The sequence below is a fragment of the Ochotona curzoniae genome, unplaced genomic scaffold (assembly GCF_017591425.1).
Source record: "Ochotona curzoniae isolate NIBS_2020 unplaced genomic scaffold, NIBS_Ocur_1.0 contig_64, whole genome shotgun sequence".
NCBI lineage: Eukaryota > Metazoa > Chordata > Mammalia > Lagomorpha > Ochotonidae > Ochotona > Ochotona curzoniae.
Genome location: NW_024466502.1, coordinates 8,910,017 through 9,031,912, shown reverse-complemented (window position 1 = coordinate 9,031,912; position 121,896 = coordinate 8,910,017). Strand labels below are relative to the sequence as shown.

General features: G+C 46.7%; 1 protein-coding gene and 1 non-coding gene across 2 annotated transcripts; both read left to right on the top strand.

Annotated features, from left to right (window-relative positions):
- The first annotated feature begins 7,559 nt into the window (after nucleotides 1–7,559).
- Nucleotides 7,560–64,572, top strand: TM9SF2 (transmembrane 9 superfamily member 2). Its single transcript, XM_040991177.1, has 17 exons — nucleotides 7,560–7,853; nucleotides 21,416–21,483; nucleotides 23,764–23,857; nucleotides 28,798–28,925; nucleotides 33,427–33,556; nucleotides 34,472–34,596; nucleotides 35,418–35,529; nucleotides 36,809–36,888; nucleotides 37,522–37,630; nucleotides 46,326–46,458; nucleotides 48,049–48,168; nucleotides 49,362–49,419; nucleotides 54,006–54,165; nucleotides 55,329–55,480; nucleotides 56,455–56,566; nucleotides 58,443–58,614; nucleotides 63,893–64,572. The coding sequence occupies exons 1-17, from the start codon at nucleotides 7,704–7,706 to the stop codon at nucleotides 63,958–63,960; spliced, it is 1,971 nt and encodes a 656-aa protein (XP_040847111.1). The 5' UTR covers nucleotides 7,560–7,703; the 3' UTR covers nucleotides 63,961–64,572.
- On the top strand, nucleotides 11,997–12,103 carry LOC121163826. The gene has a single exon (XR_005884976.1). It is a non-coding gene; the product is annotated as a U6 spliceosomal RNA (small nuclear RNA).
- Nucleotides 64,573–121,896: the final 57,324 nt, after the last annotated feature.

The window sequence follows — 121,896 nt, the reverse complement described above, 5'->3', positions numbered from 1 at the left end:
TGAGAGGAAAATGGGCCAAAGTGCTGGGACACTGGAACCATGTGGGAGACCTGGAAGAAGCTTCCAGCTCCTGGGTTCAGACTAGCTCAGCTCTGGGTATTGTGGTCACTGGGGAGGGAACCAGTGGATGGAAGATTGTTTCCTTCTCTCTGTAAATCTGTCTTTCCAATATAAACAAATGCTTTTAAAAGAAGAGTTCATGTATCCTGGATAGGAACTCTTTGTTAGCTATTTATACTATTAATATTACTTTATCTGCATTTAAAAGATTCCTAGGTTCATGAAAGAAAGCAAACAAGACTAATGCTGTTATTCATTGTCTTATAAAATGAGGAGTGGGCCGTTTAAGAATCCATTAGCTTATCCTAGTCTCAGATGAGTGTTGGCATCTGCCCTGTTTTGCAGAAGTGTCCAGTAATTGACAGAATCATAACACAGTATAGAGGAGTGAATAATGGATAGGCTACCCAGGCAAGGGGCACCTTGGGGAGAAAGAGAAAAGCAGTCCTTGGCAAGGGCTGTGATGCCGAAGGATGAAGAAACTCAACCCCTCTCTCACCTTTTTTTTTATATATATAAAGATTTCTTTATTTGAAAGAGTTACTGAGAGGGAGAGAAAAAGAGAGATATCTTCCATCTGTGGCTTACTTTCCAAATGATCAGAATAGAATGGCTGGACTGGACCAAGCCACTGCCAGGAGCCAGAAGCTAGGAGCTTTATCCAGGTCTCCCAGATGGGAGCAGGTCCCCAAGCACCTAAGCCATCTTTTACTGCTTTCCCCAGACCATTAGCAGAGGTCTGGATGGGAAGAAGTGGATCATGGGCATCGCAGAAGGTGGTTTTAACCCACTGTGGCACAGCATCGGCCCCCTACACAATTCTTCTGTAGTTATTTCTATAGAACAGACAAAAACCTGAATGTTATCCAGACCATGAAATGAATCAACGTTCCCCTGTCTTGGCTAACATTAGTGACTGGTGGCTTCTTAACCAATCACAGCTTTATTTTGCCCTCCTCCTAGATAAGCTTCATTGGTGGACAGTGGGAAGGCAGTGGGAGCTGGCCTGAGTACTTGGGCCCTGCCACCCACAGGAGAGACCTGGACGGTGTTCCTAGCTCCTGGCTTCAGCTTGTGCCAGCTCCAGCAACTGCAGTCACTCGGGGATGTGAACTCCTAGAGGCAACATCACTCTTTCCCTGTCAATCCTCCTCTCTCTGTAAGACTGCTTTTCAAATAAACATGCAAATATTTTTAAAAACTAGAAGTAAACCCTAGAAAGACCTACTGGGATACAGCATCTTAAAAATTATCACTACTGCTGGGCCTGGCACAATGGCTCAATGGCTAAATCTTTGCTTTGCCAGGATCCCACATGAGCACTGTTTCATGTCCCTGCCCCAATTCTGATCCAGCTCCCTGCTTGTGTTCTGGGAAAGCAACAGAAGATGGCTCAAGGCCTTGGGACCCTGCACCTGCATGGGAGACCTGGAAGAAGCTCCTGGCTCCTGGCTTCAGATCATCTCAGCTGTGGCCATTGGGGAATGAACCAGCGGACAGATCTTTCTCCCATATCTTATCTCTGTAAATTTGCTTTTCCAATGAATCCTTAAAAAGAAAAAGTTACCACTTGCTGGTAAGCTACCCTCCGTGAAGGTGCCCTATGGTTCCCCCTGAGGACATCCTCCCCCACTGCAGTGGGCAATCATCCCAGTCCAGGGGCTGTTTTTGGTGCTTTGTCACTGAAGGGAATAGACGACGAAGAATCCAGAACAATACAGCCATTGGACACCAGAAATAAGACTGACTTCCCAGGGGTAAATGTATGTTATTAGTCAGGCTCAGAAACTGATGGGTAAATAAAATTATCTCTGGATGAAGAAAGTGTACCACTTTTTGCAAGGATTTATTTATTTTTACTGGAAAGGCTGATTTTACAGAGAGAAGAAACAGAGATCTTTCAATCACTGGTTCCTTCCCCAAATGGCTGCAATGACCAGAGCTGGGCTTGTCTGAAGCTGGGAGCCGGGAGCTTTGTCTGGGTCTCCCAAATGGGTGCAGCGGCCTAAGGACTTGGACCATCCTCTGCTGCCTTCTCAGGCTACAGTCAGAGAGCTGAATGGCTAGTGAGTAGCAGGGACACAAACCAGAGCCCATACAGGATGCTGGCGCTATAGGCAGAGGATTAGCCTGACATGCCATCACAACAGTCCTAAAGAGGGAGAATTCACGAAAAGACAGAAATCTCCAGCAGTGTCAGAAAAAAAAAATGTGTAAAAATGGAAAGTGTGTTAGTGGTGGCTTGGGTGAGGAAAGGGGATTCAGTGTTAACAGCCATTGGGGGGGATTTTACTGGGGCTGTAAAACCACCTAAAGCTGTATTATCATGATGGTTGCACAAGCCAGTAGAGTCACTAAAACCCACTGAATATTTAAAGCTGTGAATACAAGAGTGATCTCAGGGAAGACCTACTTAAATCTAGCAGGCCAATTCTCTCCCCGAAAGGAAAGTGTGGCAAGGAGAAGAGCAGGTGGCTGGGACAAATCAGTGTGAGCCCAGTTGGCAATGCAGTTAGGATACCCGGCTAGAGCTCGAGGAAGCTACGCCCCGTCCTCCCTGAGAGCGGCTTGCTTGCTTCAGTGGCCTTCCTCTTTCATGGTCGCCCTGGCCAAACAGTCCCCTTCCTGGCTGCAAGTTGTGGCTTGAGAAGCATTCTTGATCTCAGAACTTGGCACCGACCTTCCAGGAGCTGCACTGATGGTCTGTTGTTCAGCTCCAGTTTTATTTCAGGTTGCGGTATTTACACTGGACTGGTAAATGAGACGGGGAGGAAAGAACTTTTCCTGTACACCTGTACACCTTTAAATTCTGTACCTTGAGCCTAGAAAAAAGAGATATTGACAAGAGAAAAGGCATACACACTTCAAAAAAAATTATTCTGGAGGTTGGCTCCATGGTATAGTAGGCTAAGCTTTTGTGTGTGGTACCAGCATTCCATACAGGTCCTGGTTTAAGTCCCAGTTGCCCCACTTCTGACCTAGTTCCCTGCTTGGGAAAGTGGTGGGGGATGTTCCTACAGAGGAGACCCAAGAGAAGCGCCTGACTTTGGAGCGATTCAGCTCTGTCTGCAGCCACTTGAGGAATAAACCAGAGGATGGAAGATTCTCTTTCTCTCTCTCTCTCTTTCTCTTTCTGTATGTGTGTGTGCACACCTTTCCTTGTCTCTGTAACTCTGCCTTTCAAATAAAAATAGGAGAAACCTTTGAGGGCCTGGTGCAGTGGCCTAGTGGCTAAAGCCCTCGCCTTGAACGCGTCAGGATCCCATATGGACATCGGTTCTAACCCAGGCAGCCCTGCTTCCCATCCAGCTCTCTGCTTGTGGCCTGGGAAAGCAGTCAAGGAGGGCTCGAAACCTTGGGACCCTGCACCCTAGTGGGAGACCCGGTAAAGGCTCCTGGTTCCTGGATCTGGATTGGTGCAGCTCTGGCTATTGCAGTCACTTGGGGAGTGTATCATCGAGCAGAAGATCTTCCTCTCTTTCTTCTTCCCTGTATATCTGACTTTACAATAAAAGAAAATTTTTTTTAGAAAAGAAGAAACCTTTAAAAAAGTCATTCAAAGAACAGAGCAAAAATAAGAGAAAGATGGAGGAAGAGAGAGATCCATCTGGCGATTTACTTCCCAGATGCTGCGACAGCCAAGGCTGAACCAGGTCAAAGCTGTGAGCCAGTAACACTCCCCAGGCCTCCCCAGGGTGCAGTGCAGATTCAAGTACGTGAGCTGTGCACAGGCAGAAAGCTGAATGAGAAATGAAGTAGCTAAGACTCAAAGCAGCGCTCCAACATGTGATACACACACTCCAAGCACTAACCAACCGTACCACAATCCCCACCCCAGGTATATAGGTTAGATTCCTATTTTTACTTGTACAGAACCTTCGCAGAAAAGAATGAAATCTACTGGAAGTGTGTATGGCAGTTTAATAGAAGGCAATAAATTATGAAGCAGTAACGATACAAGAATGGGGTTTGGGCTGATGGGGCAGTACATGGTAGGAAGACGACTAGCAATGGCATGGTAGATGAAGAGTTGTTTAGCAGATTCATTGTGGTGCTGGCTCAAATTGTCCTGGCCAATAAAAGGGAGCATTTTTACAAAAGGAAATTAGTGTCTTCTCTACACAGGGACATTCTCTAAGGCAGAGAGTTCCCAGTGTTTGCCGTTTCTCTATTGTCTAAAACTCAAATTAATTTTCATGCCAGAATGATGTATTTGGTGTATTCAAGGCACCTTGGAGGAGAGTGACTCCTTTTTGTCCCTTGGGATCACAGTTTTCCATCAGCAAAAGACAGACAATTAAAATCTTGAAAACCTCAATATTTACAGGCATGCAACTGCTACTAATGGAGTGTAATACAGACTGCAAAGGCAGCATTTATGGCGATCATTTCCACTTCACACCTGGCAGAGTGACAGCAGTGGGCACAGTGATGCAGCACGTTGGGGAGTCTGTGTCTCAAGCCGGGGGGCTTAGCTTGAATGCCAGCTGCTCTGTTTACTGTCCATCTTTCTGCTAATGCACCGGGAAGGCAGCAAATGACAGTGCAAGTACTTAAAATTCCTGCCATTCATGTGGGAGATCCATTTAGGGTTCCTGGCTTCGGGTTGGCCCAGCCCCAGCAGTTCCAGGCATTGGGGGAAGTGAACCAGCTCAGTTTTGTATCACTACCTCTGCCTTTCCAATAAATAAATAAATAATTTATTTTTATATGTATATAAAACTATATATTTATATATAGTTTTAAAAGTTAGTGTGACCAGATCAGAGAATTTGGAATGTACTTCATGAAAAAAATTCTTCTTTGGTCACCTGTAGTTAAAATGTTACTGATGGGCCAGCCTTTGTGGGGCAGGTTAAGTAAGCACCACCTTCGGCTACCAGCTGGAGTCCTGGCTGCTTCATTTTGGATGCAGCTTCTTGTTAACGTGCCAAGGAAGACAATGGATACCGATCAAAGCACTTGGGCCCCTGCTACCCATGTGGGCAACCCCACTTCCACCTGACCCAGTGCTGGCAGTTGAGGCCCTTTGGGGAGATAAGCTAGCAGGTGGAGGGGTGTCTTTCCGTTTCTAACAATGCCTTTCAAATCGGTAACTTTTATTATTATTTTTATAATTTCCATCATTGGTGGGATTAGCACATTCACATTATGGTGTGGCCATCACTAGAAGGTTTCCACTAACCGAAAGTCAAAACTGCACTCATAAAAAAAAACAACTGCACTCATTAAACAGTAATTCCAACTCTGGGTAACCACTGCCCACTTTCTTCCCCTATGAACGTGATAATGCCATGTTACTAGCCTTAAACAGGAGTTGGCAAATACAACCCTAGCTCCCAAGTTTTACAACCGAACAAGAAGTTGCAGTTCTGGAGAACTGAAGGGAAACTCCTTCCTACTTTTAAACTAAACTCCGCCATCTTTCTTATGCCTGTCTGTAAGAGACAACCCAAGGGCACAAGCCTCACAAAGCAGGGGATCCATTGTTGAGGAAGAAAGGCCGAGGAAAACGATCGCGGTTACTCCAAGGAACCACCTACACCAAATAACCAAGGATAACGCGGGCGAGCCGGACCCCCGGAACGAACGGACCCGGAAGTCCTGAGTCCGCCCCGCCCGCGTCCCGGCGGAGCTGGATGACGTGTCGGCTGCAGGAGCTGGCAAGGTGCGGGCCGCCCCGTCTGCGCGTGCGCCGTCGGCAGCGTGGCTCCGGCCCCGGGCGGTCTTGTTCGTTGAGGAGGACTCCACTGTTCCGGGTTTTAGAGGATGCCCACTCTCTTCCCTGATGAATGTGCTAATGCCGAGTTCCTGGTCTTAAACATTGCGTGGCAAATGTTTAAACACCGTACGGCAACTACAACCGTATCTCCCAAGTGTCACAACTGAACAAAAAGTCGCGGTTCTCAAGAGGATTGAGTCACTCCTGGGAAGCGCTGGAAGGATTTATTGTCCTGGCTCCGCAGCCCAGCTCATAGCACCTGCTGAGCGGCCCGAGATAAAGTTAGGTTAGCTCCCAGGGGGGCAGCCTGAGGTGGGAGTCGAGATGAAGTTATGTGGGAACGGGGGAAGCAGGAGATGAAGTTAAAGGGGAGCGGGGGAAGCAGGAGACACAAGAACGACCCCTTTCCTCTTCTCGCTTTTTGGAAAACACATCTCCGTTTTGCTTTCTCCTGTTATACGTCTTTGCCTTTCGACTACCAAGCATGTATTAATAAAAAATTTCTCCCAGCCCAAAATTGAACAAATACGTTGACTGAGAGGATGAGCGTGTGAGGGTAGCACCCTGCCTGACTCACACTCAACATTTCGGTTTTTCTCCTGACAAGGGGCTGCCGAGCCTTGGGGTCCCGGGCTTTCCGCACCGCCTTCATTTAATCTTCATTTAACAGCAGTGTGCACAGTCGGAGCTTTTCTCCCTGCCTCCTTGGTCAGCAAGGAATTTTTTAAAGATGAATTTCTTTGAGTTGGCAGAGACGGGTAGAGGCTGAGGGAGGAGCTTCCATCCGCTGCTCACACAGGCCAGGAGCCAGCCCTGGACCCAGCAGCTTCAGCCCCCATCTCCCACAGGTGCACCGCAGAAGCGCAAACACTGGGGCCACCCCGCCCCTGCCCTCCCAGGGCCAGAGCAGGGCGCGGTGGTACATCCGACCCGACCCAAGCCGTGACCACCCGCTTCGGCCGGCAAGGTTTTTTATTTTTTCCTTTTTCTTGTGGTCACAGATCAGTAGTTCTTAATTTTCCCCCCAGGAGGCTAGATCCTTTTGAAAATCTAAAGCAAGCAATCATCGCTTGCTAGTATTTCGGTAGGGGCTTCGGGCCCCAGGCATTCCCGAACCTTCCAGTTTTAGAATGCTGAACTGGAGTTAACTCCCAGAGGAGGTCTTAAAAGCACTTTTTCCAAGCAGTCAGTAGCACTCTAAAGCTTAGCAGGATTTTTTTCTTTCTGTTTGGAAAACACGGAGAAAACACGCAGCAAGACACGGACTCACATATTCACTACAAACAGTGGCAGGGATTTATTTGCTCAAGGGCAATGTCATACACACAGGCCAGCTGGGACAATTGTGGACAGACCATTAGTGGTAGAGTTTTCACTTGGAAAAATATGTCAACGCTCCACTTTTATCCACCTGCCCGCATTTTGGTCCCCACCTCACTTCCACTGACATATCCAATAGTTGGCAACCTTCGATGCCCAGAGAAATTAAAGGCTAGTTTCAGCGAGTTTTCTGTGCTTTAACCCAGTGTGCGCCCTAACTTCTCTCCACCCGCGGCGCAGAACTGTGCTCAGAGCCACGAACGCTGCCGGCCGCTCCAGCCGGGAGCTCAGACTCAGGGCGCGCTCCGCCGGCCCCGCCGCCCCGAAAACCCGGAGAGCGGATTCTCTCGCGTTCGCTCCCGGAAACTCTCCGGGTCGCCCGCGGCCGCTCCCACCGCGCCTGCGCAGAGGGCGGCGCGCATGCTCAGTGGCGGTCCGGTGGAGGTTTCTGTTGCGGGGCCCGCGGGGCCTCCTAGCGCAACCGGAACTAGCCGTCGCGGGGCCGGCCTCCCTCCTCGCCCGCGGCCTTGTCGTCGTCTCCGGGCCTCCTTCGTCCCTCTCTCCGCTTCACCCTCTCCCCCGAGGCTCCGAAATAGCCGTCATGACCGCGACGGCATGGCCGCGGCTGTTGCTGCTGTCGCTCGTGCTGCTGGGGGCGGCCCCGGGCCCGCGTCGGGGCACCGCTTTCTACCTACCCGGCCTGGCCCCGGTCAACTTCTGTGAGAACGATAAAAAGAGCGACGAGTGCAAGGTGGGCGAGGCCTCCGGCGGGTGGGGCGCCGGGGGTCGCGGAGTCGGAGCGAGGGGAAGGGGGCGTAGCAGTGGGTGGGGTCGGGCGGCCTGAGGGGCACCCGGGGTTGGAGGTTTGGGGGGCGGGGTGGGACGGGTTTTGGGGGCTCGCCCGCCTGCAGCCCCGGTCCCTGGGCGGCGCGCGCTGCTGAGCTTGGGTTTCCTGGGCTGGGGTGTGTCGGTGTGCGGGGCTGCCTCGGAGGGCACGTGTGCTCGGCCACTCCCGGATAGTCGCAGCCCCCGAAGTCACTTTTGACTTGTTCGCTTCCTGCTTCGCTGGACTTGGCTGCAAGGGCTGGTTTGCTATGAGGAATTGTTTCTAGGACTTTGTTCTTCACCATTGACACCCACAGCCATAAAAACTGCACGAAGGCAAGATTGCTGTAGTGGCGTTTAATTTTTGTAAACCACACCCACCCCCTCAAAGGCTTGAATAGGCAAGGATGTGAAAGATCGCATTGCCTACTTTGCCTGAGGAGGTGATGAGAGAGGCTAATGTTTTGTTAGGACAGCTCTGGGAAATAGGGACCCCTCAGGACACTGACACCGGATTTTTCTTTAGCTGTTAGTAGAAGAGAGCAACGGGGAAGTAGCAAGCTTTTGGGCTCCTCGGTGAGGGGTGACAGTAGGCAAACTGCAGTTACATCCTGCGTTCCTAAAACTTGCCCCTTGGCAAATCAAGGGCTCTTTGAAGCTGTTAGAGGCTTTAACACTTCAGTAATGGCCTAGCAAGCCTTTACTGTCCATAAATGGGTTCATTTACTAAGTTGGATTTTTTTAAAAGCTGGTGTTTATTTTATTGCCGCCAGCTTTACTGTAAGCTGTGAATTTTCAGATTGCTTTAGAGAAGCTATTAAATTTTCATGGCGTTTTGCAGTTTCTGGTTAGGTTTGTCAGATGTCCGGAATGACATGTTGATGCAAATGTTTAGCAACTTGTTTGGGTAGGCATGGCTGAGCATCTCTGAGGTGTACTCAAGTGGACACTGAACACTTTGGGACTTAACTCACCCCACCGTGCAAGAAGCAGTGCTTTCACTCCTTTTTAAGCTATCCACATGAAAGAGTGTGGGTGCTTCCAGTGGGAGCTGGCCTGGCAGCATGTTGGTTTTTCTGTGAAAAGTTCTAGTAAGGCTAGTGTTTGATCTTGACTTTGTTTTTAAGGTTTATTTTTATTGAAAAGGCAGATTTTACAGAGACAGAAAAATGTATCCACTGGTTCACTCCAAATGACCACACTGGCCAGAGCTGAGCTGGTCTGAAGCCAGGAGCCAGGAAGATCAGGGTCTCCCATGCCAGTTCAGGGTCCAAAGCACTCAGGTTGTCACTGCTTTCCTAGGTCACAAGCAGGGAGTTGTTTTTTTGTTTTGTTTTTGTTGTTGTTTTTTTTTAAGATTTATTTATTTATTGGAAAGTCAGATATACAGAGAGGAGGAGAGACAGAGAGGAAGATCTGCCGTCCGAGGATTCACTCCCCAAGTGAGCACAACAGCCGATACCATGATCCAAAGCCAGGATCCAGGAACCTCCTCCGGGTATCCCACACAGGTGCAGAGTCCCAAGGCTTTGGACTGTCCTCGAATGCTTTCCCAGGCCACAAGCAGGGAGCTGGATGGGAAGTGGAGCACCCAGGATGTGAACTGGTGTCCACATGGGACATGTTGAGTCACCTCGCCAGCTCCTTTACATTTTCTTTTTAGCAGCAGTCATTAGCTCCTTGCAGATGAAAAATACATTCCTGTCCATCAGGAACCTCAGAGTGAGGGGACATAAGCATATGAACAGATTAATGCATTCTGATATATAAAAGATGCGTGCGCCCAGAGTGGTCTGATATCAGAATTGGGTACATCTGTGGGTTCGAGTCTTCAGGGAAAGCTACAGAGGGGAAGTGACATTTGAAATAAAATGCTGAAACTGAAGGGGTGAAATTTATATACGCTTTGCCAGACACTTTCCCCCTGAAAGTCCTTCCCAGTGGCTGCTGCTGCTGCTTTTTGACTGATTGATTTGAAAGAAGTACTTCTGTAACTTGCCTCCCTCCTCAAAAGCATGTGATAGCAGACACTGGGCCAGACGGAGGCATGGAGCCAGACCCTGCGGGCCTTCCCATGTGGGCACCATCGGCCACTGCTGCTGTGTTCATGGGAAGTCTGGTGTGAGCTGAGCGATAGCCTCAAAGGAGATTGGAGCATCCTGGGCAGTGGCTTAGCCTGCTGCACCATAGCCCTCACCCCTAATTGGCTGTTACTTCATTTGGGAGATGCGTTTGGATTTTTAACTTTTGTAGGTTTTACGATAAAGCAGGCCTGGTAGAACATATTTCTGAAGTGTTTTGGATTTTTCTGTTTGTTGCCAGTTACTTTCAGTGGAAACAGCTTTGGGAAGAGGAGGTTGGATGTGTTTTTAACACTGATTTCCTACAGTTAACTAATTGGTATAGAGGGTTTGAGGTAAAGTTTAATATAATTTCTTGGCTTTAAAGGAGATGTTATAAATGATAGTAAACAGTTACAGTTTTTATCGCTAAAGTAGTATTAACAATGATTTGTTCCCATCAAGTCCATATTTCCATTATTATTATTATCATCCTTATTTGAAAGGTAGAGGTACTGAGAGAGGGAGAAATAGAGAAATTGATCTGCTGGTATATTCCTCAGATGGCTGCACGTGTTAGAGCTGGCCAGGCCAAAGCTGGGAACCAGGAACTTCTTCCAGGTCTTGCACAGGGCTGCAGGGGCCTAAGTGTTTGGGCCATCTTCACTGCTTTGCCAGGCCCATCAGCAGGGAGCTGGACTGGACATGGAGCAGGGTTGCTGATAGTCTTGAATGTATGTATTATTCAGAAAAGCAGAAGAGACTTCTTTAAAAGATTAGAAATGAGAGTTGTGAAAGGGGGGTAATATTTCCAAAAGTCCCTGTTGGGGGGGACTCGGGTTCAGTGAATTATGGCATCAGTTAGAAATAACCATGTGACATGATTTCCTTTGGAGAGTAGTTTGCATTTCTTAGAGGAAAAGTACATTACTAATCATTGTGATATTACAGAAATGAGTAGAGATGGAGCAAGTGGCTCTTCCATGTGAGGGTAACCTATGAGCCATAGTTCTCACAGGTCCTATGCAGTCAGTCCGTGTCCAGGGTTTAGCTCAGTATGTACTCCCAGAAACAACCAGAAAAACCCTGAGGATTGGATCATTTTCCTCCCTTCTTTTGAGTGATTTTTATGTTTAATTTGCTGGGAGACAAAATGAAGTTCAGTAAACACAGAATTTTACTTATATTGCTCCAACTCTGGTTTGTGACCTCAGCCTCACACACGCTGTGATTGTGTTTCTGTGGCTTGTTTTTTTACTTACCGTTATGGGCTGTGCATATATTTGAATATCAATATAGTACACATTCTTACAATTTTATAGACTGTCTAGTATTTCACCCTGTGACTGTGCTGTCTGGTTTAGTTCACTTATAAGACATTTTGGTTCCAAAATTTTCTCTGTTATAAGTAGCTTTGTTAGAATGTATTGATGAGAGGTTATTTATATATTCACAAAGTAAAATTACACATCAAAGGCAAAAGCAGTGTTATACTGTAATACTGCAGATTTATTTCAAGAAGGATAGATTTGAGTTACAGTGCCCTGAGCTGATGATGATTTCTGTGTCTCCACAATACATTAATTTAAAAATATCAACTTAAAAGTTATATGTTGGTACCTCAAATATTTTTACATTACCTTCCTTACTATTGAGGTTTCTATGTTCCCCCCTTCCTTCCCCTATTCTTTTAGATTTGAAAGCATAATAATAAAGGATTGAGCTATAAAATGTCTTTCTTTTAGAATTTGTTGTACCTTCTTAAAATCCTGAGACAGTATGGGACTGCAGTTAGTAGAATAATAGCATGAGTAGAAGTGAGTAGGTCTCCATAGGGTAAAATGTGTGGTGCTAATTTAGTCTGTAGAAGTTTCGACTATTCCGGTTATCTACTGCATGCAGCTTAGCTTGAAATCATGCGGGGTTGAATGACATTCAGATGACTAATACATGAAAATTAGTTAGCAGTTCATCTTCCCTGCTTGTAATTGTCAAGTAAGTATTGACTTGTGCTTGCTTCGGCAGCACATATACTAAAATTGGAATGATACAGAGAAGATTAGCATGGCCCCTGTGCAAGAAAGTATTGGCTTGTCAACTTGAATTCAGACCTAAAAACTATAAGCAGTAATAACATTCTGCTGTTTTACTGTGTGATGTATAAATCATGTTTTTAGAAGAAAGATTCAAGATTTTCCTTCCTATGCAAGAAGCAGCTACCAAACGTTAGTTTAATAACTTTTTGGTAAAAATGAAGCGCAGAGTTGTAGCATTAACCTTGTCTAGGTAGTTAATTTTTAGAATTTTGCAAATTCTGTTACTTTGGAATTATTTTGGAATTATTTCTGTTATTTGTACTTTTAAATATGAAATAGGTGAAATTTAAGAAAATAGTCCTGAATCTTGCTCTGAATAGATGTAAAATAAATGCATATAGTATACCTGTTTTAATCTGACCGTAAGAGTAATGTGAAAATTTTGATGGAAAAGATACAGTTTGTATGTGTGTGTACTTAAAGTTTTCTTTGGAGTAGCATCATTGATTCCTGACCTTATGGAAACTCAACAGTATGTAGGTGTTACAGATACTATTTCAAGTATAAACTCAGGTGTTGCAAAAACACTTTTACCTTGATAAATACACATTCTAACAATTGTTCATTCCTGTGAAAAAGTACATGAAACTGAAAAAGCTTTTGAATGGAATTATTTTAAAACTGTGATTGTTCATTGTGACAAACTGAGGTCATCATCTAGAAAGCAGATAAGGTCCATTGGACTAAACTCCTGCCTTTGCTTGTGGTCAGAGGGAGGTCCCTGCTGACGGTCAGGTGGCCCTGCGGTCACACCTCACAGCCCAGGCAGGGATGGGCTTTGCTCCGGCCGCTGTCCTGCTGTTCTCCAGCCCCTTCCTTCCCAGGGCTGCCTTGCAGGCTTCTGTGACGGGGACCATTGCGGGTACTGTATAGGTACTCAGCAAAGGCATTCTCTGTTGTCATTAGCTAATCCTCCTCCTGTAGCACTGGCATCCCATAGGGGTGCTGCTGGTTCTATCCCGGCTGCTCTGTTGCTGAGAGAGCAACAGAAGATGGCCCAAGTCCTTAGGTACCTGTACCCACACAGGATGCCTGGAGGAAGCTCCTGGCTCCCAAGTTTGGAACAGTCCAGCTGTGACCATTGTGGTTGTTTAGGGAGTGAATCAATCTATGGAATATCTGTCTCTCCTCTGTAAAATCTGCTTTCACATAAAAACTAATATTTAAAGAAAATTTAAGCATTGATGAGAGAGGCTTTGGACGGAATTTGTGAAGTTGGTTTCTTTGCTTCACTCATTCTCACTTTTCAAATTATTTATTGCCCTTGCTAAAAATAATCCTGAAGCGAACAGTTAGTGTGTGCAGATATGTAGGACCTTAACGTTCGTACATGCTGTGCTTCCTAGACAGGGATCCAAGGCGCAGTGAGATGTGGTGACTGTGTTCAGCACTCCTAGAGCGCATAGGGAGACTATGATGTGGACACCTGCAGCCTGCCTGCTTCCCCAGCTGTTCCTTATCACCTTGGAAAGCTGGCTATTTAGGAGATCAGCTTCTGGCCATTCCTGGTCAGGTAACTCAGCTCCTGCACATCCTTTTGAGTTCCAGCGTTCCATTCAGGGATTTTTTGTTGTGTCTGAGTTCACGTTCCTTCAGATTTTTCCCACTGTGGACATCTGATAGAAAAAGTGTTTGGAGTTTGTAAAGCTTCCCGTTTTAAAGGCTGTGCTTCGTGTCATTGCTTCGATTCCTGTACACAGCCACAATTCTTCCCTGAGATCTTTCTCCCTTGAAATCCATTGGTGGATGTGGAGGGGGGCGGATGTAATGGAGGTCAGCACGGTGCAGGCAGAGGGTGTGGCCCACGTACCTCTGAGTCATTAGACCATAGATGTGACCACAGCTGGGATCAGATGGGGAAAGGGCAGATTCAGACTAGAAATTACATTGTGCAGGTCAGAGAAGGATTTGGAAGGGAGATCCTAGAACCTGAAATTACATAAAACCACATGAAACCTTTAGTACAGAATGATAGTCTTACTTTGACTACATGATTCAGAATTCTGAAACTTCCTTAAAATGTTTAATGTTCTTGAAATATCCTGTTTTTAATAGCCTAGCTGGGAGCAGTGTAAAAGCAGGAATGTGCAGGAGGCCTGCACCAAGGAGTAATAGGCTAAGCCTGCACAAGAGATGCCAGCGTTCCTTGTAGGCACCAGTTCCAGTCCCAGCCGCTCCGCTGCTGATCCAGCTCCCTGCTTATGGCTTGGGAAAGCAGCAGAGGATGACCCAAGGCCTTGGGCTCTCGCACCTGTGGGAAGACCCAGAGAAAAAGCTCCTGGCTTTGGGTTAGCTTGGCTCTGGCTGTTGTCTATTTCAGATGTGAATCAGTGGATGGGAGAGCCATCTCTTTCTCTCTCTCTGTCTCCTCTGTAACTCTGCTTTTTAAATAAAAATAAAATAAATCTTTAAATAAAACAAGAATGTGAAGTAACCGACTTTTAAGGCACTTCCTAATGCTGTCAGTGATCATTTATAGTTGGCTGTCTCTGCTTAGGGCAAATTTCCAAAGGGATTTGGTTGGAGAATAAAGACCTGTAGAGAGGAAAATGCCCTTGAGATAAATTAGATATCACCATGTTCTAGCACATGTTGTTTTAATGGTAAGAAAACTAAATCGGGTTAGCATTATTGTGCAGTGGGACCCCATATTGGAGTGCCTAGAATTGAATCTGGCCTTGGCTTCATATCCAGCTTCCTGCCATTCATGTGGGAGACTAGGAGGGAGTTTCTGTCTCCTGGCTTCGGCCTTGCCCAGACGTGGCTGTTGTGGGCACTTAGAGAGTGAACCAATAGGTGGAAAATCTGTCACTCCCGCTCTGTTTCAATCATAAAGAGATTAAAACAAAACTAATACACTAAATTCCATAGACACAATAACCTCACTCTCTACCCCCTGAACGTACAAATAACTTGGTCACTTTTTCCCTTTCCTGTCATGAATTGTACGCCTTGTCTCCGTCAGGACAGTTAACTTCTCTGAAGACAAGCATTCATGATTTTGTGTTACAATATCACTCATAATGCTTAGTGTAGGGCATTGTGAGTATTGAGTGTGTGTGTTTTGACTCAAGTTTCTCATCATTCAGAATTTGCTGTAAATTGCATTGAATTTTCACCTGTTGCAATTTCCACTTTCTCCTCTTTAATCAGTTGATTTTGAATTCATTCTTCTAGATCATCTTTTCACTCTAAAATTTAGTCTTTTTCTAGGTTAAATAAGAGAATTTTCAAAATAAAGAAAATGTGGAAAGAATGGTGCCTGATGGTCAGCTGGACTAGTGTGTTGTTTACGTTTTTCCATGTTTTATTTCTCTGAGCCTTTATATTTTTTGAAGATGAATGTTGTGATTCTATATTTTGACTTGATTGAGCTTCAAGCCCTTTATTAATCCACATCGGCTCTGGCAGTCTCATTTCCCTTCTAGTTTTTGGTTTTAACTTGTTTATTATTATTATTATTATTTTAATTTGAAAGAGTTACTGAGTGGGAGGGAGAAATCTTCCATCTGCTAGTTAACTCATCAGATGAGCTCAGTGATCAGCACTGTGCTAAGTGGAAACTGGGAGTGAGGAGCTTCTGGGTTTCCTACGTGGATGTAGGAGTCAAGCAGGTGGGCCATCTTCTGCTGCTTTGCCAAGGCCGTTAACAGGGAGCTGGATTGGCAGTGGAGCAGCCAGGACACAACAGCTACCCACATGGGATGCTGGCATCGCAGGTAGTGGCTTTACCCACTGTGCCACAGTGCCACCTTCCCCCCGGTTTTTAATGTTTGTTTCACTGCCATATTAGGAGGAGCTCACAGAAAATTCACATTATCTTTTAATTCTGCTCTTCCGCAAACTTTTGATATTCCCTCAGACTTTTGAAATTTCTTGTCTTGCTAGAATGGTTAATATTTAAACTCATTGCAAATGTTGCATCCTTATAAATAAATTGTAAATGGGTCTGATTCCTCCTGAGAATGTTTTTACCTTTAAGTTACTTCAGATAACCCTAACATTTTAGATGAGATTGTAATTCTTAAATTTTCAGGTTCTCACAACTTAAGAAAGATTGAGTGAAAGTGACACAAAAACAACCTAGATGAGTGGAATATTTCGTGTGCTTGATTAAGTCACTGAACAACAGAAGTAGGTTCAAATTAATGGTGAATCAAAGATCAGTTCTCTTATAAAAGTAACCTTGGAAGGGTATCAGGAGACACAAAAAGAAATTAAAGTGAGGAATAAAAACAGGAAAAATGAAGCTGCACTGTTTATGTCTGTAATCCAGTTTTTAAAATTCAATTTATATATATTTTTGGATGGTGTTCACATAGTTGTGAGGGACAGACGCCCGTGTAGCCAGTGGTTAGGGTGGGGAAGCGGATGTGTTCCGGTGTCCTTGTCTGAGTAGCCTGAGTGATCTCCAGCTGCTCGGGCGGTTCTGAACTTGCTTGTTGTCTTTCCTTCCCTGGACTAACAGCCAGGATGAGTTCTGAATGAGCAGACTTCCTGCTGCTGTGTTAGCGTGGTTTGCTGCCCCGCTGGGGGAGGGCTTCCCACTAGGGGAGGGCTGAGGGGGAGGGCTTCCCACTGGGGGAGGGCTGAGGAAGCTGCGAAGGTCGTCATGCTACCAGTCCATGCAGACTCAGGACTGGTCCTTTGATTTCAGGTAGTACAGAGCAGCATTCAGATTGCCATGTGCCAGCTTCTGCACATGTGTGGACTTTGTTCAGTCTCACATTCTTTTTTTAAAAAAAAAATTTTTTTAAGATTTCATTTATTTTCATTGGGAAGTTGTATGTACGGAGAGGAGGAGAGAGAGCTTCGTCCATTATCCCCAAGTGGCTGTAACAGCCGGAGCTAAGCCAATCCAAAGCCAGGCGTCTGGAGCTGCTTCTGGGTCTCCCATGTGGGTGCAGGGTCCCAAGACCTTGGCTGTCCTCAGCTGCTTTCCCAGGCCACAAGCAGGGAGCTAATGGGAAGTGAGGCTGCCGGGACTAGAACCGTTGCCCATATGGGATCCTGGCGCATGCAAGGTGAGGAAATGTATTAATGATTACACAGTGAATACCAGCATCAAGTGTTAGGCCTGCGCACCTGGCTCTTCATACAGGTTCCTCATCATTCTGCACTGAACCGAGGTACGTGCCTCATTGCAGCAGGAGGGACTTGGACTGAACTTCGGAATTTCAAAACTCAGAAACACAAAGCAGTGAAACTTAGTATCTGTATTCCTTCCTTCCTAGGAAGAAATCTCGAGATATGAGTGAAGTTAGCTTCTCAGTCTTCATGAAGATTTGTTAAGAAGATAGATGGTTTGAATTCTCGTGTATCTTTCACAGCAGCATTGCCCCTTCTAATTAGTGAACATTACTTTGGCAGAGTAAGCTGTCATCTGGGAATTTAGTCTTCACAGCGGTTACATGTATTTGTTAGCTGTTGAAGCAGGCTCTACTGTTACAGTGTCATGTCTTTGGACCAATGATACAACATGAGTACAATGTGGAATATTGTACACAGGGGGCCACAGTTAAATGTTTTGTATTGGACTCAGTGTTGCCATTGATACTACATTTGAGCAAAATTGTAACATTCTTATGTATTTTTTAGTACTTCAAGTGGAGTCTCCCTTATCTGAAGTGCTGGGAACCCATAGTGCTTCAGATTTTAGAATATTTGCATATAACATAATGACATATCTTGAGGTTGGAACCCAAATCTGATTATAGATTCTTTGTTTCATGTATACCTTATGTACATGATATAAAGATAATTTGTGTAGCATTTTAAGTAATTTTGTATGTTTTGACTCTGACCCATCCATCGTATTAGGTAAAAATGTTTAGATTTTGAAATTTTGGATTAGGGATGCTCAATTTGTGCTCAGTATGTCTCCCATTATGTATCATGAACATGGGATGAAAATTTTACTGGATAAGCACTATGGTTTAGATTTTCTCTGTTTTAAGTATCTATTATTATTATTATTATTGTTATTATTGATGTTAGTTACAAAGGTTGGTTGGGCGATTGGGAAACGTGTGAGGGAAATGTTTTCTCTTTGTCAGACTATGTTAATGCTAGGGGAGAAAGGTAGTCATGTTTTGATGTCACCCCAGGAACTCTGGTGGGGACAGGGAGAATGTCCTGGGGGTATTACTCAAGTGGTTGGCAGGTGAGATTGACGGAGCGTGGAGGAGTTGTGACTTCTAACTGTGCCCCTGAGCTTGCTGCTTAGTTATTCTGATTCTGACCATCACCTAGTGGGTCCTTCCCTCTGGTAAGAGACTTTCCATTCAGTGGCTGTGACTGTGTCCTCCACACCATCTTGATTGCTCTGAGAGGTTGTTGACTTTGTTGTATAAGAGGTGACACTTTAGTCATGGGTCATGGGGTAGTACCTTAAGCCTCCTCCACCTGTGATGCCATATCCCATATGGGCGCTATCTCATGTCCCAGCTGCTCCACTTTCAACCAGCTCCCTGTTTGTAGCCTGGGAAAGCAGTAGAGAATGGACCAAAACCTTGGGACCCTGTACCTCCTGGGAGACCCAGAAGAAGCTCCTGGCTCTGGATCACCTTGGCTGCCGCCATTGCAGGCATTTGGGAAGTGAACCAGAGTGTGGAAGGTTCAACAAACCTCCCCGACTCACTCTCTCTCTCTCTCTGTGTCCCCACCCCCGTAACTCTACTTTTCACCAAATAAGTAAAAATGAGGTGACACAGTCCATCTGTCTTCATATAGGTTCTCCATTGTTCTTAAGTTCTAAGGCCCGTTGGTCATCCATGTCCACTTTGGAGCATCCACAAATATAGGTGGTGGCCATAGAACTTGACCTGAAGTGTTGTTCTGCTTGCTTTCCTTTCCACCCTTTAAAGAGGTACTTGAGGTCTCCTGCCTTTCATGTGCATCTGGCTATGTTCTTCTGCCTTGTGCTAGAGTCAGCCAGCCATGGCCCCGTCTTGCAACATGTGCTCTGTGGTCAGAACACAGGTCTATAACGTGTTCTCTGAGATTGGGTAACAGGGACAACAGCATAGTTGGAGAGACCCTCTAGAAACCCCCACAGGTTCTCTATTCACACCTGCTCTCATGTGCACTGCAGGTGTGGCAGCCTATTCAGGGAGACTGAGTTTGTATTTTAAATCAGATATGTAATACCTTGTGATTGCTAACTCATTTAATCTTTGTATTTCTATAAAGTACTGTTATTTCTGTTTGTAGAAAAACTGAAGTACCCATGAATATACTGATGTATGTTAGTAAATGCGTGCTTACTGGGCTTAGAATGGAGGTGGTCTGGCATGAGCCTGTGCTCTTGCATGTTGAGACTTGCTGCTTTTCCAGTGGCGTTGTAGTCCTAGTTTGTTTTAATTACATGTCAGATGTCTCCTCTTTTAGCAAGTAGTGAGGATGGTGACAGCACTGATAAGATCAGAATGACAGGCTTTCTGCTGTTTCAGGTGGTCTCCGGGCAGTCAGGAGGCAGCCGGAGCAGCCTGGACTCAGCTTCGTTTAGCTCCAAAAATACTTCAGGGCAAAACCGACTTGCTGCTTTGTTCAGCTCTTGAGTTCCACCATGAACAGCAGTGAGCTCGCTCTCTCTTTTTTCAAGATTTATTTATTTTTATTGCATAGTCAGTTATACAGAGAGGAGAGACAGAGAGGAAGGTCTTCTGTCTGATGATTCACTCCCCAAGTGAGCGCAGCAGCCGATGCTGAGCTGATCTGAAGCCAGGAGCCAGGAACCTCTTCAGGTCTCCCACGTGGGTGCAGGGTTCCAAGGCTCTGGGCCATCTTCCACTGCTTTCCCAGGCCACAAGCAGGGAGCTGGATGGGAAGCGGGGCTTCTGGGATTAGATCTGGCACCCGTATGGGATCCCAGTGCACATTCAAGGCAAGGACCTACACTACGCCACTCTGCCAGACCCAGCAGTGAGCTCTAGTGGATGGATGAGTTTTGTCTGTGGAACTTCTACACCTGGGAAGGGAGTAGTTGTTTTAATTGTACTGTATTTCCTGGGAGATCAGTGACAGCTTTTATCCTCTCTGCCTTTGCTGGATTTTCCTTTCTCTTGGTAGATATCTTCCCTCTTGCTGCTATGTGCAGTTCTGCAGTTCGTTCTCAGTGGATCAAAACATTCCTTTGAAGCTAGACCAAGGGCTTGTTGTCCGTCTTCTGTCAGCTTGAGAGTACATGCATGTGGGATAGTATCTGCCATAACATCCTAGAAATTCCTTAAATGTAGCGGCCTTTCTTGGTTTGCTATGGGAGAATTTAAATTTAAAACTACGTATAGACACACACACACACACACACATATATATATATATGTATATATATATATATGTTTTCATACTGCACAATGAAATAATGACTTTGGAAACAAGATTTTTAAAAAACACGTGGAGTTAGGCACCTGCCTAGTGTTTAGCTGCTGGCTGAAGTCCACAGTGCTTGTCTCGGTGCCTGGACTCATGTCCCTGCTCTGCTCCCAGGTCCAGCTGCCTGCTAAACCAACTCCAGGAGGCACCAGGTGCTGACTCACCGAGTCTCGTCCTCGCCCCAGGGGGTGGGAGGGTGGGAGACTGGGTTGAGTTTCCTGTTGCAGGCTGCTTGCTGTGGCCTGGGTGACTGAGTACTGGCCAGCTGTTGTGAGCATCTGGGGAGGGAAACCATTGGAAGGGACCTCATTTGGTGTTTCTGTCTCTGCATCTCAAAAAAGAAGACAATGAAAGCTGATATTAGATGAATGCTTTTAGCTAAAATATTTCAACTTTTTAAAAGAAAATTTGGGGGTTAAACATTTTTAAGGGACTTGTGTGGTGGCTCAACAAACTTAATTCTCTACTGGCAATGCCCGCATTCCCTATGGGTGTCAGTTCTAGTCCTGGCTGCACCGCTTCTCCAGCTCCCTGCTTAAGGACTGTGACAGCAGAGAAGGGTGGCGCAGGCCCTTGGACCCCTGAGCCCCTGTGGGAGACTGAAGAGGCTCCTGGCTCCCAGGTTTACATCAGCTCAGCTCAGCCATTTGGGTCATTTGGGACGTGAACCAGTGGGTGAAAAATCTTCATTTCTCTTGTCTGTCTTATAAATCTGCCTTTCAAATAAAAATAACTAAATCTTTTAAAAAATTTTTTTAAATATTGGGGGCACTTGTAATACTGAAAGTTGTGGTTTATTTTAAATATATCTGAATCATTGAATAAGTTTATAAGACATTTAAAGTAGGTTGGATGTTGGGAAATCTCACGTTTCAAACACAAGTTCTTCAGTTCTGAGCATGACTTACGGCTTTTTCTCCGGTTGTTTTTATTCTGATGACGTGTTTCTTCATTTTCAGGCTGAAATAGAACTGTTTGTGAACAGACTCGACTCAGTGGAATCTGTTCTCCCCTATGAATATACAGCGTAAGTTTTTCAGCTTTTTTCAGTAAGGATTTTGTGTGACTCATCTGAACTTTGAACACGTAGAATTTTGCTTTCTCCATGGCTGTGGATGAATGTGTGTTTTGTAAAAGTATGTGAGTGAGAACATGTTTTGTGGTGTGCTCCACGGCCAGGGGAGCATTCCATGTGACATTCATTTTCTTTTGCTTTAAAGCACCACGTACAATAGTTTATTTCCTATTTATTTCCATAAATAGTTTATGCATTTTATTTTTAAATTTTTTTAAAGATTTATTTATTTATATTGCAAAGTCAGATGTACAGAGAGAAGGAGAGACAGAGAGGAAGATCTTCTGTCTGATGATTCACTCCCCAAGTGAGCGCAGCAGCCGGTACTGCGCCTGTCAAGCTGGGAGCCAGGAGCTCTTCTAGGTCTCCCATGTGGGTGCAGGGTCCCAAAGCTCTGGGCCATCTTCCACTGCTTTCCCAGGCCACAAGCAGGGAGCTGGATGGGAAGCGGGGCTGCCGGGACTAAAACTGGTGTTCATATGGGATGCTGGCATGTGCAAGGCGAGGACTTTAGCTGCTAGGCCTACATGCTGGGCCCAAAATCAATCATTTTGTCCCACATAATCGGTCTCCAGAAATGATTTTAATATATACTTTTAAACATTCTTTCTTTGAATATTCTTGTTTGTGTAGCTGTTTGTACATTTTTGTTTGGAACAAAAGTAAGCTCATGCTATTACATTTGATCTGTATCTTGTTTTTCTCATGGAATATATTATGGTTATCTTTCCATATTGGGTGTTCAGTCACTTTATTCTTTGTAGTAGCTGGTCTTTATTCCATTGTAGAGTTCTCCTATGCTGTGTATTTTGGTAATTCTGAATAATAATCTGTTATTTCCAGTTTTTAGTGTTATGAAATATGCTGCATGTATATCTTGTCATTTGACAAGTAAGTTAATATTGTAAATCAATTTCTGCACTTCTTAAAGATTTTAAAACAATGTGTGTTTTGCTGTAAAGTGTTGCATATAAAAATAATGCTAAGTCCCCAAGAATTCGTAATTCTAAATAGATATGAAAGCACTAAATTGAGTGAATGAATGTGCCATATTTGTATAACTTTTGGAGACAATTTACTTTTTCTAGTTTTTTAAAAGAATTTTTTTTTAGTTGGAAAGGCAGATATACAGAGGAGGAGGAAGATCTGTCTGTTGATTCACTCCCTAAGCGGCTGCAGTTGTTGAAGCTTTTCTAATCTGAAGCCAGGAGCCCAGAGTCTCTTCTGGGTCTCCCACAGAGGTTCATGGTCCCAAGGTTTTGATCTATCCACGACTGCTTTCCCAGGCCACAAGCAGAGAGCTGGATGGGAGGCGGGGTAACCAGGATTAGAACCAGCACCCATATGGGATCCCAGTGCATGCAAGGCGAGGACTTCAGCCAGTAGGCTACCTTGCCAGGCCCTAATTTTTATTCTGTTGGTAAACAAGCTCTACTTAGATCTTGGTGGATAGTCTTAGGAAGGTGAGTCTGGGAGACACAGAGTCTTCTATTGGAGCCTGCCCGGCTTCGGTCTTTGCTCACATGAGACTGCCATTCCTTTTCAGAATCTCACTGTTGTGTTGCCATTTCAGTACTGGTCTCATTTGAGCCTCATATCATTCCTAATTGAACACAGAACTGCTTTTCATTTTCTTTGGCAAGGCTAAATTAATCTGTAATGTTTAAACAAAAGTGCATTAAAGTTGGTTAACAATACAAGGGAATCGGAACGCAGAGAGAATCTTACATGAGCCTGGATAGGTGTTCCACAACTGTGTCCTCAGAGAGTTCATTTAGCCAGTGTACTTCTCACACGGGGTGTGCTGGCTGTCATATTGGGATGAAGCAGAATCCCAGGTAAATACAACCAATCTTCCTGAAATGTCATTTTTAAGTAAAGATGAAGTATGGGAAGTTATAAGAACAGGAGTTAAGCATGAAAATTCCCTCAACAATAAGGATATAGATTAATTTTATGATTGGGATGAATAAAACCAATTATAAAAATGTGTCAGTTTTTAAAGTCTTGTACATAATAAAAAGGTATTGGGAATCCTGGTATTGTAGAGTACAGTTTTCAGGGGGTACTTTGTTTGGGGGAGATGTTGTAATTGGAACATGATGGGGAGTGTCTTAATCTGCCAAAGCTGTCAGGAAAACCTGCATCTTGTGTGCTCTGGGGTTGGTAGGGTGCTTGCTGTCGCCTTGCTCCCTTCTGAGTTTATGTAACAATTGAAATACTCTTACCCAGGTTTGACTTTTGCCAAGCATCTGAAGGAAAACGCCCATCTGAAAATCTCGGTCAAGTGTTGTTCGGGGAGAGAATTGAACCTTCACCATACAAGGTCTGTACTTATTTTTATACAGAAGTTAACTAGTTACGGCACTCTTGTTTTCTGAGTGAAAGCTGATATAAATTTAATCCTTTAGGCAAAAGAGGAACTCATTGTCATTTTGTACTCAGGAAAAAAAATTTTTTTAAAGATTTATTTTATTTTTATTGGAAAGGCAGATATACAGAGAAGAGAGACAGAGAGGAAGATCTTCTCTCCAATGATTCACTCCCCAAGTGAGCGCTATGCCGGTCCGAAGCCAGGAGCCTCTCCGGGTCTCCCACACGGGTGCAGGGTCCCAAAGCTTTGGGCCGTCCTCGACTGCTTTCCTGGGCCACAGGCAGGGAGCTGGAAGGGAAGCAGGGCTGCTGGGATTAGAACCGGCGCCCATATGGGATCCCGGCATGTGCAAGACGAGGACCTTAACCACTGCGCCATCGCACTGGGCCCAGGAAAAATTTTTTAATGACGGTTTAGAAAAATCCTTGTCCTTACAATATGTCATTAATAACACTATTTTAATGAACATTAATACAACTCATTTTACACAATAAAATGATTACCCGAGGGCTGTACCTCTGCCCACCCAAAGGGTCCTAGGACCTTCCTGCTTGGTGTGAGAAGTGATCTTAGGGGCTGCGTGTCCTCCTCCGCAGCAGGATCTGTTGACGTCGCTGTTGGCAGGTGTGACGCTATCTGTGTTCCCCAGTGGGTTTTAGGAAGCCAGCCCTTCTAGTTTGACCAATAGAAGCATTTAGGACATTTCTGCTGTACGTTTAGAGTATCAGAAGTATTCTCTTTAATATTTATACTTCATTGCCTCCTAGAATCACTTCTAAATCTATTACCCTTTATGCCTGTTTCCATTGCACCTAGCATAGACTCTAGTTCATTTTGTATCTGTTCTCCTGCTGCACCAAAATCAATCCTTTTTTAAGAAAAAGTGCTTGGGGGGCCTGGCCTGATAGCCTAGTGGAAAGAAAAGAATGAAAGAATGCTGGGATTTATACAACAGTGGATCATCGTATCTAGATGAAGTGGTGTGGGAGAGTAGAAAATGAGAAGTGAATCTCTTCCCTCCAGTTTCTTTGGACTTGGCTTGTTTATGTTTGAGCGCATTTTTCTGCACTTTATATTTTCCCTTAACTCTGCACCTTGAGCATCTTTTCGAAAATTCAGCTTACTAGCTGTAACTTGACTCCAGGTTTTACTCCCTGGCCTGTTGGTTGTCTTTCCTGACTTCTAGTCCTCTTTTCCTTGTGGCTGAGACTTCGCCTTCAGCACCCTTCCCTACTTTCTCATTCAGGTTCTTCCCTCCCCCCATCTCCTTTGGCATTTACGACAGGAGCTGTGCCCCGAAGAGCCTCACGCCTGGCTTGGTCTCACTGGTCCTGTCTTCCCCACACCTGGACCAGGGGGAAAAGGCTTATTTATCATTGTACAAAATTCATCGACTACAAGCTTAAATTTCTCAGTCATAAATGTTTTGTTCAGATATTCTACTTTGAAATTTTTATTGGAAAGGCGGATATGCAGAGAGGAAGATCCTCCAATTCACTCTCCAGTGACCACAGCAGCTGGTGCTGAGCCAATCCAAAGCCAGGAACCAGGAGCTCCTCCAGGTCTCCCCCCACAGGTGCAGGGTTCCAAGGCTTTGGGCCGCCCTCAACTGCCTTCCCAGGCCACAGGCAGGGAGCTGGATGGGAAGCAGGGCTGCCGGGACTAAAACCAGTGACCACATGGGATCTCAGCGCATGCAAGGCGAGGACCTTAACCACCACGCTGTCATGCCGGGCCCAGCAGTTTTAAACAGTTACCAGAGACCGTAGCTCTGGCAGTCCAATGGGATGAAGTCACTGAGAGGACGGAGCTTGGCATGGCCCAGCTGCACTGAGCAGGCTATGCTCAGGAGTTCTGAGCCATCTCCGTGTTGTTTCTTTGGAAGTCACTGCGTTCTTTTATAGCAGAGGGTATTTTCCAGGCGTATTTGTGTAATGGTAATAAGCAGCCTCACTATTCCAGTGGTGTCTCAGCCCTGTCTTTCTATTTCTGTGTGCATTGGGCTTGAGAAGATGGAGGGAAGGGCATTGTTAGTGCCTTCACTGAACATGAAGAACAGTGGGAGTCCTTTAGCACTGAGCCAAAGGTCCCTAACACACAGCAGTGAACACAGGGAAGGCCAGCACAGGTTCAGATTGACGGTGAGGATTTGGGTTGGAAGGTCAGATCTTGCGTCCCCCAGCAGGACCTTCCTACCAGTGCGGGCTCCTGGCAGTGGTGGTGCAGGTGTCTGGGTCGCTTCCATCACATGGGAAAACAGCATTTCCTTTCTGTCTCCTACCACACTTCACCTCATTTCAAGTCTGACTACTCTGAGGCGTTTGTTTACGCTATTAACACACTTGTTGAATACGTTCCATGTACTGGGTACTGTGACACACATGGGATACAGCAGTGCCCAAGACCAACATCTGCCCTTGTGGGTCTTCTCTTCTGATGGCAGAAAGGAACAATACAGTAATAAAGCAGTTGGTTAGTTCTTATGGGAGAGCTTTTGAAAACAAATGTGGCATGGGGTGGGGGGATTAGCTTGCTTGCTTTATTTATTTCTTTGTTTATTTGTTTTAGATGTTCTCTCTTTTGAGAAAGAAAATGCTTATTACCCAAGTACTGATAACAGTCAGGGATTGGCCAAGCTGAGAACAGGGGCCGCAGAGCTCAGTTCAGGTCCCCACCTGGGTGACAAGAATCCACTGCATCTCAGGGTGCTCACTGATAGGAAGCTTGGTGGGGAATGGAAGAGCCGGGCCTCAGATTGCATTCTGATTTCAGATGCCAAGGTCTCAACTGCTGCCAACATGCCTTGGAATTTGCAATTTTAAATAGACTAAAAAGGTGATGTTTTAAAAATTTAATTTAAAAAGCCTGAGAGGTAAGTAACAGGTCTGAAGCAATTAAGGAGAGCAGCTTGTGCCCCGGATTCCTTAGGCTAATGCATTTGTTTTTCCCTTCTCTACCTTTAAAATATGAACCTGTAATGCTTATGTAAGGCTAAACATGTCAAATAATGATACAAATATTAATGAACAGAAAGAGCAGTGCAGCCCAAATTGGGTGGCAGGTATTGGCATTGGGGGCCACATTTATACATTCGCTTCTGAGCCTGTGCATAGCAGCTGGTTTAGGAGTGTTAATAATTTACTAAAGAGTGGACTGGAGCAAGCATTTGGCCTTTGTGGTTAGGATACTAGTTAAGATGCCTGCTTTCCTTATCCAGGGTACCTGCTAATGCAGACCTTGAGTGGCAGCCCTGATGAGTTGGGTAACTGGGTAACTGTCGCTCAAGTGCAAACTTTATATTACATCCTGGCTCCTTGCTCCAGGCATCTAAAAGACGCTTAGGGAGTGGGGCAATGGATAGAGGAACAGTGTATCTGCCTCTGGAAAAGGGAAACAGAAGAAACATATACTCTAAGTGAATCATACAAAACTTTTTGTTGCTTATAGTAAGGTTTGAATTTGTTAAAAATATACAATTATGGATCTGTATAACTGATAAGTGACAGCCTTTTGAAAACTAGGAAATATATATAGCTTTCAGAATAATTTTAAATTTACAATCAGAATGATACAGTAGTACAAACAAGAAATTTTAAAATATAAATGGTTCCTGATAAAGTAAAACTATCATTACATTGTGAGTTTCACTGTTTTTAAAAAGTTTATTTTTATTGGAAAGGCAGAGTTATAGAGAGGAGAGACAGAAATAAGGATCTTCCATTCTCTGGTTCACTCCACAAATGGTCTCAACAAAAGAGCTGAGTCTCAATACAAAGCCAGGAAGAAGGAGCTTCTTCCAGGTCTCCCACATGGATGCAGGGCCCCAAGGCCTTGGGCCATCCTCTGCTGCTTTCCCAGGCCACAAGCAGGGAGCTGGATGGGAAGTGGAGCAGCAGGGACATGAACTGGTGTCCACATGGAATGTTGGCATCATAAGGGGGGCTGGCCCTGTGAATGCTAGATTCTTGCAGAAGTTGTTATTTATATATGTTGGATGAATTTGTAGCTTTTAGACGTAATTTCAAAATGATACCAATTTTTGTTTCAATTGTGTTTGAAAATCAGATCCCAAAAATTAAGTCTGTTTTTCATGGGGTGCCTGGGTAGGATATTGTAGTGGGGAAAGGGTCCTTTGTACCCTGAGTTGTTGTGGGTTTGTTGTTGTTGTTGTTGATGATGATGATGATCTATTTGGAAAGCAAAGAGAGAGAAGGATTTTCTGTCAGTTTACTCCTCAAATGCAGGCAAGATCTGGTCCTGGGGCCTGGGTGATAGCCGGGGCCTGGGCCTTGCCAAATGAGGAGCTGGGATTCTATCCACCTCTCCTAGGTGGGTGCCTGGGACACAAGCAGTCAAGCACTACCTTCCCAGGCACATTAAGAGGGAGCGGGGTTGGAAGCAGAATAGCCAGGACTTGAACCAGAGCTCTGGTAAGGGGATGCAACCTGCTGTGAAGTTTAGAATTTCTTAGCTCATCCCGTTCATCTTAAGCAGTGCTGAATGTCCCTTCTGAAAGGCACTTCACACCATCTATTGACGCTCGAAATGTAAAGGCCATCTTATTGGGAAGCCAACAGCTCCAGAATTTCTGAGTTGTTGCTGTGCAAAGACTAGTGTTCTGTGTTTTCTTTGTTTTTCTTTCAGGACTCATTTGCTTGAAAGAAGTGGATAGAGTAAAATTACTGAAGAACTATTTGCAAAAGAAAAATTAGCGGCTTAAGTATTTAGAGAAATAAAGTTTAAATCTGATTGAGCTGTGAGGAATTTAAGTGTTTTGTTACTGACAAGGATGTGTTTAAATAATTTATTGAGATTAATGTGTACTTTGACTCTTATTGTTGTGAAGGTCCTGAGTATTTTTTAATTTGCTTTCTACTTTTTTTTAAATGCAGTTTACATTTAATAAGGAGGAGACCTGTAAACTTGTTTGTACGAAAACATACCACACAGAGAAAGCTGAAGATAAACAAAAGTTAGATTTCTTGAAAAAAAGCATGCTACTGAATTACCAGCATCACTGGTAAGACATGGAGCTTTGAATGTTTGACTTTATGCCTTTTCAAGATGAAACTGCTGTCTGAGTGATGATATAAGTAACCTCATGGCCTCTGTAAAATGTAGCAAATCAGTTAATTTTGTTTTTTGTTACTAGTGGTAGTGTCATGAAGTGGTGGTTTTACTATCCTGGGAGATTAAAGTTGACAGGATTGTGTAAAATGCTGTGTTTTAACTATGCTCAGATTGCTGTAACTTTTTTTTTTTAAAGATTTGTTTCTTTTTATTTGAAAGGTACCCACTGCCACTGCCCTGGCTGTGTCCCCTCTGTTCTCTTCTTTGGACGCCTTGCCTCATGTCCCTGTCCACCCAGAGTGCTGTTCTGCCCCTGCGTGTCCCTACCCCCCAACCCCCAGAAGATAAACTAACGTTGTATCTGCAATCTCTTAGAGGTTTTTGAGTGTTTATTACTATGGGTTAATTATTATGATTATGATGTCTGTGACCCCGCCTCCTACATGTCTGTTGTGTTGGGTTTCCCAGGTGACCCTGGGTATGGAGGAATGCATTGGCTCACCCCTCCTCACTCTGCCCCCACCCCATGCTGTCTGGACCACTGATTGGGTCCTGGAACCTGGAGGGTGCTCCCTGAGCCGCCACTCCTTCCCTTTCCTCCCCTTCTTTCTTCCCAGGCATGGGTCTGTGCTGGGTATAGGGAACTCGGTGGGCTCAGCTCTCACTGCTAAGGGCCTCGGGGCTAACTCAGCCGCTGCCTCCTCCCCACGGCCACTTCGGGGTCAGGAGGGCCGCTGCCCAGTCTTCTCTAAGCTCGCCCATGTGCCCCTGCTTGGCTCAGCTGCCAGGCTCGGGGACGGCATGCCCCCTCCTATTACTTGCTGGAATGTCCAGCAGAGGAGCGGTGGCAGGTCCCTCCCTGCAAGGCTCCCAGTCTCTGTGGACTGGGCTGCCAGCCCCCCAATTCCAATGAGCCCCTCCCCCATGAACTCTACCTTCCCATCCCTTTTTGTATTGGGAATACTGTGTTGTAATAAATCCTGCGACCGAGAAAAATAAGGTTTATTGATTTTTATTTGAAAGGTAGATTTTATGGAGATAAGGCACAGAACGATCTTCCAGCTGGTTCACACCCCAAATGGTTGCAATGGCTGGAGCTGTCGATCTAAAGGCAGGAGTCAGGAATTTTTCCCAGATCTCCCACGTGGATGCAGAGGCCTAAACAATTGAGGCATCCTCCCAAATTTTACTTGACCCAATTCTAGCCATTACAAATATTCAAAGTAGATCAGCAGATAGGAGCTGTGTGTATCCTTTCTCTCCACATGTTTATCTCAAAAAAAAGGTCTTTTACCACATCTAGCTTTTTTAGTCCTTTTTTCTCAAAGTTGTTCCTATTATTTCTCATGTATTGTTTTCAATTTTTTGAGGTGTAAAATTTTTTATAAATATTTTTGTATGTGTTATTACGTTTGCTTGTTTCATTTAGGAAAATTATGCGACTGTTGTTCTGGGTCAGATAGGCCTATAGATATGGGTCTGCCTCGTTTTTTTCATAGTCCTCTGATGTTCTATTATATGAACATCTTACAGCTTTTCCCTCACAACACTTTAACTATGCACCAACTCATGATTTTGCTTATAGAGATTGGTTAGAAATGGGAAATTTTCTTTTTTAAGCTGATAAACATGCTTTGTTCTTTATTTGAAACTTGAGGACATAATTTGAGCATCTTTTTGGCTTACTCTTTCAGTAGCTAGGATGGTTTGTGGTTGTTGGGACTGACTGCTGTTGTGTTACCAACGCCAGAAACTTGAAATATTTCTAGCTGTGCTCCATGGATTTGTGATTCTACTTGCTTAGGTTTTGATATATTTACGATATTTTTACCTATAAAATACAATAATTTAGTGAGCTATCAGAAAACTTATATAATCTTTTACTGTCAAAATCCTGAGACTGCAGTTTATTGGTCAGAAAGAACCTTTTTAAAAATATTTATTTTATTCTTTTTACTGGAAAGTCAGATATACAGAGAGGAGGAAAGACAGAGAGGAAGCTCTTCCAATGATTCATTCCCCAAGCGGTCGCAACGGCTGGAGATGAACTTATCTGAAACTAGGAGCCTTCTCCGGATCTCCCATGTGGGTGCAGGGTCCCAAGGCTTTGGGCTGCCCCTGATTGCTTTCCCAGACCACAAGTAGGGATCTGGATGGGAAACGGGGCTGAGGGAATTAGAACTGTGCCCATATTGGATCCTGGCACATGCAAGGCAAGGACTTTAGCTGTTAGGCTACCCTGCAGGGCCCAGAAAGAACCTCAATGATCTTTTAGTGTAATCAAGATCCCAAACCCAGATCCTACCAAGTAAGCAAAGAGAAAAGATCCAGAATCTTAATTGATAGTCTAAATTTATTTCTGTTAAAATGCATGGAGTAACTTACATGCCTGTTTTGACCACAGTATTTCTAAATGCTTTGTTGCTTATGAGTTATTCCATTCTGATCCAAACTTTTAGAATTAACTTATTGGGAAAATGAGTTGGGAAAGCAGAGCATGTTTGATAGAAGTGTTCCAAGTGAAGTGCAGTGTAATAGTGAAGCTGGGTGTGGTCATTCAGCTCCCACCTCTGCAGGTCCTTTTCATCCTGTCAGACTAGAGATTTAAATAAAAACGAATCTGCATCTTAAAGTAGATTATGTTCTTTAAATTTGCTTGAATTTTCTTTATCTTTCACAAAGTGTGTGTGTGTATAGTTTGTTTTATGACACAGTTTAATAGGCACAGAGGTGTCCCCTCTTTCTCTCCAAGTTCCCTCCCCTCCCCCCTGACTTCCCCTCCAGTTACAATGGGTGTCTTTTGTGAACTTTCGTCAAGTCCATGGTGCTGCCACTGAAGTGTCTCCATAAATTTACTTGAATTTATTTGAAAAGGTTTGCTGCTGTTTACATTGTAATATTATTATGTCCTATGCCAGAAAAAGGCTGTAATATCAAAGAATTATATAAGTTCAAGATGTTTATTTTTTAAAAAAAACACCTAAATTGTTCATCAATTCCTCATTTATAATAGAGTTCTTTAACTTTTATGTAGTACTTGCTCTTTGACATAACATAATTATAATATTAGTATGTATTTGTTGATTGGACTGCATTCTCAATCCAAACAATTTGGATCTTTACTGTAGAAAATATGAATTGTTTATTTTGTATGGGATTGCTTTTGTGCTTCTATTATTATAGTCTTCTCATTGGAGCTAATAGCCTACTGGTTATAATAATAAGCAACTTAATAGTATAGTTGATGTTAATGTTTGGTACATTGGGTGCTATTAAATAGCATTTAAGTGTAGCAACATGTGTTTTATTGGGTCATGAATATACACATTTGGTGAATATAGAATCATAATTTTACTTCCTAAGGCATACATTAATTAAGAAATAAAACATGCCCTGGAGTGTTGTCTTAAAACTATAATATAGCTAGTATATTTTACTGATTTTTTTTTTATTGGTATCCTGCAGTGTGCTCTGGGCATAGGGGACCACATGCTCAGACTTAGATTAGTTGTAAATGGTGCAGCACTTTCCTTTTGTCCATTTTCAACAAAGTTCTGTTTCATTTTAGAACTTGAGATTTTGTTCTCTAGCTTTCTAGCAGTGTTTCTTTTATAAATGACTTGAATTTATCATTTCAGTACATACTATAAATTTTCATCTCTTAATTTGGCCTTCTAATTAAATGTTTAATTATATCTTTTTTCTTAAATTTCTTGTATTTTCCTTTTAAAAGTACTTGCTTTTGTATGTAAACAGAGTGAGGGGTTCACCTTCTATACTTGTATTTACTCCCAACATGCCTGCAAAACAGCTGGGTACCCCCAAATCAGGAGTTGGGAACTCAAAGTGTGTATCTAGTGCATGTGGAAGGGGCTCAGGTACTTGAGGCAGCCCCAGACTCAATAGCAGGAAGAGAGTTGAATGGTCAGGTGGGACTTGCACTGACACTGTGATGTGGGATATGGGTGTCCCAGGAAGCAGCTGAATCTGCTTGGCTGTTATACCTGTCCCTCCTCTTTCTATTGAAGTACCTGAGTGAGTAATAAAAGACCTTCACTTCTGTATTGTTCACTGAAATGTTCAAAAGGTGCTAGAAGTATTGCTTTGAATGTTGGGCTAAATGTGAATTTTTATCTAGGTGGCAAAATAGTCTCATTCAATTAGCAATTACAATTAATTTATAAAACTTCCTTGTCCTGAACTATATGTTTATGTTTCAAAGAGGCTATACATTTTCCTCACTGTAATTTATCAGATTTGACATAATGTCCTTACTTTTAACATAACGTCCTTATTTAGGAAATACTACATTCCATTTAAATTCCTTGTGATTTTTGGAATCATAGGCATTCAGACATTCAGCTTTCCCAATGTGATGACAGCGATTTGGGCAGTAATTCTTAGTCATGTTTGGCATGTCCTCTTCTAACTTGACTTATTTCTGTGCACAGGATTGTGGATAATATGCCTGTAACATGGTGTTATGATGTGGAAGATGGTCAGAGATTCTGTAATCCTGGATTTCCTATTGGCTGTTACATTACAGATAAAGGCCATGCAAAAGATGCCTGTGTTATTAATGTAAGTTTGTAATGAACTCTGAGCCACCTTTTCAAATAGTTTTTGGTAGACTTTAGTTCTGTCTAGGCAAAAATGTACTCTGAATGAGTACATTTTAGATGTTTTGGAGTATAATATTTAGATAAACAAGATTAATTGGCAGAGTTAACTCCAGATTTAAAGTATTTCAGATTCAGTTCAGCATTTACTGAGGGTTTCTGTTGTGTTCTAAGAGCTTTGTTGTAACTCTTAAAATTTAGATTTCATACGTCCTACTTGTATATTAGATGTATAAATGTAGTTAGTAGAGGGTCAGAAAAACCTCATTGAAAGTTGCATGAAATTTATGGCACAAGTTTGGTAACATGCTTTGTTTAAATTCCTATATTTGAAAATGCCTTTAATACATTGAAGATATTAATGTAGAAAATACAGTTATGTGGACACTAAAATAAAGAAACATCTTGTGTGATTAAATCAATTAGATTTAATCTCTTGTTGGGTCTGAACTGACAGACCTGATTATATTGGTTAGTGCTTTTGTGAGAGTTGACCAAAGACAATTGAATCATGTAGGCTGTTGGTTTATTCCAAAGTTATGAACTTCCTTGGAAGAAAATATTTAAATGTATCAAGTATAGCATGTTCATAACAATATTTAAAGTTGTCACTTTTGCTAATAGTGAAAATTCAATTTATGTTCTTTTTCAACAAATGTTAATTGTAATTGATGTAAAAATTGAGACTTGAAGAAGCACAATTTGTATCTTTCTCAGTTCATCTTTTACTTTTAAAGAACCTAAGCTTAATATTTAATATTTTAATGGGGAAGTATTAAAATTCTATCCAAGTTTAAATTTTATTATAGCTCATTTTAAATCTTATTTTGACTTTGTAGCCATTTTTCTGCCTTTAACTTTAAGCTCTGTTCCACAGTCAGAATTCCATGAAAGAGATACATTTTACATCTTCAACCATGTTGACATCAAAATATACTATCATGTTGTTGAAACTGGATCCATGGGAGCAAGATTAGTGGCTGCTAAGCTTGAACCAAAAAGGTAACTCAAGTAGATAAAAAGGAAATAAATTTAGTGAAATTTGGGCCAAAACATTAAGCGTTTTGATCCCAATTTATTTGTTCCTTTATCATTATTCTGGCGCTTGGAGGTTACTTTTAGTAAACCTTCTTTTGCATGATTTGTTACTGCGTTAAGAGACGTTCAGAGGAACCACACAGATAATTGTTTTCCTGTCCTGGTAGTCCCTTAAGCCAAGATGGCCTTTGCGTTTCCTTTGACAGGATCCCCTGTTGTCAGTAGGGCTGGTGCAGGTGAGTGCTCGGCGTTGTGTGGCCCTCTTCTAAGGTGAGAGCGTTGCCTCTGGTCAAAGGCGCTGAGCGCTGTGACTTCTTGGCCTCTGTGCAGTGCTACATGCCAGTACATGCCATTGGAAAAGTACTACTTGTAGAGTTCCTGCTTGTGCTAGCATGAAAGTAGGTATTACTTATTGTTGAGATCCTTTTTTAATTGTTTTTCCATGGCGTTTCCTGCCATTGAATTAGCAATGCCATAGTAATGTATTGCTAGTTAATTTAAAGCCCCTCATTGGTTTTTCTTTTTGTAACTTAAAAAAAGAGCATAAGTATATATTCATCAAGTATAGTGCTTTCAGAAGTTTATAATTTTGAGCAGTTATTCTGTGCATGTACTTAAAACTGAGCCTATTATTTACATGAAATTAATAGTTGTACTGTTAAATGACACGATTAATTTCACCTTTGTCGCATTGTGAAATATGTTCAAAATCTCTAACCTTTATTTTGCAAAATTGTTTTACACTGTACTTTATCAGCATCTTTCCAAAATGTTTCTTCCCTCAGCTTCAAACATACACATATAGATAAGCCAGACTGCTCTGGACCCCCCATGGATATAAGTAACAAAGCTTCTGGGGAGATCAAAATTGCCTATACTTACTCTATCAGCTTCCAGGTGAGTTTGTTTTTATCTTTGGTATGACTCAGAAATTAATTTTAAATTTGTACTACTTAGCCTAATGATTAAATTTACCAAATTAGATGCACTTTTAATGTATTAGTTTTTAGAAGTGTTTGTCATCCAGGAAGCCATTGGGTTACTCCTTAAATCTTAGGGACAGATGTTTAGCCTAGCAGTTAAGACTTTGACTTGGTCATTGTATCCCGAATTCAGAGTGTGTCGTTGACACCCAGTTTCAGCTCCTGATTTAAGCTTCCTGCTTAATGTGACCCTGGAAATAAGTGGTGGTGGCTCAAGTAGTTGGGTTCCTGCTACCCATGTTCTAACATCTGCCTGCCACAACCATCACCATCACGGGCACCAGAAGGGCGAGTGTGAGCTCCCTCTGCCTGACTTTCTTACTCTGCCCTTCTCTACCACTCCCAGACCCCTGGCCCACACCATCTTGATCTCAGTCTTGAAAATAAATTTTTCATGAGAAGATATAGGAAATTGGAGAGTTGAATCTGATTTGTATTAAAATTGCGTATAAGACAAAGATGGAACTAGGCTCAGAAGAGAGTGTGAAAATGTTAAAGATACGTGCAGAAGCATTTGGGAAAACAGAACCATTTTTAATCTGAGGTTGGGATTTAGTCACTGCTTCAGTGTAGAGTTTCCAGTAGTTATATTTTCTTTGGAAATTGAAGGGAATGTTTTCATCAGTGGTGAAGTTTCTTAAGAGTATCGTAAAGGCTTTTTGTGAAAATGTTAGGTAATACTCTGCCTGTTTTTCAAAACCTGTTTAGGCAAGCTAACAGAATTATGACATTTACTGCCCCTATATAGTGTTTAGTTTTGCAAACCCAGCAGCATTTATACGTTGGTGTTGAGAACGCCATATAAGAAAGGTTTGCCAGATAGTGTGAGTGGATTTTGACTTTGTGATTTGTTTAGCTGTCTCATAAAGAATACATTATTCCGTTCAGTTATCTTCTTAGGAAATTCAATGCAGCTTTAGATTTTGACATAGAAAATAAACCCTTACTAGTGATTTAAAGCAAGGCTTTTAAAAACATAGGATGTAGTTATTAGTAGGAGTGCTTATGTTTTTTGTCTGTTTACAACATCCTTGAGTAAACCTGTAACTCCGTGTCCCATATCTAACCAAAGTGAGGAGAATTAGAAGTTGTAGTTGATAATTACATGGAAGGACAAACTGAATGGGAATTTTTGATTCTTAGTATGCTTTGTCAGTAGATGCTTGAAGAGTTTTTTCCTTTTTCCCGTCTAGGAAGATAAAAATATCAGATGGGCATCTAGATGGGACTATATTCTGGAGTCCATGCCTCATACCCACATTCAGTGGTTTAGGTAAGAGCATGCAGCTGGTCTGCTTTGGGCTTTTTTTCCCTTTGAATGTTTCATTTACTCTTAATCTTTAGTCCGGATTTGAGTTCCAGTCATGGCGCTAAGTCATGGGTTGTAAGTATCAGGCCATTCAATTTCTGTTTCTTTATGTAGAAATTCCTACCTCATAAGATTCTTAGCCCATGTGAATGTTCCGAGGACTGAAGTGAATGATCAAAGCATTTGCGAACAAGTTTATTTGGTGTGAACAGCGTTCAGTAAACAGCTGCTGCTATTGAAAGTACTTGTCAGTATTCTCTTCTCAAAGCCTAGTCATGATGTTATCATTCCTTCCTAGTGTGCTAGCCACCTCTGTTGATACTAATTCACTGAGTAAACTCCTGGAGGGTGCAGGCCAGTCTTTGTAGAGGCTTTGTGGCATGGTCTAAGGATGGACTGTAGACCAGAAAGTTCTGCACAGACTGCTGTGTTTTAAGTTTATGAAGTTGTGTATTTACTAGAATGAAACATGGAAGACCACACTTTGTGGAACTTACTGGATAAATTCTAAGTAGTTTTGGTTTTGATTGTAATTAATACTGCTTTAATGTTAATAGATAGTTTAATTTTTTTAAACTGACATGCTTTTTCCCACAGCATCATGAACTCCCTGGTCATTGTCCTCTTCTTATCTGGAATGGTAGCTATGATCATGTTACGGACACTTCACAAAGATATTGCCAGATATAATCAAATGGATTCTACGGTGAGTGGAAACATTTTAACTAACTGATGCTTGGTCTGCCAAATACAACTTTTATTGTTTCTTTTGAAAAAAAATTGAAATAGCAACTTTAGAATCTGCTTTTTAAGGTATTCTTTTTAAAAGTTTCCTTGAATTCACATTTGCAAATGAGAAAATGGAATATAGGAATTGCTCTTCCTAGAAATGGTTACCAGTCCGTTCTAGGCTGCCTGTTCTGGGGTCGCCCGTGTTGAAGGACTTGGCGAGTGGACAGCTCCTGCTCTGTCCCTCCCCACCGGCGCCAACCCATCAGAGCTTCCATTTCCAACACCCACTGATTTGTACAATGCCAAGCTGAGTGAAGTGACTCTAGCAAGTTTTATCTATGTGTATGTTTAATTTTTTCATTAAATTTTTTTTAAAAGATTTATTTATTTATTGGAAAGTCAGATATAAAGAGAGGAGGAGAGACAGAGAGGAAGATCTTCCGTCCGATGATTGACTCCCCAAGTGAGCGCAGCAGCCAATGCTATGCCGATCCAAAGCCAGGAGCCAGGAACTTCCTCCAGGTCTCCCACACGGGTGCAGGGTCCCAAAGCTTTGGGCTGTCCTCAACTGCTTTCCCGGGCCACAAGCAGGGAGCTGGATGGGAAGTGGAGCTGCTGGGATTAGAACTGGTGCCCATATGGGACCCCAGTGCGTTCAAGGCGAGGTCTTAGCTGCTAGACCACGCCGCCGGGCCCAATTTTTTCATTAAATTTCACTCTTACTATTTCAACCTTTTTGGTGTATTCAGAGTAATTTAACGTCAGCTGCATTTAGTTTCAAACATTTTAAGTTGTACCATATTACATATTTTATACCTTTTAATTTCATGGCAACGTAAATTTTCCACAAGAATCACAGAGATTTGTAATGAGTGTAAAAGAACTGTGTCTTTTTTCTTTCTTTCTTTAGCTTTCCTCCACTCCTTTTCTGTTCTGTTCTGATTGAAAAGAACATGTTATGGCTTATAAACTTTTGATATTTCCAATCTACATCCTCTTTTCTGTGAATTTTATTGATTGTATTTTTTAAATCTATTTTATTAACACATTCTCAGACTACTTTGTTCAGAACTGGCTGTTCCAGATAACTCCTGTTGGAGTCTTGTGTACAGCTGCTCTACGGAGTACAGGCCCAAGCAACCCAGGTTGCCTTCTGCTCGCATTCCTCTGCTGCCTCGCTCCCCTTCCCAGGCAGTTGAAGTGAAGGTGTTCAGATCTACGTCAAAGCCTTTCCTTCCTGAGGCTCCCATGTTGCTTCGGAGAAACAACAGGTTTCCCAGACACTACATGTTACTTCCCAGGGCTCAGTTGCAGTAACATAACCACCTTCCTGTCCTCAGCTGAGGCAGGTGACCTGCTCTGGTCTTCCCGCAAGTGTGTGCAGAGCTAGCTCCCTTTGCTGCGGCAGCTCAGTTGCAGTGTGACCTTCCCACTGTGATCTTTCTGACCATCCCACCGAACATTATGTCCTCTCTCTCCACACACATACACTAAGTGTTTTACTTTGTTGTCTGTCTTCCCAATGAGAGCATACACCCAGGAAAGCATGGCACTCCCTGCGTTATCTCTGATGTTACACAGTGCTGAGGATATGATTGGCTCTCAGTAAATCGATAATGAATGAATACATAAACCAGTATTATTTGATATGCAAGTTATTGGTGCAGTGCTGGACTCAGGACAGGGAATAAGTGTGCAGGGACTAACTACACGGCTGCAGTCCCTGAAAAAGTGGTCCAAAGCCAGAGCAGGAACCAGAATACAGGTACAGGAGATTGAGATTCTCCCACAGGTCCATGCCTACAGCCCCCCTTTAACAGTTGGAAGACTGCAGTCCTTGAGTCAGAGCCTCCCTCCTTGCTGAGTAAGCCTGGATTTTAGAAAGGAATCACAATGGTTCTGGGGTAGTGAGTGCCTCTGGTTCTGGGCAGAATTGAGTGGACATCCTGTGAAAAGTGTCTCAGAGTCCCTCCTGTTCAAGATGAATAAAATATGAGCTGGTAAACAATTTATACATATTTACAATAAACAACATATTTAGATTCCCTAAAATTTCAAGAAGTGAAACTGTAAATTATACAATGTAAAATATATGAAAAAAGAAATTTTCAGAACCGTTGAAAGACAAGAAATCATAACATAAAGAAAATACAGTGAATCTCAAGCAAGGTAAGTTTTCTAAAAATCCACATTTACATCAGTTGTAGCAAAACCGTAACACACCAGAAAAAAAGAGACGATCTTTTTTTTTTAATTGATTACATTACATTATGTGACACAGTTTTTTATAGGTATTGGGATTCCCCCCACCCCTCACCAAACCCCCCCTCCATGGTGTATTCCTCCACCTTGTTGCATTACCACAATTCAAATTCAGTTGAGATTCTTTCATTGCAAGCATCTACCAAGTATAAAGTCCAGCATCTTATTGTCCAGATAAGTTCAACGGTTTCTTGGGGAGACTGTCTCTGGTCTGAAGGTAGAGCTAACAGAGTATCATCCCGATCAATTAAAAGCCCCGACATTACATCAGTAACAATTTATAACATTATGGAATTAGTTGACATGGTATTGAGTAACCAGTATGTTAAAAGAGAAAAAAAAAAAAGAATACAAGTTCTGAACCACATCCTGTGTCTTCTACATTGACATTTCAATTATTAGTTTATATACAACTGGGTTCTATACACCTTAAAATGGCTATAGATTACTATTCAGCTGTCTCATGTCTATTTTAATTTTAGTATTTAGCAGTTTATAGCGTTGAAGCATGATTTTGCAGAACCTGGCTGTTTTTCAGGTAGTCTAACTCTAACAAGACATATGTCAGCAGTTTAGGTGAACAGTTTTAGGAGGGGTGTGCAGAGAAATCCTCAATATGCTAGTGAGGAGTAACTAATCTTTGTGTCCCACTCAGTGACCGTTTCCTGCCTGTTTCTAAGCTTTCCTTGTTATTCTCTATCTATTCTAGGGGGTTTTTTGTTTGTTTGTTTGTTTATTTGTTTGTTTGTTAGTTTTGAGGGGTTTCCAGAGCGATCCTGATGGTCATTGCCAGTGAGGGTGGGGACCTACAGTCAGAACCAGGCAAGGACCAGAGAAAACTCCTCTCCCTAGTTCTGAAGGGAGTTTTCTGTTCTTCTGTTTCTGCGGACCGCTCAGTGCTCCTGTTTGTTGTTCCGATGACCTTGGATCCTGCAAGGCAGGATTTGGGCTTCTTCCATCCCATGTGGTAGATCCAAATGGGGGTGGGGGCTTCAGAGTTCTCAGCCTCCGAAGGCATTCCTGTTCCTCGTGGTCTCCTTGGCAGTTGGATATAGTCCTCGGTGCTCGTACTGATAGTCTTTGGTGAGGATCTGGAAGTCTTCAGGGTTGGGATACAAGCCTCTTTCTGCCCGCCTGCTCCACTCTGGGGTCCCCCTCTGCTCTGTGCATGTGACCTCCTGTTAAGTGGTTGTTAGGATCACTCCTGATTCCCCCCATATGCCTTTGTGGTTTTTCTATTGTCTAATGCTGATTCGAGTCTGTTGTCTGTGAGTTACAAGAGAAGATCTTAGAATGAGCGTGGGGCAACACTGAGCAAAGGAAGCAGGCAAAGAAAAACAGTTGGTGCCAGCGGAGGCTCAAAGACACAGCATGTGTCAGTTCATGAGAAATGAACTACTGCAGGATGTCTACAGGAGGAGGCTGTTTTTCAGACAGAAGTTAGGGTTACTTCTTTATATGAGCAGAAACAGTTGATCTTCTCTTTAGATCTTCTCTTTAGATTTTAGCAGGAAGTCAATAAGTAGAACTAACACTAAAAGGGAATTTAGAAGGATGGATGAAGTGCCAAGTAAACATTTTCTGTATATAATGGTAAGTCTGGATTTGGAAATTAATAAAGATATGTCAATAGAAAAAAATGGATTGCTAATGAATTATATTGGGATAAAGTTGTGATCATCTAGAAAATAATTCATGTAGATTCCAAATTCATTCCTTAGATATAAGTAATGATTCAGATTAAATAAATCTGTAAAATACTGACAACACATGGGAAATTACATTTAAATCTTAGAGACGGACAAAAGCTGTAAAAGAAATAGTTGGTTTGTACTGTTTAAAGAAATCTAAATAGCAAAAAGTGTTAGAAAGTAAAATATATATATCAAAAGGGGAAAGTAAAAACATTTAAAAATCTGTCATGAAGAGTTAACTTCTTAGTAAATAAACCCTAAAATCATTAAGAAAATAATTAATACCAGTAAAATTACAACAGAAGACTAAATCAATGAACAACCCATTGCTAAAATGAAAACACCAAATTACCACCCATTCATATTAACCCTGAATGTAAATGGCTTAAACTCATCAATCAAAAGTCATAGATTAGTAGACTGGATGAAAAAATAAAACCCATCTACTTGTTGCCTACAGAAGACATATCTTGCCAACAAAAATCAGCAGAAACTGTATGTCACGGTTTTGATTTTTGCTTTTTTTGTTTCATCTCTTCGAAACACTTTCTCATTAAGTTCTTCAGTGACTCATGGATAGTACAGTAGCATCATTTTCTTCCAAGAAGGTTCTTGATTTGGTTTTTTTTTTTCATTTTTTTCAGCAGCACTTTGGTCATTCAGTAGCATGTTATTTAACTTCATGGAATTGTAAATTTCTTTTTTTCTTCCTCTTGCTGATTTTGTTTTGTGGCTTTTCCATTTAAGGGAATGTATAGTAACTGTGTATTGGAGACTATCATATCCAAATGTGAGGATACAATGCAGTATGCATCTCTACTTCCAGATCAAAGATGCACTCCCAATGAAAGTGTTCAATATATCTTAACAATACAATGCTGGACTCTGCCATTGTTCATAGCTGCAAAGATGGACATATGATTGCTTATGAAGAACTATACTATAGTAATAATTTATGGGAACTCACTGAAGAGGAAATTGGGGAGGGAGTAAGGGCAATCCTAGGACCTATGGAACTGTATCATAAAGTAATAATAAGACGTAAAAGGAAAAAAAAATCAATAACCTAGTAAGAAATAGAGCAAGGTACATGAAGAGAGAGTCCCTAGGAAAGAAAAGACAGATAGTTTTGTTTTTAAAGATCTGTTTTTCTTGGAATGACAAATCTGCAGAGAAACAGAGACAAAGATCTTCCATCTGCTTGTTTACTCCCAAGGGGTTGCAACAGCCAGAGCTGAGCTGATCCAAAGCTAGGAGTTAAGAGCCTCTTCTGGGTCTCTCATTTGGGTGCAGGGTCCTAAGGCTTTGGGCCATCCTCTACTGCTTTCCCAGACCACAAGCTAGTTTGGAAGTGGAGCAGCTGGGACATGAACCTGTGCCCATATGGCATCACAGCACTTGAAGAAGGAGGATTAGCCAGTCAAACCATTGCACTTGGCCCCCAAATGGTTCTTAAGGCTATAAAAAGCTGTGATACCATTCTTAATAAGAGAAATGCAGATTAAAATATAATGTGGGAGTGTTAGTTCATTTGACACATTGGTGGAAACGTACATGCTCGGTAAGATCCTATGCTGGGGGTGGAGGACATGACTGTGGAGATTCATAGTGAATGAGGATATAGAACCATTTTGGCAAAAAGTTAGTTTGCATTATGAATGATTTGACCTGACAGTTCTGTCCCTAGCTGGAAATTAACTTGGATACTAAGGATTTTACTATTGTTAGTTTTTACTTTAAAACAGTATTTTTTTGCTTAAAAATAGCAAAAGATTATAGTATTCATCAATAGGGAGCTGTTTTTATAAATTACAGAATATCTGTATCATGTAATACTGTGTTCTGCTAAAAAGGATGTAGAGAGGTGGGATTTTGACCCAGGAGTTGAATCTAGTTGAGGCACCTGCAAACCATCTCAGAATGCCTGGGATCAAGTCCCAACACTGTTCTCAATGTCAGCTTCCTGCTAATATGCACCCTGGAAAGCAGCGGGTCCAAGTGGTGGGTCCCCACCACTCACTTGGGAGATCTAGATTGAGGTTTTGGCTCCTGGCTTCAGCCTGGACCAGCCTCAGGCAGGAAAGGTATTTTAAAAAGAACCAGTGGACGGGAGTCCCGTTGTATCTCTATCTGACTCTCAAATGATTTTTTTAAAGATTTATTTATTTTTATTACAAAGACAGATATACAGAGAGCTGGAGAGATAGAGAGGAAGATCTTCCGCCTGATGATTCACTCCCCAAGTGAGCGCAGCAGCCGGTAGTATGCTGATCCGAAGCCAAGAGCAAGGAACTTCCTCCAGGTCTCCCTCACAGGTACAGGATACTAAGGCTTTGGGCTGTCCTCAACTGCTTTCCCAGGCCACAGGCAGGGAGCTGGATGGGAAGTAGAGCTGCCGGGATTAGAACTGGTGCCCATATGGGATCCTGGCTCATTCAAGGCGAGGACTTTAGCTGTTAGGCCACACCACCGTGCCCAAATAGTTTTTTTTTAATGAAGGAGTTCTATGTGTGCAGAGTAAAAGGACATTTCTGATTTTGTTAGACAAAAAAAACCCCAAGGTATGATAAGATATGTAATATACTACCATTCTTGTTTTTAAAAAATAAGAACAATGTTTATTAAATAAGAATAATCAGAATTATTGCCTCATCTATTGCCCTGCCCTCTCCTCTTTTGAGGTAGGTATTCCACAGAGGCAGGAAGACCAGTGTCCTGATCACCCCCATATGGTCAGCTCCCATTCAGTCTGGTTTGATCTGTGGAATCCCACCATACCCCCGTATTGTTTATGGTAGTACCAGATATAACTTATCAAGTCTGCTTGGAATCCATGTATTGTCATTACAGTTCAGCTTATACATGCCTTATGAATGACTACGTACAGTGTAATTCCCAAGTGATGAAGTTTTTTGTACTAGGGGTAGGAAATATTTTTAATTTTACTACTTAGACATATAAGTATCCATGTTTTGAATTCCAGGAAAACTATATACAAGCAGTATATTAGCAGCAGGATTGTTTGCTACTTGTAAAGTAGGAGTTTGGGAATTGGGAGGAGGGGTACAGATGGACCCAGAGGTATTGTTAGGCCGGGAACTGCAGAAGTGAGTAGGGCCACATCCTGAAGGACTTGTAAGCTGCACAGTTTGGTCATTAAGAAGTTGTAAAATTTGGGGCCCACCGCGATGGCCTAGCGGCTAATGTCTTCACCTTGAACATGCCAGGATCCCATATGGTTGCCGGTTCTAATCCTGGCAGTCCTGCTTCCCATCCAGCTCCCTGCTTGTGGCCTGGGAAAGCAGTTGAGGACAGCCCGAAGCCTTGGAACCTTGCACTCGCATTGGAGATCTGGGATAAGTTCCTGGCTCCTGGCCTCAGATCGGCCGAGAGACCAGTTTTTAAAGCTATTATGCAGTTCTCAAGACAGAATGGTGGCAGCAAGGAGGCAAGGAAGGGGCCAGATACAGAGGATTTATTGGGAGGTGGGTGATGCTGATGGACTGTTGGCTCTGATACGTGTAGAGGATGAAAGTCAATTGACCCCAGGTTCCTGATCCAAACCGTTGGGCAGTTAAAAGGATTCCTGTTACATTGTGTGCTGAACAGTGAATGAGCCAAAGGCAGAAACAGACCAGCTTTTCTGTTGCTGAAGTAACAAGGTAACATGTATGTGATGGCTTGAACCTGTAGGGCCAGTGGGGATCTTGTGGATATATTTTGGTGGTAGGTCTTTAGGGCTTATTAAAGGGTTTTATTTAAGGCGTGAAAAAAAAATAGAAAGCTTTAAGAATTGGAAGACTGAGAACTGTGAAGATGGAGGAGCTGTAGAAAGTGGAATTAGGCAGGGAAAATCATAGCGTTGTAGGTAGTTGTGTGTAAGATGCCTGTGGTTGACTCAGTATTTGTATATATATATCTGGAGATGAAGGCTATGGTTTGAGCTACACAAACTTGCTAATATGCCTACACCAAGTTCGCTGTATTAGCCAGTTAACTGTCAGAGCACATACTATATGTTTTTGGAGATTAATAAGTATGCATTGAGGAGTGGCACTGTTGCATAGCAGGTAAAACTGTCACCAGTGACACTAGCTTCCTTTCTGGGCACCAGTTTGGGTCGCTCCTCTTCATTTCTGATCCAGCTTACTGCTAATGTGCCTGGGAAAATAGTGGAAGATAGACTAGGACCTTGGGTCCCAGCGCTCAGCTGGGAGATCTAGAAGAACTGGCTTCTGGCTTTGGACTGCCCTAGCTCCAGCCGTTGAAGGCAGTCCAGGAGCGAGCCAGCAGATGGATGATATTCTAGTCTGTCTGTCTCTTTCTCTTTTTGTAACTCTACTTTCAAGTAAATAGATCTTTAAAGAAAAAAAAGCAAGTTATAAAGTGAAAGGAAAAGAGCATGATTAAAAATTACCAAATTGCATCACAAAGCTTGATTAAAAGTAGCACTGGGTAGGAGTCAGAATGCCTTTGTTAAATTTCTCAATAACTATTTATAGACATGATTCACAATGTTCTTTAAAAGAATCAAGAAAACCATACAAAATCCATAAGTGTAAAGCTATATTCCTCAAAAATTATGATTGATATTAACACAAATTAGAAGTTTAAAGAATTTTTCTGTGTAATAGCATATTTAGCAGTTGAATAAATGATTTGGTTGTCTTGGTGATACCTTATGACAGCTGAATGAATTTCATTCCCTTGCAGGAGGATGCCCAGGAGGAATTTGGCTGGAAGCTGGTTCATGGTGATATATTCCGTCCCCCAAGAAAAGGCATGCTACTGTCGGTCTTTTTAGGATCAGGGACACAGATTTTAATTATGACTTTTGTGACTCTATGTAAGTAATAGTGAATATTTTAGATAATACTTTTTATAAATAGATACTTGAAACTAGTTCTACTTGGTAAGATAACCAGGCTACTTGGTTTCTCAAAGGCTCTTGGAAGCTGTGTGCTTTGACTCTTTAGTGACTTGGGGACAGGTTTGCAGTGCCCAGAGCTGATGTGGGGTGCCTCCCCTCGATTCTGTAAGGAGCTAACTTGTTGCAGTAGCACTGGGCTGGAGCTGAGCAGCGCTTCAATGGGTGTGGATCCGACAGCCCAGTCACTCACCCAGCCTCCCCAGAAGGGAGGTCTTGTGGAGAGGTAAAGCTGCCACTTTGCTCTACTGGCATCCCATATAAATATATATATAATTGGTTTGAGTTCCAGCTGCTCCACTTCTAACTCAGCTCCTTGTTTATTGCCTGGGAAAAGCAGCAGAGGATGGCACAAGTACTGGGGGTCCTGCCACACACGGGAGACCCAGAGAAAGCTCTTGGCTCCTAGCTTCTACCTGCCCGATCCCCACCCATTGCCATCATCTGGTGAATGGCCAGCAGATGGAAGATCTCTCTCTCTCTCACGTAAACAAACAAATAAATAGAAAAAAATTTTTTCATGAAGTTCTAGAGAGCCTAAGATAGGAAATGTAAAGATGCATTCTACATCAGTCCTCAAGTATGAACTATGCTTAAGGAGAGTTGGTTCCTGAGACCTGGAAGGAATAAGAGGGGGCATCACAGCTTGGATTGTGGTCATCTTCCTAAACTCTGCTGCTGATCATGGCTTTGGGTGCCAGTCAGAAGGTGTGCATGTTTGGTCATGCGTGTAGTCTGCCACACACACATGAGGGGTGTACACACATGAGGAGTAACATTGTTGATTTTCTTGCCAAAATGATTGATACACTTCTCTGTAATACCTTACTAGCGTTAGACATCTGAGCATGTTATAACTACAGAGCCCCAGCTTAAAGCTGGTCACCTCTAAGAATATAAAATGGCATTTTTATTCTTGTTAGTAGGAGAGTAAAGAGTAAACCGAGCTAACCAGCTCAATAAAGGTGGGTACCAAAGTTTACCAAGTTATTTACCATGTGCGTAGGTAATTTGTTTTAACAAACTAATGGACCTGTGATATCTCTTCCTCCCTGTTTAGCTCTTTGGTTAGATTCCTTCTTATTTCTTAGGTTTGAATGTTTTAAGAAATTGTTTTCACCCTCAGAGGATCAAGTATGAAATGAAAGTAGAGTATTTCATAGTGGGAATATTTTGTTCATGTTGATTTACAGACTGTTCAAATCTCAGAAGAGCTGTAAACACTCTGAAATCAGTCTCTCCTTGGCATGGGGTGCCGGGGGCTCAGAGACCCTGACCAGAGTGGAGTTCCTTGGCATGGGGTGCCGGGGGCTCAGAGACCCTGACCAGAGTGGAGTTCCTTGGCATGGGGTGCCGGGGGCTCAGAGACCCTGACCAGAGTGGAGTTTGACTCATGAGTGATTGCTTGCGTTTAGTACACCAAGGATTACTAAGATTTTGTGTAAAGTTCTTTTCAGAACAGAGGAGAGAGTAAGGGCACCCATAACTCCTAATGACTTGCTTTTTCAGTTTTTGCTTGCCTGGGATTTTTGTCTCCTGCCAACCGAGGAGCACTGATGACGTGTGCTGTAGTGCTGTGGGTGCTGCTGGGAACTCCTGCAGGCTACGTTGCCGCCAGATTCTACAAATGTAAGTAGGAGGTGTGCGGTGGGGTCAAGCCTGCGGCAGCAGGACTAGGACTACCCAGACAATGTGCAGTACAGGTGTCTCTAGGTCACAAATTAAGATGTTTTTTAGTCAAAAATATAATTTAAAAAATGAAAAAGAAAAAGATGTTTTTTAAAATCAAAGATATTCTTAGGTTCCCAGTTTCATTTCTGACTTTTGAACTGGGAACAGAGACTTTTATTTTTTAACTCTGTACTTCACTTTTAGGTTTTTCTGATTTGTTTTACTTTGTTTTTTTCTTAAGTAGAGAAAAAGCAAATTATAGAGGGGCAAAAACTATTTTAAGCCAATTAGGGCCCAGCACAGTAGCCTAGTAGCTAAGGTCCTTGCCTTGCATGCTGGGATCCTGTATGGGATTCATGTCCGGGTTGCTCCACTTCCCGTCCAGCTCCCTGCTTGTGGGCTGGGAAAGCAGCTGAGGATAGCCTAAGGCCTTGGGACCCTGCACTTGTGAGGGAGACCAGGGAGAAGCTCCTGGCTCCTGGCTTTTGAATTGGCGCAGCTCAGCTGTTGTGACCATTTGGAGAGTGAACCAGTCTCCTTCTCTCTGTAAATATGACTTTCCAGTAAAAATAAATTTCTTAAGCCAGTTTTTTCTGTCAGATATATAGGCCTTCTGATGTGCCATGTCTCTCGTCCACGCCCCACAGACGCCCTGTGGTGGAGGAGTGTCGGGGGTCAGCCCTGCTACAGAACGACCCAGGGTTCTGGTAGGAGAACCAGTCTGCAGTGAGCCACAGACTGCTGGGAGAGCGCAGTGGGCTCTTCTCACCCAGTCCTGTCGATAACGCTGCTTAGGGCTCATGGAGTTCACCAAGCCCAAATTTAATTTCACCAGTGTCTACTGTCGTTGTAAATGCAGCGTGTGCATATGCACAGTTATATGTGCATACATGATTTTATTAGTGCTTATCTCATCTTTTAGATTAAATACAGTTTAGAAAGAACTATCTAAATGAGTTTGTTCTGCTGTTGACCTTAGATTGTAGTGACACAGAGCTCCCAAGAGTGGGACGTGGCAGAGGTGGCAGTGTGCTGCCGTGTGTCCAGGGCTGGCACAGAGTTGGCAAAGAGTAGACTTCAGAGTACAGATGTTTTTGATTGGCTTTAAAGAAAAGTCTGCATTTACCTCACTTTTTTTGTTTCTTCTGTAGCCTTTGGAGGTGAAAAATGGAAAACAAACGTCTTATTGACATCATTTCTTTGTCCTGGGTAAGCAGCATACATTTTGAATAAATTTTGAATAATTTACTGTAGTCATAGTTAAATCCCCAAATTTTCAATCTCTTGAGGTTTTTTTCCTCTCTGTAAATATGTAAAAAATGAATTTAACTTTTGAAAGGGGATGTAAAGTCAGTGTTTAGTGAGCATTTGCCAAATGACTTTTGCTCGTCCTATTTGGCAAATAACTCATTTATGAATGAGAAATCTTACTCTCTTTGTTCAAAATATTCCTCAGTCTGTAGTGGTCAGACTTGCACATAAGGATGAATTTAAAGCTTTTGACCTAATCACAGGAAAGGTTCTTTACCCGAAGTTAGTAAAACCAGGCATATATTTTTAGAATTTTTATTAAAAATATTGCCACTGGGCCCAGTGCAGTAGCCTTGTGGCTAAAGTCCTTACCTTACATGCACAGGGATCCCATATGGGTGCTGGCTTGCATATTGACTGTCCCACCCACATCCAGCTCCCTGCCTGTGGCCTGGGAAAGCAGTGCAGAATGACCCAACATCTTGGGACTCTGCGCCCTTGTGGGAGATCCAGAAGAGGTACCGGCTCCTGGCTCTGGATCGAGCTCAGCTCCAGCTATTGTGGCCATTTGGGGTTGAGCCAGTGGATGGAAGCTATTTTCTTCTGTCTCTCCTCTCTGTAAAATTTGTCTTTCCAGTAAAAATAAAACATACATGTATATATATGTATGTATGTATGTATGTATTGCCACTTCGGGGCATGTGGGATAAGCTGGCACTCAAGGAGCCTACAGTCCTTATTGGATTTAAGGCTCTGCTCTTAGTCCTTCATTTGTAGGGCACCTGGGCAGTAGCTGATGATGGCCCAAGTGCATGACCTCCTGACATCAGCCTGGACCAGCCCTGACTGTTGTAAACAGCAGCATTAACACTTTCCAGAGATAGTAAAGTGGGGACAATATACTGAAAATAAACAGCTACAAATCAAAACAGAACAAAAAACTGTCTGAAAGATAAACTCAAATGTCTGTTATGAACTTGCCTTCTCCCCGACTCACCACATGACTGGTGGGCATGAACTGACCCATAGCAGGGCAGCAGTAGTAAAGCCAAAGTTAAAATCTAGAAGCTAGGACTGTTGCATTTGCAAGACAGAAGCAAAGCCCTAGCTGCTAGCCTTTTCGCAGGTTTGCAGTATTGTCTGCAAATGCTCGCTCCATTGAAGACCCACACCTGCCTAGCCATTCCTGCTCCAGCAAATTGTTCCGCTTTTCTCAAGTTTTTTCCCTCAAGAAGCGCAAGTGCCCCTCCTGGGCCAGCATTGTGACATCGAGGTTACAGCCACTCTCTGCAGTGCCACTATCATGTATGCAGGCAGGTTTGTGGCCTGGGGAAAGTAGCAACAGGTGGCTCAATTAGTTGGGCTGCTGCCACTCGTGAGGGGACACTTGCAGCTCCTGACCTCTGGCTTCTGCCTGCAGCAGTGCTGGCCATTGTGGACAGCTGGGGAGTAACCCAACAGGCGGAAGATCTCTGTCCTTCCTTCCGTCTCTGTAATCTGACTTCAGAATTGAATAGTCCCCTCCTAGCCAAGACAGGCTCCTGTGAGTTTCTTGGGAATCTTGCCTTTGAGACACACTCGCTTCTTCCCTCAATATCTCTTTTCCATATGTTCTGTTGATGTGGTTCTTCTCTTATTGCTGCAAATATGCTTATGTCTCCCAGATCCTAAAAAGAAATTCCAATGAGCATCTTCCCTTTTACTCTTATTTTTTGTTCCATTCCCAACAAAATGTCTTGGGAAAATAGCTTTTTTACACACCCTTATTCTGTTGTTGTTTTTTTTTTTTCATCATATATTTACTGCCTAAATCCCTATAAATTTGGAGTGTAAGCCCATCTAAATATCTGTTTTGGGGGGTCTAGCGTGATGGCTCAGTTGATTAATCCTCCCACGAGACACTCACCCTTACTCATCACTTAGTTGTTTAGAGTAATGGTAGTTGTGGAGTTGGCAACGGGACACCACAGGTTAAACTGCCACTTGCGATGCTAGTCTCTCGTATTTGGGCAAAGATTACATTCTGGCTGCTCTGTTTTTGATTACTGCTAACATGGCTGGAAAAAGAGAAAAAGGTGGTCCAAATACTATGGCCTCGACAATCCATGTGGGGACTTAGATGGGAGCTCCAAAACTTCAGCTTGGGCTTGGTCCAGCCTTGGCCATTGCAGCCATTTGACAAATAAGCCAGCAGATGGAACTTTTCTCTGTCTCTGTCACTCTCCCTTTCAAATAAGTAGTACAATAAATCTTTAAAAAGAAAGAAATGGGGCCCAGCGCGATGGCGCAGTGGTTAAGGTCCTCGCCTTGCACGCCCGGGATCCCATTTGGGCGCCGGTTCTAAACCCAGCAGCCCCACTTCCCATCCAGCTCCCTGCCTGTGGCCCAGGAAAGCAGTGGTGGACGGCCCAAAGCTTTGGGACCCTGCACCTGTGTGGGAGACCCGGGAGAGGCTCCTGGCTTCAGATCGCCATAGCATCGGCCGTTGCACTCACTTGGGGAGTGGATCATCAGATGGAAGATCTTCCTCTCTTTATATCCGCCTTTCCAATAAAAATTTTTAAAAATCTTTGAAAAAAAAAGAAAGAAAGAAATGGTCTCAGCATTGTGACACAGTGGGTTAAGCCACCCACCAGCTATACCACCATCCCTTGTCAAGGTGCCAGTTTGAGTTCTGGATGTTTTACTTTCTATCCACCTTCCTGCCTGGGGAGACAGAGGAACATGACCCTGTTTCTTGAGACCAGAGTGGGGTTACTGGCTCCTGGCTTCAGCCTGCTCCATACCTGACTGTTGTAGCTGTAAAAGAATGAAACAGGAGGTGGAAGATCTCCTCTTCCTCTCTCCCTTTCCCTCTGTCTCTGTTCTTTTCTCTGTTTTTCTGCCTTTCAAATAAATAAGTCTTAAAAAGTTAACACCAGGAAAACACACAGTCTCATTTTTCCCTTACATGTGGGTTGGCAGTGTTTTAGCAGATTAAGCCACTGTTTGGTACACCTTCGTCTATTCTGTGTCGCAGTTCCAGAATTGGATCCAGTTTCCTGCTATCATGCACCCTAAGAGGCAGTAGATGACAATTCAAACAGTTAGGTGTCTGCCACCCATGTGGGATATCTTGGTGGAATTCCTGTTGTGTGGTTTCGGCCTGGCTTAGCCCCACCCCCTAAAGACAGTTGGGGAGTGAACCAACAATGGAAGAGCTCTTTCTTTGTAACACAACTTTAAAATAAAAACAAATAAACATCTAAGAACAAAAACAACCTAAGTGGCATAATGGTTAAGTTGTGGTTCGTAACACCCAAGTGCCATTTCAAAGTGCCTGGGTTTAAATTGAGGCAGCGTACTATCTGTTAGCAGCTTGCTGCTGATGTTCACTGCGTGAGGAATTGGGGATGGCCTAAGTGACTAGGTCCATGTCTCTCAACGTGGAGACCCTGACTGGCGTTTGGCAGGCATCTGGAAGGTAGACGAGATTTTTTTACTGTCTCTGCCTGTCATATACATCCATGCATGCTAGATGTACGAGGCCTGCCTGTAGGGTGAGAATCTGGGAGAGTACTGGGGCTCAGAGACTTCCTTCCCATGTCAGGTGCTGCTTGCCAGATGTTATCTCTGTCCGAATACTGTCGGAGAGAGGGAAGTGGGGAAGAGGTATGAGCAGGGAGCTGAGGGGCAAGGGAGATGGGGCTGCTTGGGATTGTGCCGACGGAACACATCGAATCTGTTTCCATGTTAATTCTTAAAAAGTAATAGAGACTTTCTTAAAAGATAGAATAGTAAAAAATAAGCATTTTTCAAATGGGAGGCTGGATATAAAAGTTGCTTGTATTATTATAGCCATGTTTTTAAGAGGGCAGAAGACTGAAAGTACACACAATTCTTGTGTTTGGGTTTAAAAAAAAAAAACCACAAACAGGAAGAACAGGATATTTAAAAGGCATCAGTAGTCTGACTCTAAATAACTCACATACTGACTTTGCAAAAGGTGTGTGTCTAAGTGAGAGAGGAGGTCAGACTTGCGCAGTCAGCCAGCACCAGGTGCTCCACGCGCTTGTCACTAGAGACAGGAGCTCTGACAGCAAGTGTGGCCAGTCTGTGAGGAAGTGACCTTCATTGGCTGCTGGTGGGATTGTGGGTGGGATGGATCCCATCAGAGGAGCAATGTTGCAGTTTCTGGTCACGTTTTAAGTTCACATTCCCTTCAATGGTGCCCTTCTATTTTCTTTGTATGTACAGTCAAGTACCCTAATCCAAAATATAGGAACCAGAAGTATTTGAGACTTCAGAGTGCTTTGAATTTTGAAATATTTTTATAGATGTTACCTGTTGAGTCCCTCTAAAATACAAAGTCCGCAAATGCTCTAAAATCTGAAGTAAGCCTCCAGAAAGCCTGGCAGTGCTCACAAACCTTCCAGTCTTGGAGCGTTTGGGGTTTTACATTTTCAGGTTAAGGATACACAGTCTGTATTCTGAAGCACAAAAGTTGCCCTGTTATTTCTTTTTTGCTCCCAGCTCTGTTTTGACATGTCTTTTGTGTCCTTCAGGATTGTATTTGCCGACTTCTTCATCATGAATCTGATTCTCTGGGGAGAAGGGTCATCAGCAGCCATTCCCTTTGGAACGCTGGTCGCGATCTTGGCCCTCTGGTTCTGCATATCTGTGCCACTGACTTTCATTGGGGCATACTTTGGCTTCAAAAAGAATGTAAGTTTATAGGTGGCAACATTCTCCAAAAAACTCAGCTGTGGAAATAAGCATCTGCTCCTTAAAGATGTCATGAAATTGTCTAAAAAATGTGAACTTGCCCTGTAGGATCTTGGATTCATGAAAAATTCTTTAAAATGTGTGTGTGCGTCTGTATTTCTCCCTCAAGATTTATGAGAGAAGGAGAGACAGGATGATCTTCTGTCCACTGGTTCACTCCCCAGATGGCCATGACGGCCAGGGTTGAGCCGATCTGAAGCCAGGAACCAGGAGCTTCATTTGTGTCATGCATGTGGGTGCAGGGGTCTCAGGACCTGAGCCATGCTCCACTGCTTTCCCAGGTCACAAGCAGGGAGCTGGATGTGAAGTGGAACAGCTGGGACACCAACCAGTGCCTGCATGGGTTGCTGCCACCTACAGGAGAAAATGGTGCCATGGTGCTGGCACCCCTTAGGAAATTCTTAATATTGGAACAGATATTTTGTCACAGTGTTAGAAGCTACTGATTGCCATGCCCACATCTCATGTAGGAACTGCTTCTGCTTCTCATGGCTTTCGGCTGAGGACTCCCAAGCTAGGCAGCAGTGGATGATGGCTCATGTGCTTGGGACCCTGCCGTGCATGTGGGAGACCAAGCTGGGGTTCACAGGTCCTGCTTCCCCCGATCCAACCACAGCTGTTGTGGCCTTTGGCAGAATGAATTGGCAGATGAGAGATTCCTCTCTCCATCTCGATCTCTGACTTTAGCTTTCAAATAAATAAATAAATCTTTAGAAAAAAAGAGAAAAAAAAAGCAACACAGCAATGTGTACAGCACTCCTGGAACACCTTTGCCAAAACATCCACTGCAAAACCCTAACTATACTTGTTTTCAAGTATCATTTTCCAAGTACTAATTGTCTCCTGTGTATTTCCTACTTTGTCTAAAGCCATGAGTCAGTGGTTAACTGCTGGGAACAATGTTGACTCATTGCAATGACAACTAATGCTGTTCTTGATAGTGTCCTAGTCATTGCTTCTAAAATCAAATTTCAGTTTGATGCTTAAGTAGACTCATTGCCATTAGAGTCAGTATGAACGCTGATCAAAAGCAGAAAGTAATCTTTACAGAAAATAATTGTCAAGGAGCTAATGATTGTGAATCTCTCTTCTCTTGACTGAAGGCCATCGAGCACCCAGTCCGCACCAATCAGATCCCACGGCAGATTCCTGAGCAGTCATTCTACACAAAGCCCTTGCCTGGCATCGTCATGGGAGGCATCCTGCCCTTTGGCTGCATCTTCATACAGCTCTTCTTCATCCTGAATAGTATTTGGTAAGCTAGTAATAGAGTCCTCTCATTACTATACTGTATAAAATTTGTTGTTAAAGAAAAATTTGCTTTTCATGTACTCCAAATGAATTTTTATTTGTATCTTAAAATAAATTAACAATCAGGTCTTAAGAACTGGGGATTGTTTTAATCTTTTCCATTTGGAAAAAGAAGGATAGTGATAAAAGCTGATGATATTTGAGTATTCAATCCTACTTTCATTTCTTACTAATTCATAGAACTTGGAGGAAGGGATAATTTAGGAAAATGAGGCTTTGGCGATGTAGCCATGTGACAGAATTAACCCATCTTCCCATACCTCTGTCCTGTGAGAAGCTGCCCTCAAGGCTTGTGAGGAGAACAAGAAGGGATTCATCTGGTCTTTCCCAGGCACCAGATGTGTTGATTCTTGAGTTCTTGTTTGCATGGAAGAACTCTTTGAGTCACTTCCTTATACTGTGACTTTTTTTTTTGCCACATTGACATATGTTATAGACAATACCAAGGATTGAGATTATATAAAATTAGAGATAAATTTGAGCCTTTTAGCCATTAGAACTTATTCTTTGTTTGCAATTATTGATTTGGCAAACTCAACTAGATTGAATGTGATACACACATATGCTAAGTGGCCAAAAAAAATCTAAATATAGCAGATGTGGCCTTTTCTTAATTTGGCTCTGCGTTTTTATTAAGTGTTTATCCAGTCTGTGTAGGACTCAGCAGTAAGTGAGTGTGTTCACCATGTTTGGTTGAATGGGAGATGCAGAATCTGTCGAAGCAGGAAGATGCTGTTACTGTATCTTCTCCCTCCTGCCCTTCTCCACGGCCATCACCACTTAAATTCATAAAATATTTTTTGTTTGGTTAATTGGGAGAAAAAAACCGAAACTTTCTAGTTTAAGAAGAATGAAAAATTTGTGTCATCTATTATGTCAAAAGTATTTATGGTTTCATTTTGACATTTTTGGTTACAGGTCACACCAGATGTATTACATGTTTGGCTTCCTCTTTCTGGTGTTTATCATTTTGGTTATTACATGTTCTGAAGCAACTATACTTCTTTGTTATTTCCACCTATGTGCAGAGGTATGTATTAGTAATATTTGTTAGTTCGGATGTTTTCATGACTTTTATGTGTTGCAGCTTGAATACTACTGGTTGGGGCAATTTCTGGAGAAACATGCTCGTTATGCTCGTCATTGACCGCTATTCCTCATTGGGATGTGGGCATCTTTAGGATGGATGATCTCAGCTTAACCACTAGAGATTCGAAGTGTCGGTTTCCTGATCACAGCAGTGTTGTGCTAGATTTTCACTACTGAAGTTGTGTCTAACTTAAAAAGCTTATATATTTATAATACAAATATTACTAGGCTCTTAAAATTTAGTAAAAGTAAATTAAATGGAAATTCTGTAAAACTCATTGATTAACTATATGACATGCTTTCATCATAAAGTAGATAAAATTGCATTCTGAAGATGAAAATTGTTAAATTCATTCTTTTATTTGATTTATTCATTTCTTTATTTGAAAATCAGTGTTACAGAGAGACAGAGGCATAGAGAAATACTCCATTTACTGATTTGCTCCCCCAAATGGCTCTGATGGCCAGAGCTGGGCCACTCTAAAGCCAGGAGAAGTAGCAGGGAGGTGAATTGGAAGTAGGACAGGCAGGACTGGAAGCAGTGTCCATTGGGATACTGTCACTGCAGGCAATAGCTTTACGCTCTGCACCATAGCACAGGCTCCTAGATCCATTCTTCTATAAAGACATCCATTTTCTATAGAAGAGATAATAAAAACTTAAAATTGGTGTGACTTTTTAAAATTTGAGCTTAATTTCATATGACTTTAAAATAACCATTTTAAAAGAGGAGAGCAGGAGAGCATGTGTAAGCCTCTGATTTTCTTTACTGGTTCCCTCCTCAAATGCCTGTGATAGCCAGCAGTGGGCTGGAAGCAGGAGCCAGGAGCTCCATCCAGGTCTCCTGCATGTGGCAGGGCCCCAAGGACTTTGACCGTCTCTCACTGCCTTGCCAGGTGCTTTTGAGGTCAGAGGCAGAATAGCCAGGGCTTGAACCGGTGCCCATATGGTATGCCAACATCACACAGTTTTTGTTTAACCCACTGTGCCATAATTCCAGTCCCTACACACTGCTACTTTAAAATGTTGTCTTCCAATCCATACACATTTAATGTTTTTCCGTTTATCTTCTATTGTTTAATTCAGTATGTTTTATAATTTTCAATACAAAAGTCTTTGATCTCTTTCATTAAATTTATTCTAGGTGTTTGCTTTTTTTTTTTTTTTTTTAATTATTTCATTTTATGACACAGTTCCATAAGCCCTGGGATTCCCCCCTAGTCTTACCTCCCCAAGCCTTCCCCCCTAGGTGTTTGCTTTTGTTTTAAATAATTTTTTTTTCTTTTAGCAATTTCCTTTTTGAGTTGTTCATTTATTTATCAAATACTCCAAAAAAGTAGGACAGACAGTATTCTTTCTTAAAATATCTGCTAAGTTTTAAGCATCTTGTATAAATGCAAGAAGAACTGTTTTAATAGTGTACCTTATTTGGTAACTGGTAACAAAAAATTACTTTCAACCAGGCATTGAAGGAATAATTCCTAATATAGGATTGACTGAACTTGAGTAAAACTAATCTTGAACCATGTGAGTAAGCTGTACGTTGATTTTTCTTGGAAGGCCTGCATGTTGAATTGCGGATCTGATGTACTCTTACTCCAAAGCTGTGTAATATTTTTCCTTATGTCTTAACCACTCTCTAGTTCCATGAGACGCATTTGGGCAAAGTTCAGGATACAGAAACTAGAACTTGTAGCAAAAACAAGATTTTAGGGACTGTTGGCAGAACTTGTGCTTGCGTTGTGACATTATTCTCCAGCTCCATGTTACCTAAGTGTTGGAAAGTAATTCTGTTCTTTAATTTTCTCTGTTCCTAGGATTATCACTGGCAGTGGCGCTCCTTCCTCACCAGTGGGTTTACTGCAGTTTATTTCTTAATATATGCAATACACTACTTTTTTTCAAAACTACAGATCACAGGGACAGCAAGTACGATTCTGTACTTCGGTTATACCATGATAATGGTTTTGATCTTCTTCCTTTTTACAGGTAAGAACTTAAACGATTCTCCTTAGTACACTTTTGGATTATTTGTCAGTGTGCGTGGAGGTTTCTGCTGTGCACTGCTCCTGTTTCCAGCTAAGCATGGTGCTGTGTCCAGCTGTGAGGAGTGCCTCTTGGAGTGGAAGCTGATAAGACAGAAGCCAAGACAGGGCTGGTTCACTGTTAGGTGGAAAGAGCAGGGCCCTGGGCCGGTACAGCTGTAGGCTCTGCTAGCCTGTTAGTGGTACCCACAGTCTCCTTAGCAGCTCGGGGGTGAGTGGAGGTGGGAGAAATGATGTCAAGCTGAGGCTGAGAGCAGGCCAACATAAGGACACTTCTTACGAGATTTTATGTGCACTTTAAAATACAAATATCAAATAGGATACGATATTTGGTATATAATATTGCATTACCTTTTGTTTTATATGCACAAAGTTAATAGAAAATGAAAATATAGGCTTTTCTGGAGCAAAGCTTATTTTTTTTTTCTTTTTAAGGATTTATTTATTTTCATTGGAAAGGCAGATATACAGAGAGAGAGAGAGAGAAAGATCTTCTGTTTGCTGGTTCACTCCCCAAGCTGCAGCAACGGCCGGAGCTGAGCCGAGCCGAAAGCAGGAACCAGGAGCTTCTTTCAGGTCTCCCACATGGGTCCCAAGAATTTGGGTCATCCTCAACTGCTTTTCCAAGCCACAAGCAGGAAGCTGGATGGGAAGTGAAGCAGTTGAAATTAGAACCGGAGCCCAAATGGGATCCTGGCACATGCAAGGCAAAACCTTTAGCTACTACGCTACCGCGCCGGGCCTTGCAGCAAACCTTTTAGTTGCATTTTTCTTGATCATTTGAAGTGCCTTTATATGTGCTTCCTCTCTGTCCAGATAGGTCAGCTCCTCGTGGTGCCTGGTAAGCATCGGGAGACTGAACCAAAACAGAAAACCAAGCTGCCCCCTTGTTTCTTGTGTTTTTGTTGTTGCTTGGATTTTTTTTTTTTTTTTTTTGGAGTGGGGGGATTTTGTTTTGTTTTTTGTTTTTTGGGTTTTTTTTGTTTTTTTGTTTTTGGAAAGTCAGATCTACAGAGAGGAGGAGAGACAGAGAGGGAAGATATTCTGTCCTCGATTCACTCCCCAAGTGACTGCAACAGCTGGTGCTGCGCCAGTCAAGCCAGGATCCTGGAGCCTCTTCCAGGTCTCCCACATGGGTGCAGGGTCCCAAGGCTTTGGGCCATCCTCGACTTCTTTTCCAGGCCTCAGGCAGGGAGCTGAATTGAAGTGGGGCTGCTGGGATACAAACCAGCGCCCATATGGGATCCCAGCGTCTGGATGTGAGGGTGATCTGGCTGCGACATCTGTCACCCCATTGATCTCCAGGGTTGATTCGGGATCCTGGTATATGCAGGACGAGGCTAAGGCTACCACGTCGGGCCCAAAGCCCCTTTCTTTTTACAGAAAAGTACTGTTGCTAGGAGGATTCTTCCAATTTGATTTTGGATTACCTTGTGTGTTATGTGAGATTTTAGAAACCAAAAAATGATTAAAACTGCTTTTTTTCAGTAGTAACTGTATAAATTTTACTTGTTACTCATATGTTGGATCAACAGCACTGAGGAACGCCTGCCGTGTTCCTGCTGCTGCCTCACGGTCTAAGAGACTTCGGGCACTTGTGTCTTCGGGTCTTTAGAGAGGCTGGCTGGGATGGGAAGGAGCTGAGCTGCGGCTCTGCGTGCTGGCAGACGGGTTCAGATCCACAGCTCTCAGTGTTAATGCGTGATCTCTATAAACAAAGCATTACCGGGTTGTGTGTTCTCACAAATGCACACATAGAATAACAAATTCCTTACCTGCACACAAAACCAATAAATGTAATAAACGCTATTTTCCCAAACTTTGTTGCTCTAGATTCTTGAAGCATGATGGCTTCACTTGTTAAGGGTGCAGCAGATCTTGCGTTGCGCATTCTGGAGCCTTATGATTCTGAATCACGCAGCAAGGCTGGTGCCTTCAGTGTGTTTCCTCTGTGAAAGTGAGTTAGCTTGGGATTGTCTAAAGTGAGATATTTCAAAGCTCCAGATGACACCGTTTTATTGAATTCAGTCCATTTTACAGAAAGAAGTATTCTGTAACATGAAAAAAATTGGCAGGTTGAGTATGTACGTGGAATGTCAGGTACTTTTTGTCAAGGTGCATTATCCCCCCAGTAGACACAGGAGAGGCTGAACCATTTGTGCCATCCACCTTTCTCTACCTGAACTATGCCCACTACTCTAATCAGAGCCCACATGGGCATGTGTTCCTCTCAAATATGTAAACAGCATTAAAAATAAAATTAAGAATTGAAAATTTTTTAAAAGATGAATAGATGAATTATCTAATCATCCAGAAATCTTTGCTAACCTAAGATGGTTTTAGTAATTTGTGTTTTCACTGTGAGTTTTCAGATTCACCCCAGCCTCTTTTTGAGGCTTACTAACTACTCTATTTGCTGTCCCAAAGTGCATTTTGTGCCCTGCATATGCAGATCATGCCCTCCAAGCTGAACAGTGTCAGAGACAGGTGGCCATGCTTATCATGTTCCCAACAGTACTGTAATCCCATGGGTTCTTGATGTACAGTCTCCTGTCATACTTTCCCGTGTGTTAGAGTTGACAGCGATGGAGACCATAGGGACTTACAAGATAAACATTTAATTTTCACAAGGTATATCTCCACTGTTCCGTTACCTGGAGGGCCTTAGTTGAATTTTTTTTTTTAAAAAGATTTATTTTTATTATTTTTTATTGGAAAGGCGGATATACAGAGAGGAAGATCTTCCGTCTGATGATTCACTCCCCAAGTGAGCACAATGGTCGATGCTATGCCAGTCCGAAGCCAGGAGCCTCTCCCGGGTCTCCCACATGGGTGCAGGGTCCCAAAGCTTTGGGCCGTCCTCAACTGCTTTCCCAGGCCACAGGCAGGGAGCTGGATGGGAAGTGGGGCCGCTGGGATAGAACCGGCGCCCATATGGGATCCTGGTGCATGCAAGGCAAGGACCTTAACTACTGCGCCACCGCGCGGGGCCCCTTAGTTGAATTTTTAAATATGTTGGCAAGTTTAAAGTCTGGTGAATGTTCTTTTGTAAAATTAAATCTGTTTATTAAACATAGACATGATACAATTTATGTGTGTGTGCCTAAGACTGAAGTATTTGAGAGGTTTGAAAGGCAGACTTCCCAGAGAGAGGAGTGATATCTTGTATTCAATGGTTCACCCCCAAATGGGCACTAAGGCCAGGATTGGGTCAGGTGGAAGCTAGGAGCCTGAAGCTCCCTGTGACTCTCTTACTTGGATTGCAGTGGCACGGGCACTTGGGTTGTCTTTGGCTGCTTTCTTAGCTGAACTTGTTGAAGGTGGAAAAGCTGGGACCCTCTTCTGCCACAGTGCTGCAACTGGCAAATAGTATAGTTTTTAAAGAGTGTTGTACTTGAGTTTGAGTCCTAGCCATGGTTATCAGCCACATGACATTAGGACGGTCACTTGCTCCCTTCTTGAGCCTCGTTTTCAGTACACTGAAAGAATATTGCTGTTTTAGACTCAAGTGATTAAAAAAAAATAGCTGAAAATCAAGACATGTTTCATGAATTATCTCTGTAAAGAGTCTGGGGCAACTGTGGCAGATAAATTTCTCATTTAGTACGGCAGTTAAGAGGCCTGGAGATGCCAGTTAACTTGTCAAGGTTGATACACAGACTTTGTGGTGGCATTGCCTGGTTCTCTGGTACCATGGTGCCTCTGGTCTTCAGGTGGGGAAGTCTTTGTTATTATCCTAATTAGGCAATTGTAAAATTTCATAAAACAATTTAGGCCAGCATTGTGTCACAGTGGGTTAAGCCACAGTTTGTGATGGTAGCATACTATTTCGTTGAGCTGGTTCAAGTCCCGGCTGCTTTGCTTCAGGTGCAACTCCCTTCTAATGTACCTGGCAAGGCACTGTAACGTGAACAAGTTCTTGGGGCCCTGCCACCCACAGGGGAGACAGGATGGAATTTTAGTCTGCTGGCTTTGACCTGGCACAGCCTCAGCCATTGTGGCCACTTGGAGAGTGAACCAGCTGATTGCAAATTTTTCTTTGTCCATCTCCCTCTTCATCTCCACCACTCCGCTTTTCAAATAAATAAATAAATAAATTTTAATTTTTTTTAAAGATTTATTTGTTTATTGGAAAGTCAGATATACAGAGAGGAGGAGAGACAGAGAGGAAGATCTTCCGTCCGATGATTCACTCCCCAAGTGAGCGCAACGGCCGATGCTATGCCGATCTGAAGCCAGGATCCAGGAACCTCTTCCAGGTTTCCCACGTGGGTACAGGGTCCCAAGGCTTTGGGCTGTCCTCGACTGCTTTCCCGGGCCACAAGCATGGAGCTGGATGGGAAGTGGAGCTGCTGGGATTAGAACCGGTGCCCATATGGTATCCCGGCGCGTTCAAGGCAAGGACTTTAGCAGCTAGGCCACGCTGCCGGGCCCAATAAATCATTTTTTCAAAAATATTTTCAGGCCCCACTGTGATGGCTCAGTGGCTAAATCCTCACCTTGCAAGTGTCAGGTCCCATATGGGCACTGGTTCCCATCCCAGCTGCTCCATTTCCCATCCAGTTCCCTGCTTGTGGCTGGGAAAGCAGTCGAGGACGGCGCAAAGCCTTGGAACCCTGCACCCCATGGGAGACCCAGTCCTGGCTTAGGTCCTGGCTTCTGGCTTCAGATCAGTTTAGCTCCAGCCATTGTGGCAATTTGGGTTAGTCAACCAGCAGATAGAAGATCTTTCTGTCTCTCCTTGTATGTAAATCTGATCTGCCTTTCCAATAAAAATAAATAAATCTTTTTTTTAAAAAAAAGAAATATTTTCATTTATTGTGTGAGTCTGGTATCATGTATAGAATATTTATATTGTGCCATGAAAATATATTTTTGTAACTTTTTATGATAAAATATTCTTAAACGGGAAAATTGTCAGCTTCTCAGTTTTGAATTAAATCTTTGGCATATAGTAAGGAAAATTATGTGTACTTCAGAAAACTTACCTCATAGTACAAAAATTCAGTCCATTTCTCTAAATGTGATTTCTTAAGATGATTGTTGGATTTTTTTTTTTTTTTCTTTTCTAAAAAGCATATGAATCTGTGGTGTGTGGCTGGCAGGTAGTTGTTCATGGTTTTGCAACTTTTTAAAGGAACCAGTCATTTTTAAGTTTGTATTTAGGTATAGATTATGGATCTTCTTTTGAAAAGGGATTTACTGTTTGTTTTCTTTTTTAGGAACAATTGGCTTCTTTGCATGCTTTTGGTTTGTTACCAAAATATACAGTGTGGTGAAGGTTGACTGAAGGAACCCAGAGTGTCCAGGTACAAAGAAATAAATTCAGTTCTTCATCAACAAAGACCTGTTTTGTGACTACCTTCAGTTTTATCAGACTTCTTGGCCTAGTAATCCTTCATAAACAACATAATTCCAAATACACCTCTTCTATACACCTGTCTCCACAAAATGTGTTTTCGACACTAAAGCATTTGTATTGTGATTTGATTAAGTATATATTCCATTGTTCTCGGTGAAGAGAAAATTTAAATATTATGTGCATTTGTAAATACAATAGTTATAAAATTTTCGGTACTTCTGGCAGAATAAAGGAGGCCATATTACATAATACTGACGAAATGCAGGACAGTTCATTGTAAATAGGATTTTCTAGGCTCAGTAGGTGGAAAGAATTATTTTTCTTTGAAGGAAATAACTTTTTATCATGGTAATTTTGAAGGATGATTCCTCTGATGTGTTCTGGGGGGTATGGCTTTTCGGAATCTTGTATCGGCTGTAACTGTTCATATCTTCGTACTTTCTGTGTTGACTTCATTATTCCCATGGTATTGGCCTTTTGAACTATGTGCCTCTGAGTTTTCAATTTATAAATTTGTTATCTTAATAAATATTGTAAAAACATCTTCATTGCATCATTATCTGTTCTATACTTACAGAGTTTCTCTAAATACAAATTGTTTTCTCAAGAGTGCTTTTAAATGTGTTATATTCTGTTTCATCAGATTTTACTGAATTCTGTTAATGTAACACTTGCTGAGTTTTGATCTAAATGCAGTTGGCACTTTATGGGCTTTTTAGAGTTGGATTTTATGATCTGTACATCAACAGTAACTACCAAGTTTTCATCTTTAATATTACCGTGTTTTAATGTGGGTTTTACAGCAGCCATATCTCTTAGATTTAAGAAAAGACTTTGTCAGGTTCATCTGATTGAATTCCATTTCAGTGGCATGTAGAACTTTGGGATTACTTTAGAAGCACTCTGGTTACATCTGTGAGATATCCATTGTATTTTAGGGATTTATTTCCTGCTGCTTGTGAGAGTTAATCAGATAGTATTAAACTTGCAACTAAAATTACTAGCTGTCACCTACATGATGTTCCTGGATTCTTGCTGCATAATTTTGTCATTGTTAATTTTAAAAATCTGACTTGTTGGTTCTCACATAGAAGATTTTATGGTAGAAAGTTCCTTTCAAACTTTCTTCATAAATCTCTTGTAGTTTATTTAATTTTTACATATTGTTCTGTTAATAAGATAGGTTCATTGTTGAGGTAGGCTGATTGATTGAACCATCAAAATAATTTTATTTACAGAAAATCCAGGTGTGGCTGGAGCTTGGGTGCTACATTCCCTGTTGGAGTGCCTAAGTTCCACTCCTTGGGAAGCTGCGGGTGATGGATCCCAGCTTTGGCCTGGCCCCCTCCTGCCTGTGCAGATGGCGGTGCTCGCTCTGTCTCTATGCCTCAAAGCTAAATCAATCAAGGATCAGGCTAGTTTGTTGGATGGAGTTTCCTCAGTTTTGTTTGTTTTTTCGTTTTTTTTTTTTTTTTCAATGAAAGGTGGTGACAGAGGATAGCCAAGTTGGGGCCCATGTTGTGGCAGAGCCAGTTAAGGCACTGTCCCACCCCAGCTGCCTGACAGCATATAATGGCTAAAGTGCTTAGGTCCTTGCTGCCCCTGTGAGGGACCTGGATGCAGTGCCTGGCTCCTGGCTTGCTCCAGCCCAGCCCTGGCTGCAGAGGTTGGGTCACAAAGGGTGGAAGTTCTCTCTATATTTGTGTTTCTGTCATCTGACTTTCAAATAAAAAAAAATGTGTAAATGGCCAACTTCCTGTTTTGGTATAAATTCTGCTTTGCTTTTTACTTGGAAGTAGCCATAAGTCACACTCAGACAGTGGAGGGCCAGTTGGGGAAAATACAGTGTCAGTATTCAAGGGAGAGGGTGAGAAGGGGGAGAGCTGAGGAAGGAGAGGTGCACACAGTGACCTCTGGGCTGGGCTGGGCTGGGCTGGGCTGGGCTGGGCTGGGCTGGGCTGGCTGCCACACTTGGTTGAGCTTGGTCTATAGGAGGGGGAGCACTCTGCTGGGAGCACAAGGGTTGATTTGAGCCATCAAAAAGCAAAGGGTTTACAATAAAGCTCTCGGGACAGTAACAGAGGCAGGGAAATGTTCAAGTCCTTTTGTCAACCTGGACTATTTCAGGAATGAGGCATTTTGCGAGTCAGTCCTGACCACTAAAAATGAAGGTGTTTCCTCTGCAGCTTCACAGAAGGTCGCCTGGCCTGACAGCCCGGTGGCTGCCCAGACTTACGAGCTGGCATTCCCTGGCTGTCCCATAGTATGTGTGCTCAAATCTCCCTCCTTGCTATGAGTTGTTGCAGAGCCCACTTCCCACTTCATTGAAGATGAAACACGTGCACTCTTTGACCTGCTTGTGCCTCCTCTCCTGCTCTCTGCCATCTGTCTGCCATCCTGGCTTCTCTCCTTCTGGGATTCTGCTGAAATGCTGTATTGCTGTGGCCTTCACTGCCTGCCTCCTTCCCCCATACAGTAGAGCTTTGTCAGCCCCAAGTTCCCTGCGTTTGTCAACATGGTCCTGAAAACAATGTTTATGGGCCCAGTTCGATAGCCTAGTGGCTAAAGTCCTCGCCTTGCCTGTGCAGGGACCCCATAGGGGCACTGGTTCTAATCCTGGTAGTCCCACTTCCTATGCAGTTCCCTGCTTGTGGCCTGGGAAAGCATATGAGGATGGCCCAAAGCCTTGGGACCCTGCACCCGCGTGGGAGACCTGGAATAGGCTCCTGGCTTCGGATTGGCACAGCTTCAACCATTGTGGTCACTTGGGGAGTGAATCACCGAACGAAAGATCTTCCTCTCTGTCTCTCCTCCTCTCTGTATATCTGACTTTATAAAAATAAAATAAATTTGAAAAAAGAAAGAAAGGAAGCCACGTTTCTTAGTCTGGGCTTGAATATCCTGCGGAGACTCCCAAGGAGGTCGCCACAAGTAGGCCCTCACCCCACGTTTGTTCTGGAGAAGTGTGGTGTTTTTTTGTTGTTGTTGCTTGTTTAAAGATTTATTTATTTTTATTACAAAGTCAGATATACAGAGAGCTGGAGAGAGAGACAGATCTTCTGTCCAATGATTCACTCCCCAAGTGGCCGCAATGGCCAGTGCTGCACCGATCTGAAGCCAGGGACCAGGAACCTCTTCCGGATCTTCCACACGGGTACAGGGTCCCAAGGCTTTGAGCTGTCCTCAACTGCTTTCCCAGGCCACAAGCAGGGAGCTGGATGCGAAGTGGAGCTGCCGGGATTAGAACCGGCGCCCATATGGGATCCTGGGGCCCATTCAAGGTTAGGACTTTAGCCGCTAAGCCACACTGCTGGGTCCTAGAGAAATGTGTTGAACTGGACTTACTGCCTGTCCAGTTCTTGTCCTCCCAGTTCAGTCATCCATCAGTCTCCCATTGCCTGTCCACAGGAGTTGACATCCTGCCCTGGCCCATGTTTGGCCCCATCACTTGGTGATCCATGTCTACCTTCGCAGCAGTTACCTGCATCCACTATGGTAGCACCTGCCTGCTAGAGGATCTGAGAGGTCGGGACCTTCAAGCTCCTCACATACAGAAATGAACATGTCTCCTCAACAGGCCACACCACACCTGCTGCCCCATCCATGAGGGGGCCCAGTCACCTGAGTGGAGCTGTGCAGGGCACGTGGCTACTGCCCTCGAGGAGGCATCAAATCTCTTTCCACACCCAGGCCGGTGGAACTGCAGCAACAGTAGCTTCCTGGGACAACCACTGCTGTCTCTGGTCCTCTCTTCCCTGCAGAATCCTCCAGAATCCTCCAGACAGAACCTGCTGGAGCTGTGACAGAAGCAGGATCGATGACCCTGCCTCACTCGCCATTCATGGACGTGCACTCATTTAGACAGGAAAAGGCAACCCTAGGCAGTAAACTAGAAAGACACTGTAGCTTAGCTCGTAGAGAAGTTACTAAGAGCTTACTGAAACAGACTTCCACTGATCATACACATTTGCTTTACTGTACAAAGTTGAGAGCGTGTTGTTCAGAGAGAACACCTAGAAGTGTTTCAAATACAATTGCTTTCAATTCTAGATGCTGTGAGCCTCTTAGTGTACAAAAGCTGTTTTCACAGCTGATAAAAGTAGCACAGAGTAGGCCCGGTGCGATAGCATAGTGGTTAAAGCCTTCGCCTTGCATGCCCAGGATTTCATATGGTCCCCGATTCTAATCCTGGCATCCCCACTTCCCATCCAGCTCCCTGCTTGTGGCCTGGGAAAGCAGTCGAGGATGGCCCTAACCCTTGGAACCCTGCACCCGCGTGGGAGACCGGGAAGAAGTTCTGGGTTCCTGGCTTCGGTTTGGCTTAGCTCCAGCTGTTACAATCACTTGGGGAGTGAACCATGGGACAGAAGATCTTTCTGTCTCTCCTCCTCTATGTATATCTGCCTTTCCAATAAAAATAAATACATCTTTTTTTTAAAAAGAAGTAACACAAAGTTGCATTTTAATGCAAGTTTCTGGTGTTAGTGCAGTAGGAGTTGGCTGGGGATGCTGCAGTGCAGTGCCACAGCCTGGGCCCCTTTGGCACAAGGCATGGGTTTCACAGTTCTGGAGGCTGCAAGATCAGGGCCAAGGTGTTGGTGGGTCGGTTCCTCCCGACTCCTCACTCCACAGCTGTGTCCTCGTTGGTGTGTGCACATCCCCAGTGGCTCCTGTGTGTCCAGATCGTCTGGTCCTTTCAGAACCCCCGTCGGGTCTCTTGAAAAGGTCCCATCTTCAGATGCGGCCCTGTCGCCCATACTGCACCTGCTCTGGTGACGTAGTGTCTCATGAAAAGCAGCACCAAGGACTCCTTCTGTTACCAGAATCCTTTCCACACCGAAGTCCAAACCATACATTGAGCTACATGTTTCCAGAGGTTCCCTCCTAGGCGGCCCTTGAGGTTAGAAGCCTGGCACGTCGAGGCGGGAAGGGCTCTCAGTGCCCGGGGGCAGCTGGGCACTGCATGGGCAGGACAGAGCTCTTGGGCCAGATCCTTGTTCTGTCAGAAATGCTGCTTCTCATGTGGCCAGAGTAATCACCTAGCGGGGCACACAGATGGCATCCAGCTGGCTGCTGAAGGGTTTCTTGTTTTTTGTTTCCTTTTTAAATAACAGTTATTCAGTGTGGCTTCTTCAGTGAGGTTCTGGAAAGTTCTTTGGGAGCAGGGACCCTAACTCATCTTGATAGTTGTGCTGAACGTGGGAGGCAGCCACATGTTCTTTCAACTAATATATGAACTCTCAGAATACCTCAGTAAGTCACTTTATCCATTCTGATTGCAGGCTCATGTGCCAAGCCAGATAGTGCCAGTACAGCACGTGGCCTTAATTGAGCATGTCCTGAAAAGCTGGCCTTTGCAGGTTTGTGGTGTGTGTTCAGTGTGTTAACAGAGAGGGGGCTCTGAAAAGTGATGCCAAGGTGAGGCGGTGATTTGGCGGCTGCAGGCAAACAGATCATCCTGTTCCCACCATACTGGTCCGAGTACAGACCTTGTTGCTCCGTTTGTTCTGTTTTGTTCGACTTGAAAATGGCTTGAACCTGTACGATCAGTCTTGTGCTTTCCAAACACCTTCTAAAATATGAAGAATCACATGGTGGCCAGCAATCACTTAGAAATTACAGACTGTTACCTGTCTTAAAGACTGTTTATTTATGTATTTATTTATTTACTTATCTTGGAAAGCAAGTAGGAGTTAGAGATAGCTTTTGTTTGCTGGTTTATTCCCCCAAAGAGGTGCAGGAGCCAAGCTGGGCTGATCCAAAGCTGGGGGCCAGGTCTCCCTGGTAATTGTAGGGACTCAGGGACTTGGGCCATTCTCCACTGCCTTTCCCGGCCATAAGCAGGGTGCTGGATCAGAAAGTAGAGCAACCAGGGCACGAACTGGTGGCCATATGGAATGCTGCCACTGGCAGACAGAAGATTATCCTGTCACATCACTGCACTGGTCCCCTGAATATCTTTTTTTTTTTAAAAGATTTATTTTTTTATTTTTATTGGAAAGGTGGATATACAGAGAGGAGAGACAGAGAGGAAGATCTTCCATCTGATGATTCACTCCCCAAGTGAGCGCAATGGTCGATGCTATGCCAATCTGAAGCCAGGAGCCTCTTCCGGGTCTCCCATGCGGGTGCAGGGTCCCAAAGCTTTGGGCCGTCCTCAACTGCTTTCCCGGGCCACAGGCAGGGAGCTAGCTGGATGGGAAGCAGGGCCGCCGGGATTAGAACCAGCGCCCATATGGGATCCTGGTGCGTGCAAGGCGAGGACCTTAAGCTCTACGCCACCGCGCTGGGCCCCTGAATATCTTTTTAAGATACCCAACTTTAGTCAAATTTATGAAGGCCTGATTTTTTTTTTCCTGTGGAGAGAAAAAAAATGCAGGGTCCAGCTGCTGCCTGTGAATAGTAGGATATTTGTACCCTTAATGTGTAAATTTGCATCATTAAGATGTTCTTTCTTAAATGTGTTGTTTTCTCATCCAGCGCAGGTGGGGTCAAGCACCGTCTCTGTGTCGAAGAGGCCAGCTTGTGCTGTTGATATGCGCTCTCCTTAACTACCTGACTGCAAGTCAAGATGATGAGCAGTCCTTGCTTCTGCACATTCCTCCATCTTGTGGAATTCAGCCTTTTCCCACTCTACTCACAGTTGGTTTTCTTTCCCTTTCATTCTTGGCAACATCTTAACTGCTACACCAAGCACCACCTCCCACAATCATGCTGGTGCTGTTTATCCTGCTCAGCAGTACCCATTCAACTTAGAGTTTTTGCTAAAAGTATCCTGAAGAAGTAATAAATGTTTTAAATGATGTATTTATTAAAAACTTATTTATTTTTACTGGAAAGGCAGATTTACAGAGTGAGACAGAGAAAGATCTTTCATCACGGGTTCACTTTCCAAATGGCTGCAACAGCTAGAGCTGAGCCAATCCAAAGCCAGGAGCCAGGAACTTCTGAGTCTCCCACACGGGTGCAGGGTCCCAAGGCTTTGAGCTGTCTTCAATTGCCTTCCCAGGCTACAAACAGGGAGCTAGAAGGGAAGTGGAGCAACTGGGACACAAACTGGTGCCTGTGTGTGATCCTGGTGCATGCAAGGCGAGGACTTCAGCCACTAGGGTACTGCTCCAGGCCCTATGCACTCACCTTTGTAAATGTGCTGCCACTTGTGTACACAGAGAGGAGTGGAGGCAGCCTGGGAGTGGCAGGGTCAGAGTGGTTGTGTTTATCCTGCTGTCCCACCCTGCCAGGGTGGAGCAGACTGTGGCTCAGGGTCACCTCCTGCCATCCTGTGAGTCCGTTCCAACATTGGTCAACTTTCCTATCACAGCCCTCAGTTCTCACTGCTTAGCAGCACGGTTTGAGTCTGCAGGCTTCTCCTCCATTCACATCACACGTAACACTTGGCACACAGTAGGTGTGCCCTTGCTGAAGCGAACTAGGAGTTTAGATGATAGGTGGTCAGGTTTTTTTTCTCAAGATTTATTTTTATTGGAAAGGCAGATGTACAAAGGAGGAGAGACAGGAAGATCTTCCGTCCGATGATTCACTCCCCAAGTGGCCGCAACAGCCGGTGCTGTGCCGATCCGAAGCCAGGAGCCAGGAACCTCCTTCCAGGTCTCCCACATGGGTGCAGGGTCCAAGGCTTTGGGCCGTCCTCGACTGCTTTCCCAGGCCACAAGCAGGGAGCTGGAAGGGAAGTGGAGCTGCCGGGATTAGAACCGGCGCCCATGTGGGATCCTGGCGCGTTCAAGGCAAGGACCTTAACCATTATACCACCGTGCCGGGCCCGGGTGGTCAATTTTAAATACTGAAATTTGTTGTTGAATGGCCTAAAGACAATGTTGTGCGACTTCGATGAGCTCTTGTTTTGATTGCATAAGGTGATGTATTTCACTCTACGTGCTGCAGCATTGTATTGTACACTTGTTTGTGTTCATTGCCAGGTGTGAAATCAGCACTGGCAGCCCTTGGCCATCTCCTCTTACCCTGAGCTGTTAGCCATGGAACCTGCCCAAGCGGAAAGCTGCGAGGAGGCCTGGAGCCTAGCCCGGTTCTGACCATTGCAGGCATTGGGGAGTGAACTAGCAGAAAGAAGACTCAACAACAAAACTTCCCATCACCACAAGCATCCCTCAAATTTCCCTTTTTGGCACACTGTCCTCCCTCGTCCCTCTCCTGCCCCTCTCACCCCCCATTATTCTCCATTTCTATCATTTTGTAATTGCAAGCATATTCTGAGGGCTCAGCATTGTGGTACAGTTGGTTAAGTTGCTGCCTGCAATGCCCCCAGTCCCTTTGAATGTGGGTTTAAGTCCTGGATGCTCCACTTCCCATTCAGCTCCCTACTGATGTACCTGGGAAGGCCATGGGGACCCCAGTGCTCACCTGGGAAACCCAGGTAGCGGTGCAGGCTCACAGGTGCTGCCTTGCCCTGGCGGTTGTGGCTGTTTGGGAGTTGGCCCAGTTGAGGGAAGATCTCCATCCTTCTGTCTTTCTCCCCCCGACCCCTGCCTCTCAAATAAACGTGTATGTTTTATAGATAAATGGTCTTTAAATATTTGTGTGAACATGATTTTTTTGTCTTAGGAGTAGGTGCCCACATGTGCACCTGCAGCCCCGTGTGGTACCTGCACATTGAGTTTTATCAGAAGCTGCCAAGCTGCTTTCCAGCGTGGCTGCCCTGCATGAGCCTAGGTTCTCACCTGTATTTCAGGGTGTCACCTTTTTATGTTAGCCATTCTGATAGGTAGGTGTGATGTTCTACTGCTTTTTTTTTTTTAATAGAAACTTGTTTCTTTTTAAATTTATTTTACTTATTTGAATGGTAGAGTTACAGAGAGAGGGAGAAAGAGAAGTCTTTCATCCACTGGTTCACTCCCCAAATGGCCACAGGGGCCAGGGCTGGGCCAGACCAAAGGCAAGAGCCAAGAATTTCTTCCCAGTCTTCCACATGGGTTCAGGAGCCCAGGCACTTGAGTCATTTTCTGCTTTCCTAGGCCATGAACACGGAGCTGGGTGAGAAGTGGAATAGCCAAGACTTGGAACTCTACACATAAGGGATGCTGCTGTTGCAGGCAGTGGCTTGACCTGCTCTGCCATTCTCCTGTGTTTAAGTTTCTGTTCCGCTAATAGCCAGAGATGTTGGACAGTTTGTGCTTGTGTGTGTGTGTTTGTGTGTGTGTGTGCGTGCGTGCGTGCATGCATGCCATCTGCATAGCCTTCGCAATGGAATATTTACTCCTGCCTTTTGCCCACTTTCACATTGCGTTATGTGTTTTGCTATTGGGTCCAACACTGTATTGCATGGCACAGTGCTGGGGCAGGTGTACGTGTGGGAGGCCGGGGCAAATTCCACAAGGAAATCACAAATCCTGTCGGATTCATGAGTGGGTGGTGATATGGTAAAACCAAGCAATTCAGTTTAAGTGAGCTGGAACCATCAGCTGGGTACGCCCAACTTCCCAGGATGTACCTGTGTCCCATCCAGGACCTGGGTACATGCCAAGACCTCACCCCTTTGTTTCTCTAATTAAGTAACACCCCCCCCCCCAGGAGAAGCCGAGAATGGGAGAGGAGGTCTCTCCCTACTGGTGACACTAAGCTCTCTCTCACATCACACACACAGACGAGCAACCCTCTGGCCCACTCATGACAGGCGTTTTCTCATGCAGAGCAGCCTATGTCCACATCTGTACATAAGTGCTGTTCTCATGTGGGCAGTATGTATCTGGAATTCTCTCTGGAAACAAGGAATTGGGGTAAAAATGTTCAGCTAATCAGGCCAGTATCACTTTGTGGAGGTGGCCCTAGGCAGTGGCCTGCAGCAGGTGGCTAGTAAGGTCCCCTAGGCAGTCTTCAGAGCAGCTCAGCTGTGGGGACGGAGAGACACAGAAGCATTAATCTGAGGGAGCTTTGGGGCTCATTCTCCTAACCCTGCTTCTGTTGAGTTTGTTCTGTGGGAGTTTGGCTTCTGACCGCAGATGACTTCACTGTACTGCCTGCCGCCCAGCTGAGATGGGCTGTGGCCAGAAGTGTGGCACTGTCACAGGAGGGTCCTGCCCTGCGCCCGGCATTGTGAGGCTGGCTGTGACAGGCAACTGCCACTAACTACACATCCTTGTGCACATCATGCTGCAGACAATTCCGTAGTGTTACACGCCCCGAAGCAGGAGCTCTGGGTCCTGGGGTGTGTCCCTGAGGTCCTGAAGACTCCACGTTGCCAGCGCTCCAATTGTCCTCCGTTCTTGTCAACACTGTCCCTGATTTCCTCATTTTTTCCTGTGTTTAGGGCTAGTGTCTCTTATAGTTTTGTATTTCTGTGACTAATAGTGGAGTATATTTTCGTCTTTCCTCTGTTACATCCATGGTTGGTTTTTCTACCAAGTTTCTGCCTTTTTAGTCTAGCTGATGTCCTTCATCTTCTGGGTAAGATGGTGATAGACTTGGTCTGCCGAGGGACCAGGCAGTAAGTACATTTGGCTTTTCTCTACTGTACCGACTCAGTCCTGTTGTGGCACAGCAGCAGCTGCACACAGTGTGACTGAGTGGGTCCATGTTTCAATAAAGCTTGATAAAAACCGTTGTCAGTGCTGAATGTGGCACGCAGATCATGGTTTGCTGGCAGTTCGAGAGTTAATTCCTTGTTGAGTTTAGACATCATAGTTATCTGCACCCCTCGCCCCTGCTGTTAAGATATTCTTTGTTGACCAGTTTAATTATGATGGTTTCATATCCACTGGTTATTTTGGCGGGCGGGGATGGGGGTTGGTTTTGTTGGCATGCAGCTTGTGGCTTTGGAATTGATGTAACGAGTTCTTCTCAACTTCAAGAAGAGAAAGTTATGTGACAATTTTTATATTAAGATTCATTTTTTTATTTTTTTTAGACTTATTTTTATTGGAAAGTCAGATATACAGAGAGGAGGAGAGACAGAGAGGAAGATCTTCCATCCGATGATTCACTCCCCAAGTGAGCACAACGGCCAATGCTATGCCGATCTGAAGCCAGGATCCAGGAACCTCCTTCTGGGTCTCCCACACGGGTGCAGAGTCCCAAGGCTTTGGGCTGTCATTGACTGCTTTCCCAGGCCACAAGCAGGGAGCTGGATGGGAAGTAGAGCTGCTGGGATTAGAACCGGCGTCCATATGGGATCCTGGGGCGTTCAAGAGGAGGACTTTAGCTGCTAGGCCATGCCACCAGGCCCAAGATTCATTTATTTTTATTTGAAAGGCAGGTTTACCGAAAAAGAGAGGCAGAAAGAGAGATCTCCCATCTGATGGTTCACTCCCCAAATGGCTGCAACAGCTGGAGCTGGGTCAGTCAGAAGCCAGGAGCCTCGAGCTTCTTTTAGGTCTTCTGCATGGCTATAGGAGCCTAGGGACCTGGACCATCCTCCCCTGCTTTCCCAGACACATTCAATTAAAGTAGGGAGTAGGATTGGAAGTGGAGGAACCAGGACTTGAACCAGCACCTGTATACAGACAGTGACTTAACTTACTATGCTGTAGTGCCATGTTTTTGGTTTGGTTGTGAAGATGTTTATTTATTTATTTATTTATATTGGAAAGGCAGAATTACAGAGAGAAGGAGAGAGAGAGAGAAAGATCTTCTGTCCATTGGTTCACCCCCCAAGTTGCCACAACAGCCAGAGCCAGGAGCTTCTTCCCGGTCTCCCATGAGGTTTTAGGGTCCCAAGGCTTTGGGCCGTCCTCGACTGCTTTCCCAGGCCACCATCAGGGAGCTGGATGGGAAATGGAGCAGCTGGGACATGAAGTGGCACTCACATGGGATTCCAGTGCTTGCAAGGTGAGGATTTAGCCACTAGGCCATTGTCCCCATGGTTCTGTGTTTTTGCCTTCACATTCAGAGTTAGGGTGATGTGAGATTGGCCTTTGGGTTTAATGTTTCTTTCCCAGCATACGGTAAGCCAGTTTTACCAGCACCACCTATCATCCAATGCACCCTTTCCCACAGGGCTGTGGTGCTCAGCATCCAGCCACAGGTCCATGTTTGAGATCTTTATTCGACTCCCCTAGGTTATATGTACTGGTGCCACTGCTGTCAGCACCTTGTTTTGTGAGTATGGCTGTGTAGACTGTCTTTCTGTCTCATGGTGTGAATATTTGTGTGCCAGAACATTCATGGGAAGAAGGGACCGTGTGCATTGGGCAGCCGTAACGGAGCCACCCCCCATTGTTCATTGACTAGCTATGTTTGCTTGAACACCTGCTGAAGTACGGCTCTTTGTTTCAAGAGCTAAAATTTAAAAATACACAAAGAGGGCCTGGTGCCATGGCCTGGCAGCCATATGGGTGCCTGTTCTAATCCCGGTTTCCCATCCAGCTCCCTTCTTGTGGCCTGAGAAACCAGATGAGGACAGCCCAAAGCCTTTCTGCACCCAAGTAGGAGACCTGGAATAAGTTCCTGGTTCCTGGCTTCAGATTGGCGCAGCTCCGGCTGTTGTGGTCACTTAGGGAATGAATCATTGGACAGAAGATCTTCTTCTCTATGTCTCCTCCTCTCTGTACATCTGACTTTGCAATAAAAATAAGTTAATCTTTTTTAAAAAATACACAAAGAGTGTGTGTTTGGCATTGTGGTTGAATTAGCACTTGGGATGCCCCCATTCCTGCTCAGAGCCAGACCTGGTCCTCTGTGTCTGATCCATTTCCTGCTTCTGTGCATTCTGGAGTGGAGTGGCTCAAACACTTGGACTTGTCATTTATACACGAGACCCAGATTGAGTTCCAGGCATGTTCTGAGCATTTGAGAGTGAACCAGACTATGAAAAGACATTACTAGTAATAAACAGAGAATTAAGTTCGCCTAGCTGGAAGTCCAGTGACGGACATTCGTTGGACTTAATGGCTCAAGTGTGTCACTAAGGTTCTCTCTCCCTTTCTGTCTCATCCTTGCTCTCCCGTGTTAGGTTGTATCTCAGGCAGTCTGTCTGCCCCATAGCAGCTCACATTTGTTCATCTTGTTCTTCGCATCACAAGAGACTGTTTTTCGCCATACATTTCTATTTCCCCAAAACGGGCCCTGCCCATGCTTGCCTCAGTTGAGATTGCAGAGCAGTGATGGCCCCACCAGCTGGTGGAGGGCTACCTCATCCAGGGGGTGGACATTGGGCAGGCCACACACCCACCGACGCCCCAGCCCCAGGCCCTCCTCCTACACAGCCCCACAGTCCTTACAGCCGTGATGACTATCACAGGGGAAGACATTGAGGCCCAGTGAGCTGAAAGTACTTGGGGAAAAAACCCACAGCCAAGTCTGTTTTAAAGCCAACCCTTTGCCCTCTCCACCACCCAGTCATTGCATTGTACTGCTGTCACACCATCCCCAACCTGGCGCCAGGTAAGCTCATTCTTTCTCCCAAAGTGACAAAGTTCAAGGCCTCCTAGAGTTGTCACCTCCTCCTTACCCTCCCAGGTGTGAAGGCCCGGCTTCTTTTGTTCTGGAAGTCAAGCCCTTGGGGTGTTGTCTCCTCTTTCTCCTGTTCCCAGGCTCATCTTGTGGCACCTGCTGCATGACACTGTCTTTTGCCACCACAGTCCATCCTGGACACAGCAACTCTAATATTAGAGCTTAACCCAGGAGATGCTGCTTATTGCAGGTGCACTCACCTGTCCACCGAGCACAAGCTGATCTGGGCTGGGCTCAGCTGAGGAACGCAAGCTGATTGGGGCTGGGCCTGGCTGAGGTTCAGGAATCTGAGGCCACTTTGTCCCATTTCAGGCCTGCAGGGCAGTTCCTTGGTGCTGGGATGGGCTTCGCAGGACACATTCTTCTCCCAGTAGTGGCCACCAGAGAGACCCCTGCAAGGCCACAGCTGGCCTAGAATTGGGACTTATGCAGTCATGGACCAAACACTTAGTCAAGGGATAAAGAAGGAATCTGACCAAGGGGACAGGTGCAGGGCAGGAGGGGAGGCCTTGCCTGGCATGGGGAGCGGGGGAGGTCTCTGATAGGGGCTACTCGAAACTGCACAGCCTGGATCACAGAATCTTTGTGGACTGGTCTCAGCCCACTTGCCAACCCAACCCTGTCTCCACCTCTTTGAGTTATTCTAGTGGTACTTGGTGCGTGGACCTTGGCGGTCTTACAGAAGTTGAATGAGATCAGACAGCTCCAGGGAGCACACTCACTCCCAAGTACAAATATGACGTGGCCACACCCAGCTTGCCTGGCATTGTCGGACCCACTTACCGGTAGACAGAAAAGACATTCAACAATTTCTGTTCTAGGAAATAAACTGAGATAGAGAGCTTCTTGGTAATTTATTTTCTTAAGCTCTGGGGAAAAAGTATCTCAGGGAATGGTTTTCTATGTGACCAGTGTCCACCGCTCATTGTTGCTGGCTTCCTAGGTGCTCCCCCACCTTGTTGTTCCCCTGGATCGAGAAATTGTCTGCAGAAATGAGAGGCCTTTTTTTTTTGTGTGTGTGTGTGTGTGTGTCTCCTCTGGCTGTGAAAAAAAAAATAATAAAAGCTCTCCATTCTGTCTGTATTCATTGCACTTCAAAGTTATAAAAATTTGGATAAGGTACATCAGGGTTATGGGTGATCTAGATTTTTTAGTCTTTTTATAACTTCCTCATGTATGACCTCTGGTTAAAGGAATGCTTTTGAAAAGTATGATGATTTGATCCTGGCAATGGATGTAGCAAAAATACCAGGGTCAGTAATTTAAAAGACTTTTTTTTTTAATGGAGAAGAAAAAGAATGGAGAAAAAAACCCCTAGATTTTGCAGACTTTAAGCTGAGGTCTGCCTGACAATAGAAGAACTTCCTAGCAATAGTCTTATATATATATAAAAAGGCATAGTTTGAAAATAATTTTCAAAGTTTACTGGAGTAAAAAAAAGTTTGAAATAAAAGAAACTTCCTTCTCTAAGCTCGGAGCAGTCAGCTCCCTCAACTTTCAAAGGCTGTCTCTTTGGGTTTGTTTTTAGAGTTCTGATACTGATAGAGTCTTCATTTCTTTTCCTTGCACAAAAATCTGAACATGCCAGTATGTATTGAAGTTTCACAGTATAACCTTAAAAAAAAGTCTCAGTATAACCTTAAACTTGCCTGCGATAGGCAAGCTTCAAACAGTGTGCATAGGTGATGTTATTTGGGTTGAGAATTGTGTGTCTGCCTATCTTAGGATATTCCTAGAAGGAAGGTACTAGGATATTAACAGGTCTCTTTAGCTATGAACTTTCTGTCCAGGCCCATACTTATTCATATCTATATATTTTAATTTGTCTATAATACACTATTACCTACATGATACTAATGGGATTTTTTAAAAGAGAGAAATAGACATTTAACAGTCTGGCTTTTATATCCAAAAAAAGTCCTAATATTCCCTCTAATTCTAAGGAAACCTAACAGTAAAACCTCCAGCTAGAGCGTGCTTTGCGTGTAGGATCCTAGTGATGCTGTTCCGTTCAGCAGAGAACTAGAACGAGGACAGTGGAGAAGAGCAAGGAGACATTGGGATCCAGCAAGGCCTGCTTTCCTGTGGGTATTAATGGGTCCCCAGAATAGCAGGAGCAATAGAGATGTGCAGAATTTTTGTGAGCCCAGGGCTCAGGGCCAGGATTTCCCCTACAACTCACACATGGAGCTAACCAAGACGAGGGCCAGGCATATCCTGCTAAGTGAGTCATTAACTTATGCTTAGAAATTTTTGCGTGTTCTGACACTTAAAAATAACAGTTGCACCCTCTGCAATATTATGGATAAATTGGTTTTTTTTTTTAAAAAAAAGACTGGTGGATCATTGTCAACACTGAATTGAAAATTACTGTTAGCCGACTTTCACATAAGCAAAGCCAGGAAGATTACAAACCTCAGCACTCTACTGAGGGAAGGAGCTGCGTGCAGAGACACCCTGCTCTCTGTCACTCCGCAGGGTGTGCTGCTCGGGAGACACCTGCTCTCCAAGAGGATTAACAGTCTTACCTTCCAAGCCCTCCTGTGCCGTATTCCATCTCTTGGGTGGACAGACCAGGATGCTTCCTACTAGTTCAAAAACAAAATGCATAGATTTGGAATTTCCCCCCATGGAACTGTATTTCTTACCAATCAAAAAGAATTCCATATCTAATTGAAATTCATCTCCAGTTTTCCACATACCATGTTCTGAAATTCAGATGAACTTGTCATTGGAGCAGTCATGCGAGCTGGTAAGCAAGGCAATCCTGCTTTTTTTTTTTTTTTTTTTTTTTTTTTTTTGAGGATCTGTTATGTGTTAGCCACTCCACCTGTTGCTGGAAATGCAGAGATGAAGGAAGAACAGGCCTGAGCCTGCAGGGAATTCACCTTCTCACAGCAACAAGTCCACGATCGGCTTTGTTTTTATTTAGATTTGAGAATAGCAAATAAAGATGGAAGCATGCACTGGAGATCCCAGGCAAGCAGACAAGCACGAGGCTGCTTTGTTGGAGTCTGCTTTGCAGCCTACTCAGCTTACTGGCTCCTCCATTATAGGCCAGCACGCACAGGGCTGGCAGAGGCTGGTCATTAAGGAACAATTTAGTGCAACTGGATCACATGACGTCCCAAACATCTGGCTTATCAGGATGAATCCAAGTTTGGCTCCTATTGCTGAAAGAAAAAATAAAAAGTGATGCACGCTATTACCTGCAAGCTGACCCAGGGGCTTGCCAGTCATTATCAGCAGCAAACAGACGACTGTTTTTCTAAATCAGATTGGCAGAACACAGGGGATTTGTCAGTGTCTGGATAATCCGCACATCATCTGCCTGCCCTGCCACGTCCTGGAAAATGGCCGGTAATAAGGCTGGGGAACAGTCTTCTTATTTGAAGCATTAAGGATAATCCACACCACCCAGAGGGGCGGAACCAAAAACCTTCGTGTTACAGTGGGCATTACACTAGCCTTGTCGAACATCACCTCCCCGGGGGCTGCCGGCTCTGTGGGCTGTGTGGGTCCCTGGAGCCCCACACGGTGTGACACTCAGGCGAGACTTTTGGAGTTTTTAATCCAGAATGGGACATGGAATCACACGAAACCCTGAAGCCACAGACACAGAAGTGCATATGCCCTGCACATACAAAGCTGTGGCTCGCAGCTTTGAAAGGGGAGACTGCCGTCTCTCTTGTCTTCTGCCACCTTGTTAACATAATTCAACTGGTATGGGGTTTTTTTGTTTTGTTTTGCTGTTTTTCCCTGAGACAAAAGCAATGAGCCCCCATCTGCTGGTTAACTGCTGCAGCCCCTTCAATGGTCTGCAAGAGAAGCCAGAAACCAGGAACTGAATGCGAGGCTCCCACTTGGGTGGCAGCAGCCCAGCAGCTCTAGCCATCACTGCTGCCTCGCAGGGTCTGCCTTAGCAGGAAGCTGGAGTCAGGAGCAGAACTAACCCTAGGCACTGTGCCAGGGGATGTTGGCATCTTAAGGAATGTGTTGATTGCTAAGCTGAAAGCCCACCCTTGCTTTCTCCTTTAGGCACTCATGCTGGAGGAAGGTCTGGCCACAGCGAAAGCCTCGTTGATTGAACCTGATGCTGATGGAGGTGCTGCTGGTCATTGAAACCGCACTGACACCCTGGACTTCCAAGTGGCTGTAACCGCCACTTCATAAGCAGGGAACTCTTAGAAGGAGCTGTTTCACTAGGGCTGCTAGGTTCCTATTGCTGCCGCCCTGTAATCTTAGTGGTTTAGCACATGTCCTACAGTTCCAGCCGAGCTGTGGGGGCAGGGCTGTACTCTTTGCCAAGACTCCAGGGAAGAGGCTGGGTTTTCGTCTTTCCCAGCTCGGACAGGCCACCTGCACACCTCAGCCTGCCCTCCCACATCTTGCTGGCCGCTCGTTCTGTCACTTGTTGGTCAGTGCGTCTTGATTCTTGATTGCTCCGAAGGCTCATTGTGATGACCCTGGGCCCGCACAGGTTACCCGTGGTAATCTCCTTAGACACGCCTACACAGGTGACAGGCTCACAGGGTGCTAGGCGTGGGGAGGTGGCACATCTTTGATGGCCATTATTCAGCCAAATGCACTAGGGAGGTAAGAGGCACGACAATGAAAACAACATGGGAAATTACTGGAAAGCATCAGTGTAGGAGATTTGACATGAGTATTCTGACCTCCCACCACACTGCTACGAGCTGATAAAGCAGGGCCAAACCCTGTCCGGCTGGAGAGACACACAGCATCATACAGTACATCCAGTCATTAGGAGTGGAAAGCAGGAAGAAGGGACACGGGCGGAGGAGTGTGGAGGGCCCTGGGACTGTGGGCAGACAAGGAGCTGCAGCATGGTGTGATGGCCGGGATGAGGAAGGGTTTGCGTACACACTGAGAGCCCTGGTCTCCGCGAGCCAGAAGGAATTTCAGAGGTCACTCGGCCTGGCTCCCTCGGTCAGGGAGAAGCAGTGGCAGCCCAGGACTGGTTGGGAGCTGTTCTTTTTTTGGCCTAAATCTGAGACAGCCTCTTCTTGTCTCCCCAAGGCGGCCAGACGCAGCCATGGCAGCAGTTATCAAAGGCAGCGGGAGGTGGGACTCGGAGGGTTTTGTATGCGAGCAGCAGGGGGCATGCGCCATCTCGCAGCGCAGCTCCATCTGGGCCACTGCTGGAAACAGGTTCCCGCGGATCTTCTGATGCGCCTCTGTCTGCGCGCAGGATTCTGAAGTCTCGAATCCGTGACACTGGCCCCGCTCAAGCCTTTGAGACTCATCTTTGGTGAAAATTAACCTACATGGGCTAGACACCAAAAGGAAGGGGGAAAAAAAAATGAAATGGTTCCCGTGGAGAGGTGTTGGTGTGGGTGCCGACAGCAAACCGCAGCAGCTTCTGAGCCTTCTTCCTCCCCTTTGTGATCTCTCAGTTATCTTAAATGTGACTGTCAACCTTGAGCTGAGCGGGTGTTTTTTTATCCTGTAACTCCTTGGATGTGCCTGTTTGCCAAAGGTTGAGCCGACAAGAAAGCCGACGAGCTGTTGTTTCCTTAGGATTCTAAGACCAATGGCGAATGCTGTTGCAGAGGCCCGTGTCTGCTGAATGGACTGGACCATTCATTCGGGTCACTGGCAGCCCCTGGGAGCCCTTTGTGCTCTCTGCCTGCTCTGCCCTCCCCTCACTCAGTCTCTACCAGGCCCACCCTCAGGAAGGGTCCCTCACTGCCTGGCTGTGGCCTCCCCGGCTGGGCTCCTTGCCCAGCTCACCAGTAGGCCAGAGCTGGGGCGCTTTCCCATCCACCTGCCTGCCTGGGGAAGGCTTGGTTGGTGACTCTCTCCTCGCACCGCCCCTCTAGCACCACTAGATGGCTCTCTTGACTCCAACCTTGCTTCTCCCTGATTCTCATCAGCTACAGCCAGTGACTCCAGCTTCCTCAGGGACTTGGATCACACAGCTTCAGCATCATGTCCCAGTGCATCACCCTATTGTCACTGTTGTCACATGGGTGCACCAGACACCTTTAAAAAAAAATGTATTTACTTTCATTGCAAAGTCATATAGAGAGGAGGAGAGACGGAGAGGAAGAGCCTCCGTCCAATGACTCACTTCCCAAGTGACTGCACTGGCTGGAGGCTGAGCCAATCTGAAGCCAAGAGCCAGGAGTTCCTCAGGGTCTCCCACGCGGGTGCAGGGTCCCAAGACTTTGGGCCGTCCTCCACGGCTTTCCTAGGCCACAAGCAGGGAGCTGGATGGGAAGTGGAGCTGCTGGGATTAGAACCGGCACCCATATGGGATCCCTGTGCGTTCAAGGCGAGGACTTCAGCTGCTAAGCTACCGTGCTAGGCCCCCACCAGACAATTTCCTAAGGAATACTGTCAATAAACTGTAGGTTTGCTGGAGCTGAGAAGCCTGGGTGTGAATTCAAAATAAGGAGACCTGTAACTAACCTGAAGCGGCCAGGCACTAGCAGTGACTTCCCATGGTCCACAGCCTGAGCCCACAGGCAGGCCCTGGACCCCTTGTTGACTGGGAAGACAGGTGGCATGGCCGCTTGCCAGTGTCCCTTGTGGATTACCCCAACCCAGTAGCACACAGGCAAGGACACCCTGGGAAAAGCTATTCGACTGAGCAGAGCTGTCCCTGTGGCAGCCGCCCCAAGTGGGAGTACATGCCGGGTAACTAGAACTAGCCACTGTGGGCCCGGCTCCCTTCACGTCCCTTTGTTCATCCTCTGTTAGCCTCCTGCTGCACCTCTGGGTCAGGAGCTGGAGCTGGGCATCCAGCTGAGACACTGGCATAGAAAGCAGCTGGCTCACCTGCTACGGTAAACACATCCATCTCAGCCACGTTTAAGAAAGATCAGTAATTGCATGGGAGTTTCCATAAGCTGCCACACTTTTTCCTTGTACTTCTTACACACCTGCCAGGGATAATTCACTGAGATGTGTGCTGGGGCCACAGCCATGATGAGACACGCCAGGTCCCTGCTCTCCCAAGAGCTTACACTTTAGTCCTGCAGATACACAGACTGGGATGGGAGAGGTTGCATCTCCTTCGTTCCCCAATGCCTGTGACAGCCAGGAGTAGGTCAGGCTGAAGCCAGCAGCCAGCATGGTAGGAACTCAAATGCTCGGGCCACCGACTGCCGCCTCCCAGGATGGACTGGCTGGAAGCTGGATCAGAAGTGGATTTGCCAGGATTTGAACCTTCACTCTGATGTGGGATGCAGACGCCCCACATGGAGGCTAGGCACACTGCACCCCAGAGGGGGTTCTGGAAGAGGTGCCAGCAGCCGTTCTCAGTGGCACTGCTGGACACTTCTAGTGCTGCCCGCTGAACAATGCTGCACTCCGAAGCCTGGCTGGCAGACAGGAATCTTCCCACAGACAGAACATCTAGGAACTCCTGCCCTATGAAGCAGTATCTACAATCCCTTCTAACAGATAAGGAGACTGAGGGGGCACTAAGCAACCTGCCCAAAGCCACAGTTAGGAGATCCTGGAAGCAGCTGGTGTTTGGTGTAGCAATAAAGACACGCATGGGCCATAGAGGAGTGCATGGGCTGAAGTTCTGCTGCTGTTTGCTGCTAGCATGTGTTGTGAATAGTTGGTGATGGCTCAGACAGCTGATTCTGCTAACCGGCTATGGACCTGGATTGAGTTCTGGGCATTTGGGTGCTAAACTATTGGATGGTAAACCTGTATCTCAAACAGAAAAATAAAGAATTAAACTCGGGAACTGGGAACTGCGATACACTTTACAAGCTGAGCCAGGTAGCAGGGCGGCGCCACAGTTAAGCTGCTGCTCGGAATGCCCGCAGCCCACGTGCAGCACTGGCTTCAGTGACCACTGTGCCACGTTCGCTGTCCAACTTGTCCCTGCTAGGGCACCTGTGAGGTTACCAGGTGATGGCCCAACAGATTGGTTTTTTGCTACCCACATGGATGAACCAGAATGACTTTCTGGCTTTTGGCTTTGGCCTCAAATAAGTAAAAACTAAAACCAGGCTGGTAGCAAAAGAGTTAACTGAAGGAGGGCGATTTGGAGCAAGGCAGCCTTGGGATGACCCAGGTATAGAGTGGCACTGGCCAGAAGGAGGCTCCCAGGCTGATTCAAAATCTAAGGGGCAACTTTGAAAACTTCGGTAATCAAGATACATGCTATTTAATATGCTAAATATCAAGGTAATGGAAAAATCTCGTTCTGAGTGAAGTTCCCATTTTAAATTCCAGACAGGATAGGTGTTGGGGCTGAACTCCAGCGCTCACGCCTTTGGTGTAGGTGTTGTCAGGCTCCCATCCGCGTTCCCCCACAAAGAGTGACCCATTCCATCCAGGGAATGCCACCAGGGTGAAGCTCGGGGCTGGCAGGAACACCCACCTGCCCACACAACCTAGACATTCCGGAAATGCCCTTGCTGACCGGAGGAAGGCCACATGCACTGCAGACAGACCAGAACTCAAGATCCTATCGCAACCCCCCACTTTATAACACTCGCAGCCTTGGGGGAGAGCCGGCGCTGCTGGGAACGGAGCCATAGGTGCTGGACACAGCAAATCTACCATTTCCTGGCACCGGCGGGGGGGTTGGGCTGGGTTGTGACACCCGTTTTGGGGGAGTCACAGGCTTCTCCCTTGCCATGGCCTCCTGTGTGCATGGGCTGGACTCAGAGTGCAAGCAGGGACGTGGCCAGACCCCCCTGGCTGGATGGGCACAGTGTGGGAGCCCGGCACCCCAGGTCCGGCAGCCAGCTGGACCTTCCTGGGGTCCCCGAAACCCGCTCTGGCGGAACAGGCTTTTGTTTCCAACTGTCACTCCTCGAAGCTGCCAGGAGCACAGTTCACTGTAAGCTTCTGAGAAAGGTTCGCAGGTCAAAGTTCCGGGAATGACAGGAACGTGGTCGCGCCGGAGGAGGAAGGGACTGGGGTGAAGCTGGCTGGCCGGGGGAGCGGCTACAGGCCCCCGAGGAGCCTCCTGCACGCGCTGGCCTCCCAAACGGTGTCCGGCGTTTTTACCACAGAAGCAGCCAAGCAAGCCCTAGAAACAGAGGCCAGGAAGGTCGGCCTGCTGTTTCAGCAGCAGATTCAGTCACCAGAGACACTCCTGAGGGAGCAGCCGCCCATTCGGATCCTCTGCGATACCCTCCCGCGGAGACAGCGGCCACGAACGTCCGGGCGGCTCCGGGGACCCCGCGCCCCGACAGACAGCGGCCCGGCCGGGCAACCTCGGGCCAGGACGGGCACGGGGGCGGGGCGCGGAGGACGGGGCGGGGCCAAGCGGGAACGTGGGCGACCGGGCGAGGGCGTGACCGCGAGCCGCTAGGGGCGTGGCCACGCGGAGCGCGACGGGACGGGGGCGGAGCCAAGTGGGATCATGAAGACACCAGACGCGAGCTAATGGGCGTGGCCGAGCGCGGGCGGGGACTCATGAGTGTGGCTAAGCGGGGGTGGGGCGTGGAACAGGGGCGTGGTCAGTCGAGGACCTGGAGGCACCAGCGGGGGCGGGGCCTCTGGGTGTGGCTAAGCGGGCCGGGGCGTGGTCAGCCGGGCCGGGGCGGGGCGAGAGCGTCGGGAAGATGGCGCTGCGGTTGCTGCAGAGGGCTGTTCGCGGAGCGGCGGCGGTGGCGGCGCTGCAGAGCCTGTGAGTGCAGGTCCCCAGGCCCCGGCCGGCCGGCCCGAGCCCGCTGGCGTCCCGGGCGTGTGTGTGCTCGCCGGGCGTGGCTTCCCCCAGCTCGACCTCTGCGAGGTCGCATGCTGCCGTGCCTCCCCGAGGGAGGGCTGTTGGTTGGAGCCGGGGAGTGGGTACAAACACGAGGTCGAGTGGCACGGAGCGTGTCTGCCTGAGAAAAGCCAGACTTAACGCCCCGCACCCTGCGAGCAAGAATGCGTTGCTCCTTCAGGCGCCGCACGCGCTGGCTGGAGCGCAACTGTTCGTGGTTCTCCTGAATATCTTGATTTTTAAAAAAGCTATTAGGAATCCGTTTTGAGGAATTAAAACCAGTAAGTTTAAAAAGACAACTCACTTAAAATCACGAACCCGTTCTGTTTGAACACGCGTGTCTCTTGAGGAGTGCTCTAACAGGTGAGGAAGTGGCCTGCCTCCATGCTGTTGGGAGCATCTCTGGTTGAATAAAGGACACCAGGAGAACCCTGGGGGACTCCCGGGACTGTCAGGTAACAGTCCAGAACTTTTCGGGGGCTCTGGGGGATCCCCAGGTGCCCTCGGGCCGCACTCTGAGAGGCCCTGCCCTTGCACCTTTGCTGACCACGCGCACCTGTGCCTTGTTTGCGTTCTCTCACTGCAGGATGTCCTGCTGGTGAGCACAGGGGCTTGCAGAGCCTGAGTGGCTGGCGAAGCCCTGGCACCAACGGGGGCAGAGCTGGCTTCACAAACACTGGGCTCTTGGCCAGCCTCCTCCCTCCTTCTCTTTTGGAAGATTGGTTTCACAGGCAGGAGTGACAGAGCCCTTGTATCCCCTGGGTCACTCCCCAAGTGCTGTCCGCAGCCCAGGCCAGTTGGGTCCCCCCCACCTGGGGCCGGCACCTGCTGCCTCTGCAGGGGCATGAGCAGGGAGCTGGAAGGAGTTCTGGTGTCCCAAATGGCTACCTAACCTGCTGCACTACAAAGCTGGCCTGGGTTCGCAACTCTTCAAGCTGCTTTTACATCTCCTGTGGTCCCCAGCAGGACCCCCCGGTCTTGGGGCACTCACCTTTCTTTTCCCTTACTGCCCAGGGTCCTGACTCTGTGAGCAGACACATGAGCCTGGAGCAGTAGCTGAGGGGAGGCACTCCTGGGCCCAGCCACCAGTCTCCTTCTCTGACCTGTGAGGGCCAGCCTCTGTGGGCTGGTGGCCACACGCTGTTGACACATCTGGCGCGCCTGCCGGAGTATCCTGACCCCTTCTCTGCAGCCTGGCTTTGGCACCAAGACCAGTGGCAGCACTCTGTCATTCACCAGGCTGTCCGGGGCAAAATCAGCACGGGCCCCAGTCTCTAGAACACGCTGGGGAGGAATGAAGGCACCTCAGGCCAGCACAGGACTCTGCTTAGCATGTCTGTCTGTCCATTTCCGCTTCACTGGCCTTCTGTTTCCTGCTGCTGAGGCCAATGCAGCATTTATGAACATACCCTGCCCTCAGCAGGGGTCACGAAGCTCTCAAATTAGGAAGCAGGAGGACTGGCGCTGTGGTGCAAGGGTTAAGTGTCCTGCTTGTGACACCAACGTCAGAGCAAGTCCCTGCTCCACTTTCACTCCAGCATTGCTGCTAATGTGCCTGGGCAGGCAGCAGAGCAGGGCCTGATGGTGCCTGGGGCCCTGCCACCCCGTGGGAGCCCAGCATGGAGCGCGGCGTGAACCAGCACATGGAAAAGTTTGCTCTCTCTTTCACTTTGTGTCTTGAATAAATGAATCTTTTATTACTTTTTATTGGAAAGGCAGATTTTTACATAGAGAAGGAGGTACAGAGAGAAAGATCTTCCTTCTGCTGGTTCACTCCCCTAGTGACCACAATGGCTGGAGCTGAGCTGATCTGAAGCCAGGAACCAAAAGCTTCTTCCAGATCTCCCACATGGATGCAGAGTCCCAAGCTTTGGGCTGTCCTCTACTGCTTTCCCAGGCCACACACAGGGAGCTGGATGGGAAGTAGAGCAGCCCAGACATGAACTGGTGCCCATATGGGATCCTGGCACATGCAAGGTGAAGACTTTAGCCGGTAGGCTACCGTGCTGGGCTCGAATAAATGAATCTTAACACTACCACGCAGCAGAGCGGTAGGTGGGTGTATGTCAGCTTCTCTGTGGCTGAGGTCAGCGCAATGTGAGGCCCTGCTGTCCACTCATCACCCCATGGAACCTTTTAGCCTGCCACTTGTCTGGCTGTGAATTCACCCACAGTGGGGAGCCTGGCTCCCAGGGGCCACAGGACAGTCAGTTCCAGCGTGGTGTATGGCAGTAACAGCATTGCTGACCTGTGTCCAGGGGGACAGTGCTGTGCTGTGCTTTGGACTGTGCTCTTTGACACTTAAATTCCTCCGTGTCTTTTCTAGATAACACTTTTTTTTTTAAAGCGCTGAATGGTATTCCATGATATCCATTCACTTGTTGAAGGCTATTTTGGTTGCTTTTAGTCTGTGTTGATTGTGCATTAGCCTGCTGTGTCCAGTGGTGTGCAGGTTTGCATATGGATGTGTTTTCTGCTGATTGGGTAAATATCTAGGCGTCAGATGGCAGGAATCAGTAAGATGATGCTTAGTTTTCTGGGAAATCTCTTGCAGCGCCACCACGAGGAAATGAGTGCATCTGCAGCCTTTGTCCTGCCCCTGTGGAAACATTCTAGCTGTTGTGGTTGTTGTGGAGCGGTGCGGTCTTTAACTTTGTTTTAAAGTGTAATTGCCTTGTGTGACTTTGTTACTTTGTTTTAACTTGTAATTCCCAGGCGGGTGATGCTGACCCTGTCCTCTGTGGATCTTTGGTGATGTGTGATGCTGTGCCCTTCTCTTGATTCAATTGTGAGAATCTGTGATATGATACAAATCTTTGACCTTTGTCCTTCTCCTGGCACATAAACTCCTGAATCCTTGGTGTCCGCACACTGCTGAGGGCCCTCTGCTTGCTCAAGGGGTGGCTGGCCACCAGGAAGAACATGGCAGGCCTTGGAGTCCCACCCCAAGGCACCTGTGAGCAAAGAAGAGATGGAGAATTGAGTTGGTCACCATGGCCTCCCCAACTCTTTCCGCCACTTCCTGTCCCATCCATGCCTTGTACAGTCTTCCAAGGGGCTGTTTTTCCGTCTCTTCTGCAACACTGTTTGCAGTATGGGGCCTGCATTTCCCCGAGTTCAGAGAAGCCAGTTCTGGAACCCCTGGATTGGTAGTTGGTGGGTGAATAGCAGGGCTAAGCTAGGGTAACGCTTGGGACTGGCATCTGAAGTTGGGGCTGCACAATAGGCCTGTTTACCTGTGGGACCTGCTCCTACAGCCAGGTGGGTAGAAGTAGCCTGAATTTTAGGGCCCCCTGGTGCCTGCCGGTGAGCAACAGAGGCGTGGAGCGTGGAGAGTGCCAAGACCGCTGTTAGGACGTGCTCCGTGCTGCATGTGAGGGCAGGAAAGCACCCCGTGTGTCTCCTGCTTTCCAGGTTTGTTCTCTTCTAATCTTCAGTAGAACAGAAGTTTTGAATTTGAAGTTCCGTTTCTCATTTTCCCTCCAAGGATGTATTTATTTAAAAGGTAGAGTCCCAGACAGGAAGAGATGAATTTTCCATCGTCTGGTTCACTTCTCACATGGCCACATTTGCTGGGGCTGCACCAGGCCAAAATCAGGAACCAGGAGCATCTGTGGAATCTCCCACATGGGTACAGGGGCTTAAGGACTTGGGCCGTTAGCAGGAGATGCGTCAGAAGTGGAGTAGCCAGGACATGAACTGGTGCCCTTATGGGATGCTGACCCTGCAGAAGGTGGCATTACCCCCAGCTCACAATGCTGGCTTCTGAAGTGAGCTCTGGACAGACCTGTGCACATGGCGAGGACTGTCCTTTGAAGGAGTCTTCTGAAGGCTGCGAGCACATCACCCTTTTAGAATACTCCATGGTGCTGAAATGCTGGTAGCAGGCTCTGTGGATGGAGTGTTCTCAGGCGTTCCATTTGACATTGAGGGGTTAGGTATCTAGGAAGGGCTGTGGCTGAGCCCGGCAGGAGCTGTGACGAGTGACAGTTTCCTAGATGGTGGTTTTCTTCAGCGATGGTTTTGCTGTGGCTCCGATTGCTGGAAGTTTCTGGAAACAGCCTCAGGCCACGTAGCTTCCAGAGCTAACTGTTGGCACGGCCGCCAGGGGGCGCTGCAGTTTTATGTGGGACTGCCTGTGGGGAAGAGGGGAAAGTAGGAGGTTGGAAGGGCAGGGGGTGAACTAGGCGGGTTTAGGGGTGTGGCGGCTGTTTCAGGACTGGGGGTTTCTAACAAGGCAGGGGTCCCCGGGGAAGGGCCGTTGGTGGGCTTGAGTCTGTTCTTGATACAAGGCAGACAGCTCCTTGCCAGTGGGTGCTCTCCAAGTGCCTCTGAGTGCTGGGACCCGGCAAGGCCATATCAAGGAGCCAGGAACGCAGTGTCGCTGCCACCATCACCGCTGCTTGCAGGGTCTGGCTTAGCAGCAGGCTGGAGTCCGTTGTCAGTGGCAGGATCAACTCCAGGTATTCTGATACCGGATGCCAGCATCCCAATGTCCTAAAATGCTCACAAACCATCTCTGGCAGGTTTTTTTTTCCTAAAAGACTCAAAGACTTGTTAATTTTTAAAACAATATGCAGGACCAGCATTGTGGCACAGTGGGTTAAGCCTCTGCCCACAATGCAGGCATCTCGTAACAACTGCTGCTTCAGTTCCTGGTGTTTCCACTTCCAATCCAGCGTCCTGGTAACACATCTGGGAAAGCAGCCACAGCTGGCCCAAGTGTCTGGGTAACTGCCCCCTGCGTGGGAGACCTGGAGCGGCTTTGCCCTTGCCCCAGTCCTAGCTGCTGTGGCCATCTGGGGAGTGAACCAGTGGATGGAAAAGTCTCCTGACCGCTCCCTATCTCTCTGTGCAATTCTGCCTTTCAAATAAATAAGCAAAACTAAAAAAATAGAATAACACTTAGAAATAAAAGCAAAATGCTTTTTGTCCTGAATACAACTTTGTCATATTCATAATCACTGATCAAGATCCCTGTATTATAGGCTTAGAGTCTTTTTTTAAAGATTTATTTCTTTTTATTGAAAGGTAGATTCACAGAAAGGAGGAGAGACAGAGAGAGAAGATCCATCTGCTGGAATAGCCAGAGCTGAGCCGATCCGAAGCCAGGAGCTTCTTCCAGGTCTCCCACACAGGTGCAGGGTTCTCTACTGCCTTCCCAGCCCACAGGCAGGGAGCTGGATGGGAAGTGGAACAGCCAGGACACAAACTGGCGCCCATATGGGATCCCATTGCGTGCAAGGCAAAGATATTTAGCTACTGAGACATCGCGCCAGGCCCAAGTTTAGAGTCTTAATTAGGCAATAAACTGAACATTTGAGGAAATAGTGATTATGTTTTCAAAAAGGTCTCTGGGGTATGAATTTAAATCCATTGTAATTACTCAAACTTAATTTAATTCACATTGTTTGAATATTTCTTAGCATCATTGCAAGCATACAATTTATAGCACCTTGACATGCTGGCTTGTTTAAGGCACTTGCAGTTGGCTGGCTTTACATAATCTCAGGTTTTCTTCATGAGAAGGAAGGTAATTCTCATGTTGTTTTGGGGACCAAACCAGAAATTTAGGAAGTTGATGACGAGTGGACTGCCCAAGTTCCAGACCAAGTGCAGTTTCCTCTTAGGGCACTGGAGGGCGCTCTAGCAACGGGAGACGCCAACGTGTCTGTAGCCGGGAGGAAGTAAGGATTTGTTTTCCCATTCCCTTTGAAGACACAGGAAAGACTCTGGACAAGGAAGACTTCTAGAAGGTCCTTGTGAATCCGAAGGAGGAGTTCAGTGTCCCGGGCCTGCTTCCACCTGCTTCCACCTGCTTCCACCTGCAGCAAAGCCTGCTGGCCACCTCTGCTGTGTGCTGGGCCGGGAGGCGGCTGCCCCTTGCGGGTGAGCTCTGCAGACACCTGCCAGCTAGGCTCCGCCAGCCCCTGGAGAAGCATCACAGGCTGCTCTGAGTCCTGCCAGTCTGCACCACCGCAGCCCGCAGGTGCCACAGCCAGGACTTTCTAGATTGCAGAGACTGAGCCCGAGTCAGGAGAAATGTGCTAAATGAGGAAGGAACAGATTTAGGGAGTACAGTATTTAAGAGAGTGCTTCTGCAGAGGAGAGTGTGGTGGGGTGAGTTTTTTTGCTTTTTAATAATGGTGGTGAAACAGACTGGGGGAGGGAGGAGGCATTTGACAGGAAGTTTGGGACACTGGCTTCCTGTCCACGCTCAGCTTCCTTAGCATGGACACCCTGGGAGGCAGCAGGCGGCGGCTGCAGTGGCTGGGGCCCTGGCACTCATTTAAGGAGACTCGGATGGAGTTGTGGGTTCTGGCCCTACCCTGGTGGCCCTGGGCATTTGGGAGTGAATCAGTGGATGAATGATTCTCTTTCAAATAGCAAATGTAAGTGTGAATACATACACGCAGAACAAAATCTCCATCTTGGCCATTTGTCAGTGCCCACTGCGGTGGCCTTGAGTCTGTTGGTGCTGTGATGTGGCCGCCACCGTCCCTGGCTGCCCCTGGCTCCCTCTTTGCTCCTTCCCGCCAGAGCCTTTTGTCGCCATCCTGCTGTGTGTGACTGTTGAGGTTCAGCCATGCCACAACAAATGTCAACACCAACTTCCTCTTTTAAGGCCAGGAAGCTTACCTCGTGGGGGTGAGCCCCCTGGGTGCATTTGATGGACCACTGCAGAAACATGCTAGCTTATAGCCTAGAGTGAGTTTCTTTCTTTAAGATTTATTTTATTTTTATTGCAAAATCAGATTTACAGAGAGGAGGAGAGACAGAGAGGAAGATCTTCCTTCTGCTAATTCACTCCCCAAGTGACCTCAGTGGCCAGTGCTGTGCTGATCCGAAGCCAGGAACCAGGAGCCAGGAACTTCCTCCAGGTCTCCCGCACAGGTGCAGGATCCCAAGGCTTTGGGTTGTCCTTGACTGCTTTCTCAGGCCACAGTCTGAGAGCTGGATAGGAAGCGGAGCTGCTGGGATTAAAACTGGTGCCCATATGGGATCCCTGCGTGTTCAAGGCGAGGAGGACTTTAGCCGCTAGGCCACTGCACCGGGCCCTAGAGTGAGTTTCTTTGCAGCAGTGAAAACATCTCTGAATTATGCCCGTGAGCGCAGTTCAGCCTTGAAGAAAAATACTTCTAGTCCAGATTAAAGCAGAAAGTTACTCTAATTCCTAAAAAAAAAGAAGGGGTTGCAGGCTGTTGGACTGTGAGGCGTGGTTCGAATCTGCGTGGTCTGCTGTGTGCTGACGTAACAGAATGGCCGAGGCTGTGCGATTTACGGCCATCGGGGGCTCATGGATGGCAGTAGAGCTGCGGGAGTCCTAGGTCGAGGGGCTACCTCTGGAGAGAGTCTCCTGGCTGCTCACACCCAGGTGAGGCCGAGACAGGCCCACTCCTTCGTGGTGCTAGCAGAGCAGTCAAACTAGCATGGCTGTGCAGGAGACACACATTCAAACCTCAGCGCGTCCTTACTGGTACGCTTAAGGGGATGGATTTTTTTTTTTAGACAAATGTTACCCAAGAAAGTTCAAAATCAGAGCCATTATTGCAGGTAGCACCCCATCTAGCTGCCAGTTCAAGACTCAGCTGCTCCACTTCTGATCCAGCTCTCTGCTAGAGGCCTGGAAAAAGCAGCAGCGGATGGCCCAAGGCCTTGGCCCCTGCACCCACGCAGCAGCCCTGCACCCACGCAGCAGCCCCGGAGGAAGCTCCTGACTTTGGCCTAATGCAGCTCTGGTTGTTGTGGCCATCTAGGGAATGAGCCAGCCAGTGGAAGGTCTCTCTCTGCCTTTCTCTCTCTCTCTCTCTCCTCCCTCTCTCTGCCCTTCTCCCTTCCTCACTGCCCTTCCCCACCCCGAGTGTCAAACTGATCTTTTATTTTTTAATACTTCAAAATCTAATTAACAGCTCTCTGCTCTAAGCAAGAAGGCATTGGGTGGATCTTCTCTAGGCATGCACTTGAATGTTCTCAGCACCGAATCAGGGAGAGTGGACTGGTCAGCTCCTGTGAGTCGGTGTTCCATAGCCCGAAAGGAATGATTGAGCTAAAGTCCAAGGACCTCGGGGCATTCAGAACTATAAAACACACAGCTTTTTGAGCCTTGAGTGATTTTGGTCCATTTGAGCAAACTTTGACCAGACATTGAGGATTACTGATGCTTTGTGTCCACCCAGCTGATAGGTCCTGTCACCCCTCCCCTACCACTGTGGGGGACCAGGGCTGCTCTCCCAAGGCCAAGGTCAGCTGAGTGACAGCCTGCATCCCGCCCTGCTGGGCACCTAATGTACGCATAGGTTCTGGCTGTATTTTTGCTGGGGCCGCTGTTCTGCCCACCCACCCACAAAGTCTTGGAGTCAGGTTTGTCCTCTGGAGTGGCGATCTGATCACCACCGTCCCTTTTTCTCTGAAGATTTATTTCTTTGAGAGGCAGGGTGATAGACAGCGAGCATGGACACACCCACTGGTTCAGAGGCAGAAGCCAGGAGGCACAGAATAGCCAGGACTTGAGCCAACGCCCTGACAAGGGATGCAGGTGCCCCAGGCCGAGCCCCTGGTGGTGCCGTTGGCAGCCCACCGGCAGTGCTCCAGGGCTAAGGCTTTTTGCCTCTTTTCCTGGTGTTTTGGGGGCGCCACCCTGGCAGCCATCATCCCCCAGCATTGGCTCCAAGTTGCTTTTGGCTGCTCACAGTGGTTCGCACGTTCCTGATGCTTGCATCAGCTTCCGGTGGCCCTTGTGATAGGCCCTGCCCCTCGTTGGGCTCTTGGGGTGTACTGGTTGTCCTCATCATTTTGCCACCTGCCTCACACACGTGCCTCGTGCTCTGCGCACCACGCATGCACGCCCTGGCCTTCTCCCCTGAGCCCGTGCACTCAGAGGCGCAGGCTGTCAGATCCAAAGTCCATTTAGAAATGGCCAGAGGATGCACTGAATGCTAAGCATGGCACTTGGTCCCTGGGTACCAGCAGACAGCAGGCATCAGAGCTAGCCCCTTGCGGGGAGTGGCCGCGCAGGTCCCAGCCCCCTGGCAGCCCATCCCGCCCCACCAGGCCCTCTGTCTCTAGCCCACGTAGTTGATCCTGAGATGTGGATGAGTGTGTTTGCCTGCGCGTGCAGGCTCTCCCTCACTCGACCCGAGAGGTCACGTCCACCGCCGAGCCCTGTGTCCAGCATGGTGCTGGGTATTGGTAAGGCACTGGTGAAATAACCTTGAATGGATGCCTTGTCACGTGGTCAGAGGGAGCGGAATCCGTTTCTAATAGTCTGACGAGAGAAGGAGGCGAGTTTTGGAAGTGTGTGTGTGGGTGTATGTATGTTTTCCTAGGCTATAGATTTGTCTAAACATTCCTGCTAATTTAAGATGTCAAATCTGAAGGTTCTTTTTTGGCTTGAGTTTTTGAACACAGGCCAGGGCTGTTTTCAGATGCCTAAATATTCTTTTTAATTAAAAAAAAAAAGAATTATTTGAAAGGCAGAATTAGTGAGGAGGAGAGATGGTGAGAGAGAATCTGTGTGTTGGTTCATTTCCCTCATGGCCCCACTGGCCAGGGGGCTGGGCCGGGCTCAGACTAGGAGCCATTAGCCAGGAGCTGCGTGCAGGTGTCCTGTGAGAGCACAGGGGCCCCAGCACTTGGCCCATCTTCCACTGCCTGCCCAGACCCTACGCAGGGAGCCGAATGGGAAGTGCAGCAGCTGGGACTTGAACTGGTGCCCCCATAGGATGCCGGCATTGCAGAAGAGGCTTTTTAGCCCATTACACCACTATACCGGCCCTGCGTTGTCTCTTTGTTGAGTTCTGAAAGGAGAAGAGGGGCACCTTGGGGACACAGGGGTGCGCCGGTGCACCCGGGGGTAGGGGGAACCCTTAGCATGTGCAGGTAGCATTGGTCCTGCTCAGTATCTTCAGGGGTCAGAGCCTGGACCTGCAGCTCCGCCCCAGCCAGGGTCCTGTCCTCCGTTCTTGTCAGTCTCACCTGCTCGCCGCGCACAGCACATGCGCCCCCCACCTGCGCCATCAGCTGCTTCCCACGCCCACCCGGCTGCGGAGCTCCAACCTGTAAGACAGTTCCTCCCCAAGCCAAGCAGGGCCATCCTGCCCCGTGGAGTCCTCACGGGGGAGGCCGTCTGTCTGCTGCGCGCCCGTTGGGCTGGAAGCTTCCTGAGGGCCGGGCGCCCTGTTGCCCCGTGTCTGTCGCTGGCTTCCCTGCCCCTGGGAGGACCCACCCCTGGCTTGTGTGAGAGCCAGCCGGGTGACAGTGAGGGAGGCGCCGAGGGCAGCGCCCGGCCGGTGACCAGCAGGGAGGAGCGGCTCTTGGGCCGCAGCGGCGCGCTGCAAACGGGGCTGTTGACACAGGTGCTCCTCATTAATTACCATACTGTTGAGGGTGGGATTAGCACAAATGGTAATATTTCCAGAATTATTGTTAATGAGGGGTAAGAAACGTATCTTTTTATCTTCTCAACCATATGGTTTGCTGCTTGATGTGATTTTTCCTTCCCTCTCGTTTGTAAAACAAAATGCTTTTAAACTTGGTTTTTATTTTTGTCAGGGCAGAACAATTTTTCTTGCCAAACCGTTGATTTTTTTTTAATTTGCAGGGTAAGGGTATTTCTTTCGAAGAACAATGAGGAGGGGGAGAGAAACAGAAAATTCTAGAACATACCAATAGTTTCTTTCTAAAAGTAAATAGTTCCGATGATTTTTTTTTCCCTTAAATCAGTCATTCCTTTGTGGGTGCTTCAAAAAGTTCATGGAAAAGGGAATTGACAGTATCTTGATGCTAACAAACTTTGAAATCCATGCATGGAGGGGTCTGCAAAACGTTCATGGAAAATGTGCGCTATGAAAGGCCACGTGGATTCTGCATCTTGTTTGAATCAAATTCAGTGTCTCAGGGTGGGTGTCTGAGGCAGCAGCCAAGCCGCTTGGGCTGTCCACATCTCCCATCAGAGTACTTGGGGTCCCGGCTCCGCTCCCCATCCCAGCTCCCTCCCAGGCGCACTGTGCAAGGCAGCAAGCAGGCTCAAGGCCGTGGTCCCTGCCAGCACGTGGAATGCCCAGGATGAGTTCTGGAGTCCTGGCTTCACACCCAGCCCGGCGCTGGCTGCTGTGCGCCTTTGAAAAGAGTGAGAATTGTGGCCCACGCTCTGTTGAGAACCAGTATCTTTATTTGGTATGTGTCCCGTAGGACAGGGTCTCCGTTCTAACACGTGTTTAGTGGAAGCTTCCGGCTAGGCAGGAGACCCTTGACGGAGGAATTCATGCTCGACTGCCTTCAGGAGCGGGTCTCGGGCCGCGGCTCATAGTGGACACTGGCTTCGCCGACCAGCCGGAGCCTCAGACGTGGTGCGGTCACAGAGACGCAGGGCCGCTTCCAGAAGCGCTGGCCGTCGTGCCCGGGGAAGCCGGCCAGGAGAGGGCTGGGTGTGCAAGGGCTGGTCGTCGTGGAGTGTGGGGCTGGCCAGGGGCTCGCGTGGCCAGCCAGGACTCGCGCAGTGGGGTGGGCACGTTTCCCCTGTCGCAGGCTCCGTGGGAAGGGTCCGCCCTCCGGAATCGGAGTCACTCCTCTTTGTGCCATTTCCACCGACTGCCTTTCTTTCTACCTGAACTGCATTGAAACCTTCTCCGGAGAAAAGGCGGCGGAAGTCTGGCCTGCGGAAAAGCCGCCCATCGCTGGCTTCCGGTGCAGGCGCGGTTAGGAAACGGTTCTAGCCCCTCACCAGCTCTCAGGTGACTGCGCTTCTGTGAGGGCGCCACACGTAGCCGCTTACATCTGTGCCTAATTTGCCAAGAGAGACCTTAATGAGAAACTTCAAACAGTTGAAATGTCAATTACCAAAAGAGTGAGGTTTCCACGGCAGTCATCTACGCTGCGGTCCTCAGGACGCAGTCCCAGGTGGGCGTAATGGAAGGCAGATGGCGTTCCAGACCTGCAGGTACCTGGGAGTGATAGGCTTGGGGGGACTCAACAGTGGCTGCAGAATTGGCTGCATCCTCCCCACCGGGAGGGCGCGCTGGGCTTCGAGCAGCTTCCACGGATCCATTTTTCCTCCAAAAACAGCCAGTGGACGCTGTGCTGCACGTAACAGTATGTAAATATAGTCACCCCAATGGTTCATTCTGTACGTCAGGAGGAAAGACGCGTGCGCGAAGTACTTTGTCTTCGACTTAATTGATGGGGCAGTCAGCTGCCTCTGGAAGCATGATTTGTTCATTTCTCGGCTCTTCCTCCTCCTCCTTGCCTTCCTTTTGTTTCTGTTTGTTTGTTTTTATTAAGATGAAATGCATGAAGAAAGGGTTGTATGCGGTGATGAATAATAGGTTAATAGAAAGTAAAAGCAAAAGCATGCAGAATAAACTAACCTTGCATTTTCTCTGCGGGTCGGTTAGTGGGTGTTACATCCCCAGTCGTTTGTGCTACAAAGTCAGTAATTTCTGGCAGCTGGTTTAGTTTTCGCCACTTCTAAGCCTGTGACAAATGATCTTTGGTCTTAAAAAGGAAAACTTTCGTGTGTGAGTTTTACATTGAGGGTTTTTTTTTTTTTTTTTTTTTTTTGCGGGGGGAGCAGACTTTTTAATGTAAGCCATTTCTATGCAGTTTTATTTCACTGGAATCGAAGTTTTTAAAACTTAAGTCTGCTATGTTAAAATCTTTTTTCATGTTTGACATTTAAATGTTAATTTGCCTTCCATGTTTTTAAAAGAGATACAAAAAAACTTACCCCACTAAGCACTTATTGTTTGTCAGTCCTTTTAAAAATTGAGAACTTTGGTTTTAGACTGTTTGCCAGGAGAACCTTTATTCATGTCTGCAGCATGCCACAAATCACTCTACAAAATGAACAAACAACATTAGATTTTCTTGTGTTTCCTGGTCACAAGTCTTGTTTTAAAGGCCTCTAGAAATTATCGTCTTTTTAGAAAGTTGGTTTTTTTTAAAGACTTATTTATTTAAATGGCAGTATTAGAGAAGGGGGAGGGGGAGGAGAGACACGCAGTGACACGCATCTCCTGTTTGCCTTCCCAAGTGGCTGCAATGGGCTGGGCTGGGCCAGCTTGTTATTTATTTGTTTTTTAGCACATTGAATAAATAATTTGTAGCTACAATTTTAAAAAATTATATATTATTTATTGCAAAGTCAGATATACAGAGAGGAGGAGAGACAGAGAGGAAGATCTTCCGTCCGATGATTCACTCCCAGGTAACTGCAATGGCCAGAGCTACACCAATCCAAAGCCAGGAGCCAGGAACTTATTCTAGGTCTCCCACACAGGTACAGGGTCCCAAGGCTTTAGGCCGTCCTTGACTGCTTTCCCAGGCCACAAGCATGGAACTGGATGGGAAGTGGGGCTGCTGGGATTGGAACTGGCGCCCATATGAGATGTCCACGCACGTTCAAGGCGAGGACTTTAGCCGCTAGGCCTTTGCACCGGGCCTGTAGCTACAATTCTAAGATCGTATGAAGTTCCCTTCCTCCTCAGGAGTTTCTTTTGAGTTCTGCAGTGCTAGTTTGTGGTTGGAAGCTGCATTTGTGTAAACACAAGCACGGAGATGTGGTTGCGAAAAGCATGGCTTCTGCAGGACAGCAGTGTCTGCACTGTAAGCCCGTTCATGAAACTGACCCCGGCCTTACCTGGTTGGCCACTAAGTGTCCTGTTCTCCAAGCGTGACTTCTCAACACGCAGGTGGGTGGACTTCCATCTCGTCTGTACTAGTAGATAAAAATCTAAAGGGCCAGTTCTTACTCAGCTGTGACTCCCGTGGGCCCTCTCTCCAGACAACTCTGGCTGTGTGCTGGAGGAGGAGCAGTGTTTCAAGGGACAGGTCTTCTTCCTCCTCTTCCTCCTCTTCCTCCCCCACCTCCTCTTTATCCTCTTCCCCCTTCTCCCTCCTCTCCCCCCTCTCCCTTCTGCTCTTACTCTTCTTCCTCCTCTCCCTTTTTTTTTAAACACTTGTTTTATTTTTATTGGAAAGGCAGATATACAGAGAGAAGCAGAGACAGAGAGGAAGATCGTCCATCTGTTGATTCACTCCTAGGGTTGCAACAGCCAGAGCTGAGGCAGTCCGGAGCCAGGAGCCAGGAGCTCTTCCAGGTCTCTCACATGGGTCCCAAGGCTTTGGGCCATCCTTGACTGCTTTCCCAGGCCACAAGCAGAAAGCTGAATGGGAAGTGGAGCTGCCGGGATTAGAACTGGTGCCCATATGGGATCCTGGCGCGCTCAAGGTGAGGACTTTAGCTGCCATGGTATCTCAGGGGCCCTTCTTCCTCTCTCCCTCCTCCTCTCCATCTTCCTCTTCCTCTCCCTGGTGGCTTCTCACCTGGGAGGTTGCCCCAGGGCAGTGATAAATCAGAGCAGCTGGTTTTATGTGGAGCCATTAGCAGCTGGAGCATTTGGGGCTGGCTCTAAGGCACTGGAAGGTGTCATTTACAAGTGCCCAGGGCTGTGGGGCAGCCGAACAGGCTTGTAAAGTCTCCCGATCTAGGCTTGGTCTGCCTGGCTGCCCGCTCTCATAGAGTGTGAGGTCTTGGGGGCACCTCGGGCTCCAGTGCACCCTGAGGTGCACCAACAAATCCCACAAGATGTCCCTCTGTAAATAATGGCCACAATGGCTGCTTTTTTCTCTTCTACCGTGGGGTGTTGTGATCTCTGGGTCTGCCTTCGTGACTGGAGTGGCAGGGGCAGGCACTAATGGGAGAGGCAGCACCCTGGAACGGCTAGCAGGGCAGTTTCTGCTGCTGTGTTTTTTAAGGCTGGGGCAGGTGTGTGTGGCGGACAGGTGGAGTCCTTGGGGGCTGAGGAGGTGTCTCCAGCTTCCACTCCACTCTAGTGGAGGAGAGTTCTCTGACTCCGGGACTTGGACCAGGTTCCTGCTTTCCTGTGCAAGGACGCACACTTCACTGACTCGGGCCAACCTATCTTTTGTATTTCTTTTGTTTTCAAAAAGATTTCCTTTTTTTTTTTTTAAGACTTATTTTATTGTTATTGGAAAGGTGGATATACAGAGAGGATCTTCCGTCTGATGATTCACTCCCCAAGTGAGCACAACGGCCAATGCTATGCCGATCCCAAGCCAGGAGCCTCTTCCAGGTCTCCCGCGTGGGTGCAGGGTCCCAAAGCTTTGGGCCGTCCTCAACTGTGGGCCGCCGGTATTAGAACCGGCGCCCTTATGGGATCCTGGGCGTGCAAGGCGAGGACCTTAACCACTGCACCATCGTGCCGGGCCCCAAAAAGATTTCTTTTTATGGGGAGAGATCACTGCCTGCCTGACAATCACCATTACTGGAGTAAAGAAACAGCTGCCCCCTCTTGGCCCTGGGTTCTGACTGCTCAGCATTCCTGTTTCTGGCCCCAGCAGTCCTTTACAAAGACTTCCTCCATGTCCCAAAGGACTCTCATCTCTTTTGAGGGTCTCAGAATGTCCCAGAGCCTTCCCGCCTTGCCCTCCTGCCTACACTGGCGTTACCCGGTTTGACAGCAACTTTTGCAAGCTCCTGTTCCCTGGTCCCGAGGTGTGCAGCTCACTCCCACTGTTTCAGAGCCAGGGAGCGGGATGGTTGCATGTGGCTTCTCTGCTTTGGACATTATTTTTTAAGATTTATTTTTTGTTGTAAAGTCAGATTTACAAAGAGAAAGAGAGACAAAGATCTTCCATCCATTGGTTCACTTCCCAAGTGGCCACAATGGTGACCCGAAGCCAAGAGCTTCTTCTGGGTCTCCCATTCAGGTGCAGGCTTTGGACAGTCCTATGCTGCTTTCCCAGGCCACAAGCAGGGGGATATGGGAAGTGGATGGGACACAAACGGGTGACCATATGGGATCCTGGCACTTGCAAGGGGAGCTGAGCCATCACACTGGGCCTGCTTCTGCCTGCGAGGATAGGGCCCCAGCAGGAGGCAGATTGTCCCCTCCAGGGAAAGTGGCATCGGATGCAGTCAGGTCCTGTCACCTGCTTCAGCAGCAGCTCCAAGAGTTGCCTGTTGAGCCACCATGTGAGCCCCTGGGAGGGATGTGGTCTTGAGGACCCATAGTACCTTTCTCAGTCCCTCCCATTGTGCTGTCTGTCCTGTCCCATTTCTTAGCCTGTGGACATGAGCATGTTTGTGAGAAGCCATCTGCCTGGTGTTCATGGAGACATTAGTAAGGCTGTTGTGTGCTCCAGTTCCCAGCTCCCAAGCCCAGAACCCAACCCAGGGACTGGTCAGATGGATAGAACCTAGAGGTGCCAGAGATACTCAGAGCGCGGGAGGGTGCTGGCAGGGTATGTGCTGGCAGGGTATGTGCTGGCAGGGGTGCCCTTGGCCTGTGCTGCAGGTCTGCTCTCAAGTCCTTCTGAATGAGGCGTTTGATGCAGTCATCCCTTGTTCCAGTGTTAGTTTTTGGCTCTGCTTTTCTCCCTTTTTCTTTTCCTTTCGTCCCAGGACCTCCCGTGGCTCATGTGTCCCCCGTTGCCCTGTCCTGTTGATTTTGACTTCTGCCTGCCCTCTACCACATTCTGTCCGTCGTCCTGGGGGAAACTGCATCTTCAGGCTCTTTCTGTGCCAGGCGCTGTGCTTTCTTTACGTGACTGTTATCATGAAGAAAGTATTTTTTGCTTGCATGTCTGGTGGAGAAAGTGAGATCCATGAAAGCTAAGTGACGTGGCCAAATTTATACACCTGCCAAGGGGCTGGGCAGGAGCCATGCCCGCATCTCTGAGGCCTGTCTTGTGGAGCTGCTGGATTTCAGCTATAGAGTCTGCATAACTCTAGAAAGGAACGCTCTTGTGTTATGATCCCAAATGATGCTAAGGTGCAGTGTCTGTGAGTTGAGGGTTTGTTGAGTAAATGTGGCACAGTCAGACCATAGCAGTGATGGAGGAGTTGTAGAAGAACAATGCGATTACCATCAGTGTTGGAGGAGGTCTGTTGCAATCACAGATAATATCTGCAAGATTTGCACAAGCAAAGAAAAAGATTTTTTTAAAGCCTACAATTAGAAGGTACCAGAAAATAAGCAAAATCAAACAGATACTGGTTGGGAACTAGTGAAAAGGCAAGCCAGAGTGGTGAGGTTTGCAGTCTGTGCTTCTTAGCTGAGGACTCTCACACGAGCTTGTTTACGTGTGGGGGAGCCTCCTGTCTGAGGGCTTGGAGAGCAGAGCAGCCAGCCAATTAAAAAGGAAACCCTGGTGGGGAGGCAGCTCTGGGGGGTGACACCACAATTTGCAAAAATGGCACAGCTGCAGGGCTGACCACCAAACTGAATGCATTCAGGCAGGATCCCACTGAATTTAGTACAGACAGAGGAGCAGTTGCGAGATCAAAGATCTTGGCTACTGCAACACTCAAAGGAGACAGTTTGTTGTTTGTGATCAAGTTAACCATGTGCTGAAACAGGATCGTTCTTGAGAGGACCGTATGGAGCGCAGTGTCTCATCTGTACTCTCCAGTGTCGTGCTGCAAACCCACAGTTACAAGAGATAAGGTGAAAGCCTTAACAGAAGCCCAACTCCAGATGATCCGTACATTCGAGGGAGCAGACAAGGACTCGAGGACTTAATGGGGAACTTAGACACAACGAATGAACAGACGAAGAGCGTCGGCTTAGGATCCAGGCTGTGTAAAAGAGCTGACAGGTTGGTGGATGCTGGCATCTGGACTGAGGAGAGTCTAGGGGGTAGTTACTGAGTGGGTTTCCCTTTGGGGTGTCATACGTTTTCTTCTATTAGTAATGATGCTTACACACGTTGGAAATGTACTGACTGCCACTGAATTGTGTATTTTAAAATAATGAACACTGGGATTTTTTTTTGACGAAAATGAGAAACAGAAAAATAAAGAGCAGAAGGCAAATGTATGGAAACTAAAAAATTTCATTCCTGAATTCTGTGTCTAATCAAGCAGCAGTGAAACCAAAATAAAGACCTTTCTAGTTGAACAAAAACATCAAATTTTGCAAGGAATCAGATTTTAAGAAACAGTAGAGGTATGTCTCTAGGCTGAGGGGGGATAACCGCAGATAATAATCGGATCTAAGAGGGAATGAAATCGTCAGAAATGATAGAGAATACGGTCATGTATGTGTTGATATGAGCCCAGGACAGTCACAATAAATGCTTATGCAGCAGTTGGCGTTCTGCGGGCTTAAGATTTACCCAGCCCCTGCAGCAATCCTATTGAGAGGAGGACCATTGTTAATATCCTTCGGAATAGAGAGCCCAGGCCCAGAGCTTCTTACCCTTTGTCACACACTCGTGTCCTCTCAGGAAAAGCTGTTATAGGGACTAGAGCACTGTACTTGCAAGTGGGTGTGATCCCACTTACGTCATTAAAATTCCCATGAGAGAATTCGATTTTGGGTGCAGGCATTTGGCACAGTGATGAAGTCGCTGCTTGGGACTCCTGCCTTCCAAATCAGAGTGCCTGGTTCAAGTCCCGCCTCTGCTTCTGATCCAGTGTCCTCCTAGTGCACGGTCAGGAGGCAGCAGGTCATGGCCAAATGCCTGCCACCCATGTCGGAGGTTTGGAGGGACTTCTGGATCCAGCCTTGCCCTGGCAGTTGCAGGCAAGACTGAACCAGTGGGTGGAATTCTCGAACTCCTTTGCTCCACTTCTCTCATTTCCTCCCCAATGCCTGTCTCCTTCACTCTTCCCTGTCAAACAGATTTTAAAAGTAAATGAACATTTGCTTCCAAACTTGAGGACAATAGTGCTTAATAAATGTCTGTTGAATTAAATTTCCTAAAGATTGTATTTAATTGAAGGGAGAATGCCAGGAGGTTGGAGATAAAAGAGAAAAAAACCTTTGGCCCACTGACCGACTCCCCACATGCCTGCACCAGGAATGGCAGGGACCCAAGTACTTGAGCCATCGCCTCCTGCCTGCCAGGGAACTGCATTGCAAGTGACACTGGGTCTTGGTGGCAAGCACTCTGATGGGATGTGGACATCCAAATTGGTGGCTTAACCTTCACCACCATGCTTGTCCCTGTGGAATTGGGCCCTCTAAGAGTAAACTTGAATTTTAAGACAGTAGATTTGCTAAGATAAAAAGAATGATTATGTTAACTGCGATTGTGGGATTTCATGTATTGTGAAATTCAGAGCTTTATGCATATTTTTAGCAAATTATGTCTTTGAAGTAACAGTGTCGTCTCCCCAAGCAAAACACCAACCTACGTTTACAAATGCTTTGCTGGGGCTGTCTTCCTGCTTTCTTTGCATTCCCTTGCTGCAGATCATTTGTGTATGGGTAAATAAAATTGTTTTCCAAAGCCTTTGTCCCATTAAGGATCTGTGGAGGGCCACCTGTTAGTTCCTCAGGAGGGAGGACACAGGCAGGACCTGGAGCTGAGCCTCAGCCTGTGTGATGCTCGCACAGTTGGGTCCATGAGTTCCTTCTGAACAGGACCTTGCAGCTGCCTTGGCCCTGTTCCTGTTCTCTGCCACCATAGACCCTTGTTGCCGACTCCTCGCCATCGATCCCTTCCTTCTTGGCTCTCTGTCCCTTTCTTTTGGAGAAGAGACGTGTGATCGGAAGTAGAGCAACTGGGATAAGAACTGGCACCTATATGGGATGCTGGCACTTGAAGGTGGAGGATTTGCCTGTTGAACCACAGTGCCAGCCACCACCACTCCCCTTAAGGAATAAGGAATTCACGTGCCAGGTGCCAGTGTGCCTGTGTGGGGAGCTGGTAAGCTTGACACTGGGCTGATGCTTTCAGTGCTAGCTTTCTACAACCATGTGAGATACATTTTATTGATTGTTGCCAAGTTGTTCAAGGAGGAAACCAAAACGCGTAAATACCACTGTGTTGGCCCTAACCTTGGAATTTAAAAAAAAAATTATTTAAAAAGCAGAATTAATGGTCCAACAGTCAGAGCTAGGCTCGTCCAAGGTCAGGGACAAGGAGCCAGGAGATTGTTAACAGCTCTCTGGTGTGGATACAGGGAGAGCTTTGGGGGCCGTCCTCTGCTGCTTTCCGAGGCCTGTTATTAGGGTGCTGGCTCATAAGTGGAACAGCTGGGCTGAAACTGGTGCCCATATGGGATATGCTGCAGCCGCCTCGTGATTATTGCTTTAGAATCATAGATTGACATGCATAACCTGACTATATGATCTGAGTCTATTTGTGGAAGTAGACAGTAGAACAAAATACTTGAAATGATCTAGGGAAACTCTAGATATGAATCACTATCTGTACTTGAAAAATCATATTCTTTAGACATTTAAGCAAGTGATCTAATTTTAATCTTTTCTGAAACTAAAAGTAGGCTTTGAATTTGTCAGTTACTTTGGATTTTATTTCTGTTTTTTAATCACGAAAGCTAACGCTGAAGGTATATTTCAGTCTAACATAATTGGATTATTTATTTATTTTCCTCGTAAGAGCAGTTTGGTAGCCCGGGCAGTTGTATACTCCCCCTCCCCCCCATCTCATTATGGGTTTTAAAACTCAACTTGGAGCCAAGTATATGTCACTGTGTGTTTTATGTATCAGTCAACATACAGAGTGTTTCACTGGGTTCGCTATATGGGGCTGAAAATATTTTTTTTCTTTTGGACCAAATACCCTTTTGTGTTTTACTTAAATCCATATTTATTTGCTTTAAATACTTTGTGTTATTACTAAGGCTAGTGGAAAATATTTTAAGTGTAAAAATGTGGTGGTTTCCCAGAGTTAGTGGAGTTGATAGATGTGAAAACAGTTACCAGGTCGCCTGGCTTTTTCCCCTCTGCTGAGCTCTGCCTCTGAAGAAATATATGCTCACAGGCCAAGCTTTAATGTCAGACGCATTGGCTGTGCTGCAAGAGGCAACGTAGCCTAAATGGAAAAATTGAGTGTGGATTTGTAATGGACAAGTGATGGGAAGAGTCCTGAAGTTGTTGGTCAGTTGCCGTAGGGTCATGGCAATGTCCCCTGCTCTTCTGTCTGAAGGCCAGGAGGCGTTTTACTGCTCCAGGAGTACACTTGCACGTGTACCCGGAGAAAGAGCTGCACAAGTGGAGATGCACGGGGGATGTGCCTGAATGCACTGGCAGAAGGCACATAATGGTAGATTTTTGAGGAAGGTCCCTTGTGGGAGGATGGAGCAGCCTAGTCTGGGCTTGCATCCGTTGTGGTAGGGAAAGCCAGTACTGACCTTTTTCTGATACCCCAAGCTCAAGTGTTCCTTGGACATGGCCTTCGTGAGGACTTGTGCATGGGCTCCTGGGAGTTACTGTGAGTGTGGTCCCAGGAGCAACCAACCCCCTGCAACCCTCCTGAGTCCGCTGCCCTCGCTCTGGACACTGGGTATACCAGCTCCATGCTGGAGGCAGACTTTGGGCACCCAGCCCCTGCCAAGCCCCCCATAACTTCTGTGGGGGCTCTATAGGCAGCTGTGACCAACTCTCAGGAGCAGCCCCAGTTTGCCTTCTTGTGCTGGGGCTGAAGCCCAAGTTTTCTTGTTGTTTTCCAAATTGTATTTGAAAGGAACACACACACACACATGCCACCTGTCATCTGCTGGCTCACACCGAAATGATTGCAGTGGTTGGCCAGGGGTCAAGCCAGCATTGAGCTGGGTGTGGAATCCAGGTCTCCCACTGGCAGGAACCCAGGTAGCTGGACCATCAGCACGGCCTCCCATCATTTGCATTAGCAGAAAGCTGGGGTCTGGAGTCTGAGCTGGGAGTACAACCCAGACAATCCCAGCATGGGAGACAGGGCAACAGGATGCTAAACCTTAAAAACCAAGTTTGTTTCATTCAAATATTGAGAGGCAAAGTGGCAGAGAAGAAAGGGAGGAAAAGAGGGAGATTATATATATATGAGAGAGATTGTTCATGTATCGTTTTATTCCTCAAAAGAATGCAACAGCCAGGCCTGGGACAGGCTGAAGCCAGGAGTGAGGAAATCCATCAGTCTCCCAAGCAGGGGCCAGATCCAAGAACTGGAAGCATCATCTGCTGCCTTCCCGGCGTGTTAGCAGGAAGCTGGATTTGAAGTAGAGAAACCAGCCTTTGAATTGATGTGGGGTGGCGGGGACATCCCACGCAATGGCTTAGCCGCTGATGCACAGTGCCCTCTCCAGGCCCAGCTTTTGATTGCAATGATATACATGCATTCTGAATAGTCAGAAATACATGTACACACACACACACATTTATAATCTTAAAGCTTTTCATCAGCCTAATGTTCAGTCTGCTTTTGTTATCTAGTATGTATAATTATCTGCATCCTTAGGTTTTCTGCCAACACCTACATCTTTAAAATAGACGAGGAGGAGCGGAGCTGCCTCAGCAAGAGGGAACCTGCACCCAGGGGCAGCTGTGTTGCTGACACTTCTGCAGGAGCCACCTTGGTCTCGAGTCCTGTTTGTCAATGCATCAGGATTTGGACGTTCAGTCTGAAGAGTTGTGCAAACTTAGGTTGTAGCCCCACTCACCCTCTGGGTTCCTCCCTTCTGCTCACTCTGGGCAGTGGCCATTTAGACCCTGGGCTGTAGCTGGCACAGGAGCCCCGGGAATCAACAAGCTGTGGTGCGGAGAATGCACTTACTTAAAGCCTGTCACATGTTATATGTAAAAAATTGAGGGCCCCGCATGGTAGCCTAGTGGCTAAAGTCCTCACCTTGCATGCACAGGGATCCCACCTGGGCACTGGTTCTAATCCTGGCAGTCCTGTTTCCCATCTAGCTCCCTGCCTGTGGCCTGGGAAAGCAGTCGAGGACAGCCCAAGGCCTTGGGGCTCTGTATCCGCGTGGGAGATCCGGAAGAAGCTCCTGGCTTCGGATTGGCTCAGCTCCAGCCGTTGTGGCCACTTGGCCAGTGAATCAATGGATGAAGGATCTTCCTCTCTGTCTCTCCTCTCTGTGTATTTGACTTTGAAATACAATAAATAAATCTTTTTTAAAATATTAAATTAAAAATTAAAAACATGCTACCTTAGAGGAATTTCACCAAGCAGGTGACTTTAAGGAGCTGTGGGAGCCTGAGTAGCAACACGTAGCATCCGAAGGGCTGACTCTCCTGTGGCTTTGAAATTCTATCTCCCGGGTGGAAGGTTCCATGTCATCTGTAATGTTTTTTCATTGGGAAAAATCATTTCCAATCGTGAAGAAACTGCTGCTTGGTGAGTTTTATTTTTTAATTTATTCATTTACTTATTTGAAAGACAAAATAATACAGAAGGGGGGATGGTGAGAGAGAGAGAGAGAGGAATGATACCTTCCATCTGCTTGTCACCATAGCCAGGTTAGGGCAAGAGTAAAAGTAGGAGCCAGGAACTCTATCCAGGCCCCCCAGTGGAACAGAGGGCCATGTACTTGGGCCATCATCTACTTCCTGCCCAGGAACCTGATTAGAGAGCTGGATTGGAAACGGAGTAGTTATCCAAAGCTCCAGTATGGAATGCTGGTATTGCACATGGTGGCCTAACTCACTCTGCCACAATACAGGACTCTCCATGGTGAGTCACTATTTAAGTATCCCTTTTTGGCTACTGCTGTGATGCTTCGAGTTAAGCCACTGCCAAGGACCCTAGCATCTCATGTGGATGCTCATTTGGATTCCTGGCTGCTCCACTTCTGATCTAGCTCCCTGCTAAGCTGGGGCCCAACTGTAACAGTGGGTTTGTGGAGAATTGCACCCCTTAGCTCCCTGCCCATGCACCTGGGAGAGCAGCCACAGATGGTCCAAGTGCTTGGGTTCTTGCATCCGCATCAAGAACCCAGACGAAGTGCCGGACATCAGCTTGGTCCAGCCCTGGCTATTGTGGCCATTTGGGGAGCAAACCAGCAGATAGAAGCTGTGTGGCTGTGTGTGTGTGTGTGTGTGTGTGTGTGTCTGGTCACTCTGCGATGAATAGAGTTAGCAAAGGAAAAAGGGGTGGTGTGTTGCAGTAGCTCGGGTAGTGCCGAGACATGGAGCTTCCCAGAAGTAGGTGCAGGTGAGCGTCAGGCTTGGGCAGGCACACAGCCTGGGTCATCATCTTGTGTCTAGGGAGCTGCTGAGGTCTTCGAGGCCCAGCTGTAAGGAGCTGTTGGCTTAAGCTGGCTCCCGCTGTGTCTGCTAGGTGGGTTTTCGATACAAAGGAAGAAGTCCTTTTTCTGCAGGGTGTTCTAGGCCTGCGGGTAGCCGTGAGCCAGCTGGCACCTGTGGTCCATGGGGGGCACCTGTCGAGGCCCTTCGTGCAAGAGAGGCACGTTCCAGGAGGCACTGCATGCCATGGCCGCTGAGCTCCTCCAGGCGGAACCCTGTATCCAACCCAATGCTACCTAAGATTTCTGAGTCCTGGTTGAACACATCACCAGGGAGATCCCAGCAAAGTGTGTCCCTGTGAGATTTACTGCCTGTGACAGCCACGTAGGGCACCCTATTCCCTACCTCAGCCCTTGAGCCTCCATATCCAGGCCCCCGTGGGATGTGCCTGCCCCTCACCGGGCACGGCACAGCTCTCCATGGCTGCTCTCCTTGAGGTCTGTGAACGTGTGAAGAGAGAGTATGCTGATTCTCTCGGGACTAATTAAACGCATTCAGAGAAGGGGAACAGAGAAGATTGGGCGAAGATGGAAAATGAGGTTTCTCAAATAGCAGCCGTCAGGGACGCTCTGCTGAAGGGCAGGGGGCGCCAGGCGTCGTGCGTCCGCCTGAGCTGACACATTTCAGCACGGGGACGTTGGAAGCAAATTTGGTGCCCAAGACAGGTGCCAGATTTTAATTACAGTTGGCATTTCCAAGCGTGCTTTTGGCAGAGGTGGCCATCTTGTTGGGAAAGCCTTCAATTTTGACACCAGCAGTATGGGTGCCCAGTTGAGAATGATTGGAAATAATTTCCCTCCTATTTCCATCCTGTTGGTTGGGAGAGAAAACTCGAGGGGTTAATATTTAAACAAGAGTCTCTCTTCAGGGAAAACAGTTGTTGGTTGCAATTGTCTGGGAGGTTTGGCGCGTTGGCGCTGGGGGTAGTCATTTCTTTCGCAGAGCCCTTGAACAAGCCCGGCTGAAACAATAAAATCGGATGTTTCATTACAAGAAGTAGAGTTGGCATGCACCAGGTTTTCCATTAAGTTCCAGGTCACAGACAAATAAAGAAAGTATGTTAGGGGGAAAAAATCCTTTTTAAAAATAATTAGGGAGCTGTCTGTTTGGTTCACCAGATGGAAAATGCGCGGCTGTGGGTGGTCTGTGTTGGAGAGGGCATCTCCCAGTTGGCAGCACTGGGGCTTCAACTTTTCAAGTCCAAGGACAAAAAATCCCAGAGCCACGGACTGTTCGGCAGACTCCGAGTCTGTCAGCCCCCACAGGCTCTGCTCACCCACGTTTTACCAGTTTTGCACAACAGGTAAAATGGTGACGCCATGTGGCGAGCCCATTGTTCTCTAAGTTCATGAGCGACGCCACCGTCCGCCCTGGTACTCTGGGACTTGCCTGACTGTCGGGCGTCCTGGTGAGCATCTCCTTAGTGGGACTGCCTGCATGATGACTGCTGTGAAACCCGGGGCAGACAGGATGGCCACAGGTGCCTCGCGCCCCGGCAGGTACCTGTGGGGTGTCTGAGTCATTCCTGGTCAGGGAGGGTTTTGGGCAGCTTGTCTTGATATTTGGGTCAGATTCATTCCATGAGAAGATAACACCTCTCTTGGTGCATTCTTGGCTGACAGCAGCAAGGCTATCACCTGTTCTACTGGTAGTTTTTTGAAAAGGTGTCAGGGTAGGATGTTCTTTTTTTTTAATTTCTTTCTTTCTTTTTTTTTTTTTGCATATATGAAGATTTCGTTTTCTTTTACTCCCAGCCGAATTGTATGTGTGCTGGAGTGTGTCTTGTTTGAACATAAGAATCTATACATGTTTATGCTGGTACTTCCTTTCCAAGAGCAAACCCTCTCCCAATTAAAAACCCTTCGTGATCACAGGAGAGTTCAACTACGCCATCCCACGTGCACACATGCTTCAACTTTCAAATGGAGTGAAAAAAAGCCCTGGAACGCGAACCGTTTTTCTCGGACAGCAAATGTGTTTGGCATCAGATGTACAGAGATGCTGCCGGTACGTAGTAAAAACGGCAATGGTTTATTAGTTACACATCCCCCCGGCGCACATGCTGCACAGTCTGTCCCTTTCTGGGCACCAAACAGTGGGTTTTCAAGAACAGAATTGCACTCCGGTTTTCCCGCCTGCGTTGTGTGTCATGCTATTAATAGCAGTCCCTTTGTCGATGATGCCAGCTCACTTCCAGCACAAGACAATGATGTGCGGAAACCTGTTTTGACTAAAACACCACTAATTGGCACCCATTTTGTTTTCCCCTAATAGCGGGTCCAGGTGCAGGTCTGCGCAGAGTAGCCGTTGCCTTAGCGCTTGCATCTTGGAGATGGCAGAGCTGTACCTGTGGGCACAGGTGCTCACCTGCCTGCCCTGTCCGTGTTCTTGACAGATCAGACTAGTTCACCGTCGCTAGGAAGGGGAGGAAGGCCGGGGACAGGCAGGGTGGGCGTGACGGGCTTCACATGCCCCACGTTCTGTGGTTCTTCATGAAAGAGTTTCCCAGACAGGAGGGCCGTTGGTTGATGGGGTTAGGACCTCACTTGGGCCTCCCATACCCCATATGCCACTGCCTGGGGCCGCTCCTAATCGCAGCTCCTGCTAATGGGCACACATCCAGGGACAGCTCACGTGGTTGGGGTCCTGCCACGCCAGAGGAAGACCTGGGTGGAGTCCCAGGATCCTGCCGTTGCCCTGGCCCTTGCCTTGTCCAGCCTCTGCTGCTGTGGGCACAGAACTGGCCTTGGGGAGCGGGGGTATTGGCCTGCTGCCTGTCCCTGTACCTGCCTTTCATATGAATTGAAACAAAACAAACAAACAAACAAAAAAAAATGGACCAAAAAAAAAAAAAAAAACAGAGGCTGCATCAGTCAGGAGTGCCATATGTTTGTCCACTTTTATCCTTGCTCAGGGAGGGCAGAGAGCATGCTGCTAAGTTCTGTTTAGGAGTGCAGTAAGTCTTTTTAATATTTATCTAAAAGAGTGACAGAGGGAGAGAGATCTTCTGTCTGCTGGTACTCCCCAAGAAACTACACAGCCAGGCCTGGGCCAGGCAGAAGCCAGGATCCAGGAAATCTCCCTGGGTCTCCGATATACATGGCAGGGACCCAGAAACTCGGTCTGCTGCCTCCCAGGTACACCTGCAGGGAGTGGTATGGCACCCGACCAGGCACCGCAAAGCAGCAGCTTGAGCGGCTGCGCCCGTGGCCAGTGAGCCTAGAGCAGCATTCTGGCAGTGGAACAAGCCGTGCGGCTGCACCCTCGGGAGTTGTGCTGTTCTGGGCGCCTTCCTGCATGGTGCACCTTGAGTCCCAGGATTCTCTCTCTGCTCCTCTGACCCTGTGTGCCTCCCACATGGCCCCAGCCCTCCCTCCTGGCTGCTCTTCTGGCCCATTGCTCATCTCCCCTCCTGGCTCCTGCTGGCTCCTCCTCGTTCCTGTCTTCTTCCAGAAGGAGCCTTCTGCATACAAGTCTTGTCCTGCTCTGTGATGGCCTCCATGAATGCCAGCACCGAAGAGTGACGACCTGTGCCGGGCATCTGGTGCCCTGGCACTTGACTCTTGTCAGCTCCTTCCTACCCCCGTCACTGCTGAGAGGGGTGGGCATTAGGCAGAGCATTTAAGGCGTTGGCTAGGACACCGTGGGTTTGAGTCGCAGCTTCCTGCTAATGCAGAGCTGGGGACACAGCGGTGATGGCTCAAATCACCGGCTCCCTGCCACCACGTGAAGACCTGGGTGAGTTCCAGACTTCCTCAACCATTGAGGGTGTTGGGAGTGTGAGGTAGCAGATAGCAGATGTGTCTGTGCGTGTGTCTCTGTGTCTTTAAATAAACAGTTTCTTAGAAAAAAAAATTAATTGAAATGAGGTTTTCACATAACATAGCTACCCTTTAAAAGAATTCTGACATCTTCTGGTGCAGCACTTGCCTGCATGCCACGTAGGAGTGCTGCTTCGAGGCCTAGCAACTGTACTGCTCGTCCAGCTCCCTACGAATGTGTCCCAAGACAATAGGGGAGTTTAGTGTTTGGAGCCTGCCATCCACACAAGAGATGCAACTGACATTCCGGACTCTTGGCTTCCTCCTTGCCCAGCCCTGGGATGGTGGGGGCTGTCAGGGGAACGAGCTAGCAGGTAGAAGATCTCACTCGCTTGTTTGCTTTCGCTCTCTCTGCCCTGACTTACAACGTCCCTTCCCACAGAGCCCTTGTCCCATTTCCTGCAGGGACAGATCCTCTGACATGCCCCCTCCCCTGGTCTCAGCTGTCATGCACGTTCACGTGGCCCGCAGACACCCTGCACCTGCCGTCCTATAGCGGGGCTCACAGAGGCGCATGGCTCTCTGCTGCCCCCGAGCTGGCCCCCAGTGTAGACGAGGCCTCCTGGAAGGTGGGCTGCTTTTGCCAAGTGTTTCGAAAGTCCCACACTATCTTGGTGCCCAGACTGAATAAGTAACTTTGGAATGACGTGGAATTCTGGGTTCTAGCAGCTGAAATTCTTGAGTGTCATCAGCAGAGGCTATGGGCCAGCCTGTGGCACAGTGAGTGAAGCACGGGGCAGATGGGCCTGCCCAAGCTGGACCTTCTATTCCTGTGTCCCCTCTCTGCCACCATCCTTCTTAAGCTTTGTGGCCACCATCTTGCTCACTGCCTAGGTCTCAAGCCAGCCCCCTTGACTCACTGTCACCTGGCTGTGGGGGGCTGGGGGCATGGGTGAACATCCAGGAGGGCACTCACAGGCCTTCACCACACAGTGATGGGCCGGACAAAGGGGCAAGGAGGGTTACTTGGATTCAGCAGTGTTTTCCCTGGCATGGCCAGGTTCTCGCCAGCCCCGGCCACCAAAGCAAGTTGCAGCTAGCGTGTCTTTGTGGTTGCCAGGAGAGGCCCAAGCACAGGTGTCTGCTGTCTGGGTCATGGGCAGGTCAGGACTTGCTTGGGGCCTTCCCCACGGTCCCAGCATTGTGGCCCTATGGTCATCACACAGAGAAGGATCCAGCCATTAACTGAGGCAGTGAGAGGGTAGGAAGCTGGCCCCATGCCCACCTCTCTGCCTCCCTCCTGAACCCAGACCCTTAACTGTGAGCCAGACCATGTGCCTACTCAGCCTGGACAGGCAAAGGCAATGTGAATAGCGCCTTGACCATGGAGTCCTGGGGTTCCCGTGGTGACACTCTGCAGCATCCTTGGCCGTCCTCCTGCCCTTTGTCAGTCAGTGGACATGCAGTCAGCTGGGCTGGGAGCTGGGTGCTCTCTTTGGAGCACCTAGTTCATGCTGATGCCGGAAGGTGTCTCTTTTGGCCTAGCAAGAGACTCAAGGTCAAGTGTGTCTGCAGGATCGGGATTCCAGCCTGGAGCTGCCCTGGAGCTCATTCCCCCTGGGCAGTAGCCTCTAATGGCCATGGTGCAGGTACAGGCAGCTGGGCTCTGGGCCCTTCCTAGGCTCTGAAGAACCCCAGATTGCAGGAGGAGGTGCTTGCCAAGGTACCTGCGGGTGAGGTAGGCCTCCCTGCTGTTCCCTGCCCAGTTGGTGTGGGGGAGTTCAGAGCCTGGGACCTTGCTGCATTCCCTGGTTCCTGCATCAGACGCAGGGCTGGCCTCAGCTGGACCGGGTGACCTGGGAGGTCTGTCTGAGTGGTTCTGTGCAAGAGGGCACGCACAGACACAGACTGCCTGCTGCTCTGGAGCCTGCTGCTTCAGGTGTGGCCAGGTGATTGCCCCTGTGGGCTCCCAGGAGGACACCCTGGTGCCCACTATGCGTCCGACAGACCTCCCACCCCCACCCCTGCCCCGGAGCACTGCATTTTTGCTTTAAAAAAAAATCATTGGAGAGAAGGACAGATCAGATTTTTCAAAAATACAATTGCTGTTTCTTTGTAAGTTTGTTTTGTTGGAAAGTCAGATTTACAGAGAGAAGGAGAGACAGAAAGATCATTTCCCCAAGTGGCCACAACAGCTATAGCTGAGTGGATCTGAAGCCAGGAGCCGGGAGTTCTGGGTCTCCCACACGAGTGCAGGGTCCCAATGCTTTCGACCATCCTCCACTGTTTTCTTTGTCACAGGCAGGGAGCTGGATGGGAAGGGGGTGGGATTTAGCCAATTGAGACAGGCCCTTGCCTTTTTTTTTTTTTTAAAGATTTATTTATTTATTGGAAAGTCAGATATACAGAGAGGAAGATCTTCTGTCCGATGATTCACTCCCCAAGTGAGCTCAACGGCTGATGCTATGCCAATCCGAAGCCAGGAGCCAGGAACTTCTTCCGGGTATCCCACACAGGTGCAGGGTCCCAAGGCATTGGGCGGTTCTCAAGTGCTTTCCCAGGCCACAAGCAGGGAGCTGGATGGGAAGTGAAGCTGGGATCCCGGGGCATTCAAGGCGAGGATTTAAGCCACTAGGCCATGCCGCCAGGCCAGCCCTTGCCTTTTGTTTTTGTTTTTTAAATCCTTTTGGGGTTTTTAAATTTATTTCGTAATTAGGGTAGCAAGGCTGCAGGTCCTGGGCTGACTACGGAGCCAGCCAGCCTGACCCCATGTCTGTTGGTGGCGGCTTTAGGAGGGGTGCAGTTCCAGAGCGGTCACTAGATGGCACTCGCGCATTAGCGTTCAGGCCTCTGCTTAGTTTTGCGCAGCCCAGCCAGGACTGTGCCCAGCTTTGTACCCGTCATCTTTCCCTCTGTCCTCCTCCCCCTACCTCCCTTCATCGTCCACAGATGGGCACGAACACGTGGACTCAGGCTCATATCGTTTGTTCTCTCAATTTTTAGTGACCTTATAGGCCTGGCAAAAATACCTTCAGAACCTCCTGCCGTTTCCCTCAGAGATGTTGGCATGCCAATGAATCTAGTTGGGAGGCGGTAGCAGAGGGGAACTCTCCAGGCATTTGTTCCATAAAAGAGAAGGGTTATTGAGGGTGTGGGAGGTGTCAAATGGAAACAGGGTACTGGCCATGTCAAAGAGATACTCCCATTTAAGACATGAGTGTCGGCTATGGCGTCATTTACTTGGGATACCTGAGTTGCTGTTGTTGGAACGTTTTTCTGGTAGCAAATTCTCAGCCATCTGAGACCCAAACGCACAAGATCTCATGGCCTTGCTGCCGGGACTGGGGGTGGGTGGGGACGAACGGGGCCAGGTTGTTGTGGGGGGAAGGGACGGGCCCTAAACTGTCAGCATAATTCACCAGCGGTCCTGATGTTGCAAAGAAATAAAACACTCGTTTTCCTAAGTAATCCGAGAGGGATCCTGTCCCTGCCGGCCTCTCCTCCCTTGCCCTCCCTCCGCTGAACATTCTGAGGACCTTGGTCCAGATAAGGGCGCGTGAGCCCCGGCGGTAAGGTTAACCTGCATGGCCGCAGAAGGACAACAGATGGAAATTCTGGTTTGCAGCCACTGCTGAAAAATAAAAACATGTTCCGAAGGGAAAAGGGTCTTGTGTTCCTGCGCTGGAACCTTTGATGTGCATTCCCGTCCGCGGGGAGGGCAGCCCCTTTGGGTGGAGACACATGGACCCGCATCTGTGAAAACACAGCTGTAGGGAGTGCAGGCGGACTTGCGCAGCACACAATGGTTTTGCTGTGTCAGGCTCGCCGCTAACGCCCGCGTTCTGGACAAATATTGTCTTTTGATAGCTCTTTCAAAAGCCCTCCCCGCCTTCCCGTGTCATTGCCTCGTAATGTTATTCTTTTAAGTTCAAATAGCCCCAAATCTCATCTTTCCTTTGAAAAAATGCAGTAAAATAAATGTATAGCAGTGAGATCGCTCGGACACATCCAAAGTTCTGACCTCGTTAGGTGGGGAGAGGGTGGAAAAATTATAAATCCTTTACCAGAAGACTCAGGGGAACGTTCCAACTTGATCCTTGATTCTGATCATTTTTTAAGGAAATACATTGCAAGCACCTTGTGCTAGGTGCTGCTTCTGGAGGGCTGGGGAAGGCTGCTCTAAAGCTGGCTGCTTTGTTTGGAGCAACTGAGATTTGTTACGGAGTGAATGTAGCCGCTCTACTTCCTGGGCTGCTGGTGGCTGGATCCACGCTGCCCAGGAACAAAAACTCAGCTTGGTAGGAGCCCCTGGGGTGCCAGGTTCCCTCCCAACCCCCACCCTGTTCCTTGGCCTGCCCCCAATGCACCTGGGCTGTGCTGGGGCCCCCCTCAGCTGCGGGGGGTCAGGGCTCATGTGCCACCCACTCCACACCACGCCTGGATGGACACTGTGCTCTCACCCAAGGCTGGGAAGTGGGAAGTCAGGGCTTCACTCAAAGCCACTACAGTCAGCAGCACCAGGATCTTTCAAAACTGGGCCCCCACAAGTTCCCCTCGGAAGTGCTTGTTTGCAGGAGGGAGGAGCAGAGAGGAAGCTAAGGCCAGGGCCAGGCTTGGGCCCAGCGGAGGACCACGGGCAGGACAGGGAGCAAGGGGCGCTGCAGATCTCATGCATGTAGGTGAAAGGGAAACGAATGCACCCAGCCCCCAAACACCCAGGCAGCTGCTCCTGCCCTGGCGCGTTTTGTCCCTGGGACTGTTGGTGTCACTCGAGCTTGCTTCCTGGCAGCGCTGCCTGAGTCCCCCAGCACTCGGAAAGCCCATTATTGTTTCAGGCAAAACAGATCAAGTCTGCCTTTGATGTGGCTGCTCCCGGAATCCCATTCAGAGGTAGCACGACCACCTTCTCTTCACTTCTTTACATAGTTAAAAGACAGCCCCTCCCCCCACTGCCTGCACCCCCAGAAGCCAAGAGGTGCCCTCTTAGAAGTGTCTGGAGTCAAAGGTCTCACTTGTGCTGTCACTTCTGTGTTTAGGTTCTTTCCCCAGTATAACTCGGCCGTTTGGCTCAGCGCTGCTTCCTCGCTGTCCAGAGATGTGTTCTAAGCGTTGCTTTTCTCCTCTGGCTCATCCTGCAGCTGCTCAAACTTTTTCTTCTCACGAGCCCCATGCGCAAGTGCCCAGCCCTGTGGATGGTCCTGACTTGTGCACACAGCCCCCGAGTTTGATCTTATATGGGGACGGACTGCAGTCTGGAGCCCTGGACCCTCCTGGTGGCCCCAGAACTGCTAACTGTGAACTGGGCATTCTGTGTCCTGTCCTTATGCATCTGAATGCTGACTTGGAAGTACCTGGCTTGGGCTGCTCTGCCAGTACAAAAACAACCAAAAAACAAAAAACCTAGGATTTTCAGACACTCCTCTCCCTTGGTTGGTAGTGCCCTGCCTTCCATTGTTTGGTTGTTGATGTTGGCCAAAGTCGCCAAGCGGTCAGACAATGCCAGGAATACAAGGCCTCGTTCTTGACTGGCACGAACCCTCCCTAATGTCCCGAGTCTAAAAATGAATGGCTGCTGAGGGGCTTGTCACCCAGGGTTGGCAGAATCACTGCATTTCCCCTCTTAAGGTAGATCGTGTCTTAAAGATACTAAATAGAGGTTCCATAGGCCTAGTCACTGGAAGCCAGTTAAAACCGCTAGCACTCCATCAGAGAACCTGTTTGGCCATGTAAATAACTGATCCGTGGAACTGCAGCTCTCTGGGCACACGCCTGCTGTCCCAGCCTGGTGGCCTTGGCTGCCGCCGTGTGGAGCCATGGGATGGCTTCAGGCCCTGGCATCACCTGGGTTTTGGAAACACAGGTCCCCACACAAATGCGTTTAAAAACAATCTTTGTGGCCTCCGGAGAGAGGGAGGCAGCAGGCTGCATGATTGTGAGGTCCTGAGCTCCGTGGAGGCAAGGACCGTAGCAGCCGACTTCGCCAGCTCCCCGCGAACGGGTGGAAATTCAGGCACTCCGCAGACAGATGCACCCAGCCTCTTTTAAGTGATGTGATTAAAAAGGACATCTGAGAACACATTTATGAAGTTGTTATGGCAACTGAAAGCTGGGGATTGAAATGTGTGTATCTGCAACATGAAAGATGGTAGGGAGCCAGGGAGACAAGCCTGGCATTGTGTTGGGGAAAGGCAATTGAACAGAGGTAGGCAAACATTATTCCTCCGTCGGCTATCCCGCGCGCTCACAGCCTTGGTTTTCGCTTTTAAAAACCTGTGGCGACGCTGTGTTGGCTGGCAGGCGCGCGCCAGTGCCTTGTGCCCACGGCTGGCTCGCCGGGCGCGGGAGCGGGCAAGAGCGCAGCCCGCCTCTTGCCCTCGCCTTGTGTGCGAGGCGGGATTGCTTTCGGCCTCGGCGGGGAGCCCTCCGTGGCTACCCCCTGTCTTCACCCAGGAGCAAACTCTCTTGGGATGTCATTCGCTTGCGCCCCAGTGCCAACCCACACACCCCTGGACGCTGGTACATGGCCGCCCTCATTAGAGCCAAGTCCTGAGATGTCTTGTAGAATTCCTGACTCACGCATTTTTTTTTTTCCTAAAAGCTGCGTGTCCCTTCTCCATGGCTCAGTTCTACTTTTTTTTTTCCCCAATCTTGCCCTCCCCCCACAAAAAATTTTTTCTCTGCATAGTGCTACAAGTGTATCGAAGTTTCAGGGATAGAATGAACACGTCCAAAAAATGTTAAGTCGGACGGTTAGGACTCCTTGGAAAATCAGCACACATCCCTCCTTTGCAGATTTCAGCAGCATCCGGTGTCCGAAAAGTTGTTTTACAGAATCTTATCAAAAATTCCTTGTGATATCTTTTGAGTTCTTCTTTTTCTTTTAAATAGATAAGCTAATTAAATAACAATCGTAATCACTTTAGTGTGCCATCCCATAATACATACACCATCTTACTTGAAGGGGGTG

What these genes read in the sequence shown, in the direction of transcription:
- TM9SF2 (XM_040991177.1), top strand. Translation starts at nt 7,704, where the DNA reads ATGACCGCGACGGCATGGCCGCGGCTGTTGCTGCTGTCGCTCGTGCTG. An exon ending in ACATCATTTCTTTGTCCTGG is followed by an intron (nt 49,420 to 54,005) that starts GTAAGCAGCATA and finishes TGTGTCCTTCAG; the next exon opens with GATTGTATTTGCCGACTTCT. An exon ending in ATTTCCACCTATGTGCAGAG is followed by an intron (nt 56,567 to 58,442) that starts GTATGTATTAGT and finishes CTCTGTTCCTAG; the next exon opens with GATTATCACTGGCAGTGGCG.